The sequence below is a fragment of the Aythya marila genome (assembly GCF_965140915.1).
Source record: "Aythya marila genome assembly, chromosome: 1".
Lineage (NCBI taxonomy): Eukaryota > Metazoa > Chordata > Aves > Anseriformes > Anatidae > Aythya > Aythya marila.
The window spans coordinates 96,393,189-96,521,051 of NC_139042.1; the positions used below are offsets into that span (position 1 = coordinate 96,393,189).

The window sequence follows — 127,863 nt, forward strand, 5'->3', positions numbered from 1 at the left end:
CTGTGGGTAGGTTGCATTCTTCAGTGCTAAAGTTTATGCTTAAGGAGAACTTCTTGAAGTGTATTTTTAAACTAGAAGCTTATTTCAGTAGCTGAAAACTAAAATACAAATTTATAAATAGTCTAATTAAATAGTTTTAAAATGTATTTTGTACTTTATACTTATTTAACTTCTATTTTGGGTGTATTTCATGGATTTTTTCTTGTTGGTTTACATTTTATTCTTTGTTATTCATTATTCTGGTGATGTCTGTCTCTATTCTGGTGATGTCTGTCTCTAAGTACTTTCCATCTCACATACTAGGGCTCTAGTTCTGACTTTTGGCCTAGCCACTCAGAAATGTTTTCACTTTCTGAAAGTGTTTCCTGTGAACAAGAAGAAAGCATTACTAAATCACCAGTCTCACAGTTTGTAATCTGTGTACCTGAGTCAGAGTTCAGATGCAATCATATACTTGAGATAAATTATTAATCAGACTCTAATTCCTTCTAATAGTGTTTTATCAAGCTGTGGCAGCTGTTTCAAGTACTGTTGTAACTGTAAAATGATGCATGTTTTACAGCAGTCAGATGCTCAAAGGCTTTGTTGGATTTTCCTATTTCCTAAATGAGCTTTGCACTAGGTATAATACTTACATTCATCTATGACTTCTATTTCTGCCCTGTTAATTACATTTTTTGTCTTGTCCCCCCTCTGTCATAAATAACAGTGCCATTTAAAACATGGGAGAAGGCTCTGTAAAATATATTGGCATCTTTTTTTGACCAAATTTTTTTTTATCCAATTCTGTAGAGTTGAGGAAAGTAGAATATTTCTTTATCCAGACTGTTCTAAAATAATGGATGGCATTGCAAATCCAAATTCATTGCAGTCCACAAACTCGGCTGCACAGCGATCGAAAGGTTAAAACTAGTGTCTGATTCTTCTTCCTCCTCAAAATGCAAAGACTGCGCAGTATAATAAACAATTAACATTTCTAAGTGTATGGTTTTTTTGTCATTTAAAGAAATACATGTAAAAGTAGAGGCTGTTGTTGTAAGAATGCCTAGTATGAGGGGGAGCTTTGTGTATGCAGTTATATCTACGGATGTTACAGTCGCATCAAAATATGTATGAGTTGAGATGAGATCTGATTTCAAAAGATAATGTCAAGGTTAACTGTCCCTGACTCTGACTCCTTTCCTCTTTGTTGTTTTGCGCAGTAAAATTATTTACAATGTTGGCTTTCCAAGTGGAGAATTACCAGCAGTTTTGAAATCCTGTCTCTTGGTCTGAGTGACTAAAAACAGGCATTGCTGCTACGCAGGTGCACATACTATTGTCCTTGTGTTCTCCCTGCTGGCTCCAGAATTGTAAGCTAGCAGAGGGATGGAATAAGCCAGAGAGCTGCTCTTTAGACACTGAGAGAACGGAGTTCTTGTCAATTTTGATTCCTTTCTGGCTCCTGAGAACAGAACTGGCAGTGGAAGCACAGAGACAACACAGTGTGCATGTGCATTCCGGGGCTGCACATTCACACACATCTGCAGGGCTGGGGAGTGATTCACTTCCAGCCTACCAAGTGAGTGTTTTCTCTTCCAGTAGTAGCTCTGGAGCGCTGATAATGCGGCAGGAAGTGGAGTGCTGTGCAGAGGTTATTACACAATAAGAGGGAGAAAAACATTTTTTGCTGTCCAACATAATGATCTTCAACAGGGTAGTACAAAGTTTTGTGCTGGGAATGTAACCGTTTCTTTAAAGACCCTACAGACTTGTATCTAGATTTTTATATCATCTCCTTTTTTTTCTCACCTTCACAAAAATAGCTATTTTTCCTTTCATTTCAGAAGTCTTTTTTTTTTTTTTTTAACTGTAGTAGAAGACATTACAGACACCAGAATGTAAAGCATTTTGTGAATGCTGTCAATATCTAGAGGTTTGTTATGCCAGCTGCAACAGGGTAAAAGAGTAAATACCAAAGACCTTCTAAAATTTCACTTTGTAATATGGGATTCATTTTGCTGAGATGAGAACTTTAATAGGGAAGAAGGGACTCAGCAATTTTATTATCCTAACCCTGTCAGCGTAGGCTAATATGAGTTTGGTTTGCATGGCATACATTTTACTAGCATTTTTAAATTATATGAGTGCTAATATAGATGCAATAAGTAGTCCAAGTCTTGCTAGAGATAGCTGAGCCGGCTTGCTTCTAATGTCTGTGGGTGCAGGTTTTTTCAGTTTTGAGTTTGCTTGCTGGCTTTTTGTTTTTTAATACCAGTCTATCAGCTGACAATGAGCCACAGTTGGTGTTATCAGTATGTCATAACTGCCTCGTGAAATGGTTGAAACAACCACCTCTTGTAGTAAGAAGGCTGTTGCATGTACAGCCCATGTGTGTGCTTGTTTGACAACCATAGGGGTTTAGTTTAGCAGTTTTGCAAGTGTTTGGGGGACATAGACATTAAGGGAAGAAATTCTGAATTGCAACTCGATTTCAAGTAGAGATATAACCTGAGTACAGCATGAAAAGGAGGCATCATTTGAGTGTGACTGAAGTAGAAGTTCAAGTTCATGTTTAAGGATTTGTATTTAAATCAACAGGAGGGGGCCTTCACACGCCTTCAGTAATCTCTGAAGTAAATACAGTAGTAGCACAAGAAGGAGGGAAGTATAATGAATTTTGAAATGCTGATGCCCATGTTTCAGACTAGAGTCCAAATATTAAATAATATGATAAGTTGCTGGTGGAGAACAGAAGGCATATACATATACACCTGTATGCATATACGCATAAACATGTATTTATTCTGCTCCCTAGACTACCCCCTTGTTCTGTTTTTTGTTTTTTTTTTTGTCTTGTCTTGTTTTTTGTTTTAAACCCAATATTGAGCTTTCAGTGAATGTTTCTGGTAAGAACTCATCTGAGATTTCGTGGCTGTCTTGACTGCACTCAGTAAACCAAGTAGCAGCTCTTTTGTATGGCAGTTGTCAAACTGTGTAGCTGATGTTGCTGGGTGAGAGTAAACTCTGGAAGCAAGCAGTAGAAATCTTAGTATTTCTGCTTCTCATCAGCAGTGAAAGAAGAGAGAAACGAAAGCCTTTTCGCCAGTCAGAATAATGTTAGTTTAGAAGTTGCGCAAGTCACAAAAGGAGAAACTGAACCAATTTACAAATGTTTTGTGAGAAATTAGGAGAAATTACAAAGGACTGTAGAAAATAATATAACTTGATGCTCAGCCTTTTCCATACCGAAAAAAGAAAGTACTGGAGAGAAATTGTTGCAGCATTTTGCTGGGAAGGAAATTGAACAGCATTTTGATGGATACCGTTTGAACCGCTGGATTGACTTAAGTAACCGAACTGAATTTTTGCTAAACAGAAATCAGAAAGTGGCCAAAATGATTAAACTATTTCCTTTTGATAGTCAGATTTTTAGTCTATTAAATCAAAATTGTTCTTAAGAAGTGAAACTACATTGATAGATTTTCTCTGCACCATGTCAAATTGCCTTGTTGAGAAAATAACTTTAAGTTCTTCACTGCGGAAACTGATAACAAAAGACATATGTTTTTTTATTTGCATACAGGAAACATGACTATCACATCACTACTAAATCATGACAATGTATGGGTTTTGTCCAAATAACTTGATTTGGGTGAATAATATTAAATGATTGGCCTGAGATTTGACTGCATCTTAAGATTTCATTGGAGAAAAAATTAAACGAGTATTTATTAATATTCTTTTAATGATCAGTTTCTTCATAAGAACAGTCAAGTCAGTGGTTCATTAGCAACTGAATTTATTGGGCTTTTATGTGTTTACTTTTGACGTGGGAGACAGGACTCCATGTCAGGGAGAGCAGGTTTTTGTTTCCCACTAATGTGGCAGGGTTAGGGCTCTGCAAGGGATTAGCAAGAAGAGGTGTTTATGTAAAGTAAGGAAAGGAAGCTGTGCTTGTAAAAGTCTCCCAATGCATTACTGCTGCAGTTAGCAGACTGATAGATGATTTGAAAGTTGGAGACATGAAATAAGGTACCTCCTTATCTCCAGAACTTGTTATTTTTGAAAAAAGTCATAGTAAAGAATGACCTTACAGTAGGATTCTAATTCTTGTAGCCACATACTTTATCCTGCCAAAAATCAGGAACAGACTGGAGTTTTACTTCTGGATTAATCTAATACTTATTTTTGGTGTTGATTTTGCACTGTATTGGGAAATGAAAACCAATACGTTGACTTAGCTTTTTGGCTTAGCTGTAAACTTGCTCATAACACGTACAGAAAGTAGGAACTCTTCTGCTGTGAATCTAAACTATATTTTTACTGCAACTGACTGAATGTGTTGCTTTGTCTAGCCCGAGTGATAGATGTGTCAAACGGGAAGATAGACGTGGCTGAAAGCTGCTTGGAAGAAACAGGTGGCCTGGGAGTGGATATTGTAGTAGATGCTGGAGGTAAGTAACCGATGAGAACCTGGTCTTCAGAGCAGCATTAAGGTTTTTTTTGTTTATTCTTTCCAAGTAGTACAGGTGGAAGCTGCATAACCTCAGAAGTTATACACTTAACTTCTTGATCCCATATAATTTTATGCACGTAACGTTACTCAATAGATCTCCTTAAGCTCTCCTCATATCACCCTCTAGTGGAAGTATCTAATAATGTTGGTCAGCTGCTAAATTTGTCGGAAATATTTCTCTATTTAAAGCTGAAAAGAAACGTTTTTAAAGTAGGGCTATGACATCATTGTTTATGCTACCTTAGTTTAATAATCTAAAATAATCATCATAGTTGAAAAGTCTGAAGGTACTATTTTTAAATGAAATAATTAAAAAACTTCTTAAAGTTCCACTGTCTTAAAAGCAGTACATATTTAATTTTATGAATCTTCTGCTTTGTGAGGTATTTTCATGAGGCTAACAGCATGACAGAATTACAGTGCTGTTCCAAAGAGCCCTCATTGATTGTGTGTATTCATATGCATAGCTTCCAACTTGTTTTGTAAGACCTAAGACTGTAAAAGAATCCCAAGATAGATGGTTTCCAGTGCAGGAAGAGATGCACTTCATTTTCAACAGTGACTGCTTTCTTCTGAACTCAAATGTATTTGTTCTTTTCTTTTTCCAGTAAAATTATATAGTGCTGAAGATGAATCGACTTCAAAATCACAGTTGCTGCCTCATAAGCATGATATCATCACTCTTCTCGGTGTTGGGGGGCATTGGATAACAACAGAAAGAAATCTTCAGGTAAAGATACTGTCAGCAAACTAGTTTGTACCGCATTATCTATATGAATGTGTCTGAGCTTCTGCCGTGGCTGAATGGCTCCCCACTGTTAGATGACATCAATTTTTACTTAAGAAAACTTTCATATCCAGAAAATGGAAAGCATTCAGCTTTCATATTTTTCGTTTTATTTTCCTCTGAGACAATTTTGGGGCTGTCTGCTCTAACATAGTAAGTTAATAGCTTGGCTATACCAAGGAAATATTAAAGGATCTATTTTGTTTGGCTCAAAATATTAAACTGGCGAGGCAGAAAAGTATCCCTGAAAACTAAATATTACAAGTTTGTTTTACTTGTTTGAAGAATAGTCAAAGGGTGTATTGTGTTTTTTTGTTTGTTTGTTTGCTTGTGGATTTTTAACCGTAAATATAAAATAACCGTAAAAGTTAACCAAGGTTAACTTTATTTTTGAAAAGGGAAAGATAATGAAATATTTCTCTTCATTTTGGTTAAGCTGGATCCCCCAGACAGCCATTCCTTGTTTCTTAAAGGAGCCACCGTCTCCTTTCTGAATGATGAGATATGGAACTTGTCCAACATACAGCAAGGGAAGTATCTCTATATCCTTTTGATGGTAACTGAATACTGACTGCTAAGGGATGGCTGAAAAGGTAACAGAGAAATTAACTAACACGTTCTCTTCTACTCACACCTGTAACCTAAAGATCAGCACAGCTAAGCATTACAGTGTAACTGAAGTATAACAGGTTTGTGTTTTAAGCAAGTCCTGGTTTCCTTCTAAGTACACGCTTCATTAAAAGTAACGGTGAAACATAACCCATTCTGAAGAAAGTAGTGTTTTGGTTTGAGACTGAGCCAATTAATTGAAGCTTTAATTCTACAGGTGTTTACGTTATACATAAAGATTTTGGAATATAGTCAGTTTAACTGTAAAAGTTGAAATATTTTGGCTTCATAACCTTTCTCTTGTTTGCTGTGTTATATACGTACCATGTCACTGAGCAAAGGTGTGGGTGTGGAGACAGGAGTGACTCCTTCATTTGCATTACCTGTGTTTGGTCTAAAGGAGCTGGACTCTGAGCTTGTTGCTAGCAGGACAGTTTTCAGTGGATTGCTTCAAGTAATAGAAGGTTTCTTTATGGCTTTAAGGAACCTCCCTGTTCTGCACTGCAGCTTATGAAATTGCTGAATCACTTTTGCAGTTTAGCAGAACAGCTGAGGCAGGTGAGGATTTAGTCATTATATTTGAGAAAGGACTAACTATACTGCAGGGAAGCCCTTCCCTCCTCCGCTGAACTCTAAAGCAGATTAGGCAAGGTCAGGCACACCGAGGAACTATTTATGGGATATAGGTTATCATAAATGGTTTAATCTTTTGGTATTTTTGTTGAATGCTTACCAAGTAGTTACCCACATATTAAAAAAAAAAAAACAAAAAAGAAAAACAACTGACTAAAACTGTGTGTTTTTTTTTTTTTTCTGTCATCTCCCATGGTATCTGTAGTAATAACAGTATGCTTTATCACCACAGGCTTTAAAAGTTGATAGGAAAAATCTGCTTTTAGATATCTACATCTTGTGCAATTCCTGAGTCTATGGCATGAATAGTTTCTGAAGAAATCACAAGATGATAACTTTTTAAAACAGCTTGAGATTCAAATGTTAACCATATTGCTCTTAAAATGAAGGAAGGAACTTTTTTTTAGTTTATTATACACTCTAAATAGAGGATCATCTGTTGCATTGACACGAGTGTTAGAATCCTTAAAAGTGCACAATGTTGCTCCAAGAATTTACAAGCTCTGCTACACTCCAATTTTATTATGATTTTTACCTTTAATTTCTCTATGAATAGAAGGGATAGTTTGGCTGTTACCAAAATCAGTCATTTTTATTGTGCACAAAAAGTGTGGTTACCATTCTGATTAATTAGTGTTGTACTTACTGCAGGCTGCATTTGTCTGTCTTAACCCTTTGCTTTATTTTAAGTTATATTTTCTATATTTAATTTCTACATGCTGTTGTAGGAACGGTTATTTCTGATACGTTAATAAATCAGAAATAATGACTCTTACCAATAAACCTGATGGTTCAAAGTATTATCTGTAGATACGCTGCTACCTTGACAGACCTCTTAGATACGCATTTTAGAAGACATAATGGAGAAATTATCAAGTAGTGTTTTCAGGTGAGATGATTATTTTTCTTTATTCAGCCTTTGGAGTAATCTCTTGCCAGTGCTGTACTGCAAATGTATATTGGGATGCTGAGGAAAAGATGTCTCAAATAGCTTACATGGTTCTGTTTATGGTCTGTTTGTAATATAGCAGGCTAAGCATAAGGTAATTAGGTAAAACCCCAGATTTTGCTGATGCCAATTTAACAGAGGCAGCACATTCTTTTCTTGGTGGAGGAAGAGCATATATCTGTCTGCTCAGCAGTGTGGCCGAGAAATGGTGCTGTGTGTAAGACAATAGATTTGTCTAATATTCCTTTGTAAGAGTGACAGCTTCACTAGATAGGAAGATAACCATAATGAGGTGGGAATGGAAGATCCTTTTATTAATGCTCAACAGTATTACTGTTGAGCGTTAAGCAAAAGCCTCTCCACCACCACCTTTTCCCTGTAAGAATGATATCTTTTAATTAAACTTCTCTTTCCTGTTTGCTCTAAGGCTCTTTCTTCTGCAAACTCAAGCAAAGCTATAAAACTTTTATTGTGTTTAAGGAGTAAAGTTTGCATAGCGAAAGTAAAGTCTATAGCAGTAGTCCTAGAATGTTTCTGTTGACCTGAGCATGCCCATCAGATATATCTGACACACTGTTCCATTTTAGGCCTCAGCTGGATGAACCGATCCCATTGTATGAAGCCAAAGTTTCTATGGAAATAGTTCAGAAGAATCAAGCAAGAAAAAGACAAGTCATTCAGTTCTGACACATAATTTCCCAATTTCTAAGCCTGTGGAAGATAAAGAAACATGATATATTTAAGAAGTAAATGAGTGTACACTTTCAAATAATTCTGTAACCAGAATTTAAAGATCTTTTGTACCTCAGTACAAATGGTCTGTGAAGTTCCTGAGACTTCAGAGGGTTTTTTTGGGATCCAGTTAAGCAAAATGTTTCCATCAGCAACTTCTAGAGACAGTCTTGACACACAAATCTTGACTGCCCTGCTTGCTTTACAAATGCCAGTAACATGTATGTGCAACCTCATTTGTTGTTTTTCAGCCATAAGAAATTAAAGTGGAAAAAAATGCTGGTTTGGTTGTTTTAGTTCTCCCTTCTCCAGCCCCTACCAATAATTCCCTTCACATTTCCTTTTTCTTTTTGACTATGTTGAGACTGAGCTCTGTCTGTAGTACACTTACGTCTTCAATCCACGTTTAAAATTGTTCTATAATTGAAAGACAGGGTGGCCAAGCCATCAGGATTGGCAAAGATCCTAGAGGGGAGAGATGGTACTGACAGTGGGAGTTCCCCCCCTGCTGATTCTCTTCATTTTAGCAACCAGAGACTGTAAACCTGATTTACTAGCTTATGGACTGTAGGTACTATGATTGTGTGATTCAGTTGTTTGAGGCACTTTGTGTGTCTTGCTATAATGTTCTTTGATATCTTTCCAGTAAGATTTTTGTGTTCTGTGCACTTTCACTTCTCCTTTTTAACCTCAGTCCTATACATATCACAGCTCAAATCTGTTTATCCAGCATCCTCTATTACCATGCATTTTCTGCAGATCAGTAGTAGGGAGGGAACGTCTGTTTTTCTTCAAGGCATGTGGTTTCCTACTTGCTCTTATTTGATAGCAAATTTTTTTCAAGTGGACACCAGCACTTTGAACCAGTGTAAGAAGTTAGAATATTTGAGTGAAAATGGATCATCTAGAACGATGATTCTAGAACCATCTTCTGTCAGTCACTGGACTCATAGGTTATTAATAAAATGTCGCAAGGGAAGTCTATAGAAGCATGAATAAATCTTATTTTAACTACTGACGTGATGTAATGCAGCCTTGAAAATAAGTAGTGCTTTTACATGTGTGCACACATCTAAGTATGCAAATCCTCTGCTAGTTTGAAATTTCTGAAGCTTCCTACCCAAGTGCTGATTTTTTCTTTATGTTCCTTTTAGCTTAAATGCTTTTAAGATGAAGTAAATCAGAGGACACCAAATAAGAGTAAAGAAATAAGGCTTAATAAAACAGGAACAACCAGTGACATAACTGCAGAATAAAGCTTGTTTTCTTAATATAATAGCTCTTATTTTACTAGATCTTCTGTTAATAGGTATGTTGTTCCTGTCTGTAAATAAAAATGCTTTTTAAGCTCTGTATGCAATAGATCAAGGCTAGCTCTTGCTGCAGTTGTCTTAGTCTTTCAGCTAGATCAAGTTATGAAGTAAATGTCTCTGTGCTTTGGCAGATTTTGTGGTGGTGGGCGCCTTGCAGCCCCTCTCTGAAGCAGAAAACTCCAGGGGTGAGCCCTACCTGGTGCTGATGGGCAAACCCAGCTCGCTGCCCCAAACAGACACAGTGTCTGCACCTATTTTCCCATATTAACCCGTGGTGATCATATTTGCACGGGTGAGGTGGTTTTTTGCGTGTTTTGTTGTTGTTTGTTGTTTGTTTGTTTTTCCCAGGTGTGTAACATCTCTTTTGACTGCTGTCACATAGCGATTTCCTTGATGCCTGACAAGAGACAGCCCTACGGGATGTGTAACTCCTTGGCTTCTTTGAATATTTGTTTATGTATTTGTTTATTTGTTTGTTTATTTATTTATTTTAAACCATTCTTTTTCCCGGCGGGTGGGCAGCGACCCTCCAAGCCCTCCCCCCCACCCCTCAGCGCCCCCCCACAAGGGGCCGGACAAAATGGCGGCCGCCGCCTTTCCCCCTCAGCGCCGCCCCGGGGCGGAGCTCGCCCCTCTGCGCGCCAAGCCGCGACAGCGGCTCCCGCCGGGCCATGGCCGCCCCCGACCCCGCTCCCGCCGTGCCCGGCTACTCGCCGGGCTTCAAGAAGCCGCCGGCCACGCTGCGGCTCAAGCGCAAGCGGCCGCGGAGGAGCGAGCCCCAGGCCGAGCCGCAGCCCTGCGCCGAGGCTCCGCGGGTCCCCCCGGCGCCCGCCCGCCGCAACCCCTTCTCCAGCCTCGACAACGCGCCGCGGGGCCGGCAGCCGCCGCGGGAGCCGTGGCCGGAGGGGGGGCCCCCCTCGGCGGCGCCCTTCTGGCAGGTAGGGCCCGGGGGGGTCCCTCCGACCCCTCCGCCATCACCGAGACCTCACGGAGCCTGAGGGGAGACGGGGCTGAGCCCCGCGGGGGGGGCAGAGCCTGCGGATGGGGCGGCCTCGGGGATGGGTTCCCTCTAAACTGCTTTATAAACGTCCCTATGGCGTGTGTGTGCCTAGCGTTTGTCTGCAAAGCTCGTTTTTTAAAAATGTTACCTCAGTTCATGCGTCTTACGCTCTTTTTTCCTTCAGTTCTTGGAGTCTGCTTACGAAGATAAGCCCAGCAGGAACGCGGAGCGGCCTGAAGGAGCCAACGTCCTCACCTTAGCCAATGTACGAAGCTTCACGTAATGGCTCTGAAACAACTCCAGCTGTTTGTAATTCATGGATAGGCCTAATAAGCTATTTAACTTAGAACTGGTTCATCCTCACCTAAGATGTACTAACATGTCAGTGTTCAAGCTGATTCCTTAAATTGCCTTGAAGTTTACCTCAAGGTGACATTGTTTTAAAAGCCAGCTTTCTTCCTGACACTGTCACTGTTGTAGCTGACAGAGGTTGCTCTCTTCTTCCAGTTTGATTAGTCTAGTTACCGTAATCCCCCTCTTTCTTAGGTTTTAGTTTTGTTGAGGTAAGGATGTTCTTAAGCAGCTGCAGAAGGGGAACATGCACTGCTTTGCCAGGCTCGTAGGAAAGAGAATACCTGAAAAACAGTCCTTGAAAGAGTTTTGAGCAGATGAACTTAAGTTTCTGAATCTATAAAATCATTAGCCATCAAGTTAACATAGCAGGATAGGAAAAATGACCTCTCAAAGAGAACAAGCTGCCCTGGAACTCTCCAGTACTTTTTTTTTTTTTTTCCTTTATCCTTTAGGAAGCAACTGACACTAACAATCACCAAGAGAGGACTAAATGAAAGGCTGTTGTTAGACTAAGCTTTTTTTTTTTTTTTTTTTTTTTAAATGACATTTGGAAAGACTGCTGTGAACAAAAACCATCATTTTTTGTAAACAATACAATGCAGTATTGCTGTTAGAATTTGGTTACTGATTTAATCAGTTGAATATAAACTGTCACTTTGGTTACCTTATGAAAAGTCAAACTATGTAGCTTGGAATCTAGAAAATCTTTCTCAAAAACTACTTTTGAATACGTATGGGCCCTTAATCTAGTGCAAATACTTCCTTGAGATCAACGTGAGCTAGGTACACTTTTGCTCTTACACTGAACTGGACAGAAACTTCCAGGAAATGACAGGTTTGCCATGTGTTTTTAAAGGCTACTGAATTTCAGATGTTACATGTAATAGCTGCAGTCTTGTCTAGTCCACAATCTGGTCTGCTTGTCAGGAGAGGTGTATTAAATCAACCTGGGAAGAAACCTAACCATATGAAAATACAAATAGCTAGTTACATGTATCTTTTTTATTATTATTTTTATGTTCCTTGGGTTAACTGATGCTATTTTTGTTTTGTAAGGACCTTCACTTACCTGCTCTTACACCTGATGTTCCCACCTCACCAAGGCATGAATTTCCTGCAGACTGGAGTATTAAAACACGACTTCTCTTTATGTCTTCTCAACCTTTTACCTGGGCAGAGCATTTAAAAGCACAAGAGGAAGCTCAAGGATTTGCTCAGCATTGTAGAGCAGCAGAAACAAACTTGCCACAGAGCGTACAGGTAATAATACTTCAGAGGGAGCTTGAAGCTCCAGCTTTATAAAGGAGAACGTACCTTTGCATGTTTCATTCATGTGCTGGCAGTGAAGGTTGGTTGCATTTTGTATTGATCTTATTTGCATTAAGAGTAAGGTTCATTTAGACTACTCATCTAATTGTGTTTGTACCCCAAAATATAACTGTTGTCTTAAGTAAAGTTCTGCTGTCCTCATGAACTTCTTTTTGTAATCTAGGAACCAAAACTGTCAACAGAACTGCGTTGTGCCTTTCAGCAAAGTCTCGTGTACTGGCTTCACCCATCGCTGCCCTGGCTGCAGCTGTTCCCTCGTATTGGAGCAGACAGGAAAATAGCTGGAAAGGCCTGCCCGTGGTCACAGGACGAAGCCTTGCAGCAAGCGCTAATGAGCGAATGGTACGTGGAACCACAGAATTCCCATGTTTAGTAAGATTAAGACATTGAGATTTGAAGTTCTCTTCATGCTTTTGGTTGGTGGCTTGTTTGTTTTTGTTTGTTTGTTTTTGCTTCAGCTAGAATGCTCATTATTTTGAGGACCAGGTTAAGGAAATACACTTAAGTCCAAAGCTACCTTCTGGTGTTAAATGCCCCTCTCCACCCACAGTTGCTGATTTGGATAGAATTCTCTAAATCCTGTTAGCAGGTTGTCTTCGATGCTTCATTTGTTGTTTGGTTCTAATTTGCAGGTCTGTCAGCTTTACCTCTCTGTACAACCTGCTCAAAGCCAAGCTGTGTCCCTACTTCTACGTATGCACCTACCAGTTCACCGTCCTGTTCCGTGCAGCTGGTCTTGCAGGGAGCGATGTTATCACAGCCGTGATTTCTCCCACAACCAGAGGCTTAAGGGAGGCCATGAGAAACGAAGGTAAGGTGAAACCACTCCTTACTGATAAATCGCAGTGGTTGTGCGTTACAAAACCAGTCATTGCTCCCCTTCCTCCTCTGTTCAAGGCATAGAGTTTTCCTTACCTTTGGTAGAAGAAAGTAGAACCAGAAAACAGAAAAACTCTGAAGTGAATTTGGAAGCAGAAGCTGCTAAAAGCCCTGAAGTGAGCAGAAGCCCTGAGGACGGAGAGTAAGTCTTATCAAATGCTAGAATTCAAAGGCGCTTCTAGACTCCTGCACATTCCATTTGGAAAAGGTTCACAGAAAGTATTGCTCCTAAAACTGATTCTGTGTTTCTCAGGGAACCTGCTACAAGTGATGATGATGAAAGTTTCTCTTGGCTTGAGGAGATGGGAGTCCGAGATAAGGTTAAAAAACAAGATGCTATCTCTATTAAACTGTATCCTTTCTTTGCATATCGCAGTGTATTGCTTGGGAAAACCCAGCGGGAATTCTTGTGGTATAGATTTAAGTTTTATAAAAGAGAAATCTTGTCTCAGCTTCCTGAGGCTGCCTCACACCAATGCATCGTAAGTGGGGACAATCGGGACTCCCTTCAAAAGCAGAATCCTTATTTAAAGTGAAATGCTTATTTTTTGTTTGCTTTGAGGAGAAATTCATAGTAAAACTAGGAGTTGCTAACTTCAGAGATATTTACTAAATATGTTTGGCCAGCTGTTTAGACATCGGACCTGAAAATACTTCGTATCTCACAGCTTTAATAATGAAATCAGAAGTCAGGTTTGAGATACTGCTTAATATTTCAGTAAGAAATCTAAGTGTAAGGGTTGGCTTTTGTTGTTTTTATTTTGTTTGTTTTAATGATTTGATTGGTTGAAGGAGTAGGGAGAGCAGAAGCATTTCTTGACCTGCCCTGCTCTGATTCCTGGGTCCGTTGATGCTTTTCACCTGCTGATGTTTTTCCTTGGACTCCAATCAATTCAGTCAGAAGGAGAAGCATGAAGTGCAGGTGGATCACAAGCCCGAATCCCTCGCGTTGGTGAAAGGCACAAACACCTTCACTTTACTGAACTTCCTGATAAACTGCAAGAGCCTCGTGGCTGTGGCAGGCCCGCAGGCAGGGCTTCCACCAACTTTGTTGTCCCCCATTGCTTTCCGAGGCGGAACAATGCAAACGCTCAAAGTAAGTAACGCCGCAGCCCCTATTTCCCAGTAATGAAGTAGAAGAGAAGTACTTCACTCAGAAGTAGATCACTGTTTTTGTATAGTCACTGTATTTCCTTCAGGTACAACAGAGTAAATTCTGTTGCTGTAGCCTGAGTCAGCATTTTGACTGCCGTGATACTTGTATGTATGTATTGAGCTCTAAGTTGACAACAGTTAAAAACATTCTGAGCTTGTAACAGGGCTGTGGCACTGCAGTATTAAGGTAAATGAAAATTCGGACTTGATTTGGTGTGTCAAAAACTAATCCTCTGTGCTTTTGTCTTCAGGCTCGAAGCATCAATGCGAAAGCCAGGGTTCGCCTGGCATATGAAGATGTCTTCAGCTTGGAGGTCATCGGCCCCGTCATGCCGCACTCCCTCCATTCGCTGACCATGCTGCTGAAGGCCGCGCAGAGAGGAGCGTTCTCTGCAGTGCTCTACACCCATGAGCCAACAGCTGTGTTTAACACTAGCCTTGATAACGCAAGCACTGCCCCGAATAAGGTAAGCAAACTAGGAGAGGCCATCTTTCCTGTCAGGAATACTGTCAGGAATAGCATCTTTATTACAAACCAGAGCGTGCTGAGTGACACAAGACTCTTCCTAAATACATAGGGCTATGCCCCACTGCTTGTGATCACCCCCGGCAGTCCCTGTGGCTTGTTCTTCCCTCAGAAATGGCATCGTCAAAAAACTAGCTTTTAGGGCAAGTTCCCCAGAGGTACATAAATAAACACTTAAACCTACAGGCGTTTCAAACTGTTATGTTTACACGTTTCTCTTCTCCCGAACTTCTTCAGGAAACCATATGCAAAGACCTTCCTAAGTGTGGACTGCATTCTAAAACTCTGGATCAGCTGAGCCAGCTGCCAACGCTGGGAAAATCTTCCATCCGATTTCTGGAAATGAAGGACTACGCATATACCTGGAAGTCCTAGGTACACGTCACTTCAGGTTCGGAATCAAGATCAGGAAGCTCTCTGGGGTGCAGTTGCTGTAGTGCGTTCAGGTCCACACAGGCAGCACCTACGCGGCACTAGGAGGGACGTAACCTAGGCAAATGTCACAGCCAATGTTGCACATCACCCACCATAAAACACTTGGAAGGGCTTTCAAAGGAAATTAAGGAAAAGGCTTTGGACATCTCCTTTTGTATTTTAGAAAGCTTTTTTAAAATAAAATTTTATAAAAACAGTTCTCGTGTGGTCTGAATTGAGGCTGGAAGGCCTCTTCTTTTCATGTGCATTCCCTTGTGAAATAGGGAGCTGCTCCTCTGTGCAGTAACCCATAACCCACTCCTGCAGGGTGGGATTCTCAGCATACACCTTCCTTCTGACACTGCTTAAAGCACCTTGCCAGGAGCACAATAGCTAAACCTCAATAATGTTGCACCTCCTGGTTTAAGAGTAACCTCTGAACTCCAGAAGACTAAAGTCAAATGGACACAGAGTTCCAGCTGAGTCTGATTAAAAGGCTAGGACTGCTGGCAAAACCGTCCAGTATTCCCAAATCTACTTATCTTGAAATAAGACCCTTTTAACAGGCAGTTTGTATAATGTAACATGAATCAGATCGAGTTGGAGAAACAACGCAGTTACGCAGAGAAAACGAGAGGCAGTACGATGCTGCTGTGACTGCAGAATATTGTCCTGCTTGTGCACTCAAAGCAAAATTTCTAATTCTACTGCTATTTTGCAAAGAAAAAGCAATGCTTGTGGTCATGCTACTCTCATCTTTACCCCAGCGGAGTCCTGTTCACCTCAATGCCACATTTCTGGAGCAGTGACATTAGACTTGGGGAAACTGGAGTCTGTCAGCAAATGGCTGCAGACTGAGGTGTGATGAAACCTTGCCCTCCCCCAAGTTATTTTGTAGCTACACCACTTGAGTACAGCATGTATACAGTTATACTTGAATAGTTTATGCTTACATTGTTGCTTTACAGTAACTACCGTGATGCTAATAGTCTAATGGCCAAGACATCTGGAAAGCTAGATAAAGCTGGATAAAGGTCTCTATATTGTGATGGAAAAATGCAGCTTAGAATATTAAACGATAACTCTTAAAAAACACAGTTTTGGTGGTGTTCATGTAGCACAATCTGACTCAAGGAGAAACGTAAAGACCAGTCGAAGTACATTACTGCTTCATATCAAATACCAGTAGTGAAAAACCGAGTGTTGGTGGCATCACAGGGAGTACCAGAAGACCTCATTTCTGAAGTTGCTGCTGTGTTAGCGCTGTCACCTGCAGTCACGTTAAGAAAACAGTTACTTCAACGCCTTTTTAATCTTCTTCCTCTCCATTAGCTCTGCTGCAGGGCCCTGCAGTTTGCTGTAAACCAACTTTTTAGCCCAGCTCATCATCCACAGCAGCTTGTGTACAAAACAAGTCAGTGAACATAATACAGTAAAACCCTGCTGTAGCTGCCTTTATGGGAAAACACTTGTAATTACTCAAGCTGGTAACGATTTCAGTATTGCAGACTTCAGATTATCTGCTTCTAGGAAACGCTACAGTTACTGGTAATTGCAGTTGGTATTTTCACATCCAGCATGTCAGACTTCCGGAGATAAACCAACAGCAATTAATAGCTGGCAGTTATTAAATTCTACTCATTCCAGTATGAATTTGGGTTTGTTAAATAACAATCACATTCTAGGCTCTCAGAGAGAGAAATGTCGAAACATTTGCTAGTGGATACTTTTACCACTTGCTGTGCACCATTACCTGAAGCTGTGGCTCCTCCTTGTAATGCAAACTCCATTGGTTCTAAGTCAGCTCTGCCTCCAATCTCAGAAGCACGGTGCTGTTGCTTGTAACTCTGTGGTTAAGTGTGCTGCCCTTGAGGTGTGCTTGGCTCCCTTTAATTTTTCCTGTAAGAGCTACAGTGTTACACTGCCCAGGCTGCTGTTCTTCCACTCCAAGTATGTATTTTCAGTATGTATCAGCATTATTCCAACACTGTTTTTTTAATTACTATTTAACCCGTCCAAATGGGTGAATTTTCATTACAAGTGTGACTTGTTTGAGAGATCAAGGCTGCAGCAGTTGACGAAGACTTTAGACAGTTTTTGCTCTTCAAGAGACACTTTCAAATTTCCCAAGGCATAGGACCTTCACCTTCCTACCTCTCCAGCCCAACCTATTTAAAATTAGTAGACTGACAAGAATTTGTTCTGGTGGAAGCTCGCTACAAGTTCTCGGGCACCTGTTTCAAAATGCTCCTCACCCCAGGAAGGTCAGAAGCACTTTCAGTGAGATCACTCCTCAGGCAAGTTCCGCACCAAGAGGAAATCCAACAGGCAAACACTTCATGTCATCCCCTAGCAGGAGTCACAGGCTGGTCACCCCTGAGACAGCCAAAGCGCTGCATAAATAAACAGGTCCCGAGAGAGTGTTTCCTAGTTGGTCTTTTTAATATACGACTACTTGTCTATTCCTGCATGCGAAGGACACTCAAAGCAAATTTACAAGCTTAACAGAAGCACATCTCTGCACTAGCTTTAAATTCATATATCATTCTAAACAGGAACGGAACTAAAACAGAAACCTCAAAGTCAAGAAGTGTCGTAATTAAGGTACTACACACCTTAATTTCTTTTAAAGTCTTCCTGAAAAATCAAAGGTTAAATCTACATACAGTACCATGTCTTTAAGGCATGAAATCCAGAATTTGCCTAAACAGTTACTTTTTAAATGCTGTCTTCTATGGGACTGAATTCATCTGCTCCTTGTTGCTGTAAGATAACACGTATGTCTACATTGTACATGGAGAACACAGACCAAATAAGAACAGAATTAACAAGTACAAGAGGTTATGTTCCAGGTTTGATACTGAACAGCTGTGAAACCAGTGCTTACATGGACACCGTAAACCGAAGAGAACGACCAACATCGCTGATGTTCCAGCTGTATCAAAGCAGACATTTAACCAAAAGCCTTTTTAGGAGCTGCCTCCCACATCCTGAGTTAATTGCTTGGAGCCAGACATCAAAGAGCCAGACTTAGCTACGATGGCTACAACGCCCAGTTCTCCCACAGCAGGCCTTCCCGTTGCTGTACCATCCCTTTCAGCTTTTTAATACGCACCTTACAACTAGTTCAAGCAAATGAGGCAAGGAGATCTTCAAACAATTTTACACAGAGACTGAAGGTGAGAAGCCAAAGGGAAAAAAACTTTAATTAGAGACAACTACGTCCACAAAAAACTTAGGCATTTCTAGAGTGCTTTGATAGACTAATAAGGAGTTTTATTTCTTGGGTGTGTGGTAGAGAACCCAGTACCTTTTCTCTGCTGTATGCAAAATGAGACATTGGTACTTGTTCATTTAGGGCAAAGAAAGAGACCTCATTCAGTAACAGTTGAGAGAATACACACAAATAACTTACTTTGTGGAAGAAGAGCTACTAGTAATTCTTCACCTCCAAGATCCTACTGCCATCGCAAAGGTCATTCATTCACTTTAGGCCTGAGCACAGTCTTACTGCGTACAAATATATTTTGTTCCTGTCCCCGTTGAAGCTCTGGTCAGTAGATGTAATGCACAAAGACCTCAAAGACTTTTCGGAAGTAAGCACCTGCACCACTACAATCCATACAGAAGTCCTGGCAGTCTGTTCGTAACACAGACACATCTGGCAAAACGTGTACAATGCCCTTGCCAATTCAAAGTGCACATAGCTAAAGAACTAATACTTCTTAAATTAAGAGGGGAAAAAAAATAAAAGGAGAAGCCTTCTACCTCCTTTCCCTTATCAAACTGCCAAAACTCTGGATCAGGTTGTCTCCTTGAGGGCAGAGTACCGTTACGGAAAATGTCAGCCCAAGGACGTAATTTGGTAAGAGTCTAAAGCAACTGAACATGACTAAAGAGATTCCGCAGCCCTAACAGCTGCCGCTACTCCTCGTAAAGGGCAATTTTATACTGTGCGTTTCTTCACAAAGCTCTTTTGGCATCGATTTTAATTACTGTTTACTGACCAGTGATTAAGATTATGAACTTGTGCTGCTTTATTGACCAAGTTGGGTACAACAATTTAAGCATCATTCTATCCCCTCCCTCCCCCCAATCCAGTTGTAGATTTGTTAGACTTTAAAATTCACATTAACCACAAATCCATACAATCAACATCAGGCAGTGTGTTAATTTTGTTTGGAATAGACAACTCCGTTATCTCCCTTCTCAGAACATGCAGGGAGAGTCGCTTTGAAATCGCCAGGTCTCATCGGTTTCCATTGCTGGACTTTCTGCCATACCTTTTTTCAGCAAGTCTTTTGCCTAATCACGTGTGTCCTAGAGTATGGGCTGCATGGCCAGTTGCAGTGCACCACTGAGTTGAACCCCCAACCAAAACTCCAAGAGAAGCCGCAGCGTTAATTAACACTGTACAACAGGGCTACCACTGCTTGCGTTCTCACAGGGGTAACAGTACTGGCCCAGTATCTGTCCAGCAGTACACGCCAGCCTTGACTAGACTAAGGTAAGCTGCGTGGCCTTTTACCAGCTGTAGGCAAAAGTGCGAGAGTAGCTTTACCGAGACCAGGGAAAACTGCAGCATCGTACAAAACAGTATGAAAGTGTTAACATTCCATATTGAAGAGAAATTGCATGAGTTTTAAAACAAGGGTTTAGATTACTGATGCCTCCAGAGTCTGTCGTCTGATTTAGTCATTTAAGAAATAATTACATCACTAATGTAAACAATATAAACATACCAAAAACTAAGTATGATTTAAATACATTTTGATGGTACAAAAGAAAAACCTGAAGGTGTCTGTACAAGTTTTTACAACGTGGGAATTGCCAATGTATTTACAACATGACAGGGCAAATACCATTTTTGTGCAGAGTAAAATTATCTGAAATAATGTCAATATAAAAAACAATATCTAGCGGTGTGAGGCACTCCTAAACATGGTGGTATTAACCATGCTTTCCTTTGGTACAAGTCCCATCGCTTGGAGAGCCGCAGTTGCTGCTGTGGCTTTAGCATGCTTCTTATTAAGGCTGGCAAAAGTAGGCCTATATTCATTTCCATTGACTCTCACCTGTTTGAGAGAGAGGGAAAAGAGATGTGTTAGCAAGAGCCTCTTTGTTTCCCTTTCAGGGGCAGACAGAATTCCTTTCTAGTCTGTGAGCGTAATCATTTCCAAATGGTAATTATTAATAGAAGATAATCACATGAGAAAACAAAGACCACATTCTAAGATCAGACAGAAATAACTAAGCCTTGCTCACTATCTAAAACATCAAGACTTAAAACAACATCTGCAAATAAGAAGCGAGACTGTGACTCCACACAAGTGAATCATTTTACTAACAAGTGGAACGAGATCAGAGTTTCTCGATGGATTTACAATTTTACGTGCTTAAGAGATCTGACTTGGCCTTTACAGAAACTGGACTGAAAGTTTAGCACTGAGACATTGCCCAGCACGCACCAGCCTGGAATACACAAATACAAAGAAATTTAATACCACCTTTTAATAGAGTAACGAACAGCAAGCAAGGATATTCAAACGTACCTTGAAGATGAAGTGTTTGCGATGATCAGGCCCACTATCATCCACCAACACAAACTCAGGTGGTGACCATCTTCTTTTGTTACAGATCTCCATCAATGCAGAAACTGGATGTTTACCTTAAGGATAAAATAATGTGAAATTGCAGTGCTGCTACCAGAGCAATCATTTTGAATGAGTTTTTCAAGATAAGATTCTCACCTGAAAGATCCTTCATCACAATGTAATGTCCAGATCTCTTTTGTGCCTTCTCTCCCACAGCAACAAGCCCTAGAAAAAACATGATCAAGTTTATATTTATGATTCTCACCTTACAGTTTCTGTATTCTCCTAAGGAAAGCATTAACACACAGCAGTGGAGACAAAAACATGGTGACATCGTATGACTGTCTTCCCAGAAGTCTTTCAAACTTCCCTTTCATCCAGCACTTTCTTTTTATCTCCATACTACAGACAACGTCCTTCTCAAGTGCTCCCGTAAGATTCTTAGCAAGCAAACTAGTAGAAACTTTTGAGCAGTCTTAAGCAAGTCAGGAAACATCTGGTTTTCTGCACCCTCTTTGGAGAAACACTGAATGAGAGAAACTTCAAACCGTTTTCTCATTCACTATTTTTACCACTGTTGTGCAACCTAAAAGCCATCCACTACCTTAACAGTTTGCCCTTAACATGCCAAGCATGTGAAGTACATCAATTGACCAGTATCAAACGTACCTAGTATGTCCTTTTACTGTATCAAATAATAGTGTCCTTATAACATGTGCTCTCTTTATTTAGGAGTATTCAAATTTATTTATTTTTTAACAGACAAGTTCAGAGCCCAGTTAGTGATTTCAATTGCATCTGAATATAAAATAGCAGAAAAGCATGCAACTGGGCCCAAAGGTAATAAACAGAGCACAAGTTTCAGTGGAAGCCACTGTGAAACGTAACAGCAGAACACTTTCCTTTTTAAAATCTTCAAGAGTAAAGGATAAAATATAACAATCGTCAAAAATGTACCAAATATCAATAACCACACCATACTCATGAAAAGACTCACGTTTCCTTCAATTCAGTTTGCCCTTACCTTAAGTAGCTGCAAATGAACAAAGTATCTGCCTGGTGGTTCAGAATTTCTCTGACTTCAATCCTTCAACGGTACTTTGTTTCTTACCTCAATTTTTGTTTCTGTTCCTTGCTTTGGTGAATAAAGACAGGGAGATACTGCATTTGTTTCCAGTTTCCTCCTGTTCCTTCAGCTTATTTTTGTTGGCTTTTTGTTTTTGCTTTAAAAGAAAAGTCTCCCCTCCTTACTAGATTTTCATCCTAATATTCATGCAGCTCTTAAATATGGACTTTTCAAGTAGCATTAAATCCCCATAGATATCAAAATGAAAATTGTATTTTTTTGTTGTTTTTCATTAAAGAAGTTTATATCCAAAATAACCAAAGAGTTCCTCCGAACAAACAATTCTTACATCACTCGTGCATTAATACTGTGTCTCCCTCACTCTGAGTCCCTGGCACTCATCTTCCACACCTTGTCCCTGGCTGCTCAAGAGGGATTCTCAGAAAAGCTGCGACAGACTTTGATTAGCTCTGCTTTTCACTCAGAACTGGTGGAGCAAGTGTCTTTGTACAGAGACCAACAGCAGTGTTCAAGAAGGTTTTTAATTTCAATTCTGCCAGAGGACCACAGATCTGAACCACTATCCAAGAAAGCAGGGTCTAATGGAAACCTATGACACAGGCAGACAACTTTTTGGTTCATGTCTTAGTGAAGCTTACTGAACATCTCTTCTGTAAACTGCTTGTTCCTGTATTTAGAAGTAGTATTTTATTTTGTGAATAAGTTCTAAAAATGTGAAGGTTTCTGTGTTTTTGTTTTCTTTTGGTTGTGTTTTTTTTCTTAATGACTGACAGACCCCATTTTAAGACCTCAGCCTGATTTTCAGTGATATACACGTGCTGAACGTTTTTTCTCTAAGCCTTCACTTCAACGGTCTTTAAACCTCCACAAAGAACTTAAGAAAGTTTGACTTTTTTATACGTTTAAGCATTCAAGAACACTTGCGTATGAAGAAGCTTTTCAGCTACGTTTCTTGAATGTATCACCACTGCTCAATTCCTTCCTTGTAATGCGTGAAGCATTGCTTCTTCATAATGCAAGTTGTCACCTTATAAATATATTTCTTAATTTTGAGCCAGGCGTATTCTTTATCAACACAGAACAGATTTTTGTGAGAATAATAGAAGATTCAGTATGATAATAACCAAATATAAAAAATAGGTAAAAATAAAGCAAAACCCATCCATCACTAAGCTTATCAGTATTTAAAGATGAATCCATCAAGTGCTAGGAGTTGATGTCTTTTAGCTCCACCTAATTTCTTCCTCATGTAATTGGGAAATAAGCTGTATGAAGGAGAGACAGCAAACTATCTGTGACAGCATGCCCAGCTCAAAGAGGACCTTATCCTGGCTTTGAACTTTGGGCTTGATCCTTGAAATTTCAATTTTAAATTCTGCAAGTGTTAAGGAAATTTGTATCTGGAACCATGTGGAAGATCCTGGGGCACACTTTTAGAACCAGAAATTTGAGCTGTAATGAAAGTGTGCATCCCAAGAATTATTTTTATCAGTAGAAGGGTTCACAGGATGCGCAGCAATAGCTTCCTCTTTCCTACGATGTGAGAAGAAGCAAGCAATATAATGTACAGAGACAACTCTTCCCTCCTCACCACAAAAAGCCACCACTATGTAACGCAGGCTGCTTAAGAACAATCCTCAAATTTCTGGTTTCAATTTCTTCCCTCTGACTGATAAATAATCAAGCTAAATTGAAGGAACTCTTACCAGCGGTGAGAACTCTACAACACAGCATCTACAAAGACCACAGTAAATGAGTAACAGGAACAAAGAGAACATTTTTCGAAGAATTTCCTGACAGTAACTGTCACCAGAGTATCTTTTTTTTTTTTCCCCCTTTAAATGGAAAAGTTGCACAGAAGACAAACAACTGAAAAGCAAGCTTTGTCACTGTTTGTGTTAAACCAAGATGTCTGTATTATTGTGTTCTGTATTTTGAGACTGTTGCACTTCTCGGTTGTAAAACGGTACTATGCTACTAGGTCTTCAGAATTCAGAAAGCAATGGATATTTTCCTAGCTTGGGCAAGATTTCTCATGTTTTCCCTTAATATCCAAATTGTATAAATTAACACTTTAATGAGTTTGATCAACTGAGCAGTACTGAACTGTCTCTGTACTTAGAACTAACAGCATCTCTGCAAACAAGCTTCACATTTCCAGTTACATGCTTTGTTTTCTTCTTTAATTATGAGCATTGACAGAAGTTAGAAATAATTTTATAATTAAAAATATTTTATGCTTTAATTTTAGATGTTATCTATATAACATAATAAAAATCCCCACTCTGGGGTGCAATTTGTTTTTTTATTTTATTTTTAATATTGAAGAGGCTAGCAAATAAGAATGCTTTCCTGCAGTCAGTGCTAAGTTGTTTACTTTGATAACATGCATATTAGAATAATTAAATGATAAATCTTAACTGCTACAATTCTGTATCTTTTTACGTACAATGTTCAAAATTTGAATAGGTATTTCAGATGGAAAGTTTTCATCAACATCTCCTCTGAACACTGAAGTCTTGCTGAATATGCTGGCAAGATGGCCAACTGTATAAGTCATGCTGCCACTTTAGGCAGCCTGTAAGTAAAAAGTTTGTTCTCTTGAATCAAATGAGACCAGTGCAACAGTTTTGTACCTGCGGCCATGGACTTTATGAAGGGGAAAGGATGCTAAGACAACATTTGAAAGCAAGCAGGGAAACATCACTGCAGTTGAGGAGAGGTGGCTGTCACAGGATCAGGCTAGGAAATGGAGAAGCAGGTATATCAGATGGCTAAGAAAGCAAACCATCCGTTTGGAAGACCTAAAAATCAGCATGACACTCCATTCACGTCAGGACTTCAGCTGAAAGGCAGCCGTAACTCAGCTCTGCAGCTCCCAGCTCTGTCCTTCACCACAATTTAAAGTTAAGCAGTCCTTACATCCTGTCCCATTCCTGCTTCAGCCACTTTCTCCAGACCAAGCGCAGTGTTTTTTCCACAACTCATTTCCCTGTCTTGCCTTTTCCAAACATTCAACTGAGGCATATCCCTCGTTTAAGAGCTAAGAAACCCTTTTTAAAGTAGAAGGTGATAGTCAGGGGAAGCTGGACGAAGAAGAACACTTCTGGAAGTGTTCCCAGGCTTAAGGACAGGACCTATAAAATTAATCCAGGCCTTGAAACACTAGTATCAAGATCACCTACATCACCCTTTTCATTTTCTCCGTGGAAGTGAACCTAGAAAAAAGCTTACTACTTCAAAAATTACTTTGCCTATCTTCAAAATATGCGTAAGAAGTTTATACTGCCATACAACATTTAAGAAGTGCTTACCTTTTCGATCGGTCTTAAAATCAACCATAATAGGTTCAACACTGCCTTCTTTGTTTTTTCCAAGCCCTTCTCCTTCTCTCCAGCCCATTTTTCTCATCAGTTGAGCTCCCATTCCTCCAGTTACAGGGGCTGCTCTTAAGAACTGATCCTATCCAGAAAAAGAAAAGTAAAACAAATCCTAAAGTTAGGACTGGGATTTTAAAACTTAAGTGGGAGCTTCCAAAAATGTTCCTAACAACCTTTCACAGACTCAATTCAGAAAAATACACCTTAGCTTTATTACAGCCGTATAAACCAGAATTCACGCAGACACACAATACACAAATCAATATTGCCAAAAAAGAACAACTTAAGAAAATCCTAGCACAATCCAAAAGTGGCAAGTGACCCATTTCCGACGTACGAACTTAACAAAATGATAACCGTTCAGTTTTAAACACACTACTCTGGTTCCAATGCGTCTCTTCGCATCTCGTGAATGGAGGCAGTGTTAACTGTTTAACTGGCAACAGTTGTGCCAAGTGTACCTATTTATTGAACAAAATACAAGCACATTTAGTAATGACATTCAAATCGTGTTTACGCGTACTTTAAACATAAAAAGTTTCCCCATTTTATTACACGGCAGTTGCACATTCAAGTTCTACACTGAAAATCCACATGAAACAGATACAGGCTTTTCTTTTCTCTCTTTTTTTAAAGGAAAAAAAGGCGCTTAGCCACACAGTTTAGCAGCAGTAGTCGTCACATTCTTTCAAATCATCATTAACACAATAGCTGTTAACTGTCGAAAGCTTATAAACAGAAATTTTAAAAATCTGTTTTGATGTAAAGAACTTTAAAAACTCCTTAAATGTTTACGTACCTAGGCCTCGATGGCCGCAGTGTTGTGAATAGTAGGGCTGGCATTGACCGTGGCAAGAAGGCAGCTACAAGGATTTGACCCTGAAACAAGTTTCCATATAGAGGGGTGAAAGTTCACAGGTTATTCTGTGAACTATCATCTCTCTTCTGCCCCACCCACTGACCCAAGTAAGTAAGTCAATCATTTCCATCACGGCAAAAAATTGCTTGTCTTAAAATATACAAGTTTACACACTGGCACTGATAAGTCCATCAGTTATTTCTCATAGTAGGTTAGAGGATACAATGCCTAGTAGTTTTGTAGAAATTTTACTTACTATCAAAGCAAATTTGTAGAACCTTTTTTTGTTGTTGTTTTTCTCCTCCTGAATTTTGAGTTGTGCTTGCAAAAGTAAGCATTTCCGAGATTTGGAGAAAGACTGGCAACAGTTCCTTGGTTCCAATTTGGAAGTAAATAAAACCAGAAGTCTTACTTTTGCAGAGACCAAGGATCACGGATTTTTAAGGGGATTAACTTTTCAACATTTGCAACTGATGCACGCCAATAACGCATGTGTGTAATCCCCGCTATTCACGGTGTTAAGAAGATTAAAAAAAAAAAAAATCCTGAAGGTTGTGGTAAGACTTCTCCAAATATTTACCTATTAACCAGTGAAGGAAATACCTATCAGTCATGCAACTGGATGCTGCATTTACTCACAGGGCGCTCTGATGGAAGAGCAGAGAGGTTAAACCCACCTCTCCAGTTTCACTTTTGTTTGGACTGGTGCAGATCATGCAGTGTGTGTGTGCAGAGACAATCACTTCCTCCATACAGACTGCCTCGATCTAGACACCTAGAATGGCTTTTACTTACTTCCATTTTCATTCTCCCCTCTCTTTTCCAGGAACCTCTCATAAGAAAAGGGCAACCATGCCGAGAATGATACAAACCCCAGTCAATGTCACCCTGGGTTCCGATTCCTCTTTAGTACCTGCTTTGCAATGATAGAATTTTCAATGTAAGCATCTGTTTCATTATCACCAGCGTGTATTCAGTTCACAAGTGAAAGAGTGACATTTCTTGACGAGGTCATTTTACTGTGACACAGCTTTCTAAGCACACCTGCAAACGTACCAATTTGAGGGTCGGGGTAATGTATAAAGAAAAAGGGAAACAGTCAAGGTAGTGATATTCCAAGTTGAAAATTAAAGCCCTGAGCTCCTATACAATAATTATCAGAGCCTGAATAAATTCCAGATACTGGAAATAAGGAGGTTTAAATTCCAAAATGCAGTTTATTAAAGAAAAAAATCAAAATAAAAAGGCAAAACCACATCTGTTCTAGTATATGGATTCACAATCCTATGTGATAACTTGGGTAGTTTGTGCTTTTTCTTTTTAAATATTGTGCTGATTTTTTAACATGCACAGCATAAGCAAGACAACAAGGACTTAGAAATGATTAAGTTTTGTTTCATTACAGAACAGTTGTACTTGGGCATCACACTAAAATGCTAAACCAAGTAAGCCTAGCACCAATACGAAGAGAGCTGGAAGACGCCTACTTTGATTCAGATTATTAATGAAGCAAAGAAGGACGGCAGTAGGGAAAAATATTCTTCAAAAAAAATTTTAAGTAAGAAAACAAATACAAAACACTAACGTTGCCTGTAAAATTATGTTCTATGTGCCTCTTTTCTTTCTTGTAATTCAATACAAACAAATGTACTCCATGCTTTAATGGAGTATAAGTAAAAATTAGTGCTATGCTTCTCATGATATTTAAAAATTTAAAATATTAGAAATGATAACAAGAGTAAGGAAGCAAGATATAAGCATCTTTTCAGTTTTAAAAATGGTAAAAGGCTTCTTCTGTCCCACAAAGTGCTTAACAGCCAGGTACCCCTGCAGATCTGGTCCGTATCAAATTGAATAGTATTGAATACAACTAACCTCAGGTTTCTAAGTACTTGGTTTCTGTTGTCAGAATGAATTATTTAGAAAATAACTATAATATTTCTTTCTTTAATCCCAAATTGAGTAAAGCAGTACAAAAATTTGATGCCATCTTTCCTCTTGATCTCTGAATTCCATGAAGTCAGCCAATTAAAGCACATTTCCACTCTGCCAGCAGATGGAGACAACTAACATGCCAAATTCTCGTGTCACTAACTTTTCTTTAAAAAGCAGGCTACACAGTAAAACCTGATCAGTTAGGAGCTGTTTTTTTTTTCCCCCCAGTAATTTTAACTAAAAATTATTCCCCTTTTTTTAGGCACTTTAGGGCAACAAATTAGGAGAGAAGGGGAGAAATCAGCATCACTTATCAAAAATAAACTACAAATGCCAAAATTAGCATGTATGGGGCTTTAACAAAAAAAAAAAAAAAATCACACTTGAAAGATCATTTTGCTGCTTTTTGCTTAAAGACAATGTGAACTACACAGTCACCATTCTTTTACTGCAACAGCTATCTTTAGGGAAAAAAAAAAAGATAATATACGGGATTAAATAAAACTATAAAATAGCAGCTGCAGTTTCCAAAATATTATTTGAGAGGTTTTGAAGCACATTATCAACGGACGTTCTTTGAAAATACCTGTTCCTTCTCACAAAGCTGATGTGGCATTAAAGCCCAGGTTCTGTCAGAAGGCAGGTTTCTCTCTTTTGAGCAATGCTTTATTAAGGAAAGCACAACAAAGCCTTCAAGGCCAGCAGTTAGTTCCAGCTGTAGCTCAACAGGCTGTCTCCAGATTACTTTAAGAATGACTTCCAAGAACTTATGAGTGAAGTATTTTTCGTGAAACTTGCAAAGCAACCGAGTTTTCCATTATACAACCTGAGGCACTTTTAGCTGAAGCCACATTCTTTCCCCAGTACGAGAGGGGGAGCATCTTTCCAAAGGATCCCATCAAATGCCTTACAAAAACTACGCTCACAATCAGCTTCAGGATTTCTGTTCACAGCTTTTGCAGACAATCAATCGAAACCAAGCTGAGGATAGTTGAAAAAAACATCTTGAGGACTGAGCAGAAGCCAGCCTGGTATAACCAATCAATATAACATGGCTGATTTGCCTTGACACCTGGCTTTCATTTCCAAATAAAGCTCCTTGTGTGACACATACGGCAGTAAGAATACCGGTATTTTGACAACTTGCTAAAAGGTCAGCTTGGCAAGAGACATACCAGTCCTTGTACAAGTAATAATCACAAGACTTACTTTTACCTCTATCATTAGCATTTTATTCATCTACTACGGCTAGATTATGAAGAATGGAAGAAAAGATCCAATTTTTCAGAACTTATTACACAAAAAACAGCATTTTAGAGGCCACTGTAAAATTGCTTGTCATGCTTTAGCACAATGAAATGAAACAAACCCCAAGCATTACTCTGTGCATGTAAAATGTTGCAAAAACCTTGTTTTGGAGAGCAAGTTCAGGCCGTTGAATTAAGATGGTAAATCCAGAATCAAGTGGTGACTGTGCTAAAAGTCTGATTAAGCAGAGCTCAAAACAATTTGCTTGGAAAAAAATCTGACTGCTTCCACTGATTTGACATTTATTCAATCAGCACTGTGTATTTGTGAGAAGAAATAAAAAAAGAAGCAACCTCCAGAACGAGTCCTATTTGTGAACTGATTACACCAGTGATGATAAACTGAAACAGAAACCACTTTTCAGAAGAAAACGATATTATTGTTCGTAATTGTTGTAACCATAAAGAAGCCTAACAACATTATCATTCCTCTACGAATACTGCTCAGAACCCTACGCATAAACATCATGAATTAGTGTATTACTTTAAAAAAACACACCTTACTCCTAATTGGTATGTCACTCATTCAAATGTGTCACGGAACTGTTTCAGTAGCTAAGTCCCTCAAAACTTGGTTGAGATAAAACTGAAATTCCGAACATATTTTGGTGTGAGTACATATTACCTCTCCAGAGTCATTTTTAACGTTTAAAAAACAAAAAATGGCAAGCTGAAATCCAGGAAATGCAAAGTGACAAAAGCACTTATCACACAAGTTCTCTAAGTACCTTAGATTTTCTCCCCTCCTGGCACTGCTGTTCTGTTTCGTTACAGCTACCTGGTTTGGTCATTACCTCTGTCGAGTACAATGTCTGTGCATGTCAGATGTTCTGTTTACCGATGTTCTCTTCACCTGATCACCAAATACCTAGCTGACACTGCCTCTGTTTCTGCTAACCAGTACACATCCACAAGTCCTCTTATGGCACGTGCTCTCTTATGGAAATCTCCTATGAAATCCTAATCGCCTGGAGTAAACTCCATCGTTAGTCAGAAAATTGCAGTAATTTACACATGCCACATATCCCAAAAAGTCCCATAGCCCTACTAGTAGATGAAAATTACAAATATATCTTTTAATGTCAAAAATATGTCCTTTTGTTTTGTCCTAAGAAAAGAAAAGTAAGTACAATTCTGATTTCAAGCACTGCATCGCGTAATTAACAGGAACTATGTTACAACTTCATGTGCCTAAATAAAACGTAACCTGTACTTTGCATTTCATGGTCGGTTCGTATTCGTGTCACTGAGAAAGATAACATGCATTCAGAACTCATTATCCCTAATTCTTTTTTTTTTTTTTCCCTCCTGTGAAGTCGTATGGATACGACTCCACATTAAGTTCATCAAACCTGAGTTTTGGGAAGGCTTTCATGGGCCCCACCGTTCCTAAAACCAGGAAGACACTTGGTTAGCCCTAACGCATTTTGCAGAGGGCGCATGACTGTAACTACTTGTCATCCTATGAGTCTGATGGCAATGTGTGTGCGAACATGAACCTGGAAAGAGCAAAAGAAGTCAAGCTGAGGAATGCTGAGCAGGAAAGAGGACTGCGTCCTTCTTATTATCTTCATAGAATGGCTTGGGTTGGAAGGGACCTCAAAGACCATCCGGTTCCAACCCCTGCCATGGGCAGGGACACCTCCCACCACACCAGGCTGCCCAAAGCCCCATCCAGCCTGGCCTTGAACACCTCCAGGGATGGGGCATCCACAGCTTCTCTGGGCAACCTGTGCCAGTGCCTCACCACCCTCTGAGTGAAGTGATCTTCACCCAACAACTCTTCTTCTTTACAGTAGCAGCCTCCATTCTGACAAACTACACGACGCTTGCCAAGGAGGATGCCTACCGTAAACCACTACATTTTTACAGCTATGGGAAAGACGTAAGAGCTTCTGCCAACTCACTCTTATTTCTAGGTTCAACAAAACATTCCAATAAGCTTCTGCTCCTCACAGCAGTTATGCCCACAAGCCAGACACCAGACTCTTCTCTCATTTTCTCCTTATAAAGCTTTCTTTCAGTCGGACGACAGAGTACAGTTAAAAGACCAAGAAAAAACACATGACTTCTCCACTTAATTTTCCTTAGCGGACATTCCTGTTACTGCAAGGCACAGAAGACCACCAGCACAGAACCTCAGGGAAGGAAAAGGGGATGAGAACGAGGCTTGGGAAAGAGATGATCTGAGATGCTTGCGTTCCTTTGCCTTGGGATTCCACTCAAGGTATGCAGAAAGGCAGAACCCTCAGGAAGCTTGCTGATCTCTTTCGCAAGCCTCTTGGAGAAAAAGCTCTCTTCTCCTCACCAACACACCTCCCTGCTGAGTGTGCTTTACATTTCTAAGTTCCTCTGCCAGGGACAATTATTGTAATCACAGCTGTTCTGTCACAATCTCACAAGTTGATAATTTTTAAAATAAAGACTATTATCTACACTTGGTATTCATACCAAGAGCCCAAGATTCTCATCTAGCAAGTTGGACCTCTGTGTTGCCTGGCTCTCTGTATTGCTTGGCTATACAAAGTGGAAAAACAAGTTAGTGAATCTTGACGAAAATATTTCTATTTTTAGGCTGCCATAATTCTAGACTTCTGTGTTCACAGTTTACACCAGGTTTTGTGGAAAATTCTAGCTATGCCTCAAGTCTAACCTACCAGTTTTGAGGTTTGCCTTAACACCAAATTCTGGAAGGATAAACAGATCCAGCATATACTCAACTACATTGCTTGTGAAAATAACCACCATAACTCATTCTTTTTCATCTGAAATACAGATATTGCTTGAATTCCTCAGTTCTACTTCTTGACAGAGAACCAGTTCAGCATTCGTTTTCAAAGATGAAGCATGACTTATTAAACTTATAAAACGCATGTATGTATGACGCATCACACCCCCAAAATAAGCCAGCAGTACTCTGTAGGAAGAGGTAACTATTGCACTGGAGGATAACGTTGAACTTATGAACCCAACTGCAACTCCTGTTTTAATACTCCCAATTTTTGACTCCCAGAAAACACTGGTGATACAAATAGAGGCAAAGCATTCATCAGACAGAACCAAGCCAAACAGAATGGCCGTTTGGGACTTGGCTTGCTGAAGGTGATGCCAAAGTATCAATGACTTCAATGACATCAGGATCAAACCTTGCCTGATCTGCTTCAATCCCGTAAAAGTAGTGATGGACCTACCACTGCAGCCATACCAGTATCGTGAATGTCATTTCAGTGTAAGTATGTATGAACTGACTCAAGTATCAGACGCACATCTTACTGCGGTACTCTAGACGTTCGACTGAAATGTCATGATCAACGTCTTAACGCACAACAAAATGAACACAGCAGCAGCAAGTAGTTAAATTGATCGAAGACAAAGATTTAACTCAGTCTCTTGTAGTTGACACATGCATTACCATAGGTTTTTAAAGCACATTTCTGGCATGTTCCGATACTTTCACTGATATTTAATATGTGATATTTAGACAAGTATGTCTGCATAACTTCTACCTTTCTAATCCATGCTTGAGGACCACTGTTGGTTAGCTCATCCGAAGACAGTATCTGTGCTCCTGTACTTCCCGTGAACTGGCCAGGTATGGAGTTTGATTGAGCCCAGGCATCAATCTACAAAACAAAAATCAATGTAAGACCAAAACAAAGACTTTGCACATTTTGTCACAACCATTTCCTATTGCTTCTCAATAGCTTTCATATGATTCTCCACTTGTGTTTAGTAGTATGTTCATTAACACTCATTTCTATGCAGAGACTTCAAAAAACTGAGTATCTTTTTATATCAACTCTAAAACCTGAACTCTGAGTCTAGCAAGTTTGTGGTTCAATATTAGCACTATAAAAGGCAAATTATTTTTTTATTTTTTTTTTTAAATATGTGCCCATAAGCTGAGCTTCCAAAAAATGTACCGAAGCTGTATATACATGTATGTACAAATAGGAAATGCAAGTGGTATGAAGAATAAACATTTACACTTTTTAACTTGATCAAAACACTGATGAAAAAGTGCAACATACCTGTTCCTGTGCGCGATTTAGCATGCACATGGCCTCTAAATCGAACGTGTTTTCATTAAGCCTTTTCTGAGCCAGTGCTCGATCATTCATGGCTGTAGTTATGTCCACACCCTAGGAAGAAAAAGACGTTTTTTAAAAATACGTCAAAAAATAGTAATATCCCATCTGATCTGGAAAAAGCTGTTGCAGAACAAATATCACAAGTACTACAGAGTTGTTTTACGCATCAAAGTTTTGGTTTGGCATATAAATAGGCAACGTAAAAAAAAAAAATAAATCCTGGGGCTACTTCTTATGTACATACACTGAGTTTTCCTAAACAAATAGAAAATCTGAAGTTAAACTGTAACACCCTGATAATTTAGTATGATCTGCCCATAAAAAAATATCTGAAGATTTATTTAAAAAATCTCTAAAGATTTATTTTCAGAGATCTGGTTTGGTCCCTGAAAGTTCTGTTTTTTAATACTTGGGTGTTAGAGTTCAATGGAATCTTATTAACCAACAGAATTAAACATAATTTTACCAAAAACAAAAAAAAAGGCCTTCATATAGAGCTGTTTACATGAGTACCCTATTAAGTCACACTAAAACTTCAAGCTATACTACAGCAAGAATCCCATGCATTCCATGAACTTGGCTTTAGTGCTTAATAAACAGCATTAAAAAAAAAAACTGCATAGAAGTGAAACCAGACTCGTAGTTCACAATACTGACTGTTTTGGAAAGGATTATTTATATCTGTGCTGCTAAACCAGAATAAAATTTAATGAAAAAAATCAAACAACCTCCCACATAACCAAAATCATCTGGGTAAAAATATGGAGCAAAGAAGATCAATTAAAATCTCTGCTCTGTGTGCACAGCAGCCAAGAAAAAAAAAAAAAAAAAAACATTTGGGTATGTTAGAACATAGATTATGGCTGGTATACAGCTCTTATGTAAGTACCTGTGCTTCAAATGCTATCTCCTTTATGGATTGAAGGGATAAAAACAACAATACCCAGAGACACGTGAAACTTAGTTGAACACATGCATGTGAAGGAGACTGAAAGTGTTGGAACTTTTTAAATCATGGAAGAAACCGAATAATCAAAACAGCAAATGGCACAGAGACAAAAATTAGGTGTTTTGTATTTGTTTTTTGTTGTTGTTGTTGTTGTTTGGTTTTGGTATTTTGTATTACAACAGACTTATCTAGTATTAGTCAGCATCTCACAACCTCAGCCTCTCGCATTATACTAGAATAAAGGGCCAGTGGAAAAAAACGAAACCAATTTAAAACTGACTCTGCTGAAAGAAGAATACAGCTAACCCAGAAAATCCCTGCCACAAGAGACACATCAAGAATTTAGTAAATCCTGAAATAACAGTAACAGGCAGACGAAAAAAGTCTACAATCACATGCAACATAGCAATTATTTTTGTATTCTGGCTATTAAATCTTAGTTTAAGATGGGGGAAGGTGATTTGTTGTTGTTGTTGTTGTTTTTTTTTTACAGCTCAGGTCAAAAAGTATTTCCTCCATGAGTATCATTCCCTATCATGTTGCTAAAGCATCTGGCATTGACCAAGACAGACTCAAAATCCCATGAAGTCCAAAGAGTCTATGAAACTGACTTCAATGTTTATGTATTGTCCCACATGACAAAAACACAGACTATAAACAAGGCATAAGAAGAATTCAAAGATTTTCTATCAATCACTCAACACGATACTTATGTCTGCAAAAGAACATTTGTTTGCATTATACACTGTCTTGTATTAACAAGTTCCCCCTTATACAGTTCAAATAATTCTTTAAAGTTTTGTTTGTGAAACTGGTTCAGGAGATAAATGAAAGTTATTCTACTCACCAAAAGCTTCAATCCAGCAATACACATAGGCATGCAAGTAGTCCACTGAAATCACATTGGGACCACTCACATACTTAAACATACATGTGTACTTTAGTGCTTTACCGGACTGGGGCCTATTAGTAGATACCCTGGTTAGTTAGAATTCCCATACACTTTCCCCACATGGTCAGTCACCATTTTGGAGACCAGCATGGCTTTGTATTATGTCAAGACACGCGATGGCAGCTTTGGATCTTGGAAAAAAAAATCTCTGCTTGAAGTATGAAAAGTTGTTATTATTTAGTCAAGTAAAACAGTTTCAAGTTCAGCATGCTATTCTCTGTCAGAGTTTTGCCTTTCCAATCCTGAGTTTTCATAACATTTTCCCCACACACACAAATACTGAATCAAGCAGGAAGAAGCTGACAACAAAGACGAGCATTTTGTGACACACTTTGTTAGTCCACTGATACACTAAATGCATTTCCTGCATTTTAGATCAAGAGGGCTTCTCTGCATAATAGTCACCACTGTATATTCCAAACTTAAATCCAACATTTTATCTCTGTACTTTCAAGCTTTCAAACATAACTTGTTCCTTCTACGTTTCCCTGGCATCTACACGCATGCCGATACTTCAGATTAATAGAGGCTTGACTTTCTTCCTCCATCTTGTACCACCACAAACAACTGTTTTAATGAAGTGTTAGGGTGTTAATGTAATCTGTAATATTTTAGCAGGGCCGTTTTAGGCTGCTTACAACCGTAACTAATCCTGTGACTTGAACAAAAAGATAATAAAACCAATTATATGTTCATTTTTAGTATCAACACAGACTTGAATCAGAATTGTGACAAGCACATACCAAAATTAGCAAGCAAGCAATATGAATGGAGGTAAATTGTATGTCAAACCTCCTGAAGATCGAAGCACGCTCCCTCACTACCCTTACTCCAGCAGCAAGGGAGCTTATCTGGCTTATTATGTTCAACAGAAGCAATCTCATCCACAAAGAGTCCCGTAACGTTTTAAAAAAAAGTAAGTCATAACATTAAGCAGAGAAGCACTCTGTTACCTTTCAAACTCCCTGGAGAAACGTACAGGGATCCTGCTCTTACAAGAATTTTCCTATAGTTCAAGATTAAGGACTGCCAAACACAATGGAATGGGTATGTTCTGCTGTCAGCTACTGACCCTCGAAATCACCCTTAACACAAACCACGTTAAGGTAAATGCAAATGAAAATATTTATTTACAAAATATATAAACAGACAAAATGGTTACAAGCATTTATAAGGATACACGTGACAGAAAGGTAAGCTATGTTGAATATATTTACTCCAATGCCATTTTTAAAGGCTTCTTATACATCATCAATACACAAACCATCAGTGCTTGTCTAGCCCCATTTGTCAAATGCCTCCTGTCTTTGGCAACCTGAATGTGGACATCTACACAGCTTGCCTGAACCAAGCTTATCATTAATTACTTGAAGACTTTTTACCACCTGGTAAAAACATGGCCAAGTATTAGCTTAAAACATTCCTACCCTATGGGCTTTTTTTTTTTAAAAAAAAATACATACACTTGTAACTGGGAACAATATTCTGTACAAACATTTCAGAGCATTTGGCTCAGTAGTGGTTCTTGACACAGACCAGACAGCAGTTAATATCTACACTGAGACAACAGCGAATTTCAGTGCCTGACCCTCAAACTCCGCCTTTGAGGTGTACAATAAAAGTGTCTGTTGAATGTGTTAAATTCACGGATTTTGGTGCTGTGAAAAACACAGAAGAAAATACCAACTGTGCTTTGGGAAGTGAATTGTACAATCTTAGAAAATCATTGAAAAACAAAATGCACCAAGGTGAAAAATGATTTAATCAGAAATTGAAAGCAAGGCTTTCTTATTTATTTGCTTTGAAAGGCATGAGAGAACAAGTCTTTAGATGCAATAAAGTGACATCAACTTGGAAAAAAAAGAAATATCTTAAATAATTTACTTAATTACAAAAACCCCAACAAAATATCCTTTTGAAGACATCTCAAGGGGAAAAACATATTTTTTTCAGTTTATTATACATACAATCAGATTTTCCTTTAGAAGGCCATATGGAAGACAACTGTATAAGAAAACGTGACTATAAAGTTGAAAAAATGAGTAGATACATCCAATGAAACAGCAGTTTTAAAAACTACTTTCAGATCTATTTTTAATGGATTACATTCCGATTCAATGTTATTGCTCTAACATTGGTAGGACGATTTTACTTCTTACTCCTTTTATTAAAATCTCAACTTTGGGTAACAACCCTTCCGAGAAACTGGGTAAGAAACTTGCTTTTCAATCTTCAAGCAAAAGTTTCAATTCTATTGAGACAACAAAGTTGCTACTTGACAAAAGCACACAGTATGGGTACAGGATGCTTTCATCATTGCTCAAACGAACACGGTGAGCAAACTTGGAGACTGCAGCAGTTCAGCTAATTAGCTTATTAGAGTGCCAGATACTACCTATGCGCACGTTTTTTTTTCGCAGGCTGCAGTTTGGCACCAGACTGACCAGGTAATGGTTTCTTTTTTCTTAAAGTATACGCTTTCCTTCCCTTCCTTACCTCAATGGATGGTTTGGGGAAAACATCATCCTTGCTATCTTCTTTTCCTTTTTCAACTGGAACCCATTCTCCATAGACACTATCTGCTTCTTTTTTCCTATGCTGAGACCCAGATGAAACAGGAAATTCCTTCGACAGGCTGACCTGATTTTTTGGTTGTGGTGGTGGTGCTGGTTTTATGCTGGGAGTCTTAAAAAAAAAAAAAAAAAAAAAAAAAAAGTTGGAAAAAGTTAGAACCTGAACAAACATAACACTTGCAACATGTCTTTGAGAAATAGCATACTGCATACACACTTGGTATTAGTACTTAGTTTTCACAAAACAGTCATCCTGCTTACTGATATCAAACTCAAAGCAAATTCTGCGAAGAAAAAAAAAGCATCTGCAATACCCGTATGATGATAAAAAGCTCTACATTATTATCTATACAGAAAGTAGTTTTCAACCTTTTCAGTTTCTAGTGTTTTTTAATAGCAACACGGGTATCTAAGCAAAATAAGCCTATGAGGCTGTTTTCCTTAGAAGGTTTCGCTAGTATCTTAATAGGCCACACAAAGCTCTGATAGGTTCCTCTGGCAAGAGGCAAACAGAGCCCACGCAAGCTGATAACGCTGGGTAAACTCCCACTATCAAAGGAACATGGATATGAACAGTAATTAAGCCGAGAACAAAGAAACAATGGGAAAGGATGATGCTAAATGGGTCAAAGCTATGGAGAATAGGTACAGCAGCCCATGACCACTAAACAGTCCTCTTCAGAGCCTAAATGGAACCCCAAGATTTCCTGAGTTTCATAGTACCGCTACTAATGGCATGATATAAAGCATAAATTTATTTCTACCACACATTTTATGTAAATATGTATCACTACTTATATTGCATACATCATAAAATGTATATATTTAAACATATAAACATACATTATTTTTATATTTTCACTTAGCATATTAATACTTTCACGATACTTTATACTCTGAAAAATCAGGGCGAACTTTCATGGCCACAAAAAACCCTAAACATGCAGCTGAAAAATATACCTAGACCCATGCTTCAAAGCATATGAATGCCAGATGCATATGCAGAAAAAGTCCCTCATTCTTTCCAACATGCTCATGTCCTGAAAACGTCACCACAAACTCTGACAAAGCCGAAAGCAGCCCTCAAAGAGCATCAGTCAAAAGGAAGGGCTTTAACAGGACATTTACACCTCCCTCAACAACAAACAACATCATTGCAAATCACAGAAGTACTCACACTTAAATTGAAAAAAATAGGTTTGGGTTCATTGAGCTTAAATGGGTGATTATAGAAAGGACGTTCTTCCTCCTCTTCATCAGAAACATGAGGCTTATTCACTATCACATCATCTGTGCTTTGAGCAATCTTCTTGCATTTCTGGGAAAAAGAAAAAAAAAAAGTCAGGGGAAATAACGTTTGTGAATAAGCCTGGACCTTTTAACAGAAATGGACAACACTTTTACAAATTATATTTTGCTTCTCTAAAATAGGAGGTATAATCTGAGAAAGTCATGTAGGAACGTTATCAATATATGTACTTTGACTTCTTAAACGCATTATCAAATACATACCTAAGTTTGCTAGACACTCATGCAGCAAACAGCATAGACAAACTGTTAAATCCAATCTGAAGAAAACTGTAAAACTAGCTAGTTTCAGAATGTGTGCCAAGGGCTGCAAGGTTGTCTGGCATCCCACAATTGAATAGGACTTAACTGTATAAAAAATTGCCAATAAACTCATGAAACTACTACACAGAAAAACCTAGGAATTAATAGTTACTAATACTGCCTCAGTTCCGCTAGTAGTGCAGAAACCTAGCCAGAAGCAACAGCTCTAAAAGATCACAGATTTCTTATGAAATATTTTGAGGTTGGCCAGGTGCACAACACATCCCCACGTTATATTCAACAGCAGTTTGACCTAGCAATACATAACCACTATAGGCATACTGCAGCCCAGAACAGTTTACCTAGCAGTCACAAAAAATAGCTTGCTTATTTTCAAGTTCAGCATTGTTGTTCTCACTTACCTCTGTGAGTTCCTTCAGTGTATCTCTTGACGACTTCTGACTGGCTTTGTCGTCCTTCTTTTGAGATAACATAGGCATCAGGCTTGGTGGTAAAGGAACACCAGACTTTGCACACATGGCAGCTGCATTAGCTTTGGCTATTTCCAGTAGCTGGGCCTTGTCTAAAAAAAAAAAAAAATATTTTTTTTAAAAAAACAAGATTTTTTAAAAATCCTGATATTTTAGTAATAAATAAGCATTTCTAGCAAACTAAACAAAGTCTAAACAAAGAAAGTTAACCCCTCTGTGCATCAGAGAAACAGGGAATGAAAATAAAGTATATCTTGTTTGATCTGCCAGCTTGCAAATAAGTAAGTTGCCACTACCTCTGCAAATAAAGTTTAACAAAAATCCTGAAAGGGTAACATTCCTTTACTACTTAAGCAATAGAAATATATATGGGCTTGCTGCATAATCAGAGCATCAAGGTAGACTCTAAGGATACTTTATACAAAATGATGTTCTGTTCTAATACTTCTCTGGGGCATTCATGGTAACTTTTTTGAGACAGGAATAAAAAAATCCTACATTCCACGAATGGAGCTTACTATACAAGAGCTCATCTCAAAATGAGATGTTTCTTTATGAAACTTATGATTTAAAGGAACTACAAGGCATCTCTTCCTCCAGTCACAGAGAAGTGATGTAGGTTCATTAGGATTTTTTCTTACTTTCAAATCAGCTGGGTTTGGCAGTATTTTCAGAAGCAAGCTTAAGTTCCACTTCTCATTACATTTTGAACATTAACCTACCAAAACTCCAGCAGGAATAACTAACATGCATGCAACCACAGCAAGGAACATAGTCCATAGCCACATCAAAAAGCAAAGCATGGTTTCTCACACCATGTGAGAAACAAAGTTTAGGGCCATAAACCTGGTGCTTAGAGTGTTACTTGTTTCTATGTAGTGAAAAAAATCTTGGTCCAACATTGATCTCCATACTGTAAGACCTGCACCAATTGGTATCACACCCTAGCAGTCTGAGGCCTTGCTTGCAAATAAACCTCAACCTACAAAACCCCAGGGAACAGCCACTATTGACACAACGAACCTGAACTAAGCAAGCTAGAAACTAGCCAATTACATCAATATCAAGAAAAAAATTGCATTTCCAAGCCCATAAAAACGTGCAGCATAGCCCATCAATCCTCCATATCATGCATTTGGTTGACAGTTCAACAACCTCCCTCTTACTATAGCAATGCTTTTGAATATCAGATACAAAAGTGGAAAAGAGACAAGAAAGAGTAAAAGAAACACAAAAACAAGTTACAGCCAACATCAGAGCTAACTCCCCAGCTGGCATTTACTTTTGCATGTTCTTTCACTCCCAGTTTGCTCTCAAGAAAACTAGAAATTCTTAACTTTCTTAGAGACTACTTGGCCTTTACCAATAGTTGCAATGAACAGTGTTCCTCAAGACTGCGGCAGACTACCTTTGCATAAAAGCCTTGAAGTATATTTATATATATAAACTTTATACATGTATCGTTGCTTTAAATGCACTTGCATCCAAAGGGGAAGTGCAGATTCAGGTTCAACATGAACGTTTTCTCAAAGTTACTGCTTAAATATAATGCACAAAATGACCTCGATAAATTCCTTATGAATGCTACAGAGATGTGTTAAAATATGACTGTGTAAACAAGCAAAGTATTGTGTAATTATGAAACCACTAAAAATAAACGTTATCACTTACCTAAGTCCGTAAGACGTTTAGGTGACCTGCTTGAAAATCTTTCTGATGATCTGGACCTACGGCGATCAGGTGATCTGCTGTAGCCCCTTCTTCTCCCTGAAGACCTGGATCGTCGCAGTCGAATTGGTGACCTACTGGAACTCCGTCTCCTTCCTCTTGACCTCGATCGCCTTTGACGGATAGGTGTTCGACTCCTGCTCCGTAATCTGAGGGATATCCTACGATCCCTTGAATCTGATCTTCTCCTTCTTCTATCAGCAGATCTTGATCTATTTCTCTGAGATCTTTTGCGTCTGTCTCTAGATAAAGAACGCCGCCTTCTTGATGCTGACCTTGACCTACTCCTCCTTCTGTGCCTTGAACGCGACAACGAGCTAGATCTAGAGCGACGATTAGATTTTGATCTTGATGTTCTTCGCCGCGTTACAGACCTGGAGCGATTCCGTCTAGAGCGAGAGTCTGTATCGTATCTCTGGGATCTGCGCTGGGAAGACCTGGAGCGTCTGCTTCTGGATCTCCGTGAGGACTCTTTGTCTGCTGCTTTTTCAACAGATTTGGACAGACTCCTCTGCCGAGCAGTGGACCTGGAGCGTCTACGCCTAGATCTTCGTGAGGACTCTTTGTCTGCTGGTTTTTCAACAGATGTTGACCGACTCAGTGGGCGAGCAGTGGACCTGGAGCGCCTACGCCTGGATCGCCGTGATGATTCTTTGTCTGCTGCTTTTTCAACAGAAGTGGATCTACTTTTCTGGCGAGCAGCAGACCTGGAGCGTCTATGTCTAGACCTCCGTGAAGACTCTTTGTCTGCCGCTTTTTCAACAGATACGGATCGGCTCATTTGGCGAGTAGGAGAGCGCCTGCTCCTAGATCTTCGTGAAGACTCTTTGTCAGATATTTTTTCAACAGATTCAGACCTAGATTTCTCACGTTCAGAAGACTCAGAACGCCTGCCTTCAGACATAAAGGAGGAGTCCTGTCCCTCTGACTTCTCAAGAGGCATAGACTCTTGGTGTTTGTCTTCAGCTGCCAAAGACGACTCCACATCCTCACCTTCTTCACCAGCGGTAGACTCCTGGTCATCTGATGACGTGGAGTCTCTTCGTTCGGCTGCCAAGGAAGGCTCTGCATCATCTGCTTCTTCAGCAGTGGTAGACCTTGATTCACGTCCATCAGGGGATGTGGAACGTCTGTGTTCAGCTGTCAAGGAAGGCTCTGCATCATCTGCTTCTTCACCAGTGGTAGACCTTGAATCATGCTCATCTGAGGATGTGGAGTCTCTTCGTTCAGCTGCCAAGGAGGGTTCCGCATCCTCTACATCTTCACCAGTGGTAGACCTTGATTCATGTTCATCTGAGGATGTGGAGTGTCTACGCTCAGCTGTCAAGGAGGGCTCCCGGTCCTCTGCTTCTTCACCAGTGGTTGATCTTGACTCACGTCCATCAGGAGACACAGAACGTCTATGGTCACCTCCCGAAGAGGGCTCCAAATCCTCTGCTTCTTCCCCAGCGGTAGACCGTGACTCATGCTCATCCGAGGACACGGAGTCTCTACGTTCAGCTGTCAAGGAGGTCTCCCGATCTTCTCCTTCTTCAGCTGTGGTGGACCTCGACTCACGCTCATCAGAAGACGTGGAGTCTCTTCGTTCACCTGTCAAGGAGGGTTCCACGTCCTCTGCCTCTTCCCCAGCTGTAGACCTTGACTCGTGCTCATCAGAAGAAACAGAGGATCTGCGTTCTGTTGTCAATGGTTGTTCCGAATACTCTGCTTCTTCACCACCGCTAGACCTTGACTCATGCTCATCGGGGGATGTGGAGCGCCTACGTTCAGGTGTCAAAGAGGCCTCTCGATCTTCCATTTCCTCATCTATGAGGGATTTCTGGTCGTGGCCCTCAGGGGACACAGATCTCCTATGTTCAAAAGTCAAAGAGGACTCTAGAGCCTCTTCCTCCATGGGAGACTTCGGCTCATGGCTGTCATGATATGGGGATGCGGAATGTCTACATTCAGATGTTGAGGAGGGCTCAAGATCCCCTGTTTCTTCACCAGGCACAGATTTCACACTGTAGCCGTCAGGGGACAGAGAGCGTCCTCTTTCAGGCAGTATAGGCATTTCATCATCCATCTTTTCAACGGGGACAGATTTCAAGTCACTAATATCTGGGGACATGGAAGCTCTATCACTTAGCATTGAAGGTTCAAGCCCGCCCGCTTTCTCAGTGGTGAGGGATCTCAACCTCTGGCCATCAGGGGATGCTGCATGTTCTCTTTCAGGTGTTAGAGAAAAGTCCTGCACCTCTTCTTTTTGAACAGTGGTGAATCTTACCTCCTGGCTCTCAAAAGACAAAGTATGGTCATTTTCAGATGTTAAAGAAGAATCCCTATCCTCTGTTTTCTCAGCCTGAGTCAATCTTTGTTCATATCTTTCAGGGAACAGAGCATGATCATTTTCATACGTCAGAGAAGGTTCTTTATCCTCTGCTTTCTCAGGACTGGAATGCGGCTCCTGAGCTTCAGGAGACATGGTACATTCACCTTCAGACAGAGACAACTCCTGCACCTCTGTTTTTCCAACAACAGTAGATTGCAACTCCTGGCTATCAGAGGACATTGAACTTTCACTTTCAGATGTTTCAGAGTGTTCCCCCATTTCTTCTTTTTCAACATGGCTGGATCTTGAATCACGGCCTTCAGGAGATACGTCGTATTCATTTTCAGACAGCACAGAACAATCCTGCATTTCTGTTTTTTCAACAGCAGATGACAACTCCTGCCTTTCAGGGGATGCAACATATTCACTACCTGGTATTAGGGAAGCCTCCTGCACCACTGCTTTTTCAGCAAGGGTAGACTGTACTCCCTGGCCTTCAGGGAACGTGGGATATTCACTGTCAGATGTCAGAGAAGGTTCTTGCAGCTCTTTTTGAGCAGGGCTGGCAGCCATCTCATGGCGCTCAGGGGACAGAGCATATTCACTATCAGACAGCAGAGAATGCTCCTGCACCACTGGTTTTTCAGCAAGGGAAGACCGCAATTGCTGATCTTCAGAGTACAAAGCATATTGATTGTCAGGTACTGCAGAAGGCTCCTGGACCTCCACCTTCTCAGGAGAGCTAGACCTCAATTCCTGGTGGTCCCAGGATACAACACATTCATTTTCATGTGTCAGAGCAGGCTCTTGCACTTCAGTCTTTTCAAAAGCGTGCGACAGCAGTTCCTGGCTCTCCACAGACACTGAACATCTTTCTTTAGCCAGATACAGTTCCCGCACCTCTGATTTTTCAGTAGGGGTTGATGTCAACTCTGGGCCATGCAGGCCCACTCTGTACTCAATTCCAGGTATCTGTGAAGCATCCTCTACCTCAGCTTTCTTGAAAGGGGTGTGTGTTAATTCATGAACACCAGAGGAAACAGAGTATCTACTTTCCAGTATCAGAGATGGCTCCTGCACCTGGGTTTCTTTAACAGAGGCAGATCTCAATGTGTGTCCATCAGAGGATGCAATGTACTTCAGTTCAGAGGGCAAAGATGACGTCTGTGCTTCTGCTTCTTCAGTTTGGGCAGCTCTCAAGTCATGACTATCGGGCAATGTGAAAAGCCCACCTTCAGATGTATGAGAAGGCACTGTGGCCTCCAGTTTTTCAGTAGGTGTGCTTACTGATCCCAAAGCATCAGTGGACTTTACGAATCCACTTTCCAGTGGAAAAGAAGGCTTCTGCGTCTCCAGTCTTTCAGCTGCAGTGGATGTCAGTTCACAGCCTTCAGGGGAAATAAAACACCCACGTTCAGGAGCCACTGACAGTTCTGAACCTTCTGTTTTCTCAAAGTAACTGTATTTTGACTCATGGCCATCATGGCACACAGCAATTTCGCTTTTAGACATCACCAATGATTCTGTAACCTCAGTTTTTCCAGCAGACAGGTATCGTGATTCACTTACTTCAGAAGACCCAAAACAGCCAACTCCAAGTACTTGTGAAGATGTTGGACCATCTAAAATTTTCTCAGCAAATGAACTGGACTCACAAGCTTCAGAAGACTGGCAGCTTTGTCCTACAGTTGTCAAGACAACTTCCCGCATTTTTGCAGAAGATGAAGTTGAAATGCAGTCAGCTGTGATCTCAACAGGACCACACTCAGATGTCAGGGAAGCATCTGGAGCCTTTACTCTTCCATCAGGTGCCTCGAAGGACCCACCTTCAGACGTCAACGGAAGCTCCTCAGGTTGTTCAGCAAAGCTGGATGCTGATTCATGTCTGTGAGGAGTCTCCAAAGACCCGTTATCAGAAGCCAGAGAAGGCTCCCGCATCTGGTCCTTTGCGATTGGCAAGGAGGCTGACTCATGGGCATCAGGGAACTCAGAGCACTGAACAGTTTCAGGTGCTAAAAAAGGTCTTTGAACTTCTGTTTCAAAAGACAGTGACCTTGACTCAGTGCTGGCAGCCAACTGGGAAGATCCACTTTGAGGTACTTGCAAAAACTTCTGAAGCTCTGCTTTTTCAGCAGGGACGTGTCCCAATTCACGATCGCCAGGCACATCAGGAAGTACACTTCCAGACATCACAGATGACCCCTGAACCTCGATTTTTTTAGAGGACTCGCAATCATCAGAAGGTAAAGAGCATCCACTTTCAAGTGTCGGAAGAGGCTCTGGACCCTCTATTTCTTTGAGGGATGTAGATCTTGACTCATCTTCATGGGACGTGGAAAGCTGAAATTCTGTTAAAGTTGTCGCTGTATTTTCAACAGATGAGGACGTTGATTTGGATGCTGAGGAAGCGAGTTCAGGTGGTGATGAAGACTCCAGAGCTGCTGCTTTTTCAGTTAGCACAGATCCTAAGTCAGAGCCATAAGGTGCGGCTGATCCATTTTCAAGTCTTACAGAAAGCTCCGAAGACTCTGCGTTCTCAGCAGATGCGGATCTCATCTCCTGGTCATCTGGGGTTTTGGAGCTACCATGTTCAGACACCGCAGAAGACTGCAAATCGGCTGTTTTTTCAGCAGAGGACAAGCTTGTCTCAAGACTATCAGAAGTTTTGGAGTATCTACTTTCTAACGATGGTGGCAGCTCTGGGCCATTTACTCCTTCAAGAGACAAAGCTGACACAGGACCATTAGAAGATTTGGAGTTGCCTTCACTTGTGAAAGGTTCAGGACCATGTACGTTGTCAAGACATGTGTTTGACTCTTGATGTTCAGAAGACTCTGCATGCTTGCTACTGCTCTTTGCTGACGATAACTTACTCTCTCTTTTTTCTACAGATTTGGATGTTGACTTCACGCTGTCAGAAGATTTGGAACGCTTTCGTTTGGATTTCTTTGAAGATTCTTTGCGCTTTTTTTCTACAGACCTAGACCTAGACTTGTAACGTTCAGAAGATTTTGAGCGACGACGCTTGGATTTTCGTGAGGACTCTTTCTTTTTTTCCACTGATTTGGATCTAGACTTGTAACGGTCAGAGGACTTGGAGCGCTGACGTTTAGATTTCCGTGACGACTGCTTTCGATCTCTTTTTTCTGCTGACCTGGATCTAGACTTGTAGCGGTCAGAAGACTTGGAGCGCTGACGTTTAGATCTTCTTACAGACGTCTTCCGACCCCTCTTCTCAACAGACCGAGACCTTGATTTTGAACGATCAGAGGAACCAGACCCTCTATGCCTGAACCTCCACGAGTACTCTTTGCCCCCTCTTTTTTCTGAAGACCTGGATCTAGATTTAGAACGGTCTGAGGACCTGGAACGCCTGCGCCGGGATCGCCAGGATGACAACCTGCTCCCTCTCTTTTCTACCGATGGTGATTTAGACCTGTAGCGGTCAGAAGACCGGGACCGTCTGCGGCCAGACCTTCGGGTCTTTTCCAGCGACCTGGACTTAGACCTGTAGCGGTCAGAAGACCTAGAACGTCTGCGGCCAGACCTTCGGGTCTTTTCCAGCGACCTGGACTTAGACCTGTAGCGGTCAGATGACCTGGAACGCCTGCGCCCGGACCTTCGGGTCTTTTCCACTGACCTGGACTTAGACCTATAGTGGTCAGAAGACCTGGAACGTCTGCGCCTGGACCTTCGGGAAGACAGCCTGCTCCCTCTCTTGTCCACTGACCTGGACTTAGACCTGTAGCGGTCTGAAGACCTGGAACGTCTGCGTCTGGATCTTCTGGAAGACAATCTGCTCCCTCTCTTTTCCACGGATCTGGATTTAGACCTGTAGTTGTCAGATGACCTGGAACGTCTGTGCCCAGATCTTCGGGTCTTTTCCAGGGACCTGGACTTAGACCTGTAGCGGTCAGACGACCTGGAACGTCTACGCCTGGACCTCCGGGAAGACAATCTTCTCTCTCTCTTCTCCACAGACCGGGATCTAGATTTGGAATGCTTTTTTCTGGAATCTGAATAGTTTCTGCTCCTAGAACGTGCTCTTTTAGAGGTCAAACGCCTGGAAGTAGAACGGGACCTTGATTTTTTCTTCCGCTTCCTAGACCTGGACTGGGACTTGGAGCGACTCCTTTTTTGCTTCTTTGCATCATGTTTACTTTTTTCACTGCTTCTATGGCTGCTTTTCTCAACTTTCTGAAGCCTCATCAGGGTCTCCCTCATTCGTGCTGCCACATCAGGCTGCACATCAGACGTTTCTGAATCTCTCGCTTCCGATGCCTCTTCTGCTGCCGCTTCTTTGTCAGTCTCAGCTGGCAGAATTACTTCCGACTGACCTGCCTCTGCCCCAAGCACTGGAACTTCTGGAACAGTATCAGGTACTGGAGCTGCTTCCAAATCCTTTGTGTCTGCCTCTGACCCTGCAACTGCTTCTGCATCTTTCAGCTCTACAACAGTCTCAGGAACAGGAGTTGCTTCCAAATCTTTTGTTTCTGCTACACAAGCTGGAGCTGCTTCCAACTGTCTTGTGTCCATGGATTCGGGAGTCCCTGCTGAATGTGAAGAACTAAAAGCTGTTTCTGAAGCTGACACAGATTCTGGAGTAATCTCTTGACCACTTACTGCTACAAAAGGTTCAGATGCTAGACTTTGCTCTGCATCTTTCTTCTCAACAAGCCTGTCATATTCCTGAGCCTGATGAGGAACTCTCACATCCTCCATTTGTTGACACTGCCCCACTTCTGAATATTGTGCTTCTGCAGCCACTCCACATTCCAGCGTTGTTTCCAGATCTTTTGCGTCCACGGTTATTGGAACTGCTTCAGAAGATTTCATTTCAGTAGCACTCAACGCTTCTGGAGCCTCTTCTGCAGTAGGTCTGGCTTCAAAAACTGCTTGCAGATGTTCCTGCTTTTCAGTGTGCAAGAATTCTGGAACAGCTTCTGAATGTTGTTTTGTTACAGTCAATGTTTCTGAAGCATCCTCTAAGATATTCATCACTGCAGCTTTTTGTGAAGTTTCCAGATCTTGGACATCCATGTGTACCTCAGACTCTCTGACTGTTTCAGAACCTTCCACTTCTGCTGTTGTAGATTCTTTCATCCTTTCCAACAACCTCACTTCTCCAGCTTCTGATGCTGGCTCCAAATATTTTGCTGTCATTCCTTTCTCAGTTTCTGAAGCTTCTTCCACATCAATCATAGGTGATGCCTCAAGTTTTTTTGTGCCTGTCCTCCTTGTTGCAATTACATATTCTACAGTAGGTCCCTGAGTTCTCCCATCTGTTGAAATCATAGATTCTGAAGTTTCTTTCAAGTTTCTCAATTCTGTCACTGCTTCTGATGCCATACTTATTTCTGCTCTTGGCAAAGGCTCTAATACTGCTTCTGAATCACCTCTCTGCTCCTGCAAAGGTCCTGGAGTAGTTTTGGAATACTCTGCTGCTTTGATAGCCTTGTATTCTACTGCTGTTTCAATTTCACTTGGCTTTTGTCCAGTCCCATATTCTACAGTTGCTCCCAATTCTTGCATGTGTACAGGTTTCAAATTTGTTTCCGAAGTACTCATCGCTACTCTTTGCACAGGTTCTAGTACTACTTCTTTGCTCATTTTTGCTTTGTTTGTATCTTCCACCTCAGGTATCAAATTTGTTCCCCGGTCTTGCATTAATGTCCTTGTTTCAGATCCCACAGCCATTTCCAGATTTTTCATCTGTATTAAGCCTGAAGTTTTGGAACTTGCTTCTGCACGTTTTACCTCTGCAACTGCCTCAACTTGTGTCAAGCTACCCAAACCTCTTGCTTGTGTAATGGCAGAACTTGTAGCTCCTTCAGAATCCTTCATCTCCCCTACAGCCATATGCATCATTTCTGTAACTGGTTCCTTTCTTACATGTGCAATCACTGATTCGGGAGTCCTCTCTGACCTTCCTTCTACAGCCAGACATCCTGAATTAGCTTCTAAGACTGTGCTGCCAGTTTTGGCTTCAGAATACACACTTCCTCCTAAGCCCCTTGCCCCTACAAGGGCCCCAGGCTGCACAACTGCTTCCAAAGTTTTCATCTTTGCTCTGCCCGCAGACTCTGGATCTCCTAAATCTTCTGAAGCTTTTGTAATTCCTATTTGCAAAGAGGGTGAAGTTGCTCCTAAAGTTTTTGATTCTACCACAGTCATTGGTCTTAAGACTCCTGCTGGACCTTTCATTTCTTCTTTCTGCAAAGACAGGGGAGTTGCTTCCAAACCTCTCGTGTTTGATTCACTCTCAGAAGTTTTTGAAGTGTAAGTATTTTCCAGTTGCAGAGTAGCTTGACTTGTTTCTTTTGTTCTTGTCCCTGTCACAACTTCCATGGTTGCTCGTGGACCTTGAAAACCCTCCACCATCTGGATTTCTGGAACTGTTCGGGGAATGAGAGTCTGCACAGCGGCTACGGGTTCTGAAGTTGCTTGCAAACCTTTTGTCTCTGCAACCACATGCGCATCTGTCAAGCCTCTTGTTTCTGTGACGACTTTAGCTTGTAAGAACGCTGCTGCAGAATCAGGAGTTCCTTCACCTGCTGCTAGGAGCATTTTGGCACTTTTCATTTCCATCTGGGTCTTAAGAGAATGTTGCAAAGCTGCATCTGGGTCTGTTTTACTTTTCCTATCTCCCATCAGACCTACAGGTTCCACAGCTGCTGCCGAGACACTCGAACTTTCCATGGAGCTGCACTGTGCCACTCTCAAGTTATCAGATAAAACTGGAGGATTCAGGACTGGTTCCAGAGTTCTACTTACACCCCCTAATGCAGTTGCTCCTGTAACTTTCACTTCTTCCATGGCCACAGACATGTGAGCTGCCTTCACAGTATCGAGATCTGCAGATTTAGGAATTGTTGTCACATCACTTGTCAAAGACACAGATCCTGAAGTCATTTCCAGCTCTTTCACTCCTCCCTGTGCCATAGATTTTAGAGATGCTTCCGAATATTCCAGCACCTCCATGGCCTCAGATTCCAAAGCTTTCACTTCCCCAGGGCCTTGAGGTCTCAAAGCACTCTCTGTACCTTTTAGTGCTTCTGTCATCTCTGAAGGTAGAACTGCTTTCTGAAGTTCATATTTGTTGGCAACTCCAGATGGGATGCTAGACGAAGCATTGCTTCCAGTAACGAAAAAGTCACCCTTTTCATTCACATTAACAGCTACAGGATAAATATTTCCATAAGACTGTTTAATTTGTTCTTCTCTAGTGCAAATTTGAGCTTGAGTCATACTAGCATTTTGTTGGCTGACTTCTAAATTAAACTGAGGATCTGTTGCACACAAAGTCCCCTTCTCACTTCCAAGATTTTCTGTAGATGGCTGAGAATCAGTTCTCAAATGGGAAACAAGTCCTAAAGCTTGTCTATCAAGCCCCTCATTTGCTTTTAAGCACAGTTCTTCTGGCTGCATCTGGACAGCCAGAGTTGCATCTCCAAGTCCTCCATGCTGTACAGCCAATGTGGAGCTTGATTTCTCTGGCACTGAGTGAGCAGCAGGCTGTACGTCTGCATGCTCTCCATGACGTGCACTCAACTTTGACTCCTTTGGCTGCTTTTTATGCTTTTTCTCTTTCTTCCTTTTCTTCTTCTTTTTCTTCTTCTTCTTGCTTTTGTGTTTTTTGTTCTTTTTTGATTTTTTCCTAGGAATTTCATCTTCACCTTCAGCAGTAGAGCTTCTTTTTGTAGACTGAGTACTACTGTTCACAGTATTTTTGTCTACATCTAGAAAAGAAAATATTTTCTTTGTAAATATTATTAAAACTACATTTAAAAAATCTTTTCAGGCTAGTAATCAAGTACATGGAAAAAAGGTACAAAAAAAAAAATTAAACTTAACACCCATGCCTTCTTCACTAAACTACCATGCACAACTGGCATACACTCCCTCTTCTGCACTCTTACCTTTCATCTCAGTAATCACTGTAAGTGAAAATAAGTAATTCTGCTTTCAAACAGCTTAATTGTTTCTGGTCAGCAACACGCTCCTGCTGGGAACAGGACGCTTTCCAAGAAGTAGTTGGATAAATTTCCACCTACATACAACTCGGTGGTGCATTCTCCCAGGAGGCCGAAGACTTGTTTTGTATTTTTAAAACTACATCAAGGTATAGATGGAAGTGAAAAACTCATTTTCCAGACAAATGATCTAAGTGGTGGCACGTTTAGCATACAAAATATGGCCAGCCCATTACCTTCTAGTATGCTTTAAAAAGTTTTACCACCGCAGCTCTTGAGCGAGCCCAATACTATGAGCCTGTTAGAATTGATCTAAGCATATTCACTAATTAAGTTCCTCGCTGACTGATCAAGTTCTTCAAGTGTCTCTGGGGAAGCAGCATCTACTTTCCTGATTCCAAAGGGGCTTTAAGACTTTGCAGGAGACTAGATGCTCAGACTGGACTGCAGTTACTGTGAGATGCTGCCAATATGCAAGCACCTAATGAAGTTTTTGCTTCAAACAGGAAACTAATAAATTTGGGTGACTGCAGAGGCAGCCAGCCGCTGACATGGAAATAAAGAGGAAAACTGGATTTCTATCACCTTTTATTTCTACACCTCATTTCCTTATGAATTTAAGCTGTGTTAGGTTCTTACCCTTCTTTGCATCTAGTCCCACGTTTTCATGAGAAAAAAAACTTTTCTTCTAGAGGTAAATTGCTGCAGCCTTTGTTAAATATGAGATATATATTAAAATCTGCATGTTACCTTAAGTGATTACACTTATACTGGCCAGCGCAGCAATATGGGTTCTCCAATTATAATCTGGCTGTGACCACAAAGCATACTCTTTGAAGTAAACAATGCAAAATCATTCAAAAACTGTGGGCAATCGTAGTATCATTCACAGAGCAATAACATCCTATAAACACATCTCGGGCAGCTTTAAGAGCTCACATATTCGTACATAATATTTTTAACAAAAAATAGCACTTCCACCAACATTGCTGAAAGAGTTGCAAACAAAGTCAAATGAACTTTTCTGCATAGCAGTTTCAAATAATCCCTGTTGACTAACTGTAACGTTAACTCCTTTTACACATCAACAGTGCGAATATTTACCATAGGTTAAGTTTATCAACTTCTAGATTAATGTTTCTCACATATTCACTACCATGTTAACTTGCCTCATTCTTCTACAGCAGAACAACAAAAATAGAAACAAACCAGATGCCAGCCTGAAGCACTACTTGTACGGCATACCTGTAAAAGACTGTTGGAAATGCTCAAGGAAAACAAGCCACTATACACAAACAGAAAGCAGCAATGCCAAAACGTTGCAAATAACATCTTTGAAATATAAAATTTCTGTCAAAGTTTTCAATACTGCCTCTTAAAAAAAAAAAAAAAAAATCCATCTGGAACTATACTTACCAAGAACATAGCAGCCACCTATAATCTAAATTTGAAAAATTAGAAGCCGAGTAATGACACCCTTCCATCTCAGTGACTGTCCCCATTTGGAAATTTTAGAGAAAAGACTAGTCCCATGAGAAGAGATACTCAAATTCCACTTTTTGGAAGAATAAATCCAGTAATTTATTGATGCTGTGAGATGGCTATGTAAAAATGTATTAATCTCTGGAAGACTGCAATCTAAGTAACTACGTTTTTAAGGTAAGTACATTATTAATTTCAAAACGACAGAGCATCTCACTCCGACAGAACAGTTAGTTATACAGTTCTGAATTTTAATAGATGATTTTGAGAAATAATCTTATAAACCACACCAAAATAACACAACAGTCCTTCTATCCATATCAGTACTAGCTTTCTTAATAAGAACTGAATACCAAGACCCTGAAGCAGGTATATAAAGAATAAAGCACAAAACACTTCAGATGTATCAACAAATATTTTTTTTCTATGCAGATAGATATTATCTATATATTATATCATTATTGTAATGGACAGAGAAGATTTTTTCCCATATTAAATAATGATTTTATGTATTAACCAACGTCATTTTTTCAATTATGTCTTTCTCTGTCCATTTGCAGTTTTAAGTCACAGAAGACAAAAAAATACTTAATGAACGTTACAATAAGCACAACTTGTCAGATGAAGCTCAGTGGATTAATATGGAAAAGTATGTTTTTGCCTCTGTAAAAATGACTTGATGTTAAGAACTACGACAGCCTTCTTAAACAACAACGTATTTGCCAAATGCGTTTTCATTTACCTGATTTGCACTGCAGTTCTGTATCAAGGGCTCCAGAGAGCACTTCCTCTATTTTCTGCACTATCTGATCATTCTGACGACTCCCAGCACCAGCAACAGTGTCATCTGAAGGGTTGGCTTGCTCAGCTGGGACTGTGTCACCATTGGGCTGGCCTTCTACCTTTCCACTAACCAAAAAAAATATCAACATAATACAAGCAATTTTGAGCCTTTTTGGACTTTTAATTCATGCGCGCTTATTACACTCAGCCCTTCAACGTAACATTTTAGCCTCCTGAAGAAGCCACGCTGTCAGCGAAACGCCGACTTTTCGGTTAACTTTCGCTTCATTGCGACAGAACGCCTTGTGCCAACTGAATACAAGGCAGCAAAAAAATACGACCAAGGTATTGGTTGTATATCAAACGACCCAGCCCCCGGGGGGTTTAGGTATGAAGTGGAAAAGGGCTCCTCAACTCCCCACACAACCTCCTCTAGCAGATTTTTGCTTGCTTGGTGAGATAAGGCTGAAGAAAAGTAAAAAATAAAATAAAATAAAAAATATATATTAAAAAAAAAAATAGGTGAAGTTAAACGCAAGGAGAGGAGCGTTACGGGCCGGATGGGCGCTCGCCCTTTCCCCTCCTGCCCCCTGACGGCGAGGACAACGTTGGGAAGCCGTAAAGCCAAACCGGGTGCGCGTTCACCGGGGAACAACGCGCGCTCCCGCCTCCCCCCCGCCATGTTGAGGCGAAAACGGGCCCCGGGCCTCCCCCCTCCGGGCCTGAGGCGGCGCTAGGCCCGTGCCGCCCGGTGAGTGTCTCGTTACCCGCCGTGCTGCTGCTGCTGCTCCTCCTGCATCTCGCGGAACTTGTTAACCACGAAGGAGCGAAAGATCTGCTCGATGTTGGTCGCCATGACAGCCCTCCCCCCCCCTCACCCCCTCCCTCCTCCTCCTTCCTGCCCAGCCGCGAGGGCTCCTCCGCGCTCCCAGCAGCCACCGCGGCACAGGCCCGCGAGCCGCCCCGCGCGGCGCACGCCGCCTCCCCATTGGCTACGCGCTCCCCCCCCCCCCCAACGCCGTGACGCAGCGCGCGCCGCTCTAGCGCTGCGCAACCATCGAGCCGCGGCCCCGGCCGCCTTCCGGGAAGGAAGGGAGGGAGGGGGGGAGGTGCGGGGGGGGCCGTCTCGTGTCTCGGCGGCGCCCGCCGCCCCCTCCCCCCCGCCGCCATGTTGTGTGCTCCCCTCCCCCCTCCCCCCTTCACGGCGCCCTCCCGCGCCACCGGGACCCCCCCTCCCGCCAGCGGGAGCACGCGCTGAGCCCCCCCCATCCCCTCCCGCAACCGCCGTAACGGCCCCAACCGCCAAACGCCAACGGCCCTGAAGGAGCGGGCAGCGCCTTCCCGCCCCCCCCCCCCCCACCCCCCTGCCTCCCCCCTCGCGTCGCGATGGCGGCCGAGCCGGGGGGCTGTGGGTGAGGGGGGGCGGCACTCACCTCGCCGGCGGCCCGAGCGGCTGCGGCTGCGGCGGGGCCATGGTGGGCTGAGGCGTGCGGCCGTGCGCGCCGCCGGGCTGCGGGCCCGCGGGGGTGGGCGGGAGCGATGCCATTGGTCTCCATGGAGCGGGGCCAAGCCCCTGCGCCGCCGCCGCCGCCGCCGGTGCCGCCGCCCCGTGGGTAGAGCGCAAGGCGGCAGCGCCGAGCTGAGGGCGGGGATGAGGGGGGCGTGGGGCGGGAGGGAGGGGACGGGGGGGGTGGGGGGGAGCTGGCCTCGCTGCGCCTCACGCCGGCTCCGCGGAGGGGGAGTTGGAACAAAGGAGGAGCGGGGAAGGGAGAAGGGAGAAGGGGTGCCTGAGGCGCTGCCCGCACCGCCCTGCCGCCAGGGGGTTGGCTGCGGCGCTTCCCAGGCCGGCCGCCCTGCCCGCTGCCCCCCGAGCTGCTCTCCGCTATGTGCGCAGCCAGATCGCCCCGTGTAACGCAGCCGGCCCAAAACGCTCCCGGGTCCGCAAGCGCTGAAGGCTCCCAACTCCAAAAGGCCGCCTCTCCCCACATGGGCTTGCTTCCGCTGTCGTGAAGTAGTAACTTAGGGGCTTAGTAACAGGGTCTTTGCTTACCTGGAATGAAATAAAACAAAATAAAATAAAATAAAATAAAAATAAAATAAATACAAAACATAAATACAAAATAAATACAAAATAGATACAAAACAAAAATAAAATACCTCAAAACCCATGTGCAACTGTCAAATTGTCCCTATGATCTTTACCTGCGACATCAACTTCAATGTGGTTCAATAGCCACTTACAAGCCCCTCTAATAGCTGCTCTGTTTCTTACAGCGTGCTGCTCAGAGGTGGTCAGCCCTAGTCTCAACTTTGTTCAAGTAGCGTTTTTGATCTTTGCATCGGTTTGCTTACATTTATAACAGTTGATTTATTATAATATGAAGCAGTTGTATTGAAGAGGCGCTTTTCCAAATAACAGCACCTTTCGCACTGTGCCAACGTTTATATATTTTAGATACTACTTTAAAATATGGTATTTTAAATTTCTGTTATTAATACATCTGGTATTTAATGAGGTAAACAGTGAAAATATTTCACTTTAGTTTTAGATTCCCGTCATGTGAATGGTCCTGTCCAGACCAGGCATTATTTTAGCCCAACTCAAGCAGAGATGTTCTACATAGGAATAGTGCTGTTAGCATTGTTATCTTGCCATAACAACACAGTTTTAAATATTTTCAGCACAATGTAACTCTAACTCGCTCCTTCCAAGCAATGCTGCCTGGTATAACTTAGCCTATATTAGCGGCTTCTGACAGAAAAGCAGGGATCACAGGCAGGGATCACACCTCTCATGTGGGCTCAGAGGAATCCACACCATGAAGCTGCTCTCAGGAAAGGGACCCTTCTAAACTCAGTTAATTCATTCAAAGAAGCTCAACTACACTGAAAACCCTATCAGTGTAGGCCTCCATCCCTACAGGAAAACCATGAAGAAAGGTACAAAAAAGCCAGGGAACATTTTTATTGCATGTATCTTTATTGCATGTACCCTTTCACTCTGGCTCTCTAAAAATTAACACAAAGTACTAACTGCAATAGACATTATTGGCAGAAATGAGGATCCACAGCTCCATGGGAGTTACTATTCCTGCTCTCCCTTCCAAGATGTTTGTTCAAAAATAAATAAATAAATAATCAATCTTAGTTATACACCTTTATTCAATTAGGTGCCAAGTCATCTTCAGATGAATTAAGTTAACTATTTTACTTTGATCTTGTCAAGACCAGAGTGATGACTTGTGACACATTTGTTGTTCAATCTGAAAACACGTTATTATGGGCACTGCTCATTTTAGAGTACTTATTCATGCAACCGCTCCTTTAAAAAAAATAAATAAGGGCAAAGGTGCACTTAAATATGCAAACAATATTTATTAAACCAGTATTTCATAAGCTAATTTAAAGGAACAGTGAGGATTTCACACAAATTATTGGGGAAAGGGGAGGAACAAACATAAGGATCAAATTTGGTTTTGTTACAGGCAGTATTGTTGCACAATTTTTAATGCTAAATTGAACTAAATGTTGCCCAATGATCTTTGGTTTCATGAAGCAGCAACTTTAACAAAATAGACTGAAGGGTTGCTCGTATCCAGTACTTGAAGTTATAAGAGCACGTTCCAGCTCAGAGGATATAAAAGCAAAATCAATCTTCGCGAAGTATCATTCAGCTAACTTACTAAACTATCTCCTGGGCACTCTGGTGCCACGCTATTTTCTAAATAAAACCCTAAGCACAATAATTGTTTAGAGGTACGGTTTTTCAGCTGGATCTATCGCCTGCCCGGCCCAGCTCAGCACATCCCCCGGGCAGCAACCCACTCAAGCCAAAAGTGGCAGCAAAGCCACAGCAACCCCACGATGAAGGTACTCCTAGATCGGAACAATTTACACGTAAAACCCCATTCCTGGGGCTCCAAGCCACAGCTTTTATTTCCCTTCCTCTCAGCAACCCCCCCGCCCCGGGCCACCCCACCTCCCCCCCCGCCATTTCGTGCGGCGCCTTGGGTACTGAAGTTTGGGGCGGAGCGGCGGAGGATGCCTTCCTCTTTCCTACAATATCCCTGAAGGAATGCCAAATGTAAGTTTTTCCTCTTTCTGCAGAAGGCCGTCCTCTGGGGGTCACGCGTGTCGCTTGCTCCTAGTGCCGCCGCCGGCGGTGTTGGCCCCCCCGCAGCCCGGCTGAGGGGGGGGTGGCGGAGAGCTGCGCGCTGCCCACGCGGTGAAATGGCGGAGCCCGGCTCCCTCCATCAACCACCAGCGGCCGCGTTGTAGCCCGGGCTTTTTTATTTATTTATTTATTTACTTAAGCTGCGTAAATTCATCTTCCTAAATTGGGAATTCACCTGCCTAAATTCACTTCTAGGGTGCTCGAGCTGTAACGTTTCTAAACGTGCTGCGATTTTAAGTGTTTTAAGGGCGCACGTGGCTGCTGTTCGTAGGTTTTTCCCGGCTCTGTTTGGCTTTGCGAAAGTGGCGAAATATTTGCTTTGAAGTAAATAATAAACTTCAAGCTTCTCTTGTTTTGGACTTTGGATGGCTTTGATTCTTTCTCTGCTGTTTGCAGAGCTGGGAGCTCACCAACTTTAATATTGGCTTTTAATTTTTTTTGTAATATCTTTAGTGGAAACTTGGCATTAACGCTCATGTTGGTCTGTTCTCCCACGTGCCTGGTGACGTTGTGCCAGGGGAGGTTTAGGTTGGATATTAGGAAGAATTTCTTTACCGAAAGGGTTGTGAGGCATTGGAATGGGCTGCCCAGGGAAGTGGTGGAGTCACCATCCCTGCAGGTGTTTAAAAGATGTTTAGATGTAGAGCTTAGGGATATGGTTTAGTGGAGGACTTGTTAGTGTTAGGTCAGAGGTTGGACTCAGTGATCTTGGAGGTCTCTTCCAACCTAGATGATTCTGACTTATTCTACTGTTTGTAAGTGAAATAGTAACACACAATGCATACTCTTTATTTCCAGGGTTCCTTCTGGCTATTAGCCAATGGATGCTGAAAGACATCGAGCACTCACAGCTCTTTGAATAGTCTGAATTGCCAGAAGTTAGTACTTGGGCTGGGGAATAACACTGTAAGCTTTTTCTTTTTAACAGTGAGATTTATGGTGATCTTTTGCCTAAAAAACACGGAATCCAGCTGTGCGGAGGATAACACCTATCTCTCACAGTCCCAGTGTGGGCCATGGAAGATCTGAGGCTTATTCTTGGTTCTCATGTGGGCAATAAGCATGGTCCTCTAGTTTCTGCAGGACTGAGAAACATAGATAACGATGACTTGTTTGTTTGTTTGTTTTTGTAAAGCTATCAGTTGCACTGCACAATGTTCCCAAGCGAGAGCCAGAAGTTAGTTGTAAATGAAAAACCACAAGCAAAAGAAACTTGTTTAAACTCAAAGCTATAATTAAAAATCAATTGCCACCTGATTCTAGAGGCCTCTGAACTCTATAAGTAGCACTTTATGGTATTGAAACCTGAGGAAATTAAAAATTACAGATCTATGGCAGCATCACTTTAGTTGAATAAGAGCCTCAGGCCACCCTAATCTAAGCTTGCAGCTCCACCATCATGTTTTGGCCATTCTGCCAGTTTAGGCACCATGCCAATATGTTTCTGTACCTTGCATTGCATCAGCAGAACTGCCTGCATGCTCGGCATGGTGAATTTACTAAAGAAACATATCTATAGAAAAAAATAATAATAAAAAAAAACCATGGTTCGTCTTCCAACCCTGGTCTGATTCCCCAGTCTGACTCCCCTTGTGACTTGTAAGCAGGCTAGTGTAAGAAGTGGGAACGAGCAGTTAGGTGAGAAGATAAATTGTGGAGCAGTGTTTGCAACCAACCATGTTTTGGTTTCTTGAACAATCAAGGTGGTCTGAGAGTGCTGTTCCAGGACAGCTGGGCTGATTACCAGTCTGCTGCAACAAAAAGGAGCTCTTTTCATCTGCTTCTGCTGCTTGCTTTGTATGCTCTGTGGTGATCACTTCATCTCTCAATGAGTTAGTTTAGCTGACTAAACTGGCAGAAAATTATTTCCTTTTTGTTATTATTACTTTATCGAGTTGGTTACCGTTGTAGTGTTAGTTTTCCATCATTTATTGGCTTCGTGATCCAACTGACTGCACACATTTGGCACTGGAGTGGGAGAGGGAACGAGAGGCTGGAGGTGGAGAAGAGAGTTGGACCAATGGCAGGCTGTACCAGCAAAGACCAGCGTAAGCCAGTTGTGAAACACCAGTGAGTGAACCTGTAGCCTGCACATTTCAAACTCTGTTTTCTTGTCCAAGCTTGAACATGGTCCAGAAGTTGGCAAAGGTTCTCTGAGATGGCCGACTGGGAGCTCTCATTGTGTGCACTGAGATCTTTGTGCACTCATGGCATTCACCTCATGTGTATCAAGATCTTTGTGCATTTGTGATGTGCAGTGTACTCTACTTTCTTATTAACAAAAGGCTTAGGCTGCTGGTTAATATTAGTTCAGAAAGCAGGAAAGCCATGTTTAGCCTGAGAGGATTTAGGACCATGCTACCTGGCTGCTGGCCAGTTCAGGAACGGAGTAAAGGATGGCAGGTTCATGGGGCGCAGTACAGCAGCAGCCCAGCTGTTGAAGCTGGGAGGAGGAACACCTAGGTTTTGGTTTATGTTCAAGGATATTCTTTCAATATTTTATCCTGTTATCATTCTATGAAAAAAAAAATGCATAAATTGTCCTGACTGCTAGGGCTGGAACCTAATACTGAACTCAGCAGAGCGGCAGCTGAAGTGCAGAACCTTTCAATTTTGTGTTATTCCTGTGTCCCACGGGTCTTTATTTCTTCTTGTTCTCTTGCCTAGCTTCAAGAGAAAGAGTGAACTTTCTCCTTTAGCACAAAGCTAAGTGGTAAGAGTTTTTTTCCAAGGCACTGGGAGGTGTGGGTTTGAGCCTGCTTAGTGATGCTAGGCTTGGATTCTCTGTATTTCCAGTAAGTGCTATCACTGCCAGGCCATGTTATAGCCAAAGCTCCAGGGAGGGTAGGAGTTAAGATGCTCCGAGCTTGGACCATATATTTAGTATAAAGAAAAGGTTTCCACAATCCCAGTGTAGCAAAGCTAAGGTATTGCAGCTTTTAAATAGGCAGTGGTTAAGGTTAAATGGTAGTCATGCAGTGATGCAATAGATTGCTGTTGCCTAAAAGGTGAGTCTTGCATTTATCCTGTCCTGCCTAGGCATGTTGTCCCATCCCTTCGTTTTTAGCGCCTCTGGTACTTGGCTGATTGCGCTGTTAGTCAGTTCAGCCAGCAAAAATCTGTTTTGTTGTTTTGTTGCTCAGGTTAGTTTTGTGAAAGAACAGTTAATGGACTATGCTCAGGTGAGCATCAGCAGCAGTACAAGGAAAAGGAAAGCACATCTGGGTTCAAGACATCCCTTCCAGTGACAATGAGGTATCCTTATGGGTCCAGCTGTCTCATGAAATGCCACCCTCCGTGTTGGCTCTAGCCTAGCATTGCTCTGCATGCCAACCTTAATCTGGTGTTCTGTGATTTGCAGGTTTCCAAATACAAAGCCTGAGGCAAAGCTCCTGAGCCCATATTCATTTCACATACTTAAGTGACTTATTTTTCTTCCTGAGAGTCTTTTGTATCCAGACACCCTGAATCATTTCTCTAACAGTTACCTAATTATTACTGATTCAGAAAAACAATCCCATTGATTTCAGAGTAATCATGCATGTGAGTATTAATGCATGTGTAAACTTCTGCAGCAGTGTAAACCCCCTGGAGCAGCAGATACGTTTTTGGGAAGTGCTGGAACACTTTGGATGCTGCATGGTGCAAAATTTTAGATACACCTAAATATTAATATTGTTACTTCATCCTCAGTTCCTATTTTGTTGGAACTAGGACTTTAAAAAGTATCTTTTAAGATTACATTTTTTTCTGACACCTTTCTTTTTCCACAAGTTTTCAAGATCTCACTTACTTGTTTACCACAGCAAAACGCTCTATACCCAGCTCTATCAGCCAAGGCACGGAGAAACCCAGCAGCGTTGGAGCTTAATTTACAGACACTGTCTGAAGCAGTAACCTGCCCCCAGTAATGCCCTTTAATTAATGTTTGTGCTATGTTGCATCCATGTTATTTTAGCTACACCTTTTCACTGCTTACAATTAGTTAGGGGTGAGGCAATGAGGCAATGATGGCTTATTCCAGACTCCACCTAGCTGAGATAAATATTTAGGTAACTTGCACCATGCACTTATGACGTGAAATTGAAACCTGGGCAGTAATAGCTTAAGGAGTTGATGTTTTCTTACACTTACAGAGTTACCTTCGTAAGCTTTCCATTAACACAGCCAGGGAGCTCCGTTTAACCCCCAAGGCTGCACACCGGATCTGTTCCAGGCTCATGCCCCTTCCCCATTAACTGCTCCTGAATTTGTAGCCTCGTTTCACTTCTGCCTGTATCTGAAAGCTCACTGTGCCTTTTGAAGGAGCCAAGTCGGAGAAAGCTGTCAGACATTGTTTTTGCCTTGCTCACTTTGTTTTCTCTGCTCCACAGGCCCTGACCTAGTGGAGGAGTTGCCCAGCTTCTTAATGAGCCTCAGCTTTGTGGAGGATAAAGGTCTCTAGGCTGATGCTCTTCCCTGCTGACTAGCTGCTGGCAACCTCAGGGATAGGCTCTGGAAATCAACTTGTCTTCACTGTATCCTCCTGTCCTCTCCTGTTGGGTACATGGAGTGATTAGCTTGCTTCTGCTTTCCTGTCTTATTTAGCCTAAGGACTTGGTAATGGACCTTTAACTGAAATACCATCTGTCTTTATTTTAAGACTTCTTTTATAGACAAACATATCTTCCTTCTTTACAAAAGCAGACAATGGTCGCTTAAGGTAATTATGTACCACTTTTTGGAATCTTTTCAGCTTCTGCCTCTTTATGAGAGGATTTAAGGATTTCACATACTTCCTCCATAAAAATTGTGTGGTAATCCTCACAGAAGAAATCAACTGCTTTGTGAGTGGCCTTTGGTTGTTTGACAATAAATAGTTGACTCCTGGATTAGTGCCAAAATTAAAAAGAAATGTCGCCTCTTGCAATTTTCATTTCGAATGCAAGATACTGCTGGGTGGCAGAGGGTCTACACCGCATCTTTTTAGTCAGTGTGAAAAAGAAAGGCTGTCACCACTACATTTGAGCCTTATAAGCTGGAATTGCCACCAGAAGAAGTTCTTGTCAAGCTACATCCCTAAATACAAGTTGCTGTGATGATGTTTAAGGGATGCACAAACTAGTTGAGTTTCTGAAATCAAAACAAATGGTTAAACCACTTTTTTTCTCCCATTTTGTTATAAAATGGTTAAAATTTATTTGAACATATGATACAGGGCTTGTTCTATTTAACTGTTCCCATATAACGTTTTATGCCATACATTATTCATTTTGTTAACTGAACATGATACTTCTTGGGGAAAAAATGATTTGCCAAAATGATGAGTTACTTTAGCTGGTAACAGCGTTACGGGGTCTTGAAGCCTATCGTTCAACTATTTCTACACAGTAAGTTTGATGGAGCACGAATGTGCATCTTGCACTGTATTTTTCAATACTGTTGACATGCATGGGACTATGCTAAGCATCTGTTTTTTTTAAATGATCAGTGCATGTTTTGATCTAATTATTGAAAATTTTTCAACTGCAAGAAATAATTTGGGTGAGACAGAATTTATTGCGCCTGTTTAGGAGTGAAAGGATGGGCTGCTTCTGCTCTGCAAACTTTTTGCTCCTCATCTCTCGGCCGTTTGTGTGTGAGTTTCTGTTCTCCCCCCAGCTGACATGGCTGAACTTTCCTGTTCATTGGCTACCTGCACAATGTCGTCAGTGGGGCGGTAGTGTTGGGACGGGGGCACTACATTTTAAAACCAAAGGTTGCTTTTCTCCTTTCTCTTTGCACATCTGAACCCTCGAGCATTACTTTCCTCAAACCAACAGCACATAGGATAGAGTAAGTATGATCTCTGTTCCAGTTTGGATCTCTGCATTCACTTCTGATATACTTGCCAAAAAAATGCAGTAATATGTAGGTTTCAATTTATTATTGATAAAACTTGCCTTAATATTATTATTTAATGATGACTGTCTGTGGAAACGTGCTTGCTGGATTTAGTTAAGTGTAGGATATACCTATCTGCTACATGGTAAATGTTTACTCTTCTACAGAGCACTCTTTTGACCTAGGTTACTGTCTTTATCTAACACGTCCCTTCACTGTAGCCAGCCCCGTACTCATTTTTTTTCCCTTGGGTTGTAATATCATACAGGTTTACCATACCTTCACACCCCAAATGTGTAGCATAGCTGATATTTTTACCCCAGTGTATTTTTCTTATTGTATGGGATCCATGAGGTTTATAATTAAAATGCCCCTACAGCTTTGCAGTCTGTGTATCTTGTCAAACATGCTTCAACAGAAAGCTATTGATCTCTTCCCACCTGAACCTACAATTAAATTTTAACTCCAGTATGTTTAGTTCATAGCGAACAACTCAGCATCCATCATCTGTCTCTTGTCCTTCTCTTTGTGTTTCTTTTTTCTTTATTTTGCCTAAAAGTATCGTTCTCTGAACAAATCATGCCTTTGTTAACAGGTTAAAATACATTATCAAGGGGTTACCATCTAAAATGCGTGGGGGCTCTCCTTCTCTGAAGTAGGTTACAGAGGACTTGGATTTACAAACCAGGCTCCGTGTATGCCTTGCATGGTGCCCTCCAAGCAGAAGCATCTCCTGCAGAGTCCAGGCTCCCAGGACAGCTGGGTTTCTCTGGGGTCCCCAGAGCCATCTGGGCAGCTCTTGGGCAGGGGCCAGCAGCTTTATCCGAGTAACAGCTGGCATCGGGGAGAGGCACATGCCCTGCCTTATCAGTTGGCTGAAAACCTGCTGTCTGTCGTGCCTCTGGTATGGCCGCTTTTCCCTTAGAAATCTGGTTTGGGTGGGTTTTATCCTCCCTGGCACTTAGGATGTATTCTGTGCTGGGATCCCTGCACACACTGGCAAGCGCTGGTCAAGGACCGGCTGCTCGACTGAAGAGGCCCAAGCAGCGACCAGGAGTTGTGCTACGTGTGCAGGGAGGCCGGGCACTGCGTTTGGCTAAAACTCTTATCTCGGCTGTGTCCCTGCCCCCGATGACTGCGAGGTGATTTGCACAGACCTCTTTGCTGGCCATGCCAAGTCCTTGAACAAATCATGCCCATTTCCACGCAAAACTGCTTTTGTGTATCCTCATCGCTTAAAATGCATGAAAACGCTCTAATATTTTGTTATTGAAAGCAATGAATGCTCCACTTGGGCACAGGACAGCTGCCCATCTATAGCTTTGCTCGCCCTCTGCTTCACTGAATAGCTTCACGGGGGACTGCTTGTCTTCTGTGAATAAAACTCACCTTAAACAGTGCACCTGCGTACACAATTTATGTGTAGTTGGACTAATGTCACTAATGGAGTAGAGCTTATTCTTTGGATAGCTCAGGAGGTTAGCCTTTGCCTGTCCAGGACCTCCAAAGAAAGACATACGTACTTATTTTGTCTCTTTATTTACCATTTTCTGAATTCCAATGTTCTTCTCCAGAGTAAGTGAAGTCTTCTGTTCTGTAAAATTGTCGAGATGGCAATTTTCAGGTGACTTACACCCGTAAGTATGTAGAAAATACACACAGAAATAAGCACATCTTAAAAAGCAAAGGCCAACATTCAGCGCTCCTCAAAGACAGAATTGTAATGTCCACGTCAATGTGCTATATGGAAACTGTGTTTGCACATGCACGTGATGACATCAGGAGGGTGAAACAGAGCATTCATTTCATTTTGGAGCAATTTGTCCTCAAACTATTGAAAAATCTAGGCTTTGCCTTGTAAAACCCTGACCAGCCTAAGGCTCCTTCAGTCCCAAGGGAATGTGCATTAAGACTCTGCTTCCCCGTTCTGTTACAAGTTGCTTTCCCTATCTCATTGCTCTTAACCTTAACTTCTAACAAAGTATTTAGACATTTTTTCTGATATTACTACCCAAAAGTCTCAAGTTGTCCCATTCAGCTCCCTAACGTTGCCAACAGCATTAAAACAATTAGTTCATCAGAGGGACTTTGCAGGCTTGGATTTGCCAGGAACGTGTGTAAGTTACAAATCACAGCCTGGTGGGTCATAAAGGTTGTTCTGTATCACAGGCTTCAGTACAGCTCAGAACAGTTGCCAGTCTGATCAAAGGAAAAACAGGATTGCCCTGTGGGTTGCTTCAGTGTTTGACATTTATTTTCTATCACACCTTATTAAGTCAGTTATCCATTTCCACGCACTTTTTTTTTTTTTCTTTAAACCAACAAAACCGTCATAGAAACATCATTGCCTGAAACAAAGTGGCATTCACCTCTGCTGAGAGCTGCCTTCCACCCTGCAGTTAAATCTGTGAAGCTCTCGCTTTCCTAACCTGGCTCTACTAATTCTGTGTTGCTTGTGTTCTGGTTTTGTGCAGGCTCATGGCTGATCGGGTGCTTGTCATCGGCAGTGGAGGGAGAGAGCATGCGCTGGCCTGGAAGCTGGCCCAGTCCCCACATGTAAAACAAGTGTTTGTTGCTCCAGGAAACGCAGGAACAGCTGACAATGGAAAAATTTCCAATTCAGGTAAAAAGAAAAATTACCAGGTTAAAATACGATAGCTAAACAAATAAATTGTTCCATTAATTGATCTAAAATCTGTTGGAGTGAAAGGCTTATAATAATTATTATTATTATTTGAAGCTTTGGGTGCATGTGAAATCATACAGACGCAGTTAAGAAAAAAATATCTGAGCAAAGCCTTGTGCAACTACCACTCATTGAATTTTATCTCAGGTTTGTTAGTTAATTCATTGGACTTGGGTGGTAGAGAATATGGCTGAAACTCCTGCAAGTTCTTGCTTCCTGCCTAGCAGGAATGGGTAATGTTTTATCTTGGTATGCAGTGCAGTTCAGCAGCTGTTTCAGCTGTGAACAGCTGTGCTTGCAGCAAATGCTGGCACTTCTAGGAGAGTGGCAGAGCAGACTGCTTTGGGTAGGAACCACTGTTTCATTCTCAGAAGTCCCATGGAAGCCGTACGATGCCTACAACCTTTCATAAGAAAACTTTCTCACCTAAAACAGTCAACCATAGAAAAACGTTCATTCCTTTGTCTTACTGATTTAAAGAAGTTAGGATTATTTTTGAACACTTCTGTTAGTACTGACTGCGTGTTTCAAGCTTCTCGCCTAAATGTGGTGAGCTCTGACAGATTGGCTCTAACTGAAACTGTTCATATTAATTAGTTTTCAAAACCCAGCTTAAGGTTTTTCAGATTGAGCATCCAAAAGTACATGCTGTGTTTAAACTGCACTGTTCTAAGGTGTTTGCCTGGAGGCACACAGTGAATCAGTACAAAAGCAGGGGTAATAACTCCGAAATGTCTGTCTTGTGTCCATTATATGCCAGATCCTGAAGTACTTCAAGCAACCAACTTAACTTTCTACTTGGTATGTGATAACATACAGAACTAAAATTAACATATTATACGTGTGAGCAAGAATTATATGCCTCCATTTTCTGCATTTATATGTACGAGTAAAATCTTTTTTTGTTATGATTTCATGTGGAAACATGAATCCCGTCATTTTCTTCTACAGCAGATAATTACCAGACTTAATTCTGTTGGAATGCTTAATTACAGGAAGTTTAAATAACTTTGTTCATAATTTCTTTGAATATGCACAGTATCATAGGCAGCTTTTTTGTCCTGTTTGATCTCGGGGAGAGAGCCCAAGAAAGAGCATGACAGGAAAGTCATGTTCTTATATTTCCTTCTCATCCCAGAAGGTCAAACAGAAATCTTTATACTCATAATAAATTGAGTCAGTGCCAGCCTTTATGGCCTGCAGAATGTTAATTTCAATATTCTTTTTTTTCAAATGATGTCTTTTTAAGAACTGCTGTGCTTTCCTCTCACATTGTTATTGCATAAAATGCACTGCACCCTCAACAATATAAAATATTTGAGCATGTGTTCAAACCACCTCCTTTTAGTGCTTAAGCCACCTCCATGAAAGCAACCACATGTACTCAATCTCTTTTTTTCCAGACAGTGGCCTCACATGTGCTTTAGGAGAGAAATCCTCAGCCAGCTGGGAGGCAGAAAGAATCTAGAATTTGTGTTACAAAAACAGGTTGACTGTTTTTATTTATTTTGCAATTAAAAGGAAATAATTTGTTTTATCTACTCAGGCATTTGAGTCCTAGCACTGGGGCCTAGATTTTTACTGGGTGGAGAAAATGGAAAACAGGTTTTCAGAAGTATGTAAGCCCTATTATGTTGTCTAAGCCTGGGCAGCAATGCCTGTGAAACTGTTACCATTGTTTCTGTTTTTTTTGTGTCATCAAGATTTGGCTCTGAAAGTTCATCCTCCCCTATGGTTCATGAGATTTCCTTTAATCAGCATTGAAGTTCTGGTTCTCAGATGATTTCTGAAACATGTAAAGGTGAACTTAAAACTATAAATAAACTTTAATTATTAAAAACTTGCTCCTGTCGAAGCTACAAAAGTTTTCATGGTTAATTTCAGTCAGTAATCCTTTCTGACATTATAGATTATATTTAGCCACTCAACCTAAATCTGTTATATATTTGATTTATATTTAATTAGCAGGACAAATTTAGTGCCAGAAGAGTATAGAATAGCTCGCTGAATCCTGAGGTACACATATGCATGTCTGCAAATGGACTTGAGCATCCTGACACCTCCTTCTACTGCACATTAGGTCTCCACCTAACAAATATTCTTAACTTTAAGCCCTGGCTTTGCAAATGTTGGTCCGAGTTCCTTCTGTTTGGTTTGAAATGCATGTCTAGCTGTCATTTTGAGAAGTAAAACAGTGCTACAAAGCTGTTCTGTTTCAGTCTACACCATGAGGAAAATGGCGTTTGGGGTTAGAGTTAAAATTACGTGCTAACAATGTGACTTACTCCGTTCTGTTTGTTACAAGGACATTTCCACATAATGTATATCTTGTGCTGTGTTCACTGCACATATCTCTAGTAGATAAGGCCTGAGGCTTGTCAATTTTGAATGAAAATCACAGTTATCTTATTGGCTCTTCCCTTTCCCTGCTCCATTTCACGTGATTTGATGTCACAGGGAACAGGGATTGTCCCTCTGCAGTTGCCCACCAGAACTCCCATTGTCTTCCTCTGGGATCTGCTGTTCTTGAACTGCTTTCACAACACCCTCATGAGACTGAAAGACAATATTGACCTTTATGTTAATCAACACTTTAAAGCCAAGTGTGCTATGCTTTTGGTCTTGCTCTCTTGTGAGCTAGAAGTCAGTTGGCAGAAATTGCACACAGATATCAAAGGCCTTTGCTTTTTCTTACTTAGGCTGGTGTAACAAAGTAAATGAACTGTTGAATGGTTATCAGGAAAGTAATTTTTATCAATCTGTTCAATCTGTTTCACCCAAACAGGATAAATCTGTAATCAAAATGCAAGTTTCAGATACTGCTTTTATGCCTTCTCCTCTGGAAATGGGGAATTTTAACTCGTGCAGGGTGGCAGAAGCTAAGTAGGTACCAACACAGAATTGTGTGGATGTGTCTAACAGAAGATGCTTTATCACTGCCTCTGCCTTCTCTGTCCGCTTCGCTGGAAACTAACTGGACGGGGACATAGCTCCTCTCACGCTTGCCAATATGGTCACTAGCATGACTTCACAAGCAAAACTGAGCAAAGTATTCCAGCTCCAAGGAAGATGTGCACTTTATTCTGTTTGTAGATTTGTACTCTGACGTGTTAGACTCCTCCCCATGAAGGCAGCCAGTCCACGCTGGGCTCTGCTTGCAGCATGTTCGCTCTCCGAGTTCACATTCCAGTCCCCTGCAGACCTTGGCTTTATTTATTCTTGATAAAAGCAGTGGAATTGCATTGCCTTTGCGTAAATCTTTTATCATGAGACTTGACATTACTGTCTTTCTTGTGAGCTTTTTCTTTTGTTTACACAGTCTTTGACACTGCAAGTATCATCACATTCTGTGCTTCTTTACAGAAACATAACTGTCCTAGAAACCTTACCCTTAAATCCTTACCCATAATTACAGTACCTTCCCATACTAAGTTCAGCTTAATGTAAGAAAAAGCACTCAGATTTCGTTTTGTTTCAGTAAGGTCACGGTTTAGTGTGACAGGTTTTAGCTGGCACTACAGAAAGACAGAAAAAGAACGCATTTGCAATGCTACCACCAGTGACTTGTTTCTGTCCCCTACGCCATCCTGGCATGAACATGTGCAAAGCTTCGTGGTCAGTCTAATCCAGGAAGAGACTGGCTGAACTATAGATAGATTGAGGTTTTTTTCTGGTGAGTTGTTTTTAACTTGGTTGTTTAGTGATGCTTCTTTTTCTGGTAAACAGGATGTTTTTGAGATGAGAATGGTTTACTGTATGATGGTGTAGGGGATCCTGAAACTTTTTCTCACCTTCATGAGCAACGTTATGTTTACAGTGCATGTCAAACTACAGCCTTTGCTTGGGGTCTTGGCGTTGTATTTTGTTACAGGGTGCATTCATATTTTTTGAAGATATATGCACCTGTAAGTCAGTTTATTTATGTACTTGTGCATGCCTCTGTTCCATATTTACATTGACTTCCCATTTAGTGTTTAATGTGATAAACAAGTGCCAAGAGTAACAAATGAAGTCTTACCACCCTTTGGTATCTTTGACAGCTGTTTCAATCAGCAATCATGCTGCACTTGCCCAGTTCTGCAGAGATCAGGAGATCAGGCTGGTTGTGGTTGGTCCAGAGGTTCCTCTTGCTGCTGGTAAGAGAAAGAAAACTAAAAATCATAGCTTTCTTATTTTAGAAAGAAAAGTAAATTTTAGTCCCCATCTTTTTCCTACCACTCAAAAGTGTGGACACTCAACTGAGTGTCTTCAGTAAAAACACAAACAGATTCCCTGTAGCAGTTTCCTTGAAATTCAGGGCTGTGCCATGACAAAAATGAAGTTCAAAGAGTATTTTGTGAACAGTGTAATAGTTAAAATATCATTCACAGTTCTATTTCTTTCTAAGTTCTTGGATTTAATAAAAGAGGTATGAAAGTGTTTCTATAAAAGAATGTTGTCTAAGGATTTTGTTTTCCTATGGAATTTGCTTTTTTTTGGAAATAATAATAATTTGGGACTAGGTTTTAAAAAAAAAAAAAAAACTTTCTAAACGTGTTGATAATTTGTTTTATGTTTTTACATGATCAAGAATTATCTGCATAAAAGTCTAATGTTAACTATTTGGCCAAAAGCTGTAATAAAACAAGGGAGGCTTATCATATCCTACCAAGTGCAAAGATCTCAGCCCCAAATATTGCAGGGTTACTTGCTCCTGGTTAGAGTGAAAAATACATCTAGGGCCAATCTGGTAAAATAGGCATGGCTTATCACTCCTATGTATTTGTTCCAACAAATTAGTAACTGGGACTGCATGACTACAAATCATCTGGTGATTTGAAAAAAAAATAATATGTGTTGTTATTTTCAGGAATTGTTGATGACTTGACAGCAGCTCAAGTGAGATGTTTTGGTCCAACAGCAAAGGCAGCTCAGCTGGAGTCCAGTAAGAGCTTTGCCAAAGCCTTCTTGGACCGTCATGAGATCCCAACCGCAAGATGGAAGTCTTTTACTGATCCAAAAGCAGCATGTAGCTTCATTAACAGGTAAAGCTACCTTCATAATTGATTTTTCGTGTTTTTTTTTTTTAAAGCCATATACAGTGTGCTAGATATCCTAAACAATCAAATGATTAATAATGTGTCAATATTCTTAGCTGTAGTACAATATCCATAATGGTTTTAAAGGATAATCTGACATGACACTATCATTCTGTGGTAATAATTTAATGGCTCTTTATTTATTACTCTTTTAATGAAAACTAAGTTCAGTGTTCAGTTTACAGGAAAATGTGGTAGAAGTTTTTATTTTTTTTCAGATTGTCTGTTATGGAAACCCACCTTACAGTCTGATAGTCGTAGCATGGTCAGTCTTCTTTGTTCTTTTCTCCACAAGTATGGATTCTGCACTGGGAGCTTACTCAGCAAATAATGATCTAATTATCAGAATACTATCCAGTTTACCCAACATTGATACAATATTAAATTATTAGAAGAACAGCAGCCTTTTGGGTACACTAGTGAAATTCAACGGTGTGAAAAAAAAGAGGAAGCAGAAAGCTTCAGCGGACGTAGCATATCAAGAGAAGTCTAGATTTTATGCGTGTGTTACTCAATAACATAAAACTGTTGCCAGGAAAACTGATGAGTATTTTGATTTTTCGACTACTGGCATGTTCAGAATATTTACAAAATATGGTTGGAATATAGAGTGTTTACTTTTGGATCTCTCTTCTCTATCTTTAAAGTGCCAATTTCCCAGCTTTAGTTGTAAAAGCTAGTGGCCTGGCAGCTGGCAAAGGAGTAATTGTAGCTTCAAACAAGGAAGAAGCCTGCAAAGCTGTTAATGAAATCATGCAGGTGAGTGGAAATGTCATGCACTGATTGGAAGAGTTCTTACACATGAGTTGTTAACCATGTCAAAGTGTCAGAAAAGCTCTTTTTTATTTCTATATAATAGGAATTTGACTAACAGAAGTCAAATATTTTAACCATTATTTGGACAGCTTTGAAGCTGTATCATATTATTGCTTGAGGCAGAGCACTCTTTCTCAGCATAGTTTATGTAGACTAAAACAAAATCCTTCCTACTGAAGACCTGCACTTATTTCAGCATGGTTTTCATTTTTTTTTGTTTGCTTCTTTTGAGCCTCTGCTATGATGAAACGGGTACTGCAGTGCTCTAATATTAACACTGTGATTAAGCTGTATGTTGACAGGCAACATCAGCTTTAGGATTCCAGTCACACAGCACTTAAATGTGTAGTAAAATTCCAGTGGAATTATTTCAAATTAAGCATATATTTAGGTAAGATAGTCAACAAGTATATTAGGACCATCAAAATCTGAAGAGAACCAAAATGAAGCAGTTCCATCTGAACGGTTAGGAACATAGAGCTGGAAAATAACTTGCACAGGTCAGGTCCTCAACTGATGCCTGCAGCACAGCCTCTTACAATACAACAATGCTGTGCTGATTTGTAGGAGATGTTATATGTCATACGTGTTGTATTTCAAGGGTCCGAAAATGGTCTACACTCATAATTTGTTGTGCATGTATGGTTATTGGACAAATCATAACATGTGGTCACCTTGTTCTGTCTTGAGCAAAAAAAAAAAACCACAAAACTTTATCATGTGTTAAAGAGTCTTACAGACATATAAAATTTTCTTGTCAGTGTGCTGTTGTGGTTCTTAATTTAGTAAACATACAGTCAGTTCAAACTTTGCACTGGAATGTGAAAATATTGCCCCCGCCCCACACTTCAGTGCATTCTATGTAATTTCACTATCTTATAAAGTAAAAGGTCAGATTACAGACTTGGTGGTCATTGCTATAAGCCCTCAGTATCACGGGTGCAAACCTCAGCAGGTAGAGCACAAGGAATTACTCAGAAAGCCTAAGTATCACCTGCAATTTTTAAACATTCAAGATAGAATTTGCATTTGTTAAAAGATAATAAAAAGGAGGAACAATTATATTATTGTTGCTACTGACTTATCCAGGATGGAGAATGTATCTTTCCTGATGTATTTGCTTTTCTTGTTGCATTTTAACTATTATAAAATGACTGAAACACAGAACTGAAGAGATTCTCTTTTTAATATAGGATAAGGCTTTTGGCACAGCTGGGGAAACGGTTGTTGTTGAAGAACTTCTTGAAGGAGAAGAAGTTTCTGTAAGTGTGTTTCTCACTATAACCTTTAGATTATACTTTTTTCAAGTTATTTAGGAAACAACATGTAAGTACCGATAGGAGGGATGCATAAGATTTTATTACTTAAATTAGAAGCAGTTACCTGTTCATAAATGTAGTTTTATTAATTAAAGGCAGATGTGTTAAGAACCAAACTTCCTGCAGTCTGTTAAAATAATTCATATTATAAATAAAAATAGCTCAGGCAGTAATCAGTTGTTCCCCCATGGGGAAAAAATAAAAACATAAAAATTTTGAAAGTAACTGAGCATGCACATCTGTGTTATGATTTCCCTGGCATCAAAGACAGCATAAAATCTCCTCCTTATTCCTACCACTTCACTACTATTTGTTGTTGATTCAGTTATACCAGTTACCTGTTCATGGAGCTATAAACTAACAACCTTTTTTTAAAGAGATCAACAACAACTTGCATATTTTCTGTGGTCTGGTTTATAGTCCAGTCCCATTTGAATCAATACAAGTAACAGGGTGGTGAAGCGTAGAGCAGGAGAAGGAAGAATGGTTGGGAGTAAGGGAGAATGGAGACTTTCAGCTCCACTAATAAAGGGGATATATTGAACTATATCATGAGGGATCAGTGACCTCCTTTGGAGCACAGGAAGAAGCAACTCAAGACAGGTGCAGGCAGGATACTCTTTAAGCAGTTTCATTGCCAGAGACACTGCAATGTGGAAGTGCACCCGGGGACAAAGGACCTGGAAACAAGGCTGTTGAATGTTTTGACAACGCTGATTTACTTTGCAGATGTAGAGAGAACATTTCCTTCATGATGCAGCTCCTTCATTAAAAAATAAAATAAAATAAATCTGATTTAATTAGCAGAGTGTAAAGGAGAATTAGAGCCTAGGTTTTGAGGTGGCATGGGAACTTGACACTGGCATCGCCCGAAGTAGAACAGCCAAGTACCAGCTCAGGTTCCCGAGTCCCGGAGCTGCAATTGACTTGTACTGGATATTGTGAACATTCATCTTGGAGGTGGTGGTATTTATAAAGCAAGCGATCATCTCTAACTGTTTCTAGTCTTTGCATAATCAGGTTTCCCATCCGATATGAAAAAATTAGACTTGCAAATTTTGGTCATCCTTATTCCTTCTTGGTTGGCTTGACCTCATTAGCAGATAAGGGGGTAAGGGTTTATCCAGATCTCCATTCTCTGGTGAAAAATGTGTGGTCCTTAGAATACCTGCAGATTTACAGTAATATAATACAATAACAAAAGCATGCAATTTAAAGTTTTGTTTTGTTTTACTTTTTCCTGAGTTGACTGATAGCAATAAAGTACTATTTGCCTTGCCCGTCAAAATAATTCACATTCCACAAATGACCGTAGCTTTTTATATATTCACAGTCTGACATTTTAAGGTTTTGAAGAGAAATCCTGGGTTGTCTTTTAATTAGCATTATAAAATGTTAAATATAAAAGTTGGACTAGATGAGGTTAGACTGGACTAGATTATCTTAAAGGTCTTTTCCAACCTGAATGATTCTGTTTTTATGAGTACTGCTATCAGTAATCCAAACAGTGAGCATCAATTATAAAAGATGTTAGCAGATATGTTATTATGAAGATATATAGTGTGGTATGTAAGTAATTTACAAATAATGTAAAAGCAAATGGAGTTTTGTCAATTAGGAAAAGGAGTTTTTGAAAGGGATGTAATATTTTCTTTCCAGAGCAGGGAAAAGGAGAGGGAGGGAGGAAGTAACTTCACTGTGAGTTTTTTTTTTTTTTCAGCCTTTTCAGTATTTTTAGTACTCTTAAATATCCATTTTTGTAACACTAAAAATAAAACAGATTTGCACTTTTTTGCACTTTAGGAAATTGTAATCATATACTTGTGTTTTAATTATTTTCCTTGTTTTCTAGTGCTTATGTTTCACAGATGGCGTCACAATTGCTCCCATGCCCCCAGCCCAGGACCACAAGAGATTAATGGATGGAGATGAAGGCCCTAACACTGGGGGAATGGGAGCTTATTCTCCAGCACCTCAGGTAAAAAATGTGAAAACATCTTGTTGTAACCATAGTACAGCTCTAATACTGAAAATATCTGTGAATTTTCAATTCTATCATGACTAACAGGATGTGGAGAGAGTGGGATCTTGTGGATGGAAAGTGTTGCCTAAAACGAACGTAGACAGTTAAAGCCTGTAACTTGATAAATTTGTTCCTCTAAAGAGAAAGCTATTTCTACTGAATCACTTCTAATTATGAAGATGGAAGTTTTGTTATTTTTGTAACCTTGTTTGTTGTTTGTTTTTTTTTTTTTAAGTTGGGATCAATAATCTTGAAGGCCTTTTCCAACCTAAATAATTTTATGATTCTAAGTGTAACAGAATAAACATCATTAGAACTACATGTTTAACCACATTTTTATTTTGCTCTGGGCTAAGCTAATGATGAATCTTTGCTGTAGCTCAAGTTAGTTTTGTTTCTGTTCTGCAAACTGTCTATTTGTAAAAGGATTTAATTTGCTTTCTGTTCACCTATGTCATGGCCATTCCTTTTTCTTTTTTATTAAAGAAAAATCCTCTGTTCCTCTGTAAAGCTTGTTTTATTGAACAAAATGCAATCAGCAACCCCAGTATTTTCCAACAGTGATTTGTCTTCGGGAGCCCCTATCTGAATGCCAGTACGTCTGTGCAAATGGTTTGTTCTAGTGAAGCCAGTGGGACTAATTAATTGCACATGCAGATCTAGATCTAGAGCCACATGTCTGAAGAAATGTAACCTGTTGTATTAATGCTGTAGTATTTATTCTGTGGAGAAAGGAAAAAAGTACTAGCTTTCCCTTGTTTGAAGCATGTGTTGGAATGTGCAGCAGCCCATTGAAGTGTTCTGCTTGACTCTCCAAAATGCTAGCCATAACAGTAGGAAAATCATGCATTCCCTTTTTACAAAGACTGTTTTCTAATCCTGTTTTATTAGATTTCTAAAGATATGCTGCTGAAAATAAGAGATACCATTCTTCAGAAAACTGTTGATGGCATGAGGAAAGAAGGTGTCCCCTATTTTGGTATGCATAAAAGTTTGTTTGTTTTTTTTAATTTTAAAGAGAAAGTTTTGTTTTGTCCTCTTTATGGGCCTAACTCACACTGTAGGTGAGGGAAGATAGCTTTGATTTATTTGAAAACTGTTTGGCATTAGTGGCTTGATTTAAAGTCCATTGAAAACAATTGATATCTTTTCATTGATGGTTGGTAATTGTCAAATGAGAACGAGCAGAAAGAACAACAGTTGAAAAGAAGTGTTAACATTCTAGCTTTAAATGAACACTGAATGTGTTTTCCTGTTTAGCACTGCCATGAGTAGATTAAAAACAAATGACCTATGCAGTTGCTCAGATAGAGTTTTGTATATTTTTATTCTAGGTGTGCTTTATGCTGGGTTAATGCTTACCAAAGATGGACCTAAAGTTCTAGAGTTTAACTGCAGATTCGGTGACCCAGAATGTCAGGTGAGCATCGGTAAATGACAATTTATCAGTAGGGGAGAGTATTCTGATGCCATCTACCATTATTCTTAACTAACTTTCAGATGAATAATCTGCCAGTTGCTCTGAGACTTAAAATATTTGGTTTGTTTATTCAAGACAGAAAGTCTGTTATGAGCTTGTTCTATTCCAGATTTCAACACATCATATATACTCAAATGTGGGTGTTACAAGGGTAAGCTTGAGTGGAACTCAGTGCTTTCCTATCTTTTCCAGAATGGAATGGGATCTTTTTTTTTTTTTAACTTGAAGAAGCAAACACATCCTTTCCCCACTCCCTGACTCTTAATTTCTGTTCTTCAGAACACAGTAAGGTTTTTAGGCCTCTGCCGTTAGGAGAAAAGGTAGTTCTTTTACTCATAGAAACTATGTTTAAGGAAGAGAATTAAAGGTACATATGTGATGCACAACTTGTACATATGTGTGAAAATACCACAAAAAATAGTATTTTCATTTACTGATGCAGTATTATTTTGAAAAGCTCAGGGAAGAAAATGTAAAAATGTTACATTGTTTTCTTCAATTTCCTAAATCTCTATTTTTGTAGGTAATTCTTCCACTGTTGAAAAGTGATTTGTATGAAGTTATGCAAGCAGTTATCAATAAAAAGTTGTCTAGTTCCATGCCAGTTTGGTTTGAAGACAGTGCAGCTGTGACCGTGGTGATGGCTAGTGAAGGATATCCAGGAGCCTATCCCAAGGGTTTGGAAATAACAGGTAAATACAGCAGGAGAAAGTGCAGAAGTCGATTCCTCTCCTGTCCTCTCTCCAGCCTTTCATTTTGCCTGATGAAGGTGAATCAGTATAACCCAGATTCACAGAAACTTACGATCCTGTGATTATGGGTCAGGTCAGCAAGAGACAACTGAATTTTCACACATCAAAGATTATTGGTAACACAGCCATAGCATTTAGAAATCTCCACACTGTATTGTTAAGTTTTATAGCATTTCTTTAATATGTTTTACTGTTAATTGCTTCTGGGGCGATTACTGATTCTTACAAGGTGTTGATATTGATACGTTTTGTAGTCTCTGTGTCAGTGAAGTATAAAATCTATCTGCAATTAAATGCTGTATGCAGATGTTTCAGCTAAATACCTTTTTCTGTCTCTGAGCATAGAAGCAGCAGACTCATCTATCAACAAAACATAGTTTTTAAAAAAATATTCTTATTTCTCAGAATAATCACACTGAATTTGTTTGTGGTTTCTAGGCAGTCAGTAAGTGCTGAAAATTTATGTGTTTGTAATGTAATAGAGAAATGTTCTAATCAACTCATTTTCTTCTGCATTTATTTTATTAAACAACAAACACAGGACTTTCCAAGGCTAAAGAACTAGGACTGGAGGTGTTCCATGCAGGCACGGCCCTGAAGGATGGCAAAGTGGTGACTAGTGGAGGAAGAGTCCTTACAGTAACTGCTGTTAAAGAAGATCTAATGACAGCACTGCAAGAAGCCAACAAGGGAGTAGCAGCCATAAATTTCAAGGGTGCCATTTATAGGAAGGACATTGGTTATCGGGCTATAGCTTTCCTGAGTCAATCCAGGTAGATATCTGAAATACTTGAGATGGAAATAACTGATATAAAAGGGACTTAAAGACATCACTAGTTTACATTAATAAACTGATGTTGATTGTGCGTAACTCTAGACAAGTTTTAACTGGCATCCCTGTGAGCAGTCTAAACAGGACCAGCCAAGGAAGGAACAGGCTTTTTGTTAACTCTTTGATCCACGCACTTAATTCCCTAAGTTGGGATTAAGCTGCAGTGGCGAGCACAAGTAACTTGTGCTGTCTGTGCTATGTCTGCTTTATGAAAGGTGAACTTCTGTTTCTTAGACCCTGAACCATAGCTTTTGCTCTAAATTTGTTGTTGAAAAGTCTAACGTTAGTATCATGAAATGGATGCATGAACGAAGTTTGAGCTATTTTACTGGTTCATTTTAGAGTCTCTAGGAACAGTAAAATGGTCTTGAATCACCTACTTATTGAGATATGCATAATACTATAATAGCCTGCAAAAAAATAGGTAGAATGTATCATTCTTTTTTATTATTATTCTTTTTATTTTCACAGTATTTGGTTTAACGGTCTTGAGAGAGCATATTTTTTTAAAGCAGCATGTCCTACTGTGCCTCTGATGTTACTGAGAATTTCTTGCAAAATTTTTGACTCATTTTTACCTAATATAAAGCCTATCTGCCTGTTTATTCTCCAGTTAGCTCAAAACGTAACTTTTGATAGTAGCTTATTTTGTAGTCTTTGAAGCATACCAGCAAGTTTTTAATTTTTGCTAACAGTGTATACTGATTAGTTTATTGTAAAATTATAATCAATAAATTTACTAAATGAACAAGGGTGTTCCTACCTGGTCTTCTTTTTCAAGTACTGTGCATCTCTTGAGAAATTTATGTGAAGATAAATAATTGGTATTTGTATTGACATTGTGTGAGAAGAGGATACTTTAATTAATAGTTCTCTAAAGCACTGAGTTCATGGGCCAGGGCCACATTCAGGAAGGTTGATGATTGGCCCTGTAAAGCTGGGGACGCCTTCTCTTGGCAGTTTGGCAGGACTAATGCAGTCCTATGCATTTCTCTCTGTGGAAATATCCAAAATATTTATTTAAGAAAAAAAAAAAAAAAAAAAAAAACTCTCCTTTTAAACAATCAAAGTAAATACCATGCTTTTAAAAATAAGGTGAAATTATGTCAAGTATTGATTATTTTCAGACTGAAAGGGGCTGGCTCTGGTCACTTGTTATTGCAGGGTAAGATTTTTTGGAGTCTTATTCACAGGCTGAACTGCTGCTGCTTGTAATTATTTTCCTCTTGCAAATTTTCGAGCAGTGATATAATGTGTGTGCAGCTACCTTTGTATTTCCTTGATAGCACAGCTCTTGTTTCATCGTACCTGTAATTAAAAGTCATTAATCTTGTGATCTCCAAAACAAAAAGGTCACTCTGTGAACAGGGGAACAGACAAATTGCATGAAAAAAAAAAAAAAAGTTGGTTTTGTGGTGGTATCATTCCAGGTTATAAGGAGAGACAACTTTAAGCTGCAGTTGTTAAACTCTCAAAGTGTCACAGAGGAATATTGACTTACTTTGCTTTTGAAAAGCTATCTGAGGTGTTCTGATTTAGCACTGTTTTTTGTATACATTTTGTTGTGACCATAGGAACAACACTACTGATGTGTCAGCATCCATCCCAGGGATTCAAACCCTACAAAACCTGATCCATTTACATTGTTGTTGCTTTTTTTTTTTTTTTTTTTTTTTTTTTTTTTTAAATCATGGTATATTACTGGATATCAGATGGTATTTTTGCTCTGATACTGTCTTCAGTATACCTGGAAATATTTGAATACTGCTTACAGCAAACAATCTGTGGTGCAAATCCATGAAATTTTGTATCTTTGGTACGATACTCCCTGTCTTCAGGTATATGTGTGAGGTCAGGTTCCAAACAGGAAAAAGATTAACCTTTGAGTCATTGAGCCTGCCTGACACGAATACTGCAATACTTAGAAATTATTTTATATGATCAAAGTTAATGTGCATGTAGGAGAACATAGATGATACTTGAAAAACTTCATTGACAGCAGAATAAGATTCCGAATGGTTAATCTCCTTAGTGAAGCAATGGTATAAAGAAGTAATTAATATTTTAAAATGTGTTTGTGCATTTAGAAATCGATTGCCATAACAATTTTAACAATCTTTCAGAGGCCTGACTTACAAAAACAGTGGGGTAGACATCGCAGCAGGGAATACTTTGGTTCAGAAAATTAAACCCCTAGCTGCAGCCACGTCAAGGTCAGGTAAGAATTGTATCCTTTATTCCTGTTTCAGTCAGTTCATAGCAAAGAGTCTTATGAGAGAAAAATAGAGAGACATACACACACACACACACACATGCAATAAGACATTTCTTAGCAGTCATAGTATTTCCAGTCATATTTGTCTCTCTCAGTATTTAATCAAGCTTAGTTTTAAGATGACCACACTTACCGTATTCTAACCACTCTTAGCAACAAGGACTGTAAGCAGTAGTAACAACGAGAAAGGGGAATTCCATTGGGAAAATGCCTAGTTATCCTTTCCTAGAAAGCAGCAGGCTTCAAACTGTTCCCACAATTCCTTTTCTGTTTTTCAGAAAAATGCTAAATGCAAGGGCGATGTATATCAGTCTCAGTAATTATTGAATGTTCAGTTACAAAGTTTTGGATTTTTAGCTTTAAATAGTAATGAAGTTAAAAAACAACAACAACAACAAAGCAAACTTAAGAGGATTAGGAGCTTCTGTGTCTCTGTGAAGAGGCTGTAAATGTCAGAGGAAAGTCTCCTTGTGACAACTCAAAGTCATGTTGAGAGATTACAGAGAGAATTAGCTAATGTGCTGGAGATCCTGGAGAAACCCATGAAAGTAAAAGTTTAGTATTTTCTCCTATTTCTTCTGTCTGGCAGGCTGCAATGCAGAGCTTGGAGGATTTGCTGGCCTCTTTGATTTGAAAGCAGCTGGTTACAAAGATCCTATCCTGGTATCTGGAACCGATGGTGTTGGCACAAAACTCAAGGTAATGTGAAAATCCATGTAAAGCAAGGAAAACAGTACAAAGGGGAAACTGCTTAATCACACCACTGTCCATGTTTTATCATAAAATATGAGTTATGTTTAGAAATACTTATTTGTATTTCTAAAAAGGGAATGAAAAATGAAATTGCCCTCCTACACATAAAATAATTTAATATACGTATAACTTTCAGCATGTAAATAGCCTTATTGGAACAGATGCTTAAAATAGCTCATTTTTAGTATTAAGTGCATAGCCAGTACACCATTTCACTGAGGAAGAACCTCCATCCTCAAAAAGGTTACTCATGGGGAAAACATTCAATTATACGGTTGCTGTGGAGTAAATGCAAACTGCAATGAAACCCTTTCCAGTTCAGTCTCCTTCCGTGAAGTTTGTTTTGTACTTCCCAACTGATAAAGTAACAACTCCAAAAATAAAATTTTAGGAGAGGCTCATGGAAAGGATAATATCTGGAGCTGCTCCTCAGAAAGCCTCTAGAGGAACCGCATGCTTTTGATCCCCTTCCATTGCAGACTCTGCTTGTGTTTCAGTTTCTGTAAGCTAACAAACAGGTTCTCTCGCTGTGTTTTGCAGATTGCACAAGTGTGTAAGAAACATGACACTATAGGTCAAGACCTGGTTGCTATGTGTGTCAATGACATCCTGGCTCAAGGCGCAGAGCCCCTCTTCTTCCTTGACTATTTTGCCTGCGGTAAACTTGACGTTGAAGTGGCTCAGGGGGTCATTGCAGGAATAGCTGAAGCATGCAAAAAGGCAGGATGTGCTCTTTTGGGTATGAACACGCTTTTTCTTTAAAGGGTGTGAAAGGCCATATGCAATCTCTTTATAATTGCTGTAATGTGGTTGTTTTCTGGCTCTATTAAAGAATGTCAGAGGTGTAGAAAAAAAAGGTTCACATGTCCCTGCTTTCAGAGAACATGATCTCTGCCCACTGGAAGGAGACGGTACTTTACAAATGTTGCCTTAGCTCAGGAAGTTGCATATAAATTTTCTTATTCCCATCTTTTCATTTAACTTTGCAACTATAACTGCTACCTAAAAAACCTAAGAACTAGTATTAAATGTCTTTTAATACTTCATGTTTTTCAAGTAGATTTTGAAAACATGCCAACTAGGTTTCTGGGTTTTTTATCCTTTATCCTAAAGGAAATCCTAAAGTTTTCCTTGAAATGAGATTTGTATGTGTTGCTGTGCATGCACATGTCCCTGTGTGTGTACACATTATCCTTTGAAACTCTTGGCTGATTTTAACCAAATCTGTCAGGAAGGGTAGAGATCTCCCAGGCATGTAATGTCCACAAGCCTCATAAAACTTGAAAACCAGAAAAATACCCTTATCGATGAAGGAAAAGCTTCAGTTGGAGCTCAGTTCTTAAGACACAGAAGTTCAGAAATAAGTGAATAAACCAGGTTTCATTAGTTACAGTAGTAGCAAAACTACTTGTCTGTTGCAGACATACTGAAGATTTATATTTGAAGCTCTTAAGACTCAAATTTGAGCATTTCCCTTTTCAGCCCTACAATAAAAGCACACAGTACGTTTTACTAACAAATTATATATGTATTCTGTTATACAGTAATCTAGTAATCTGTGAAAATAATACAAGATTTCAATTCATAAAAAATAACAACTTTAAAACTGTTCAACTCTAAAAATATTTGTAGGTCAGTGAAAAAGACATTGTTTTGTTTACACCTTTAGTTTATAAAAGGAATACAACGCAGGGTTAAATTTTAATGCAATGAAATTTTTAATCCCAAAAATATGTTTCCTTGTATAGTTTTCCCTTTTATAAAAAAACTACTTGGAGAATTATCCTAATTTTTCAAAAAAGGCTTTTGATTTGAGAATAAAAGTAACGGATCAAATTATCTTACTTTATGTACCACTTGATAACTGGTAATAGTGTAACTGTCCCTTTTTTTTTTGGCTCCTTTAAAAAAGTTGGCAACAAAAGTGTGTTCTGAGATTATCTTATTTTAAAGGAGTTTACATGCTACGAACAAGGGGCTATTTATGTTATGTTTTATATTTTTTCTGCATGAGCTGTTTGCCAGTTTTATGTTTGTTTTAGTAGTCTCTCAGTTTATCAAATATAATCAATCCATTCATACTTCAGCATAAGTACATGTTAGGTGAAATCTTACGATGAAATTACTTACTGAAATTTGAAGATTTTACTTCCAGTTGGAAGACTTTAAAACTACAAAGGGTGTTGTTCATTTGTAAATTAATACCATAAAATAATACCTCCAAAATTGTAAATGGGTTGGTGAATATCCTTTTTGTGCTAACATAAAAATAAGTTGGAACTCATAAAGAAAACAGTCGTTATTTGCTTCCCAAAATTTATGGCACTCTCAGAAGGAAGGGACAGAGTGGATGCAGTAACTGAATCCAAAGCAGAAACACTTTTCTGTGGCCTCAATCATTAAAATAAATTTCAGTTTGGGCTCCAGCTTAACACATTCATTTTAGTGTGCACACACTGAGCATGTCGATGTACAGTATCACCTCATAAAAGTCTTGTCTATAACATGTTCCTGAATTCTTACCTTGTATTTCTGCACTAGCTGAATATTCAGCTCAAACACCTTAAGCTCATCATACCACTAAATAGTGCAGTACTGAAGGACACATCTAAAAGTTTGGTTTTGCACAAATGTTATTAAATATGGTTTTAAACAAATATATCTAAGCAAGTGAAACTTCTCAGCATGTACTTTGATGTTAAAGTTGGTTTTAGCAGTGTAGAGTAGAAACCTGGAAAAGGTTCCAGAGAATCTAGCACTGAGCAGCAGTCAAACATTGAGCAGCCCTTTCAGTAAAGAAACTTCTCCTAATATCCAGCCTGAACCTTCCCTGGTGCAACTTGAGGTCATTTCCCGTCGCCTTATCACCAGGTGCTTGGGAGTATGAGGTAGTAGTGTGAAGATGGCTGTTCAGAGAACTTCGGAGTGAGCAGTGAATGCTCATTTCATGTATTAAACACAGCAATTTTGTCTTGTTAGACTGAATGAGATGTGACAGGCAGAACAGTGAAGACCATCAGCTTATACCTGAAGGGCACTAATGGAGCCAGTGTTGGTGCATGTAGAGAGAGGGAATGCTGTCTGAGCATTGTTACGCATTTTTATGCAAGCTTGGAAAATTACCTTTTCAAACTGCATTCTGAATGAGGTCAGCCAGACAAAACATGGCTTTCAGGACAAAACACAATGGTGTTCTCATAATCGGGATGAGTAGAATGACCTACACATTTTTTTCAGTGACATGGATAGCTAGGAAAGGCTCGCTGTTAGGGGTGTCCTCCCAAAAGAGTCTATAAATCTCAGATGTTTAGAGCCGTGGTGATAATGGCGCCCAGGTTGTGGGCAGGAGTGGCAGACAGAAGAGTAATATATGCAAAATCTTTGTGGAGGCAAGTGAAACTAATAGCTGTATCACACCTTTGAGGTTCTTTAATGAGTTTCTTGTATCTTGTAAGTCTTTAATGGAGAATGTTAAACCTGGCAGAAATTTGGAGATAAGAAGCACTAGCCCACTAACCATGTGCTTTGATTTTAAAATATGAATGCACGGCAATGTGATACTCTTCCTCAGAGTGAGGGAGGAAAGGCTCTTTCCCAGTTTGCTTGCTCAATTAGAAGGCCTGTGATAAATGTGTGTTTTTAATTACTTTTAATGTTTGTCTAACTAAAAAAATCTCCATCCGTTAATGCCTTATGAGTTTAAAACTTTTAAAAAAATGCATGTGCACTGGTCCAAGTGTTTTCCAATAGCCCCTTCACTTTTTTTTTTTCATTCTCACAGGAGGAGAAACTGCTGAAATGCCAGGCATGTACCCCCCTGGAGAGTACGACCTAGCAGGCTTTGCCGTCGGTGCAGTAGAGCGAGGGCAGATGCTGCCCCAGCTGGAGAGAATTGCTGATGGGGACATGGTTATTGGAGTGGCTTCTTCTGGGGTTCACAGCAATGGGTACAGCCTTGTAAGGAAGATTGTTGAAAAGTCATCATTAGACTTCTCTTCTCCAGTTGGCGTCTCTGGTGATCAGACATTAGGTACTGTTTGTAACGCAGTTTCTTTGCTTGTACTTCTGAACAGGCAAATGCACACTATTGTTTTGCCTGTGCCTTTGCTTATAACTTTGCTAAAGCACTGGAAAAATTACTCGATTCTCAAAGATTTTCTCATCTTTTTTTTTTTTTCCACATATGCAGGAAAGAAATGAAGGGTGGGAGAGAAATAACTAATTGTATGCTAAAAGTGGTAGACATGGTGTAATGTAACGCTCACTACTATCCATCAAATTATTACTTGGAGTTTTCCACAATTTCATACTGATTAACATTTCTTTCTGCGCTTTAACTCGTCTTATTTCATCTTCTTTCATCTACAGGAGATCTCTTGTTAACCCCAACTAAGATCTACAGCAAGACTTTGCTGCCTGTCCTTCGCTCAGGCCACGTGAAAGCCTATGCCCACATCACTGGAGGAGGCTTGCTGGAAAACATCCCCCGAGTTCTCCCAGAGTCCTGTGGTGTCGTTTTAGGTGAGATAAAAAGAAAAGCTGTAGAAACATCTGCGTGTTAATACGGATCAGTGTGGAAGCCTGTGTGCACGGGACTGTATCGACTGACTTGCACTGTCTAGAAATCAGTTTGCTTTCTCTTTGTTGTTATAGCCAGTCAAAACATGTTGTAGTCTTAGGACTTCTGTCTACTGAATTCGCTTCCCTGGATTGGCTTTCTTAAGGGCTCTATCCATACTTTAACAAATAAAACAAGTTTAAAAGCAACACAAAGTGAATTGTCACCATTTTCAATAATCTGCAAAATTACTGATAATTAAATGACATTCATGAAGCTTTGGATTGGCATTCAGGTATGGTTACTGGCTCAGGTGGATCTCCTGCTATTCAGCAGACTTAAATTAATCCTCACCACAGTCTCATCAGGTATGCTAGAAAGAGAAGCAAAGTATGAAAAGGTATATGACTTATTATAGGTTATGCAGCGTTCAGGTGGGTTGTAGAATAAAATAAGGGAACTACAGTTGAGTTCTGTAGCCCAGAACTGTACATAAATCATCCTTCCACTTGTCACTAAATATAACATGAAGAAAGAAACCTACTGTCTTTGGAGTTCCATTACAGCAGCTAATCCAAAGCATTTCTTGTGATGCTGTAAATCACCTTTACCTTGTTGGATCTGGAGAAGTGTGAGGCTTTTGCACCAGTTTTATGGCTGTTGTTCTTGTACGATAGTTTTTCTAGAAGCAGGGCTGTCACCGTGGAGAAGAGGATTTTCCAAGTACTGCCTTAGAGCCTATTTTTAATTACTCGTTAATGGTTTGCAGTGGAGCGATGTGATTAATTTCCTCCCTGAGTGACACTTTTTGCTATTCCCAAGCCTTGTTCAGTAAGGAAGGAAAAAACATCCCGCTTCCCTGCATGAAAGCTGATATCACTCAAGCTAATGCTGTTGTGGGACTTAGTCTGCGCTTTACATCTGGATTTTGCCTTTCAGTACTCTAAATAATTTTAGTTTTTTGTACATAGGTAGTGGCTTCCTCTCTTCATTTGTATTTTCAAATCTCTTCAGATGCTCTTAGCTGGAAGATTCCTGAAATATTTTGTTGGCTCCATAAAGAAGGGAACCTCTCTGAGGAGGAAATGACTCGGACGTTTAATTGTGGGATCGGTGCCGTCTTGATCGTTCAGAAGGAGATGGCTCAGCAGGTCCTCAAGGACATCCAGAAACACGAGACAGCCTGGCTGATTGGAAGGGTTGTCTCCCTGCAAAAAGGTTACTAGATTTTTATTTTCCTTGAAAAAAAATGAAGAACTAAATTACTTAGCTGGTGCATCTCCATGGAATTTCACTGAGATTCCATTCACTGAACTATTAATTGGGACCTCTCTGGCTTTAGTGCATGGGATATTAAAATGACAGTCCTCATGACTTCTGTCTTGGTCTATAGAACACGTGCTTAGCACTGTCAGATGTCACCAGCACTATAAATAAATACTGAGAAGTAAAGCAGTGCCACTAGTCTCTTTTCACTAGTACTTTTCTCCTCTTTGTTTCTCACTTTGTTTATCTCTTTTTTTTTTTTTTTTTTCCCTTTCTGTGTGTTCAGGCTCTGCCCATGTTAAAGTCCACAATCTGCTTGAAGCCTTGCGAGCAAATAGGTCACTGTCTGTGCACAGCCATATCCAAGGCAAAATCCAAACAAACAAAGTGAAGGTTGCTGTCCTTATCTCTGGAACAGGTGAGAGTTTATATTCTTTACTGCAGGGTAAAACAGACTATTGAAAAAGGAACTTCAACTCAGAATCAGAATCTCTCGAAGTCCTTGCAAGTCTCCACAGCAACTTTGCTAGGCTTCTGACAGGCTTTTGGTGCTCAGTCCCAGGCAGAATAGATTTTGCCCTAGGAGTATTTTCAATCAGAAATAGAACGATCTTTACCCTCTGCTGAAAACTGGCTATAAATTGCACGTATTCATTTTATCTACAAATTTCTGCATGTTTTAGGTTCAAACAACCAGTGCGTGTTGCACTATAGGGGCAGCACCTTTAATTTACACACAGATCAGTGTCCTGTTGCCCCCTAGTCACTTCCAGGGTTTCCAGCATTCTCACTTGGTAAGAAATAAACCATCATTCCAATTCCAGAAACTACAGTTTACATACTCAATTGCTAGTAAAAGCCCTGTAGACTCCAGGTGTCAAATTCATTTCCCAGTAAGGTCAACAAATAAAGGATTATTGTTAACTTCAGTATCTTTTGGATTGGGTCTCGCCCACACTGCTGCTTATTTAAAACCCCTGCTAGCTGTTAACTGTATTTATTCCCCAGGAATGGTTTGATATTCATTAATTATTTTTTCACTCAGGCACAAACCTGGAAGCCCTCATAAACAGCACAAAGAAGCCCACCAGTTTTGCACAAATAGTTCTTGTTGTTTCTAACAAAGCTGGTGTGGAAGGGTTAAGGAAAGCTGAAAGAGCTGGTATTCCTACAAAGGTAAGTATTTCTCATCTTTTTAAAATTAACCTTCGTTAGCTCTGACTACAGTAGAAGGGCACTGTGAAATAATTACTTTAACTGAGTAAGAGACGATTTCAAAAGTCTTAGTGCTTTATTTTCTGTTCTGTCATGAATTTCGTGCCCTTGGGCATATGACCTAACATGGGAAGAAAATTACTTCCTATTTTCTATTTCCTATTTACTAGTAATCCTGATGGTGTTGGGCATGGTCATTGTCTTAAACCAGTGCAAATCTTCTACAGTTGAAACTTTGCCATTTATTTAAGTGTAGTGCATTTTCACTAAAGTAACAAGGTATTTTATCCGAACTGATATTTAGAATTAGATGCTAAACAGGCATGGTAGCTCACTGGAATGAAATTAAGAGGTCAGACTCAATGAGACCTTCCACTGACTCCCTTGGCATTGCTCCAGGCTCTTCAGGGCTCATTCAGAGCACACTGGGTTTCCTTTAAAGTTACTGGATCCATTGCTGCATGGCTTTGCCCTTTCTGTGGCCATGTGCATTAAGGATGTTAATCGATACTGTTCTGACTTAGCATTTTACAGTCACTTTACACTGATAACTACAGGTGATATGGAAGATGTGGCCCCAAGGCACGCTTTACTGTTAACTGGAATCGTAGCAGGATCTGGTTGTTAGCACTGCTGTCTCCTGTTTGGGAGTACAAACAGATCACAAGTAAAGTATGTCCGTGATAGGCAGGTGAAGGACACACATATAATGAGGGGAAGAATATACTGGAGGGATGATGATCTCAGTGGTTAAGACGGAAAGTGAGTGGCAGAACAGAGGCACTGAGGTGTATAAGCTTTGCCACTTCTTACCTCGTAGCTTGTAGCAGAGTTCAGACCAGTGTTGATCTGGGCTCTATTTCTAGTGCCCCCTGCCACGTTTTCAGCTAGCCAGTTCTGCTTTTTCAAAACCACTTCATGATATTTAAATGTGCTGACATGGTAAATCTTGGAGGGATTAACGGGTTACTTTTATTTAAAAGACAACAAATGCTTTAAGCTAAGTAGTACTTAAAACTAAGTTCTTAAAACTAATCATGTTTTAAGTTGAAATCATTCTAAGACTTTAGATTGTCTTAATGACCTATATTTGTAGTTTGTTCAACTGTGTCCAAATACTGGGCCTACAACCGTGGGCCTAGTAAAATAAAACTGTTTTTCTGCTCCATACTAATAGGAATAAAGACTGGTTATTTGCCTGTTAGCTGTATGCGTTTTTCAAGTGCTCTTCTTGCTGTGTATGTGCACCCAACTGTAGCCATGTGTGGAGATCTACTTGTTTTTTGCTTATTACTCCAGAGCACCATTTCATTCTGTTCTTAGGGCTTTTAGATTACATTAACCCCGGGCCCGTGTTTGTTCCCCTTTTGGGTTGTCACAGGTTATCGACCACAAACTGTACGAAAGTCGCACTGCATTTGACAGTGCAGTTGACAAAGTCCTGGAAGAATTCTCAGTTGAGCTGATCTGCCTTGCTGGGTTTATGCGAATACTGTCAGGTCCTTTTGTCAAGAAATGGGAAGGTAAGCACAGTGTATTTCTATATGCATTACAAATATTAACTTTATATATTATCCTCAGGAAAAAAAGAAAATGGAAAATACAGAAAGGGCCAATATTAATTCTGGGTTTGCAGGAAACTAGTCTTTTCCCATCTGGTAAGGAAAGGGTTGAAAGAAAGCCCCACAGAGGCTTGAGGAAGCCAAGTGCAAAAGCATCTCCTTGTGGTCTTTGATTTATTAGAAAATCTTTGTAAAGTAAGGCAGTAAAACTTCAGACCTCTGCAAACACGAGGCGTTCAGCCAAGCTGTTGCCTAAGCAGTAAGGGGTGGTGAGTGTTCAGCCTTCCTCTGACAGATGGGTATCTTTGGCTGCAGGTTAACCTGCAGAGCTAGGCAGCGATGTGCAGTCCCTGGTAATGAGCTCTTACCAACTTGGTGAGACATCCCGGGAGCTGTGTAAGTCTGGGGGCAGCTCTTGTTTGAGGTGTTCCCAGTGCCTCCATTCTGGCCATCTTTTACGATCTTGCCAGTTCTTTGTTAAAGGCTGATAACACCTCTGTCAGTGGTCAGTCTCCCTCCCTGAGCTGTTACGTTCCTTTTCTTATCTCTTTGTTCCTTCTGAATCACACAGGGGCAGCTGCCTCTCTCACTCTCTGCTCTACGTTCATATGGTGACTTTTGTGTTACTCTGGGTGTGTCTATAGCACAGACCTTTTACACCTGAGCTACTCGTCAAACCCCTATTTAAAATCAGTAGAGCAAAGGAGGTTCCTAGGAGGCAATTCATTTTGTGCTAAAGCTGTCGACTAACCTAAGTCAGATGAATTTTGTTTCTCTTCATTACGGAGTCCAGAAGACCTAGCAGTAAATGTCTGCGTTGTACACAGCTGCAGTTAGGAGAGAGAAATCCCTCACTAGATGAGATGTATGGTGACAGGGCACTTACAGCTCTGATGATTGCCCTGTGCAGTGCGGGACTTGTATTACGCTTAGGACTAACCTGAGAGCAAAAGTTAAGACCCTTCAAGTACAGGATGTCTGCACTGGTTAGTTCATTTTTTTAAATATCCAGCACTGAACTGAGGTTGAAAACAGACACTTACCTGAGCTCTGACCAAGAGTATCCATCAGGTAGGGCCTAGATATGAGCTCAGACACTCAGTTCAGCTTATGTCTGTGCCAGTTAACAGCAGTCTGTGTACAATTCAGACCTTGCCCTGCCTGTGCAGTGGCTCATCTAAGTTGTCTGGAACCAATCGATTCTTGTTGCTGCTGGAAAGCTGTTGCCTTTCCTTTCTCCAGCAGTTACAAGGACACAGACCTAAAGTTAGTTGTGAAACTCCTCTCGGTGCTTAGTGGCCCTGGAATGTTAGCTGTGAATTCTGACAGAAAGGGCAGATGTAAAGGAGTAAACAAACGGAAAGCTGCTTTCCTTTGGAGCAGGTTCTGATGGTACTGTAAGGAGAAACGGAGGAAACTCCGACAAAAGTGGAGAGAGTAATTTGCAGCTCACAGTCCTCAGTACTTTTTTGCTCAAGCAGGGAGATGCTGATGCATAAAACTGTGTATTTCTGAGATACAAAGCCAGATCGGTCAATACATTTGCCTCTAAGTTTTGCAGGTCAAAACCTGCGTGAGTTCTTGCAGTGGGAGTGCAGGTTTTGTATTGCACTGCCCGAAATGGCCTTCACTTCACATTACAGAATCATCCGAGTCTATTTCAGTACGCCGCTGCCTCCGCCAGCATGTGTCAGCTCAGCCTTCCTGCGTGGCATTTAGGAGGTGCTCAGTGAATCCTGATGACACGCAGCCCTCCTGAGCAGGAGGCATGGAGAGGCAGCGGGGGCGCAGCACACCGCGCTATAAATAGCCCTGGTGGTCATTTTCTTTTTAATCTTGCGAGGGGTTGTACTGAAGCTAAGAGAAGATGCAGCGCTGCTAAGCACCTTTTGACTGCCCTCTGGTCCGGCGTTGGCAGGACAAGTTGTCGCAGGCATATTAGGAGCAGGCAGGGAAAGCGTGCCAGAAGAAAGCGTTCTGGTGGTTTAACTGGGGCTTTGCTCTAGCAGTGATAGCCACTGTCTCCTGCCGTACAGCTAGGCAGGAGCTAAGGCTGATGCTTTCTCTTTTCAGGAAAACAGTAAGGTGCAGGCTTCCCAGGGCTCTGACAACAGCCCCACCTGGCCGAGCATTAAAGGTTACATTACCCATTTCGGGCTCTCCTGGCCAACTTTCCGCATGGAAAGTAGAAGTGGTAGACAGGTGCTTGTCCAAAGGGCACAGCGAAGGACTCCTCTTTGAGCAGCTGTTGTCTTTCATTAAACCTAAACAGGTGTGGGGGAAAAGGCCTGGCTAAAGAATTTTTGCCTCGTCACAGGAGGCTGTGAACATCATTTGAACCCACGCCAAGTTTCTTGGGGGTATTGAGTTTGTAAGAAAGAGGATTGGGCTTGTGAGGAAAGAAGAGAAGAACAAGATGTAGAGGGAAAGGACAGTGTTTTGTTTTGTTAAAAAAAAATATATATATATATTAATTATTCACTGGAGAAGTATGTTTCAGACATGGAGTTAATTGTACCTGATTGCTGTGTCTGATTTATTGAAAGGGCAAGGCATTCTGACATGCTTTGAGCTGGTTACCTGTCAGTAACATCAAAAATAGCACGTGCTATTTTTTATCAGTTAATGCTTAGAAAAATCTTTTTCACAGTGTACGTTGTTCCTCTGTTGATTATTGATACTTTGAACACTCTGATAAGTCTGAATGCTAAAAGGCAATGACCTCACTTACTCCTTTCTAGGAAAAATATTGAACATCCACCCATCCCTGCTGCCTTCTTTCAAGGGAGCAAATGCCCACAAATTGGTGTTAGAAGCTGGCGTCCGAGTCACAGGCTGTACAGTACACTTCGTAGCTGTAAGTACTTCCTTTCTCCACGCTTCATAATTCACAGGTCTTAAGATTTCTATCTCGGAGCTTGTTTAGAAAACCCTTACAGCATCACACTTGATTACCTTTTCTCCTTTGTTCATTCATGCTGTTATTAGGCAATGTAGTGCTTTAGTTTGTTGTCCCTGGAGAAGGAACTGGAACTGAATACAGGAGTTAAAGCTTTACCTAAGTTAACTTCATTAAGTATTTCACTGCTGCCATTCCATCAGCTGCAGTGGGGTTACTAGTTCATATAATGCCTTGACTAACCCTAAGTTAGCACACAACATCATCTTCTTAGATTTTGTCATACAACCTTCCTTATTTGTTGCTTTCAAGAAAAAAAGAACAACGCAAATGGCATGGGAAGTCTAGATTTGTTAAGAAGTAATCCCATGTTTGTGTGAACAGATTAAAACTTCACAATTTATTTAAGTCCAAAACTATGAGAACAAAATCCCAAAGATCTCTCAACAGGGAAGATGTACATGTTTATCAGTTTAGGGAGGTTTTTTCCATCTTTTTTAATTCTCAGGGTTGACAGTAACTATTCTCTGGTCCTCTAACGCATTCTTCAGATTATCCTCTGCTTTTCCACTGCTCCTGAAATCTGTTTTCCCATTTGCTTTCCCTTGGAAGATGAAAAACTGTTTTTTCCAGTCAGAAAAAATGCATTCCTTTCTGCAAAACATGACCGTTGCTTTCTGTGTGGCAACGTCCGGAGAAACAATAACTGAACAGCAGGGATCTGCCTCGTTAACATGCACAAGAAAGATCTGCTGGGTCCTCTAGTCCAGCTCTGTGCCAAAGCTGGCTAATTCACTTTTCTGAATTGAAATGTCGTAATTTTGTCCAATTTAGCCTATCATGTCCTCAGTTAACATGGCTTTTGTTTTCTGCAGCAGAAACGTTACTCAGCACCTCTTTTTCTTTGAAACCTATGCTTCTGATAGTTCCTCACAGGCCAGCATGTGTGTGTCAATATCTTTTCTGCATTCCTCACGTTAGCCTATTTTCACGTTTCCTGTAATAACGTAATGATAAACAGATCCCTGAGACAGCTGGATCGTGTCAATTGCTACACATCCATGCCCCTCTCTCTCCTCCTCCAACCATACAGACTCTGGCTGTTGCTTTTGCAGGAGGAGGTTGATGCTGGAGCAATCATTTTCCAGGAGGCAGTTCCTGTTAAGGTCGGTGACACAGTGGAGACCCTGTCTGAACGGGTGAAGGAGGCTGAGCACCGAGCTTTCCCAGCTGCCCTGCAGCTTGTCGCCAGCGGGGCTGTACAGGTGGGGGACGCTGGCAAGATCTGCTGGAAGTAAGAGCAGCAAGTCCATGGAGCTCCTCGGGTGGTACAGCTGAGGTGCATTAATTGATCAAAACAGAGGTCACAGTCTAATAACCTGCATTTACTTCACAACGTGTTTTCTGCAAAGGATTTACCATTTCATGCGCTCAGTCAAGTGGCTAAAGATTCAAAGTAAAATCCAGAGAAAGCCACAAATGGTTATGTTACGACAGGGGGCTGTTCTCAGTAGTTCCAGCTGCAGCTCTATTACGTGCTTCCTATTTACGGTCACTTCCTTGGTCAACATTTCAATTATCAATCATTTTTTTCACAAAAAAAAAAAAAAAGAAAGCAAAGAAAAAAGAAAGAAAGGGAAAAAAAAAACAACACACATTTCTTGGTTAGAAACATCTAAACATGTGATCTGAGATTGACTTAAACATCACTTTCTCTCCAAACAGACCATACAGACTGTAACAGGGGATTCTCTTGTCACGTGTTGTAAAGTGTCTGTAAGGATAAGTAACAGCAGGTAGTAAACTGGAAGTGATGGCCGTAGGCAAAGACTCGACTCATAAAAATATATAGCCAAAATATATAGCCAAAACAAGAAAAATAGGCCTTACCCTTCCTGCAGATAACAAAGTGCACTTTTTTTTCCCATCTGGTTTCTGTTTCAATGCTGGTAGATTCTGTCTGGCCTAGATTCTGGATGTATCCAATAACTTCAAATATCAAACCTGCCGTCAGTCAGATCCTAGTAGAATTAAACTTCTGCTGACCACTTGCCTTCAAGGATTTCTATATGAATCCATACAGTCCACACATAAATTCTCCTCACAGATTTGTTCAGAACCAAAAGGGTAAAGATTTTTTTTTTTTTTTTCTGAACGAGCAGAAAGGGAATTAGGTACCAGATAAAAATGTTTTCTTTCTTGGCTTGTGAGACATTCTTCAATTCTGCTGAAGTTAAGTGCCTGTATTCTGGGAACAGTATTTTCACCTAGAATAATACTGATACAAACCCAGGAAACGTTACAACTCTGAAAACACCTGGTTTTCTTTTAACGTGTTGTTATAGCTGTGAAAACATGTCAGTGTATTTACAAAAATAATCATTTTTGTCCCATACAAACCAAGTCGAGTATCTGCAGCCAATTATGTGTATTTTAGAACTACCCTTTACTACAGAAAAAAATGGTTTCTGTTCTGTGCACTGATGTCCTTATGGTAATCTCAATTTGGATTTGAAATAAAGCCTAATAAAATTAAAGACTTAAATGTATCAAAATCTTTCCTTGGATTTCCTTTTCCAAGGGTATAAGCTGAAGGAGTTTGTGAAAGAGAATCTACCTATGTCTGCAGTGCAACGACTGCAGATCAGTTTCTGAGGTAACAGACATGCAATCCTGCAAAAGTGAGTTATAATTCCAGAGCGCGGTGACCTTACTGTTTCTGTGGCCAGATGGTCTGCGATGAAGAAGCGTGCTGACAAAATATTCCTGTCATCTTCTGTCACTGAGGATAAAGCTCAAGCGAATACAGTGGAAAATTACATGGTCAAATTTTAACGTACTTGTAAAAGGCAAAGAATAAAAGCTAAATCTTCATCACAGCATATTTTTCCGTACAAACCTACCTTTGCAGAAGAAAGTCGTCCCCACAGGCCAACTGTCCGCCAAGGCTTGCCGTCTGCTCTGACTCGAGGAGGTTGTATAAGAGGCAGGGAGTGTCCAGCTCTGCCTGAGGTGAAGTCTGCACAAGTTCAGTACTAGCCATGACACAGCACATCTCTTAGAAGTCAAAAAGAAATCGTTCCCAAATGAATTCACACATTGATGTTACTTGTTCCACCAGTGGTGAAACCACAACTCGTGCAGCATTGATAAAAACTGCTTGATCCCTGACAGGAGGGCCAAAAGCAGAGAACAAGGCAACCTCAAATCCAATACCCCAATCCATCACAGACATCTTGAGCAAGACTCTGGTCTTTTGCTGTCTAAGAACGCTGACAAATGGGATTTAAGCACCTATCCGCAGTTCTGCAAACCCATAAAAGGAAATTTAGTTGTGAACTGGGCCTTAGACTGCTAAAAAAAAAAAAAGTCTGTAAAAAGAATAGATGAACGACCACACCCAGTCCCCGAGGGATGCCTCGAACACAGAGGAAGTTGTTTGATACTGCGGTGATAGCCTGGAGAACTGTGAGGGCACAATAGCAGGCGTCCTATTCTCTTTTAACAGTTTATTAGTTAGGTTTGAAACATCAGTCATGCTTGGTATGCAAGCCAAATAGTATACAACATTAAGTGAATATACAACATCGAGTTACAACACGGTTGTAACAGGCCAGGAGCAAAATAAGCAGCGTGTTTATCATAAATATTAACTATAAATACCAACCATTTGTTAATTTCTCCTTGTTACAGCTCTTCCTATTCCTCCTAGATCATGAAAATACACGTTCCTTGCTCCCGCTGTTGGAGTGCAAAAGCCAAATACAGATTTCTGTGCAGAAACTGCAGAGCTTGCAGGCAAGAAGCTGAATTCCCCTTCCTCCCCCTTCCCTCCTGCACTGAAACAGCGCTAGCTACACATTAAATAAGTAAATACTTTGGATGCTTTAAATGGAGCTGACTCATGCTCTCAAACAGCCTGACATGGCCGAGAGCCAGTTGTGCAGTATGTCCCTTACTCGTACAGTACAAGCAATTCCAAAAGAACACTTTTTTGTTTGTTTTTCACTGCATCTGATGGCCGTTAGTGATCCCTCCCCTGGAAGTTCAGCTCTGGCTACTTCTTTTCTAGTTTTTTTCATGTAATTTCTTAGCTAGATTTCTTCCTCTCATTTATGTTACTTTGCATGCAAGTCATTATCCTGGCAGAGAGCTATAAAGCTTCCCACAGAAAAAGGTTTTATTTAACAGCAGTGATTCTTTGGGCCAAGCCAATCATGAAGTCAGCAGAAAGAAAAACTCAAGATTTTCCTGCCATGGCAAGTCAAGCTGAGGGTATCCTGCAGGTTTCACAGATGGAGGAAGAAAAATGTCTGAAAGCTGGTAACTATTTCTAGTCCCTCTGACCAATTTTCTGCCCCTCAAGATCCGAAAGTTTTAATATGAAATTCTGGGAATGTGTGTCTGCTCCCCCTTTCGAGGAACAGGGCAAAGTGCCTAGAGTTACATTCGGTGTGCACTGTTATTTTGTAGTGACAAATAATCCATGAAGGGCAGCTTGTTTCATTTTGTTTTGCCTTCAGAAAAGTCCCCTGCCTTGCTGGCGGTCGGCTCTTCTGCTGGCAGCTCACTAGATATCTCTATTTGTTAAGAGGGCCCACAAAGGGGTTTTCCTTCAACACTCATTTCCCTGCCCACTTTGGCCTGCTTAAAGGCACAACACCAGCTCAAAGAGCCAGTAGCAGCAGTTTTGAAATTTGTCCATCCCCAGGAGTTAAAAAAAAAAAAAAAAAAAGAGGGCTGGATTACTGAGGATCACATGCTCAGCCCCAACACATCCAGCCTCCTCCATCCAAGGAGCTGGTCACCATGCTGTGGTTCCTTCATGAAGCTCTTCATGCTCCTCAACGCGATGGAGCCAACAAAAATTAAGCCCTCAGAAGAATTCCTTCCCCTCTGAAGCACAAGCCCACTTCCACAGCTCAAGCCCTCTCTTTGCACAGCAGATGAAAAACAGCAAAGAAATTTGAGATCTGAAATGAGTTTGGCCCCCACCGCCAGTTTTACAAAGGGCATAACTAAAGCGGCAAGCTAAGGGGAAAGAGATCGGGGCTCAGAATGGAAACTCACAGCAGCGCTACGCCTGCAGGCCAGGCCAAGCACGTCCAGGGAAGGAAGGAGGAAGGACAGGTGAGCCGAGAGCAAGCCGCCCATCAGCCTGCCTACACCACCTCATTTTCCTCTGGCTCCAGCACCACAGGAGAGGAGGCGCAGTCACTCTTCTCCCCTTGAAGGCCCAGACTTTGTCCCTCTTGTTTCCAGCAGGTTTTACCGTCAGCTCCCAGCTGCACCGCTCCGCTGGCCACCAGCTGCAGGGCGATGGGGAAGGCCCGGCACTCGGCTTCCTGAACCCTCGCCGACAGCGTCTCCTCGGTGTCATCTGCCCTCACGGATACCGGCTCCTGGTGGATCACTGCTTTGGGGCAGGACTCCTCCTGCAACAGAGATTGAGGTCTTTTAGGAGAGGCTGGTGTCCCTGAGGGTACGGAAGATGTAAACAGGGCAAAAAAAGTCTCGCGAGATACCTCAGTAAGGCAGAGGGTCTCCCCAAACACACAAAGTAAAGCTGCCTTTCCAAATGCAAAGGAACCCCCACACATTGTACCTGGTAACGTTCCCAAGATCTGTGCACATTCTTTTTACCTCATCCTGCTGCTGCCTTCAGAAAGGGGAAAAAAGGCAAATTCCCTTTCACAACTTCCTCACTGTTAGGCAAGAGGACACTTACCAGGACAAAATGCACCGTGCAGCCCGTGACTTTGAACCCAGTTTGCAGGGATTGCTGATGGACATTTCCACCCTTGATTACTGAGAAAAGCGATGGGGAAGCATTCAGAATTTTCCCTAGACATTGGTGTGAGAGAAAAGAAAAATCAATTTGAAAGGAATTCCCTTCAAGTGAGATGTGATCATCAGTTCAAACCGACAGCAGTCGGCACCACTCAGGAGCTCAAATGGTCCCAGTAACAGTCAGGATGCAACAGGGCACGTTCACGTTTAAAAACAAAAATGGATGTGGTTTTATGATCTCTTAAGAAATCTGGGGAAGTGCTGCTCTGATCTGAGGAAACACTACTCTTCCAGGAACACAAGAGATGGTGGGCAGGCTTTCCCAGGCAAGCATGTCTCAGCTGAGGCTGAGGACCTCATCTGCTGTTGCAGCTACGGCCAGAGAGAGTCACGAGTCTCTCCCCTCTCAGGTGACCAGCCCTCGTGCTGCAGACGAGGTGCTTGGAAGCAGAGGGCTTCACACTGCAGCCTCACGCTGAGCCCCTGCACAGACGGAGGTCATTCTCACTGGAAACATGATTCCCTAAGAAGCCTGTCCACATGCAACCTGCACGGTCAGTAATGTCTGAGCAAGGCCTCAGGAGTCAGTACGTGGTGCCAAGAGGAGGAGACAGGAGCACGCGTTCCCTCTGCTGCTGGCCTGCATGTAAAGAAAACTCTGCCCCAGAGCAGAGCAGAGCCATGCTCACCGAGGGAGCTGCAGCAGCCGTGTGTCCAGCGTGCTGCACAGCAGTGCTAGGTGCAGCCCTGGGAGGGGGACACATTAAGAAATCGCCTCCCCTCGCAGCTTTCTGTGAAACAACTGCAGGGAGCAAGTTCTCACAACTCCACAGCTAGCTCCTGGACAGACAACACAGAACCAAACTTCTGCCTGAACCACAGGCACTTCTCCTTCCCAGTAGGAAGGCAGACAGACCAACTCTGTAACACTGCTTTTGCCTCCTCTGTTACTTCTTGTGCCAGCACAGGGCACTTCACTGTTAGTGCACAGAGTTGCTGGCTGGAAGGAATACAAATGATAGCCCTGCTGATTTACATCCAGTCCTCAGTGTCAGCAAGGCTGAGAGAGCATTAACTGTAAGAGGAAGAAATGTGTCTGTAATCCTAGTACAACTAAGCATCTGTATTTTAGTTTCTCTTTTACAGAGCTGTAGTTTCTTACCTTTCCATTTCCTGAGGAAAGGACTGGACAGAATTCTCATAAATCCTGAGAGACATATCAGTTCGACAGCAAATTCTTCAAGAACTTGGTCAATTGTGCTGTCAAATTCGGAGCGACTCCCGTATAACTTATGATCAATCACCTGAAGCATTAAAATACATCAAAAGCTGTATCAAGGAAATAACTTCATGTGAATGAGAGTAGCTACTTGAGCAGCAAAGACAAAGCAGAACTGATTAATTCCAGAACACTCAAAGACTTAAAGAGTTATGAGCTTGCACATTATTCAGGATATCTGATTTTCCTGTTCATATCAACATTCCTGGGAACACCCCAATCACTTGTCAGTTAACACAGGTTGTTTCTCACAAAGTGCTTTCTACTACACGTAGAAAATCTGCACAAAGAGAAATAAAGAGTGAAAAAAGAAATTTGGGTAATATGGAGTAGAAGGAAATAAGGGTGAAGGAATAAGGAAATAAGGGGGAATCTTCAAAAGATATTGATCTCCGGAACGTCAGCATCATCACCAGTCAGTCTGTAGGTGCTTACTGAAAATCATTAATTTATCTAGAAAGACAACAAACTGACTGGACATCCCATGTAACGGGAGGAGTTAAGTCTTGTTTTAGTCCTACTCAGCCCCTTCTCCCTGATTCCCCATGTACGTGTTCATTCCTGACTGCTCACAAAGACATTCAAATAAGGGGCTGCAGAACCATCTTACTGTTATCTTTGAAAATATGAATGAATTTTAACATAATGTAACTTTTTTTTTTTTTTTGCCAGTCTTTACACTGCCAGAAAAAGAAAAAAAAAAAAGGAATAAAAAAACAGTAACATGGATCCAATTCAGCTGTTAAGGAAGCTTGCTGAAAACTTCTTAATACATGAAGAGCCTCTAACAGCATTTATTCCCATCTGTGCATAGCTGTACACGTACAATAACTTCTCTAAAACATTAAACATTAGAAAGAGGAGTTCCTGGTGGGCTGCATTTGAAATTGCAAATCATTCAGTGTTTTCAAAAGCCACCTTCTCTGCTTTGCCAAATACGATGGCATGATGTTATTTTCTTTCTGTATCTCTGCTTTATGAAACAAACCAGTGAAAGTTTCCGTAACACTTTACTGACCAAAAGTAGAAGAGACTTGGATGGTGCTGCTGAAAGTGACTGAGCACACAGGATGGTCTTTCTATCAAGGGATGAGCCGAGGAGGCAACATGCTTCTGTGTTTTGCAGAGCCTGAAATCTTACTGACTTCTCTTAGAGCTGTAAGTTGCTTGGGCTACAATTTCAGACTGAAATTATCAAAGCATTTGCAAGAGTAAAACGTAAGCATACTAATTTCAGTGAGATCTAACACATCTCTAAATGTAGGCACGTGCTTATTTTAAGTCCCTTCCTAACTCTGGACTGTAACGCTCACTGAAGAGACAGGAGAGACACTCACAGCCTCCAGCGAGCACTGTGTTAGGCCCGTACAGCTTCCAGCCCTGTCTCTGCTGATACTTTTGACAGTTCTGTGCTACATCCACTCATTCACACAGAAGATCTAAACAGATGTGAAACACGAATTCTCACCAAGCATTACGTTACAGACCTACAGATGCAGTAAGTGTGAGCTGGTGCTAGAAGGGAAAGGAAACGGGTGCCTTTACCCTGGTGGGAATCCCAGCACGGGCTGCATTTCGTAGTTCCTCCACACCAGACTTGTTGGAGATGACGAGCACAACTTGAGCACAACTGCCTGGTTCTTTTGCATAATTGATGAGTGCAGCAAGATTTGTGCCTCAAATGCAAAGAGAGCAAATATTTACAAAATAGATGAGCACCTATATCACTGAGAAGTGACTCTTAGCACTATTTAATAAAAATATTTGTGTCAAGGACTGCACAAATGGAAGAGGAGAAAGCAATTTATGCAGTACGAAAGCTCATTTGTTAAGCAGTACAAAACACCTGCTTGACTTTCAGTCAAAGCATAGCCCTACTTTTAGAAGGCTCCATAGAAAAAAAAAAAAAAAAAAAAAACAAACAACAAGTCAAGGTAGATGCATTTACATCAGGGCTGAATTCAGCCTCTCCTTTGTATGAGCATTTCTCTGTGTGATGATAAACGAAAGCTCACCTGTTCCAGAGACGAGAACAGCTACTTTAACTTTGTTCCTTCTGGGCTGGTGTTGACTCTCTACAACAGCATTATTCAGCAGGTGCTGGGGGCTGCTGAGCTGCAGAGCTTCAAGAAGATTCTTGACTTTGATGTGAGAACCTCCTCCAGATATGTGAGGAAAACAAAAGTAAAATACTTCAGATCTTACTTTCCCATCTAAATTTATTTGGTATAGCTCATTAGTCATAGGTTTCAATTGACAAAACCTATCAGCAATGAACTTATGCTAACACTGACTGAAGTTAGTGTTAGTCACTTGCAGAAGGAAGACTTACTACCACCAGTGACTGCACACAGCTGTGGCCTATCCTCGGCCTTTATGTGGGATCCATATGAGTTGGGAAGGGGCTGGAAAGGAGGTGCGTTGATTACCATGACTGTGATAAAATATAGTTGACTAAATAATGTTAAAGTCCTTACAGACAGCCATCAGAGGGATTTCCTCAAGCCTCAACCAGGTATCTAGGTAAGGCACCATTCAAGTAATGTCACTCTGAAAACAAGTCATTCACTTCTCATGGTATTTAATAGTGAAATCTAGATGTGAAGGCACCAAGTGGCCTCAAGCCTAGCAAAATGACAGGAGATAGATGTGAACTACCCAAAACTTGCAACAGAACAGTTCCTACAGAGCTGAGCACAACTTGTACCTCCCAGGAGATGCTCAGCGCTTCACAGAATCGCATTTACACAACTCTCCCTCTATCAAGTTAAAAATAAGTAGTGCACACCTAGGTGGAAACGTCTCTGAACGAGGATACAGGTGAATCTTTCAGTCAAAGCATACTATTTAATTTTTGTGTCATTTCCACTAAGACACCTTCTAACAAGGTGTCTTACACCTGCTAACCTGTGTGACAAGGGGCAACAACTTCCCCGATCAGCCAAGCTTCCTCATGTCTCTGTACATCCTTGAGAACATGCTGGGCCAGCTCCTTCTGCACAACCAAGACTGCCCCGATCCCACAATTAAATGTCCAAGCCATCTCCTCCTCAGACAGGTTTCCCTCTTTGTAAAGCCAGCAGAAGATTTCAGGAATCTTCCAACTAAGTGCATCTGAAAAAGAAGATTGAAAATCGGGTATGGTCAGCACAAATGTTTGCTACCCATCTGCTGTTGCACACAGTGGTATATTGTGAGAGCTGATAGACATATATTCTTGATATTTTAAGATCTTTTAGATATTTTAAGTGCCCGATAAGGACACTGATCCAACTTCCAGTCATGCTTATGGGTGCTGCTTAGGCAGAGGTTTCTTGACACCATTTGTGCAAGAAAAGGGATCTCTAGGCTTTCTGAGAACATGTAGGAAATGACGGCGCATTAAAACATACCCATCCTTGATCAGCCAGATCAAATGACTTACATCTCTTCTGTAAGAGATACAGAAGCCACGGAACAAAACATCTGGCTTTTTTGGGCTATCTAAGCAGTTCCTAGTCTTCTGTTTCAAAGAAACAACGACTGGTATAAGCGTGCATACTTTTGTGTGTTAGCAGGCAGACTGGAACAAGGCTGATTATTAGGAAGCATGGATGGGCTTTCACAGTGACCCTACTCATGCAGGCATGTCCTTAGCTTCTCTGTAGAAAGTCTGATGGTATAGACTCACCACTTTGGCTTCACTTTAGAAAACAGTCCCCTTGGATTGTTATCTTGTCCATGGTTCTAGCCACTCATAAGCAAGCTGGGCACCACTTTAGTAAGCTGAGTTTATTTCTCTTCTTTCTAATTTCATTCTAGAGAAGTACAAACTCCTTCCTTCTCCCCTTCCTATCACCTTAATATTTTTGGACTCTCATCAATATGTGTGGTTGTTGTTTTAATTTTGGTTTGGTGCTGTTGTTTTAACTTCCTAATACTCTTCCCAATTTTGGCTTCAATAGAAGAAGTTTTAACTTAGATGTCAAATTCTAATCTGTTGTGAAGAAGTTACTGCCGACCACAAAATTGCAGTGTTTGTCTCTGTCTGTGTACACGCTGTGGAGTAAGTTATGCAAATTAGTTATCTCAACAAGCTTCACTGTTTGGTCAAAATTATTAGTATATAGAGAGATTTTTGCAGAGCACACAATTTTCTCAAATCCCTTTTGTTCTAGAGATAAGCTGCCTTCAAATTCTCCTTAAATTCCCCTCTCCAACAAGAGGGTGGTGCTCATCAGTTGATGCCTACTCGAAATAGGAATGTTTTTGGCCATCTGTTTGGGAAGGTTGACTTTGGGTTGTTCAGCCTCCAGCTTTGTATACACACAACATGTCTGAGGGTCTCTATAACTGAAGCTGAAAAGTCAAATCTATGCTGTATATAAATTTTGTCAACCAGAAACAGTCATCTTTGATATTTACCCAGGACAGCACTGACATGTTCTGGCAGGACTCTGGAGATGCCTTCCAGCAACCCTTCCTCAGCAATAAAGGCAAAAGCCTTCACGTGCCCCGAGCGAAGAACAGGCAGCAAAGACGGACTGTACAGTTTTGCTGGGGTCAACAATACATCTCCTGCAAACAAAAGTGTCAGTTCAATCAGATTGTTAAAAAATATATTAGGCATTTAGTGAGAATGCTTCTCTGAACAGGTTCCCTTCTGATCTTTGTGGCACACAGCCTTGGGAAATAGCAAACAGCACTGGTCCACTCTTCTAAAACTAGGGAAGCAAGAAATACACCTACCCCAAAGACTGCATAACCCTAATCCATCCTGAAATAAACAACTCGTGGCAGCACCTAGTTATGGAAATGTCTGGACGCAATTCATTTGGAGGTTTGCTTTTGAGAAAGAAGATGTTGTACCTAGAGTCTTGTCACCACAGCTGCCAGGTGCTGGGGAGGAGTAGTGTAAGGAGGACATTAAGAGTATCTTCCTTATGATGCTAAAGCCACGGCCGTGGATCCCAGAAGAGGCCAGTCCAATGAACACATCCTCCTCATCAGCTCTCTGCAGCCCCAAAAGCATCTGCCCTCGCTCCACTGCACCAACCACAAAGCCAGCCAGGTCATACTCTCCAGAAGAATACATGCCAGTCACCTCAGCCATCTCCCTGCCTAAGTGGGGAGAAAAAAGCAGTCAGCTCTACCTGTAAACATGTTTTATTGATAACTTTAAATCTGTGGCATCTCCTAAAATAGACAATGTATCCAGGACAGTTCTAGAGACATACAGCCTAAGCAGCACATTCAGATGCATTTTAAAAATCCTTCTCAGTTTCTTAGCTCATGGCTTCAACAAAACAAAGCTTTATGGACTTACTGAAAGAAGAAGGCATTCTTGTATTTCATGCTTCTTATCTGATACTTTATGATGGAATATCAGAGAGGGAATGAAAACATGTAGCACTTCAAGAATGTAAGGCATGGGCAATTTTCCTCTCCTTTATACAAGGATAAAAAAGGGAGAGACAGGATCCAAATGCACAAATAGCAAAGATCATCCTTCTGTGCTGACCCATTTTAGAAATGAGAAAGAGTTTGTGCCCAAATGCTTGCCTTTTTATTTTCCCCCAAACAGAAACCAACTGTTCGAAGATCACTTAATTGTTCTGCCTACAAATTCTATTCACTAATAATAATTTTAACGTCAGGACCTTCAAATATCAAAGAAGAAGTGTGTTCATACCTAGGAAAGCACATCCTGCATTTCTGCATGCTTCAGATATTCCTTCTTTGATCATTTGAGTCACATCGACATCAAGTTTGCCACAGGCAAAATAGGTGAGGAAGAAGAGGGGCTCTGCTCCTTGAGCCAGGATGTCATTGACACACACAGCAACCAGGTCCTGCCCTATGGTGTCATGTCTCTTACACGCTTGTGCAACCTGCAAAACATGGGAGGGAGCAGCAGTGGTGACAACAGAGACGCAGAACTCAGACGTCAGTCAGACAACTAAGCAGATATCTTCTTCTTTACCCTAATAAGAATCACAACAGAAAACACCATGGAAGATACCTTCAAGAAAAATCAAGATCAAGAGAAACCATCTCATTTTCTCAAAGAGAACCCCCCCCCCCCCCCCCCCCCCCCCCCCTTTTTTTTTTTAAGATTAATTCAAATTCTAACTTCAGCTACCCATAAATTGACATTTGGGGTTGTTTGTTTGCTTGCTTTTTGGAAAGCTATGTCAAATCCAGAATAAGGGGTGTCTGAAAGCAGTTACCAATTCCTGGGACATCCAACTTACAGAACATCCTAGCAATTTCTGAAAAGAAGACCAGGTTGCTTAAACATTATTGTGTGTTTTGCTTCACTTTTGCCTACTAATTTCACTGGGCTACACAGCCAAACTGAAAGAATGTCATTAAGCAGTTTGCTTGTTCTTCTCCAAGCCCACAAGGAATGAGATTCTCCTCTCCCACCCTCCACAAGGAGTCTTTTCATCCCAGCTGTCTCATATCACAGACAACAACAAGGGCCTGGTCTATAGGTAGGTCTTCCAGAAAGGAACATCCTGTTTCCTTCAGGAAGGCTATTATTGGGTTTAAAATAAATAAATTATCAAGTTATTTGCACCCTACGAGTAATGAAACCTAATTCAGACATGATGGCTCCTACAAAGTAGTGCCATTTACACTATTTTAATATAAACAGAAGTTTCTGCACCGCCAGGGATACACCAGAGCAGTTCTACTTGCACCAGCTACTGATGTAGAGGTACTGTTCCAACTCACACAGTGCAATTTAGCTTTGTTAGTTACCACTTCAGGGTCTGAAACAGGACAAAGACTGCATATGTATGGATAAAGTTTCAAGGTAACTACCTTTTACTAACAAAGCTTTATCATTTTAGTTATACCAGTGCAGAAAAGCCCAGCCCTGAAGGACAGGCAATGGCAAAATGCAGATGAATGCTATCACTGGCTTCAAAGTGATAACACAGCAACACCCACGCAAAATTGGAGTTTGATTTACAAGCCTGACTTCTTTCACCCTCTGGTTGACTTAGAGGTGCTGTGGAAACCAGTCAGCTCACATCCTTTGTTGCATTATAACAACTCCTTTTCCCTGATCCAGTAACAATTTGTAGAGGCATTGGACAACTTGTTTTGGACAACTGAGGGTCTCAGAACAGTCTGGGAATGTCTCTCTGCCACGCTTATGGGCAAATACCCAGAAGAGCCAGCAGCAATTGCTTTTTCATGCTCAGAGGTGTTCAGGAATGTATGACTGCAAAAGGCTGCCTGGTTTATGCTCGGCCTCCTGCTGGTGCAGGAAGTCACACCACATCATCTCATTACTAAAGGTATAAACACCTACCTGAAAAAAATAACTTGCTTTAGCTGTGAAAGGCAGCTTCAGACCTCCACTCCTCTGATGGCTGAAAGCTGCCTTCTGATTCCCTATGTAAATATATTCCTGGTTCAACTGACACTGTATTTTGGTATAATTAGCAGCATTTAGCTACTGGCTTCTCTCTCCCTTTTATGTTTATCTCCTCTATCCTTCTTTTCCTCCAGCACCCTGACAGAGGTAATAATGCTGCCTCTCTGCATACAATTTATTAAGCTCAGCTTGACAGTAATAATTTCAGTGTTTTTCTGTACCAGTTTCTCCCTGAATTGATCTTTATCAATGCCAATGGATCCTTTAATTTATAGCGGAAATTCTGGTTCTTAGTTCTTCAAGTGCATGGCTATATGTTCTGTTTTATTATCATTTTATCACAAAATATACAGATTCTCCAGATTCCCAGTGACACATGCCTTGCTCGAGTGATCACCTAAGAAGTCCAGCTGACCACTGCAGTGGACTTGGGATGTACTTAAAAGGCTCAGAAAGGTGTAAATGATACAATTTGCTGTGCTGTTTAAACAGTCTTGGGAGATAACATGAGCTTTGCTGCAGTCAAGTTGCAAGTTACCTGCAGTTTAGATCCAAGGCCTTTAGTTTGAGATACCAAGATGGGATCATCATAACCAGATGCCTTTAAGTCAAAGAAACCAGTAAAGCCTCTTATTTCTGAATGACTGCCTGTGAAATAGAAATATGTAAAGGATCATTTAAAAGTAAATAAAAAGACCCAACATACTCACCAAGAGAATATTGCAAATTACGGTTTCTTGGACAAGACAGCACTGTGTCCACTGACAAAACATGCACAGCTTTGTGAAGCAGGGACCCTGAAATCATATCTTTCATGGTGCTGTAAACAGATAGTTATTATTCTGTGTTTGTGACCTTTGGATTGTGCATTAAAAAAAAGGATAAAAAATACTGAACTTTTAACAGTGCACTTTTTTCTTCATGTGGCTCCTTTTTCAAAGGGAAAAAAAATCAACAAATTTTTTTCCTCAACAGATCACTATTAAGAGTAAAGGACAAATAACAAGTGCAGGGATTGTTAGCCACATCCTAACAGCTGTTTGGATATTGTACTCATGTGTACATCTGGTGGGATAACTTCTGCCCAGTGATGTACAAAACTATTCCATTAATCCAGGAGTTATTCTGTTCACTAGACCACCCTTGAAAAAGTGCACTCATTCCCATGTTAAGCCCACTATCTTTTAATTAAGACATAAGGAGGGATGAGGAAGAAATGAGAGTTTTCTTTCTTCATGGTGAGCCCAGCCCACTTTCTCTAACTCAGTTTCAATGCCAAGAGAAGATTTGTTCAACTTCTGGGATAAAAAATAAAAAAAGTTCTGGTTTCACTACTGAGGAAATTCAAAGATTGTTCCTGATCTTACCTGATCTGGTACCACTTACAATTGATCTTTTTGGCTGATGAAACAAAACATCATTGGTTATGGCTTCCACACATCTCTCTTTGTATATCAGACCCCTGCGGGGAGGAAACGACATGCTAGCAGCAATAGCGACATTTTCCTAGACCATCACTGATCACACAAACGATAACATCAGACAGAGCTTTGGACTGGCATCTATTTCTGCTCGTGCCTTTGCTTACATACAGAGACTGTTTGAGAAGCCGTATACCCCGGTGGCCAATGTCCTTCCTGTAAGTGGCACCCTTGAAACGAATGGCTGCTACTCCCCTGTTGGCTTCTCCCAGTGCCTTCATCAGATCCTCCTTAACAGCGGTAATGGAGAGGACTCTGCCGCCACTTGTAACCACTCTGCCATCCTTCAGCGTTGTGCCAGCGTGGAACACCTGCAGCCCTAACTCTTTGGCTTGAAGCAGCCCTGCAAAAGCAAAAGGAACTCTGAGTATTTTTAACCACGTACCATGTTGGTAAAACAGTGAAGATTGAAGTCCTTTCTTCAGTCAAGGGAGAAGAACGATGAAGCTTCCCACTTCACCTTTCCTCTGAGAAACAGCATTACCAGTCATTCCCTTCTGAGCCAGCCAGTAAGGACAGGGATCACACAGGAACAAAAATAAGGGATCCAGGTGCTATGGGAGAACATTCAACTACCTTCTGCCATGGCAAAACTGTGCTGAATATTGTAATTGCTGAGCTTTTCATGAAATGCATGAAATCATCCCACAATACACAACGATTGACTGCTTGGACTCCCTCTTCTCCCTGATATTAAACCATTCATGTTAGTGTTACCTTAGCACTCCCCCAGCCATTCTGCTGTGCCTACTCCACATAATTCCCTACCATACTTGGAATCTACTCTACAATCACTTGCAGGTGGCTGTCTGAGGGCTAAAACAAATGATTTATTTTGTTCTTTTAATGTGTTTCCATGCATTTTCCTCTCAGAGGGAAGCAAATTCCTCAGGGATTTTTGAGAGGATCATATTTTAAGAAGATAAGGGAAGAGGAGGAACTGCTGCCATCCCCTGGAAAAAGCAAAACAAAACACAGTTTTCCCCTTGCTATCAGCTAGATAGATTTTATAAATGAGTAAAAGGAACCATTTCACTTGCTGGAGGTACAGGGTGTTGCATCACCACAGCACTGCCCTGACAAGGTCAAAGCTGAGCCACAGCTGGCCTTGCCGCAATGGAAACCTAACTCCTTCTCGTCATGTCTTAAGGAATACTCCAGAATAAAGTGTTTGTTATTAAGCCATTAAAATGTGGGATTCAATGTGAAAAACAGAAAGGTGTGAATAAAGCCCCCACAACTCCAGGGCTTGGAGTACGATAATAAAATAATGGATTAAATTTCCTTGCTTTGACCATCTTTTTTTTTTTTTTTTTTTTTTTTTTTTTTTTTTTTTTTGTGATCAACAAGCAGGGTGGTCACACTATCTCACATGGATGTACCATGGTTGTCCCGGGAAGATTTAACACCCTATCACCTTCTTATCTCAGCAGCCAGCTACAGACTGCGCTTTACAGAATGATGCCGTTTTAAACATTGAGGCCCTGTGCTACTTTGGACAGGAAGCATTTCAGCTAAACAATCTTACTGAAGAGTTATTTCTTCCACAAGGACAAGGAGTGATTGATGAAGGCAGATTCTGCAGAGTGTGAGGGGTGGGATGAAGGAAAGCAGTTCAGCTCTCTGGGAGAAGAAGTAAATGCAAGCTTTCTGAAGTGCTAGGCTGAAAGTAAATAGTGAACAAGCTTCTCAAGTTACCTGTTACTTCCATGCCTTTGTCATAGTCTCCTGGGTATCCTGGACTTGCCATGACCACACACACAGCTGTACTGTTTTCTGACCAGGCTGGCATGAAGCTGCAGAGTTTGCCATCAATTGTTGCTTGAATCACTTCATACAAATCATTTTTAAGCAGTGGAAGGATTACCTGCATAAAAATTTTCATGGTGATGGAAGTTCATTCTTATTTTGCTGGCTTACTGAGAATCACCTTAGGGAAAATTCAATTAACAGAATAAAACCTGTAGCTGCCAAACTGAAAATACTGGATTTCCCTATATCTCTAGATTTGGAACCCATTGGTGAGCACTAATTTGTAACATCTCTTTGCAACAGGCAGAAATTTGTAACATGATGTGAGATGATGGCACATGAATTTAGGCCCCTCCCAGTATGCTTCTACCCAGAAAAATAAAATTGAAGGAACAGCTCTTTAACTTAAATTCTTTAACTAGTAATTCACAGAAGCTGCCTAGATAAAATTTTAAATTACTTCATACATCACCTAAGACATTCTCTTTCTGATCTGCATGTTGAGGGAAGGAAGACATAAATCCAAATATTTTATGCATATTTCCCGAGAGGTAAGATATAACAGCCAGAGGCAAAAGAATGAAACATATGTAAGCTTCCAGTATCTGTCACTCACCTGGCACTGAGGGTCACCAAACTGACATTTAAAGTTTAAAATTTTCACACCATCTTTGGTAAGCATTAACCCCGTCTGCAGCACACCTGCTCAGAAAAAAACACAATCAGGAAAATGAATTTAAATGTTCATTTTTCAAGAATTCTTTGAAACGCAACATACTGTTTATTTCTGCTAACTGTAAGAAATTAGGAGCAGGGATTCAGCAAGCAGTTTGACACAAGTCATAATAAATCCACAGTAAGCAGCAAAGTGGCTAGCAGCAATGTGATGAATATTGCATCACATTTTAGACTGAATACAATGGAAAGCAACCTCTCTGCATCAGAAAGGCAAGTTCTGCCTTCTGCTGCAGCCCTCTAATTGCAGGCATTCAGAGATCAGATGGAACTGACAGGATGAAAAAAAAAGCAAACAGTTCCCATAAAAGACCATTATGTAGACCTTGCAATTTTCTTACCATTGAGTGTGTTACTGTAATGCATAAATATAGAATGTAACTCTGTGTTCAGGCAAAAATGCCAAACCAAAATTCATAACCACTGCTAATAAACAAAAACAAATGAATATTTACTGAAGTTGATACTCTGTGATTTCTACTGCAACACGCACATGAATATGGTGATCCAAAGTGGGCCTTTCATTGTCTAACTGGAAAACCAATCTCTAGAGAATAACAAGTGTTAAACATTAAACCCCACAAAGCATCAGGTCCTCCACCATCATCCTAAAAATGCTCAACATCCACTCATTTCTTACTGCAGCACTGTAAAATCGTACTGAGCATTACAAAAATGTTACCAAATAGCAGAGAATACACTGCGTCTCTCAAGACTGGGACACAACTCTTCGCACATGTGTTGATAGTCTTCCCTACCAATAAATTGTTGTCATAAAGCGACAGCTGTGAGCATCTCCTTCCTTTTCTCAAAACATGCTTAAGACAAAGATAACTCACATTGCTGTATCCAGAAGTGAACAGTATGACTGAACTTAAGTACATCTAATACCTCAACCTACAAAGAATCTGGTTGCAACTGTTTTAAAAATTGTTCTAATTTAATAAAAATACAGTATGTTTTATAGCTCAGTATTACTCAGATTGAGTGATTTCTAGCTAATGAGATTAATTTATTTTTAAAAGTAACAGTCATAGCAATCAAATGCAAGGGCCCACATAGTTTGCAAGCTTCCCACATTCTGACTGATGTTTTTGTTTTATAGCTAATAAGAAATATGTCTGTTAGTCTGCACTGAACAAAAAAAAAAAAAAAGCAGGCATGAGAAATCTCCTGAAATGTCATCTGAAGAAAAGAAGAAAGTTCTTCTCTCCAAAGGACAAGCTACAAAACAAATCAGTGAGGCTTAATACTGCGTGAAAAATGAACTTTTTTGTTTGTTTGTTTTTGACAAAATTGTTTGGGAATCCAAAAGCAATTGCCAGTAATGAAACTAATCTTGATTTTCAGTTGAATGCTTACTCACCTACGTATGCTGCTCCTTCTTGCCTCATACTATCAACAACATGTTGAAGGATAGCATCGTTGATTTTCTCTAGAAGAACTTCTGGAACCTGATGATCAACATCAAACTGATTGAGACAGTGATGACACTTGCTGGACTAGCTCCTAGGACTTGGAAGGGCTGGGGTAAGTGAATGCCTCAGCTATGTTTCCCACAGTCCCACCCTCATCCAGTATGCTCCTTCCATTAGGGTGTTGCTGCCTGAAGGACAGATACACTGATGCTCTGTCTCCTGGGATTTTTTGTTTCTTTCTTTAAAGGGACAAGTTTAAGAAGGTTTGAGACACTGAAAACCTGGGCTGTATGCAGTAAGATTGTTTCTGTACTTCCAGAAAAACACACTAATAGTACACTCGAGCAGCATATATACAACAATGTAGTCAGCTTTAAGAATTAACAAAAATAAACCCATGGTTATGTTCAAGACAAAGACTCCAGGCAAGCAGGAAATTTTGCAGGGACATTTCAAGTGATGCTAATTGGAGCAGAGAAACACAAATTTTATAAGCAATGGAAAAGGTAAATGACAAATTTAGAAAGAAGGAAAAGGTAAACACCAAGTTTAGAGAGAAGGAAAAAATAAACACCAAGTTTAGGAATAATAGGAAAAGGTGAAAAAGAGTATTCCTCAGAACACTAGCTCACGAAATCCTAAAGAGCAGCTACTAAAGGTTGAGCCCTGTGTTACTCCTACACAAGCACAGCAACAATCAATTCCAGAAGAAATTCATCATATGCAACAGAAACAAAATTGGGCTCTAAAGGTGTATTAACCACAGGTGTGTGATCAGCCTTACTGCAGGCTGAGGAGGACGGCTATACCTGAGGAACCGGGCAGTAGGCTCCCATCCCTCCAGTGTTTGGGCCTTGGTCGCCATCCAATAATCGTTTGTGGGCCTGGGCTGGAGGCATTGAGGCAACAGTGACACCATCCGTGAAGCACAGGCACTGTTAAGAGAGGCACAGGACACAGCAAACAGTGACAACATCCTGTCCTAAGGGAAGTTAACACTACTGGTCACAGAGATAAATTTGGGAATCTGCCAGGAATAGGTAGGAATCAAAGCTAAAAAGCAATGGGATCCATTTATTCTGCTCCAAGCTTACTAAGCTCTCTTATTTTCAAATGATCAGGAGAAATGATGGCCTTCATAAAAATTCCTTTCTGATGAACTAGATCTCGACCTATCAGGCAAGACTTAGACATATGCCTGCCTTAAGACACATAAATAGCAGTCCTCGGCTTGACAGAATTACTCCTATTTTGAGTATGTTTGAAGTTAAACATCTGTGCTTGCAAATCTGGGGCCTGAATGTGTGTGAGGCATTCTCAGTGCAGAACACGAAGAATTTGTTTTCAGTTTTCGCCTGGCACATAATATACATGCTTAGGTTTTCTCCTGACGCTGAGAAATAACCCACAGTAAGAAAAGTGATAAAGTCGACACTAAGTATTAGCACAAAATTAATAATGTAACAAGAATGGCCAAGACAAAGTCCATACAAACCTGTTTTAGGTCACCTTAGGAAAAAAAGATCAATTTCCACCTAAAAAGATTGCCGCAGTTGCAGGTTTATGGCTAATGTAAAAGAAAATTCCACTGACAGATTAGAATGATGTAAAATTACTTACCTTCCATAATTATTTATGGTAGTGTCAAATAAAACAAACAAGCCTACAAAACTATTTGAAACAGTATGTTTTTGTGTTTATGCATAAAGCACAGCAATAAGGACAAGGAATAAAAGCACATAACCACACCACTGATCACATACAGAAAGTTCTTCCCCTTGAAGAAGTTCTTCAATGACAACCACCTCTCCAAACATCCTGTCCTGCACAAAAACAAACAAAGAAAAAGTTGTCAGTCAGTAAACACAGCATCTACTGGCTACATCATCTATTTTCTGTTAACAGAAAAGACAATGGATATGAAAAATGCCAGCTTGGTTGAATTCTTGTATGCTGAGAAAAGCTAACAGAATCTCATTTGGAGGTAATTAAGAGACATTTAAATGCACCTTTTATCAGGCCCCAGGAGCCAAAGGAAAGTGGAAAACTTGGAGGGGCAGGAAGGTGGGACATAGTGTGGGAACGAGAGTCCAGTCACAAGCTCCCCAGAGTCCTGCTCAGTCCCCCCTGTCTGAGGGCAAACATGAGAAACTCCTCAGTACCCATAAGGGTGAGGAACAGGGGGAAAAATCCCACAGTGATCAAATCTCACAGACATGCAGACTGAAAGCTTGCAGCCAACCCTAATTTCCAACCCTAATGCAGAAGCTGGATGGATTCAACCTGGGAGGTTCACCCTGTTCTTAGTCAACTAGGTGAATGATATTCCCACTGTTTAAGTAAAGATTTCTCCACCTGCATAATATCTTGGACAGCTCTGCAGGCTTCCTCCTTGCTGGCTGCAATAGTCACTTCTTTTCTAGCCGCAGGGCCCCTCGCCCGTACAACTCGTGCAGGAAAGTCTGTGCTTTAAATAAAAGAAAAAGATTCAGTCATCCCTACTGCATCCAGTGAAAGGCACATTTTTAAGCTCAATTTTCCCTACGTCCTTCCATTTTTCTAAATGGAATTTAGAGGAATTGAGGAATAATGCATCAGAAAAGCACATTTCCTGCTAGTCCATCCTGTCACGGATGTGAATGGGCTCTTATATCCCTCAGCACAGGCCTGAGGACTGGAAATCCATGTGTTCTGTTGGTTCTGACACCAACTCAGCGTATACACTTGAACAAGTCACTTAACTTTAACACCTTGCAGTTTCTTCCTCTTTTCCCTAAATTGGGTTACTATTTTATTCCTGTCATAGGGCTGGAAAGATGAACTCACTGATGATTTATAGGCTCACAAGACCACATTATAGTACATAAATCTACAAACCACTATGGAAGTTCTGATTAGGGTTGTAAGGTTAAGGCTAAGCTAGGTCTTGCACATAAAGGATACATTAAGCCCTAGTGGATTAACGCTGTATCCACAGAATTGATTTGCTTACTCTTAGAATAAATCTGGAGGAAAGGATAAAAATAAAAAGAAAAAAAAAAAAAAAGTATAACATATTTTAACTACACTTTATCTCTTCACCTCTCTCCAGGTTGTGGACAGTGAAATGACACTTCTGAAGAGCTGATTCATCACACTAGTCTATTTTCTGAAACATCTCATTCCTCTTTTCCACATTGTGATTTATATTTGGATAAATCACAAACCCAGATTTTTACAAGCAGCCAACGTAGGTTCACACAGACCTCCTTTATTCCACAGCTCAATATGCTGACCTGATATACAGTTTTTGTTTTTAAAGTCTTAGGCATACTTATAAACATAGAAGTTGTTGTTCTGTTTTTCTGCATGGCCATAATACAGACAATGCTGTTACAGCATTGAACAAAGTCAGTAAAAAGTATTTTTTTGTTTTGTTTTTAATATATCACATGTAATATACAACAGCAAAGACAAGGAGTTTGTGAAACCAACACACAGACCAACGTGGGCCTCTGTAGCTGAACACAGCAGCTGCTGTGACACTGGACCTAAACAGCCACAGTGTGAAGTTATTCTCCCACAGGATGCCCCATGACTTCAGAGGCATTACTGCTCAAAGCGCTCGCAGAGATAACCAGTTGCATTTCCCTTACATGTAGAGAGAGATGTTGTGTGTCCCTGAAGAAATAGGAATATTTTCTTTAAGTTAGGAGTATTTGGCCAGCCCCTCCCAAATCACTCTATAGAGATGTAGCTGTTTTCTGTCTGTGTAGAAATGATTCCTGCCCTTATACAAAAATAGATTTAAATCATTTTCTCTGCCACATTCCTTTGTTTTAAATGGCTAAAGAGCATCCTGAAGAAGCCGATTAAAAGGAAGAAGACCTGTGATCTGTGAAGAGAAAAATCAACCTCTTAAAGTATCCTGCACCTTTGTCATCTGTCTTTTATCACAAAACTGATTCAAAAGTATTCAGTAGCTACTTGAAAAGCTTGACAGTTGAAAAGAAAACACTAACTCACTAGTTCTAGGTAACTATCATGGGTGAAGGCTAAGTGCATAGATAACTTGACAAAGGAGTTTCCAGTATCCAAATATTTACCTAATAATAAACCTACAAGCTTCCTGGGGATTGGTAAAGGCTTTCCACCTTGCTGTTGGGATCCCATGTCGATCCAGAAATGCTTTGGCAAAGCTGGTGTTGGATGCTAGCTGGGCTGCTTTTGCAGATGGTCCAAAACACCTAACTCCAGCTGCTCGCAAGTCATCGACAATCCCTAATTATCAAAAATAGCAAAAGAAGAAGAATAGCAAGTTGTGTCTTTGGAAACATCATTCTGACAAAATGAACGCTACATAGACACTGCAGTAGTCTGTTAACACATTTCAATGTCTCAAACAGCAAATTAATCCTTAAAATAAGGTTCCGAATATCCAATGATCGTCTTCATTGTTTAGTTGACTAACTTTAGTTTAGCTAAAGACCTGTAAAGAGGTCTTTAGCTCTTTTTATTAATAAGCCCAGTCACAGTTACCAACCCATGGCTACAGTTAGGACTGTTTGGTACTTCTGTTCACTATTTTAGACATGGAGATCTTACTGTACTACATTATAATAAATGTCAGTGATGGTTTGGGCACTGTCGCATACAGCAGCAATGTTAGGACCATTGCAAGAAAACTCTTTATATAGACAAAAGCAGAGGAAGACGAGAATACTTGTAACCATCACTGATTTGTGATCCTGCATGATTTCCCCTGCTGATTTCTAACATATAAAAAGCAGCATACAGCTATCCAGCAAAATATTGTCAGCTGCCTTTAACCTACATCTACAAGATACTCCAAAATTGCTTCCACTTCAGTTCAATGAAGTCAGTCTGTGTATTATGATCCTAAGGAGATCGTTTTAAAGCAAGGTGCAAGGAGCTGATTTTTATTGCCAAGATAATTTATTCCAGCTTACCAGCTGCCAAAAGAGCTTCTTGTCCAACTAACACAAGTCCAATATTATGATCTTTGCAGAACTGGGTAACAATAGTGTGATTGCTCACTAATACAGCTGAAAAGGAAAAGGATGTATAATTAAGCTATCCATACAAAGACTAAATAAGAGATGGAAAGTGAGAGTATCAATGTTCCATCTCCCTTAGAGGTATGATTAAAATACTAAAAGAGACCACAGGCCATGAATGGCAAAGTAAAACAAATCATATAATAATAATAGAGTCCAGAATGAAAAGTGAACATTTCCAATTTGCACTGTTGTTTTTAATACACATTCGCTAACTTATTAACTGCATTCAGTATAAACTTTTAAAAGTTGCTTATCATAACAGACTAAAATATTTAAAAAATAAAACCTTCACTGCATAAGGAAACTCAGCCTTAAGATCTGAGCAAAGATCTAATAAATGCCAGTGAACAATAGAACTAAATTTAGCCAAGCAGCCTAGGCAGACACCAAAGCAGTTCCTATCCAGCAGGTAGCATCTCTGAGACTTCTGTTCCACTGCTAAGTTTGAATTAAATTGGTCGATGAATTCAATCATAATAGTAGGAGGAAAGAGATGAGGTACAGAAATACACAGGCTCGCAAAAGCCTTGCTATTTTAAGAAGCTAGGCTAAAAATGGACACAAAGTGATGCTTCATTAGGCAGTTCTAGTATCCAGAAACAAAACAAAACAAACAAAAAAAGGTGCCTTAAATAATTTGTAGTACCAGTAAAGGAAAAGAATAACTGTTATCTTCTATTGATTGAATATAAACGCGGTCAGTTTTGTTTCAATTTCCACACCTGTACTACTGATTGCGTGGGACAGTATTTGATTTTTCCCTCCCTTTTTACCTGAATTGGAAATTTTTCCATTGTCAGCTGTTCCTGCATTTCCTGGAGCAACAAACACTTGTTTTACATGTGGGGACTGGGCCAGCTTCCAGGCCAGCGCATGCTCTCTCCCTCCACTGCCGATGACAAGCACCCGATCAGCCATGAGCCTGCGCAAACCCAAAGTCATCAGGTATAGAGTTACCTACTTATTTCACAAACCCATATAAAAATAAGCAAAAAATATATTTAAAAAATGGTAAGCAATCCACTTTCTATCAGAAAGGTATCTATAAGACATCAGAACACAGTGACCGCACCAGTAGCGTCACTGGATGGCTGCAGCATTCACATTTTGGTTTAAATACTGACCACAGTGAAATCATTGAGAATTCTTCCGCTTGTTTCAGCATAGTCAACATTTCCTCTCTTAAGCAGTCAGGCTGAAATAATCTTGTCATGACCTGGTCTCATCATGTCCTTCACACGATCACACAGGACAGAACAGAAAGCTTCATACACATGCTCTAGGTAACTTACCAGATATTTCAAACTGAACACCCTGGTCAATCCAGGAACTTTCATGAGTGTAGTAAACATGTTCAGTAATAAACAGCAAAGACAGTTTTCAGAACAGATTTTATACTTTGACAATTGCTAAGAGGGTAACTTGAGCAGAACAGCATGCCCAATAAAAGAACAACTGCTAATTTCACTACCACACTGACATTTAATCAGTTCCTCCGTAATATTTCTAGGCAAATTAGTTTTGATTTATTTCAGAAATATTATCATACCCACCACAGTTCACATCTGCAAACTTAATTTTTCTGCATGTGCTGAGTGTAGACAAATGTCAGAAAGAAAAACAATCTCAGCACCTGACCTTTAGGGAAGATGCTATTGGCATAAACCAGTCCTTACCCAGGAAATTGATAATAAATTGAAGTCACCATAAAACAACAGCTTTGCAGGCAATGTCATCAGTCTTTTCCCAGGAAATCATGACCATTGGTTTGAGTTCATTAAATAGCTTCCAAAGGCAAACAGAAGCTGTGTGCCACTGAGGTATAATATTTCAGAAAAGATGTTCACCGAACTGTGTGCAATACATCAACAACCATGTTCCTAGTTCCCGAGACAGTATTAAGATGCCCTAACCTAACATCAACAAAATGAAAATTAACTCTAGATATTTTCATAGTTATTAAATTGTCCAAGTACAATATAAGTTCTTCAGGTACCCTGTCCCAGGGAATTATCGACTGCTGGGGATTATCTAAGAGACTGTTAATTTTGTTTTTGGCAGAAAATCTAAGTTTTAGGTATTGCATTCTATGCATGTAAACACAGAGCATATCCTTAATACTCTATCAATTACCAGACCCACGTCCTTGCAACAAACTTTTCTTTTTTTTTCCCCTTAATACTGGGTAACTGCACAATATGTCAGCCTTCGTCTGTTGTTACTGCTTGACAAATAATTCTGGAGTCACAAGGAAGGTGCCGTGAGCTTAAAAGAAAAGGGTTACAACCTCTGTATCTATAACAAAGACATCAACATGATCTCTACAAAGTATCACTGGACATTATGGTTGTTAGTAAAAAGCAAAGTGTCTTTAAAAGCAAAACTATTTTTCCTTACATATAATTTCACAATTCACCAAAGTTTTATTCGGCAGAATAAACTCAAATTCCTAACTAGAAACACAGTGAAACCAAGCAGTGCCTCTTATCCTGTGGGAAAAATGTACATTTCCATTTCACATCATAGTGAAGACATGAAAAATGTTTTTTTACAAAACAACTTGAATCCATGCTGGATGAAAAGAAAGCCGGTAAGACAGACAGTCCTAGAAGAAAGGTTGTGGAGAGGGATGTCTCACTTGAATCATCTACCCTTACCGTGTCAGACCCTGCAGTTTGTTCACACAAAAGGCTGAGGAGTCCTCCAGATGGATTTGAGTTCTTCCTTCTGCTCCTGCTTCAGATCCAAATGACTTTTGACTCCTAAAGCCAGGGAGAGGCTGAAAGAAGCAGACAGACCTGCATGCTGCCCCGTCCCCCCTTATGCTGTCTGACAGTAGCCTGGCTGAATCGCCTTAATGCCACCTGCTCTTCGAAACAGACCTCCCCAAAGACTTCAGCAGTGTGGACTATTCTCCTCTCTTTCCATTTTTCTTTAGCTAATGACAAAAACAACTCCTCCCCACCAATCAGTCCTACAATGTTAATAGCATTCAACCCTTAAAAAAATGGTTACAACATGATATCAAAAAGCTGAGATCATTGCTCAGTTCCCATGTTGTTAATAGCAATACTACGTCCTCTAAGAAGTGATAAAATCTCAAAGACAACTTGTAAAAATAAAACATAGCTTTCATTGTCTACAGTTAAACAGAAATATTGCAGTTAAAAGCAGTGCACAACTCCCACAGATCTATTCTCTACAATAACATATATCATCAGATTTATATGTAAAGGTTATTTTAATATTTATCACATACTTAAATTGTTTCCCCCTTAATTACTACCCATTTTACCTTCAGAAGAAATTTAATAGAAGCATCATCAAAGGTAATATTTTATTCTCTACCAATTTCTATGCCATTCTCTTCAACATCCTAATCCTTTCACAGTAGTATCTGAAGTCATTCAGTTAACACTTGACAAGCTTGCAATGCCACCACTCATTACTGAAAACAAAATCAAAGTATGCCAACATAACACTAACCAGTATCTTTGTGGCTTCAAGTCAGGTAAAGAGAAATAAAAAATGCATCAACAGAGAAACAAGCCATTTCTTTCACACCCCTAGACCAAATTTAAAAGCAAATCCACAACATTTGTTTAAAAATTCCATGCAATTTATGACTTGTGTACTGTTGGACAGATGCTGTACTTGAGCCTTCTGGTTTGTGGAGAGATGCATGCTACAGAAATCTTAAGCATCACGTAGCAAGTATTTGTAGACTTCCTTCCTCAGGTTTGCAGACTGTTTTACATGTTCTGTCTGTGACTAAACAGCAAGATGCCACAACTAGAGTCTTATTTCTTGTAAGATGAAAGAGGGATAAAATGTATTTCTCATTTGCAAGTTTTCGAAATTTGTTTTTATAAGACAGGATGTATGATGTGTTAAGTCAGAAACAGAATTCTTGCAGCCCTGAAACACCTCTCTCAAGAAAATTATCTAAACTTGTACTTGTTCCAGCTGGTCAATTTATGATACAATTATTTGTTCAAGTAATTTTCTTAGGTGGTGAACTGGATATGTAGCTGAGAAAGAAAACACACATGGAAACTTCTAATTTCAAAATCTGACTTTTACAGAAAGCAAATTTGAAATAAAAAATGTAGAAAACTGATTTCTAACGAAAATAAAAGATAACCTCTCTGAAATAATGTGTTTCAGTGTTATTTATTCACCAAGATGGCATAGTGGCAAAGCTGTAAGAGGAAAAACAGAATATAATGCTGGAAGCTGTAAAATTAAGCAGACCACTCAATACTTTATTCTCTTCAAGCGTCAGTGACACCCCTTCACTGGCTGGATATGCAGTGTGCTCAACCATGTCCCATCAAGCACCACTAATTAAACACACAAGTTTATTTAATTATATATATATATATATATATTGTTTTAATAATAGGTGCTAGTGCTCAGAAAGAGGAAATAAAATTTGCCTTCTGCCTACTGGACCTTTACTACGTGCACCTGGATCCTCCCTTCCAGCCTATGGACCTCAATGGTTGTAGGACCTGGGGTTTTGCTAGTTGAAGCCCCACTAGCTGCCAAGTAAGAGGTAGCAACAAACCCACCAGACACCACAGCCCCTCCAGCCTCACAGCTGGCCGCACACAGTCTTTTCGGGCTGTGAACAGCCCAAATACCAAACTGCGTTACAGGATGGAGTGTGCGCACTGTGGAAAACCACTCATTTACCAGGGGGGAAGGCTGTTTCACAAGCCTGGGAGAGAAAGCCTCGACAGAGACACTCTCTATAAAATTATAGGGATTCACTCAGGAGAACTAAGGCTGAAAAGGGGCTGAGACCTACAGGCGTTTGTGTAACACAACCCCCACAAAAACCAAATCGGCAGCTCGGGGCGCGCGGCCGCCATTTTGTGGCTCTCGCACTGCGCATGGCGCCGCCAGGCAGCCGGCCGGCGGCCCTCGGGCTCCCCTCGCCGGTGAGCTCTGGTGAGGGCAGGCGGCCGGGAACACGTCCTTGGGCGAAGGGCAGAGGGGCTGCCGCCTCCTGGGCTTCCTCGGTGGTGCTTTGAAGCCCTCGGGTGTGTGGTGCTGTGAGGGGAGAAGCGGGGGAATGGCGGGCGGGGGGGTGAAACGGTACGCGCTGCGCTGTGGGGAGCCTCCGCCCGCCCGACACCGGGTGGAGGGGGGGGGGGAAGGAGCGGGGAAGGGGATCAGCCTCTGGGGAAAAAGGGAAAAAGGCTTTTGGGGAAAAGGGGGGCTGCTTTTGGGGCTCTGCTGTCAGTAGGGTGTGTGTGGAGAGAGCGGGATTTGGGCCCCCTGGGGGGGGACCTTGTCCTTGTCACCCTGCCCAGCCCCGTGGGTCGCAGCACGGTTGCATCAGCTGGGGAATGAAGATCACCCCCTGGCCCTGTAACGGAGCAAGGAGAGAGCCGTGGTGCTAAATGGGGTGATCTCGTTGGCAGGGCGAAGGTGCTGGTGGTGAAGGTTCTGGAAGCGAAGCCCCCTCCTCCAGGCCCGTGCTGCTGTAGGACAGATCGGACGGTACGGCGGGTGCTTTGCTGGAGCGCTGGACGTGAAGCGACATCTGTGGTATTTTACCTCGTTCCTGTGCAAAGTGCACCCCGAGTTTAGGAGAGCGATGCTGTTTAGGTGTGTTTATAATGAGTACTGTCTGAATCAAAACAGTTCTGCTCATATGTTAAGGTCTTACTCGATCCTTTACAGCACTACTTGGTAATGGCCCATGACCCAAGATGTGTTTCCAGTTTCAATAGTTTTTTAAGCACAACTGGGGTAAAGTCAAATTACTGGATTTATGAGAAATGACGCTTCCAATCACTTTGAATTTCAAGTGTGTATTCACTGACATTCCATTTAAGTAGTAGGTATGTGGATTTTATGGCCGTATAGAACAATGATGATCTTTGCCAACCACCTACACAGAGAGAAAACAGTGTCATATATACCATGTTATGTCAGTAATATCCATTATAAAAACCAGAAGCTGATAATTTCATTCCTTACCTGTATCAAAACCAATTGGAAACATTCAAAGTAGATCCAGTCTTTCATCCAGTCCCACACTGATCTCCTTTCCCTTCCCTTTCCAGAAGGATTAGTGCAGAAAGGCAGTTTGTTGTACGTAGAACACACAAACATTATTCATTACTTTAACTCAAGTTAACCTTGGTTTAATCCAATTTCCTCTTTGGAAAGGAAGTTACCAAATAATCTGTTGCAACCAGTGGTGAATCTGTAAAAGGAGACTCTTTAGCACAGTCAGCATATGTGGCCTTTGTCTTTGAACTTTTCATCAGTGAAGAGTAGTTAGCTGATTTCTGTAGGGTGTATCTTTCTACTTTTGATATTTTTTTTTATATGAAGGCATACTGTCGTTTGCCAAAGGTGTTCTTTTGCTGTTTCCCAAAATTACTCAGAAGCACTGGTATTCCTGACAGAACGAGACATTGCCTGCTACTGATGTCTTCCAAGTTCCAGATGCATAACCTTACGCAGCACAAAATAAGGAGGTTGGCTGCTAGGATGTGTGAGCCCTCCTGCGATACAGTAGTTTATCTGAACACGGCTTTGGTTATTACTATAAAAAAAAAAAAGCCAAGGGGGTAGTTTAATGAAATCTTTAAGAATGCACCCGATAGTAGATCGTGGGGCATTATTATATGTGAAGAGAGTTCAGATGACAACTGGATGAAGCTGTGTAGAGGAAGGGGGAGATACTTGCTTCAGCAGAGTTACTGCTCAGCAAAGCACATTTCCAGTTTATGTTGCACTGAGTTTACAAGAAGGCAATAAAGCTTTGACCTTTTGGGAAGTAAGCAGTACAAAACAAAACTATGCTGCCAGGAGGAAGCTGTATTGTGCATTAATTTTCATTTACATTGTAATACTATTTCTGTAGTAATCAACAAGAAATTCAGAATTCTGTGTTAGTCTGCAAAAGAAAGTACATTGTAGACTGTTGTGAAATTTTGTAGGGATTTCTTTAATATAACAAGTTAAAGATAAGAGTTTAACAAATCATCTAAGTTCTTTTAAAAAGCATATTTATTAAAAAATGTGTTTATAGGTCACTGTTTATAATGTAGCTGCATCTGAAGAGCTAGGAAGTGGCTCTGTGTCATGCTGGCTAACACCACAGGGCATCATTTAACGGCACATCAAGCAATGATTCCAAGACTCCTGAAGCCCTTTCCCTATATGTGTGGCAGTCGAATGCTGTCTGGTTACAAACCGAAAAGCAATGTCAAGGACTCGTACAAAATTCTTGAGCTTGAGGAAGGATGCTCCCTTGATGATATCAGAAATTCGTATCGAAATCTTGCCAAAAAATACCATCCAGACAGCGGTTCCAGCACGGCAGATCCGGAAGCATTTATTAAAGTAGAAGACGCCTACAGAGTTGTGCTCAGCGATGTGGCAAACAAAAAGAAATCAAAGGAGAATAAGGAAGAGGAGGAGGAGGACCAGTTCAAAACAAAAGCACCGCAGCACAGACACTACCTGAGTTTTGAAGGCGTTGGTTTTGGAACACCAAGCCAAAGAGAAAAGCAGTACATGCAGTTTCGAGTGGACCGTGCTACCGAGCAGGTGTTGGAATACCGAAAGCAGAAACTTGAAAGCCAGTACGTCGCCACTGACCTCATGAGAGCCAAGGATGTGAGAGAGAGCAAGAAGGTGAAGATAACCCAGGCAGTTGAACGGTTGGTTGAGGACCTCATCCAGGAATCAATGGCAAAAGGAGACTTCGACAACCTCAGCGGGAAAGGAAAACCTCTGCAGAAGTTTTCAGACTGTCCGCATATCGATCCTATGACTCACAACCTGAACAGAATCCTGATAGACAACGGGTACCAGCCAGAGTGGATCCTGATGCAGAAAGAAATACGGGAAACTATCGAGCGATTAAGGAAGGGTCTAGTGGCATCTCGAAGTAAGCTCGGGGAGCCGATGACACCGTACAGGCAGAAGCAGTGGAATCGCATTTGTGAGCAATTTATGGAGGATATCAGGAAACTGAACAAGAGAATTGACAGCTTCAATTTAGTCGTTCCTATTCTGAGTAGGCAAATGGTGCACTTCAGTGCAGACAAAGAAATCCTTCGAGCACAAAAGACTTACGAAGCTTTGATGGAAAACAAAGAAGCTCCTGATTCAGACACAAAGGAAGAGGAACAGGAAAATGTTAAAAGGTTTGGGTGGAAGTCTTCTCTATTTAAGTGGTTAAACCTTACATTGAAATAAGGTAATATTAACTCATCTGTCTTGTCAAGATTCTGGATGCACTTTATCACTAAAACTTGTAGCCTTAGAGAAATTTCAGATACACTGAAAATGTAAAATCTGCCTGTCTACCTGGCTATCATTACACCAGTTAAAAGGAAATGGGCTGTCTGATGTTCAGTTGAGGGTGTTTAATGGATTTCTTTGTGACTACTGTTAAGGAACAAATAAACTCAGTTATTCTTCAGCTGATTTTACTTCTGATTAAATCAAAATCAATGCTCAACTTTTTGACTGTGGAATATAATTACTTTACAGTACTGTTATTGCTTCATAAAGTGAAACTAAGGCACAACAAAACACGTTAAGGACAAAGTAGAAGTAAATCTTACTGTTCCCTGTAGTTTGGCCTTTATCCTTCTTACGTAAATGCTCACAGCTGATACATTGTTGGCAGGTTTCATGTGTGTTTTTTTTTTTCCTAATACATTAATTTCTTTAAGGTTACATTAAATGAGGATGGAGGGGGGGGGTCTGGATGTAGATTTGGACTGTTCATTGTGCTGAAGTCTATTTTTGTATCTGGCTTTTAGCATACAAGGAAGTTTCAGTATCCTAGCAAATAAGGAAGACTGGCCAAAACTATACTCAGCCACAAGGCTTTTTGGAATTGAGACGGGAATATTAATTTTTAAACATAATTGCTTGCACCATTTAAATATTTAAAATTTCACAGAATAAATAATGGTGGCATCAAAGAATTTATTGTGAAATGTTGCTGTCCTATTAAAGTTTTGGGGCAGCGGCTTGGAGGGTGTCAAAGTCTCCACAGTGACTGGTATTTATTTATGTTTAGTAACCTCTCTGCTCCCCACCCAGTCTGATTTTCCCGGAAGACTTTGCCCTTGAGAAGCTGTCACTGGATGTACAGGTATCTGTGTGGGCCCCTTTCTCCACTCCTGCCCCCGTGACTCAGACCGTCGCTGTCTCC

General features: G+C 40.7%; 6 protein-coding genes across 12 annotated transcripts in view; 4 read left to right on the forward strand and 2 right to left on the reverse strand.

The window, feature by feature from the left end:
* Positions 1 to 9,478, forward strand: part of CRYZL1 (crystallin zeta like 1) — a 21,531-nt gene extending 12,053 nt beyond the window's left edge. The window contains exons 8-13 of the mRNA XM_082780185.1: positions 1 to 6; positions 4,338 to 4,436; positions 5,107 to 5,228; positions 5,722 to 5,827; positions 7,371 to 7,416; positions 8,064 to 9,478. The exon at positions 1 to 6 is cut by the window's left edge and continues 106 nt beyond it. Coding sequence (XP_082636311.1) covers positions 1 to 6; positions 4,338 to 4,436; positions 5,107 to 5,228; positions 5,722 to 5,827; positions 7,371 to 7,416; positions 8,064 to 8,163 — 479 coding nt within the window. The 3' untranslated portion in view covers positions 8,164 to 9,478. The remainder of the gene's footprint in view (positions 7 to 4,337; positions 4,437 to 5,106; positions 5,229 to 5,721; positions 5,828 to 7,370; positions 7,417 to 8,063) is intronic.
* A 590-nt stretch (positions 9,479 to 10,068) lies between these two features.
* Positions 10,069 to 17,440, forward strand: DONSON (DNA replication fork stabilization factor DONSON). Of its 2 annotated transcripts, none has more exons than XM_082780163.1 (10): positions 10,069 to 10,459; positions 10,706 to 10,786; positions 11,932 to 12,135; positions 12,407 to 12,546; positions 12,837 to 13,015; positions 13,102 to 13,225; positions 13,337 to 13,435; positions 13,981 to 14,179; positions 14,490 to 14,705; positions 15,002 to 17,440. In XM_082780163.1, exons 1-10 carry the CDS (start codon positions 10,193 to 10,195, stop codon positions 15,137 to 15,139), a joined length of 1,647 nt encoding a protein of 548 aa, XP_082636289.1. In that variant the 5' UTR covers positions 10,069 to 10,192; the 3' UTR covers positions 15,140 to 17,440. The 2 variants fall into 2 exon arrangements, with proteins under 2 accessions (XP_082636289.1, XP_082636288.1); XM_082780162.1 differs by having other exon boundaries at positions 12,368 to 12,546; positions 15,002 to 17,439.
* Positions 17,441 to 18,357: 917 nt separating this feature from the next.
* On the reverse strand, positions 18,358 to 55,082 carry SON (SON DNA and RNA binding protein). Its single transcript, XM_082780812.1, has 12 exons — positions 54,992 to 55,082; positions 54,184 to 54,350; positions 41,619 to 51,725; positions 39,879 to 40,039; positions 39,083 to 39,223; positions 37,829 to 38,017; positions 33,372 to 33,482; positions 32,847 to 32,963; positions 25,174 to 25,321; positions 20,929 to 20,997; positions 20,731 to 20,846; positions 18,358 to 20,253 (listed from the first exon to the last, which is right to left on the reverse strand). The coding sequence occupies exons 1-12, from the start codon at positions 55,078 to 55,080 to the stop codon at positions 20,095 to 20,097; spliced, it is 11,574 nt and encodes a 3,857-aa protein (XP_082636938.1). The 5' UTR covers positions 55,081 to 55,082; the 3' UTR covers positions 18,358 to 20,094.
* A 3,134-nt stretch (positions 55,083 to 58,216) lies between these two features.
* On the forward strand, positions 58,217 to 96,311 carry GART (phosphoribosylglycinamide formyltransferase, phosphoribosylglycinamide synthetase, phosphoribosylaminoimidazole synthetase). Of its 2 annotated transcripts, none has more exons than XM_082781644.1 (22): positions 58,217 to 58,308; positions 66,735 to 66,883; positions 70,987 to 71,082; positions 71,796 to 71,970; positions 72,672 to 72,783; positions 74,034 to 74,102; positions 76,012 to 76,137; positions 77,074 to 77,161; positions 77,517 to 77,602; positions 78,186 to 78,354; positions 78,956 to 79,187; positions 81,370 to 81,464; positions 82,111 to 82,220; positions 82,815 to 83,013; positions 86,056 to 86,304; positions 86,643 to 86,795; positions 87,847 to 88,050; positions 88,385 to 88,516; positions 89,144 to 89,274; positions 90,695 to 90,836; positions 93,617 to 93,732; positions 94,890 to 96,311. In XM_082781644.1, coding segments are annotated over exons 1-22 (3,018 nt in total). In that variant the 5' UTR covers positions 58,217 to 58,306; the 3' UTR covers positions 95,073 to 96,311. The 2 variants fall into 2 exon arrangements, with proteins under 2 accessions (XP_082637770.1, XP_082637771.1); XM_082781645.1 differs by lacking the exon at positions 58,217 to 58,308 and adding an exon at positions 64,135 to 64,212.
* Positions 96,312 to 97,317: 1,006 nt separating this feature from the next.
* Positions 97,318 to 121,440, reverse strand: LOC309874112 (trifunctional purine biosynthetic protein adenosine-3-like). Its single transcript, XM_082752043.1, has 22 exons — positions 121,319 to 121,440; positions 119,435 to 119,583; positions 118,551 to 118,646; positions 117,687 to 117,861; positions 115,957 to 116,068; positions 115,365 to 115,424; positions 114,411 to 114,536; positions 113,550 to 113,637; positions 112,065 to 112,150; positions 111,395 to 111,563; positions 109,808 to 110,039; positions 109,583 to 109,677; positions 108,754 to 108,863; positions 106,515 to 106,713; positions 105,692 to 105,943; positions 105,248 to 105,400; positions 103,751 to 103,957; positions 102,859 to 103,002; positions 102,389 to 102,519; positions 100,727 to 100,868; positions 99,503 to 99,618; positions 97,318 to 99,209 (listed from the first exon to the last, which is right to left on the reverse strand). The coding sequence occupies exons 2-22, from the start codon at positions 119,577 to 119,579 to the stop codon at positions 98,937 to 98,939; spliced, it is 3,111 nt and encodes a 1,036-aa protein (XP_082608169.1). The 5' UTR covers positions 119,580 to 119,583; positions 121,319 to 121,440; the 3' UTR covers positions 97,318 to 98,936.
* Positions 121,441 to 123,454: 2,014 nt separating this feature from the next.
* Positions 123,455 to 127,158, forward strand: DNAJC28 (DnaJ heat shock protein family (Hsp40) member C28). Of its 5 annotated transcripts, none has more exons than XM_082751664.1 (3): positions 123,455 to 123,709; positions 124,094 to 124,220; positions 125,719 to 127,158. In XM_082751664.1, the coding sequence occupies exon 3, from the start codon at positions 125,772 to 125,774 to the stop codon at positions 126,891 to 126,893; it is 1,122 nt and encodes a 373-aa protein (XP_082607790.1). In that variant the 5' UTR covers positions 123,455 to 123,709; positions 124,094 to 124,220; positions 125,719 to 125,771; the 3' UTR covers positions 126,894 to 127,158. The 5 variants fall into 5 exon arrangements, with proteins under 5 accessions (XP_082607790.1, XP_082607791.1, XP_082607787.1 ...); XM_082751665.1 differs by having other exon boundaries at positions 124,094 to 124,172; XM_082751661.1 differs by having other exon boundaries at positions 123,457 to 123,709; positions 124,094 to 124,280.
* The last annotated feature ends 705 nt before the right edge of the window (positions 127,159 to 127,863 follow it).

Bases quoted from the DNA above. Each gene is read 5' to 3' on its own strand.
- DONSON (XM_082780162.1), top strand. From the start codon at position 10,193: ATGGCCGCCCCCGACCCCGCTCCCGCCGTGCCCGGCTACTCGCCGGGC. The intron at 12,547-12,836 runs GTACGTGGAACC...TCTAATTTGCAG, and splicing joins CAAGCGCTAATGAGCGAATG to GTCTGTCAGCTTTACCTCTC. The intron at 13,016-13,101 runs GTAAGGTGAAAC...CCTCTGTTCAAG, and splicing joins GGAGGCCATGAGAAACGAAG to GCATAGAGTTTTCCTTACCT.
- SON (XM_082780812.1), bottom strand. From the start codon at position 55,080: ATGGCGACCAACATCGAGCAGATCTTTCGCTCCTTCGTGGTTAACAAG. The intron at 38,018-39,082 runs GTGAGTACTTCT...TTTTTTTTTAAG, and splicing joins CTATTTTTTTCAATTTAAGT to ACTCCCAGCATAAAACCAGC. The intron at 20,847-20,928 runs GTGAGAATCTTA...TTTATCCTTAAG, and splicing joins TGTGATGAAGGATCTTTCAG to GTAAACATCCAGTTTCTGCA.
- GART (XM_082781644.1), top strand. The intron at 89,275-90,694 runs GTAAGTATTTCT...GGGTTGTCACAG, and splicing joins GAGCTGGTATTCCTACAAAG to GTTATCGACCACAAACTGTA. The intron at 93,733-94,889 runs GTAAGTACTTCC...TTGCTTTTGCAG, and splicing joins GTACAGTACACTTCGTAGCT to GAGGAGGTTGATGCTGGAGC.
- LOC309874112 (XM_082752043.1), bottom strand. From the start codon at position 119,579: ATGGCTGATCGGGTGCTTGTCATCGGCAGTGGAGGGAGAGAGCATGCG. The intron at 108,864-109,582 runs GTAAGATCAGGA...TCTATTTCACAG, and splicing joins TGTAAGTGGTACCAGATCAG to GCAGTCATTCAGAAATAAGA. The intron at 105,944-106,514 runs GTATGAACACAC...CTCCCCACTTAG, and splicing joins TGCAGGATGTGCTTTCCTAG to GCAGGGAGATGGCTGAGGTG.
- DNAJC28 (XM_082751664.1), top strand. From the start codon at position 125,772: ATGCTGGCTAACACCACAGGGCATCATTTAACGGCACATCAAGCAATG.